The sequence below is a fragment of the Callithrix jacchus genome, chromosome 19 (assembly GCF_049354715.1).
Source record: "Callithrix jacchus isolate 240 chromosome 19, calJac240_pri, whole genome shotgun sequence".
NCBI lineage: Eukaryota > Metazoa > Chordata > Mammalia > Primates > Cebidae > Callithrix > Callithrix jacchus.
Window position 1 is genome coordinate 6,193,436 of NC_133520.1, and position 144,179 is coordinate 6,337,614.

At 42.4% G+C, this 144,179-nt stretch overlaps 1 long non-coding RNA gene across 2 annotated transcripts; it reads left to right on the forward strand.

Annotated features, from left to right (window-relative positions):
- Positions 1 to 390: 390 nt before the first annotated feature.
- Positions 391 to 88,760, forward strand: LOC118149563 (uncharacterized). 2 transcript variants are annotated; one of them, XR_013529676.1, is made up of 4 exons: positions 391 to 523; positions 1,561 to 1,717; positions 4,733 to 4,827; positions 88,649 to 88,760. It is a non-coding gene; the product is annotated as an uncharacterized LOC118149563 (long non-coding RNA). The 2 variants fall into 2 exon arrangements; XR_013529675.1 differs by lacking the exon at positions 88,649 to 88,760 and adding an exon at positions 5,878 to 5,998.
- The last annotated feature ends 55,419 nt before the right edge of the window (positions 88,761 to 144,179 follow it).

The window sequence follows — 144,179 nt, forward strand, 5'->3', positions numbered from 1 at the left end:
TGTCCCTTGTCATTCTATGTCACTTTCAGGCAGGGTGGCAGAAGGGAATTTGTTGAGGGCCCACCTTGCTTCAGGTACTTATTAGGTGCCTTATATTCATTATTAACACTCGAAACCACCCTGCCAGGTGGCTGCAGTTATGTCTGCCTTTGAGATGTCTTGTGGGGAGACCTCGTTTCTAATCATGCAACTTGCAAATATTGCACCTGGGATTAAAAGCTCGGATCTGAGCTCTTCCTAGGACATCTTACTCTTGGAATGTATGCCTTAACACCTGTATTTAATCATCTTTTCTGCAAAAAGAACTGTGCTAGACAACCTAGAGTGAGGCAAGAAAGTGTAGACCATGGTTCTCGCCCTTAGGGAGCTCCAGAATAATTGTGGGAGAGAGATTCACACAAATGGAAGTTAATAAATAACGTGAAGAAATGTCACCTGTGTCCAGTGAGAAGAGATGATGTATGCTACAGGACTTCAGCTGAGGAAGGGATGCCTGCGTGGTCAGAGGAGACTCCTGGAAAAGGTGGGAAATGAATTCCTTGTTGAAACATGAATAAGATTTGGGTGGGCTCAGAGATATTATCCTTGCAGCGAACCCACCTGGCGTGTTCTGAGGACAGAGAAGCTTCGTGATGGGAATAGGGGTGGACGAGCCATGCAGTTGTGGGAGCCTTAATGCGAGGTTCTGGAATCTGGACTTGGTTCTGAAGGCAGTGGGGGAAACACCAGCATTTTTTTGAATTGGGTGGGGAGTAGGTAATGGTTTGAGAAAAGCAGAACTTTAGGAAATACTAAGGAGGAAACAAAGGGTAGAAAGGATTGGCGAAAAGAGAGACTAGGGAGGAGGGAAGAAGAAAGAAGACTTAGGAAGCTGATCATTTGCGCATCCTGTAAGTCCCAAGTAATACGCCAAGAAACTTTGTGTCACCTGTCATCTCTTGTCCTCAGCCAGTCCCTGTGCAACGTCTATATTATCCCAGGTGAATAACATGTTCTTGTGTCATTACTATCCAACAAACGTGTTTACTCTTCTTCCTGGAACCCAGCTAGACCAAATATTCCAGGTTTTTAGGTGTGGCCATGGGTATCCCTTCCAGGCCTGGCTTACACAGTCTCGCTGGGCAATCTCTCCTCCTCTTCCCCTGTCTGCTGGATGTTGGTGAGCAAGGTGACTGTTGGGCCAGCTGCTGGGGACTTGTCTTTGCCCTGCTTCATTCTCTGGACTCCAATAGGGACCTCAGGCTCTTCCTTAGCAGAGAAGGGACGGGAGGCTGCAGAGACCAGCGTCGGGACATCAGTGATGGTAACTTCAAGGGGAGCATTGGAGTCTCTTAAGTGCACTCCATGCCACCGTATCTGTACTCAGGGTATTGGGAGAGGGGAATTATGGAGAGAGACTGGTCATCTTTATCCTCTGGGCAGATAGGGGCTCAGTGTGATTATGGTTTGAAAATTAAAGTAAACATGTTTTATCATTTTTTTTGAGACAAAGTCTTGCTCTGTTGCCCAGGCCAGTGTGCAGTGGGATGATCTCAGCTCACTGCAACCTCTGCCTCCCAGGTGTAAGTGGTTCTCCAAGATGTGATGATTTCATTAACAAGTGACAGCAGTGAGAATGAAAATCAAGAGCTAAAAGGTGATCAATACTATGGAGTGAATACATGACCACATTTGGTGATTGATTCAAGACTGAAGCTATCACGAGTACAGCTTAGAGGTAAGTGACTAGGGACCTAAGGGAGGAGTTCCAGAGAACTCTGTGCCTGTCCTAAGCCAAACTCCCGACGTGTGCTCTGGGTCCTAAACCCTCCCTCCAGTCAAGTGCTTTGCTTCTGCAGTTACTTCTTTTTCCCTGGTATCTTCACATTTTCCTTCTCCCCCGGCTTATACTCATCCACATATAAATATGCTGGAATCTCCTAACATAAAACACTTAATGTTTAGTTTTAACTCCTGCTCCATTTCTGCGCTCCTGTTTCTCTCAAAGCTCCTGGGCAGGGCTGTGTGCTCTTGCTGTCTCTGCTTCGTCCCTCACGTCTCATTCTTGCATGGGTTTACCCCCCACACCACTGAAGCTAGTGTTGTCTCCTCTCTTTGGAGCTCCAGGTTGCCAAAGCCTGTGTCTGATGCTCAGTCTTCACTCCACTGGGGCCCTGGGCTCAGCTGATTCTTCTTGGGATGTTTTTCTGCTTTGCTTCTGGGAAAGTGCACTCCTGATTTTCTTCTAACTTTCAGGCAGCAGCTCCTCTGTCTCCAGGCTGTCTTTTTGTTTTTTTGTTTTTATTTTTTTGGGGGACAGAGTCATGCTCTGTTGCCCACACTGGAGTGCTGTGGCACGATCTCGGTTCACGGCAACCTCTGCCTCCCGGGTTCAAGCGATTCTCCTACCTCAGCCTCCTAAGTAGCTGGGACTACAAGCATATACCACCACACCTGGCTACTTTTTGTGTTTTTAGTAGAGATGCGGTTTCACCATTTTGGCCAGGCCGGTATCGAACTCCTGGCCTCAAGTGATCCACCACCCACCTTGGCCTCCCAAAGTGCTAGGATTAGAGGCACGAGCCATTGCACCTGGCCCAGGCTGCCTTTTCATTCTCCTCCAAGTCGCCAGTCGGCAGGTCCTCTGCTGCTTTTTTTCCCCTGGGTTCCCTTCTTGAATGTGCTCATGGTGACTCAGAGCATTCAGCATCTGTGTGAAACACTGTAAACTCCTGCAACTGTAAGAAAAGAAGACAGCGGCGTCTGTGCTGTGACCTGAGCCTGTGCTGGTTTTGTTCTTAGTACTCTTCACCCCCGACTTGATATTGTATGTTTCTTTTTTGACTTATTATGTGAGTTCCCCCATCCATGAGGGCAGGGGCTCTGTCCTGCCCATCGCTGCAGCCCCCCCCCCCAACCTGGGCAATGCCTGCATAGGGTGGGCACTCAGTCTGTTCTTGTGGGACATGTGAAAGGACAGAGCAGGGCTCCTGATGAGGAATGTGAGTCAAGGGAGAAGCTGTTTTGGGAAACTGGGGACTGATCCCGTGTTGGGCCTGCTGAGCTGTAGGACACCCAGGTGGAGGTGTCCCAGATGCCACTGGACATTCCAGACTGCAGCCTGGCAGAGTCCTGAGTTGGAGATATGAGTCCTCGTCAAGGTGCTGCTGGGCCGGGCATGATGGCTCACACCTGTAATCCCAGCACTGTGGGAGGCTGAGGCAGGTGGATCACTTGAGGTTAGGAGTTGGAGACCAGCCTGGCCAACATGGTGAAACCCCATCTCTACTGAAAACACAAACATTAGCCAGGTGTGGTGGTGCATGCCTGTAATCCCAGCTACTCAGGAGGCTGAGGCAGGAGAATTGCTTGAACCTGGGAGGCAGAGGTTGCAGCGAGCTGAGATTATGCCAGTGCACTGTACCCTGCTTGACAGAGCAAGGCTTCACGTCAAAAAAAAAGAAAGAAAAGAAAAGACAAGAAAAGAAAAGTTGTGGCTGAAGCCAGAGGCGGGGTGAGCCTCTAGGACCCAGGAGATCAGCAGCTGGGGCGTGAAGTTGGGGAAATGTGGTGTGGGTTGGGGCTGAGGAGCAGCTGGGAGCACAGAGATGTTATCTTGTTTGGGAAAGAAGGCAAGAGCTTCAGAAAAGATGGGCTGGCTAGCAGTTTCAAGCCCTGTAGAAAAGTCAAATAAAATGCACTGAATTTGGTAATTAGGTCATTGGTGAATGCAGCTGAGTGGAGGCAGAACTGATGATATTTCAGGAGCTTCAATATTGGAGTATTGCGGGCTATTCCGACAGGGGTAGATAAGGGAAGGAAAGCAAGGTAGAGGACGGCAGTTTAGGGGGCAGTAGTGTGTGTGGCAGGAAAGGTGTTGTGTCCCTTAATGTTGGGGAGGCCTGGGTACAGGTGACACCCTGCTCCTCAGAGCTTCTGAAGACCTGGGATACACAGATGAGCAAAACCAACAAGTCCATATAGCAGATTATTTACACCAACAAATAATATTTATATTCTGCCTAAAGAAATCAACACATTTGCATGCCACAGAATGAAAACAAATGTTCTGCTGGGCGTGGTGGGTCATGCCTGTAATTCCAATCCTTTGGGAGGTGAAGAAGGAATATCACTTGAGCTCAGGAGTTTGAGACTATCCTGGACAATGTAGTGTGACCTCCATCTCTACAAAAACTTAAAAAAATTACCTGGGCATGGTGGCACACACCTGTGGTCCCAGCTATTCAGGAGGCTGAGGCAGGAGGATCTCTTGAGCCCAAGAAGGCTGCAGCGAACCGTGATCATGCCACTGCACTCCAGCCTGGGTGACAAAGCCGGATACTGTCTCAATAAGCCAAATCACCAACCAAAATCCGCACCCCCAAACAGTGTTCTGTAACTAACAAGTTAGCTCTGTGATTGATCATAATCTAAGTTCTCAACAAATTGATGACATTTTGAATCTTAGCCATACCCAACAGCTGAGTTTTCTCCCAGAGATGTTAGAAGCTCAGGGGTGAAACTGTTTCAGGTTACAACTTCCTTATCAACTTGACTCAGAAGACTGTTTTCTGACAGAATGGATATACCCAGCAGGAATTTTCTCACTTGATCAAGAGTAAGGCGTTAAGGCCAAACACTCTCACTTAGAGATAAGCTGATCAGTGAAATCGATGTGGGAGTTTTGATTCATTCATACTGGGGTTTTCTCATTAAGCCAATGTGTACCTCATCTATTGAATTCTTACTATAGGCCATATCCATTGCAAGACATTGTGGATGATCCCAAGAGGAAAACGAATGGTGATCTGTGTCCACAGGAAGACATGAAGATGCCGAACATTTTTCGTAAGCCCTTTGCTTTGCAAGTCCTTTCTCACATGTGATCTGAGAGTTGAGTTTTATCATTACCTTAGTTTTTGTGTGGGCACAGCAGCTCGTGCCTGTGATCCCATTGTTTTGGGAGGCCGAGGCGGGAGGATTGGTTGAACCCAGGAGTTCGAGGCTGCAGTGAGTCGTGACGGCACCACTGTACTCCAGCCTGTGCAGCAGAGCAAGGTCCTGCCTGTCTTTCCAGAAAATCAAGAAAAACCTAAAAAAAAAAAAATAGCTTCTATAGTTGAGGTTAAGTAAACTGCTCAAGTTTGTCCAGGAGTAGAGGTTGGATTAACAAGTTGAGGAAGGGAAAGCGTTGGAGGGAGGAAGCAAGACTGGGGAAGTCAGAACCAGGGATGGGTAACTTGAGCCCAGGAAAGGGGGCCTCTGGAAGGGAGAGTGGTTGGTCTTCTCAGATGTGGTAGAAGGGAAAGGAGGGGGGTAAAGTGGAGGAAATGGGGACAACATTCATTCTTGTGGCCTCAAATCATGGTGAAATATGAGGTGAGATGGTAGGCTTTATGAGAGTGTGAGAGTTTTAGGGAGGGCAAGGCAGGTTTGACCCTGGCACTGCGGGCAGTGGGAGGGCCTCAGCAGAGCCACAGGGAGAGTCTGGTGGCACTTGAGTGCTTGGATTCCCAGAATCTTGGTGACCCTGGAGGAGAGCTGGGGGAGCAGAGTTGGGAACTGCAAATGGGCATTGTGTTCTTCCCTTTTCCTTGATTATTAGATCTGATGGTGAAGACATTGGGTCTTTCTCATTTAAAAAAATTATGCCAAGTGTTTTGTGGAGTGGATTAATTAAGTACAAAATAATTTGTATAGGGAATTCAGTTTGTGGTCTCCTAGCTACCTTTTAAAAAACAGGCTCTGGTGATGAGAAGCCCAGAGAGCCACTTTTTCCTGCTTTTCATCCCAAGTTTTCCTTCATTCATTCCACACTATTTATTGACTTCACACTCAATGTCAGAGATGATGCCGTGGGAAGCATACAAATGAATCAGACATTGGTTCTGTCCTTAGGAAGCTTCAAGCTATGATTTGAACTCAAAAGTATTAAGCGCTAAAAGAGGAAAAATGAAGTGAGATGGAGGGGACAGCCACGTCCACTGAGTATAACTGGAAGAACTTCATGGAGAGGTGGGCCTTGAAAGCGTTTCGGTTTGGCCATGCAGAGGAAAGTGTGGTCTAGGTGCACTCAGTAGGTGTTTATTGAATGAATGAATAAAAACTAAATGTGATATCACCTAGTGAGGTGCTTGGAAAGGAGGAGCAAGTCCAGATAATGATAACAACAGACTTGTAACACATGTCATGCCCTAGGCCCTGTTCAAACGGACTTTTATATATCGTTAACCTGATCCCCATGACAGTTCTGACACAGGGGCCACGATTTCTAAGTTTATGGATCAGGGAACCAGCCCAGAGAGAATAAGAAACGTGTCCAAATGTTCACAGCTTGTGAGTGGTGAGCAGAGGTTCGACTCTAGGCCGTGTTGTTGGGAGACAGATGCCAAGGAGTAAGCATCCTTCTTAGACTTCTGCCTGCTGTCATCAGCCTGATCCACCAGCCTGAATGCACAAGCCTTCATCTCCATTTTGATCTCATTATCGCATGCATCCTCTCCCTCGTTCAAGCCTCCCATGCCTATGCTCACTCTCTGAGGCTGGCGATGGCATTGGGAGGCTGCAGGTGGCACCAGGGACCTCATGGGCAGAATCCCAGGGGAACACAGGCTGTTTCTGGGCAGCTCACTGCAGACTCAGGCAGTGAGTGGTAGTTTCAGATAACTGCAGCAACAGGTCTTAGTCTAACCCTGCCTGTTTCCAGAGTTCTGCGTTTTTGATTTTGTAGACTTTGCAGCATGATATTCATGCCAAAATAATTTGGATAAATATAAGCTCCGCAAACTCCTTGGCCTGTGGTCAAGTCTTTCCTTTTCCATGTCTGGTTTTTTATGTGCACTGATGAATAGGCCAATCTGTGTGCTGGTATCAGTAAGATTCACCACAACGATGAAAATGCTTCATCATGTTTCCGCAGGTCAGAACTTGGGAATGGGGTGCTGAAGCGGCAGGAACAACACTGATGTGTATCCAAGGACTTGTGTCTGGGAAAGGAAAGGGAACCTAGGAGGGTCCCATGTGTTTGGAATATAACATAACAGCCTATGCTGAACCTGTGTCAAGGCACAGGGACCTTCTGACATCTAAGATCTGGTAACATCGCTCCGTTTGGCTTCATGGTTGGGCCTTAACAGTGATCACCAACACAAGGACCCACCATATGCCGGGAATAGGGCAAAACATTGGAGCGCTATGAATGCCTGAGGCTCGGACCCTGCCTGGGGGAACCCAGCTTCGCAGAAAAGACAGATGCATAAATGTATGACTTATGCTGCCATGTGCAAGGACTGCCCCAGAGCTGGGTATAGGGTGCTGAGAAACACAGATGAGGGGGCACGAGGAGGGAGGGAAGGCTAAAATGGCTGCAGAGAGGAGCTTGCCATTGAAGGATCGTGATATGGTTTGAATATTTGTCCCCTCCGAACCTCATGTTGAAATGTGATCTCCAGTGTTGGAGGTGGGGCGTAGTGGGAGGTGTTGGGTCATGGAGGTGGCTTTCTCATGGATGGCTCAGTGCCATCCCCATGGTGATGAGTGAGGTTTTGCTCTATTAGTTCATGCAAGAGCTGGTTGTCTGGCACCTCCTCCTCTCTGTCTTATTCTCTCTCTTGCCTTGTGACACACCTGCTTTCCCTTCACCTTCTGCCATGATTGTAAGCATCCTGAGGCCCTCACCAGAAGCAGATGCTGGGCACTGGGCTTTTTGTACTGCCTGCAAAACCATGAGCCCAAATAAACCCTTTTTCTTTGTAAGTTGCTCAGCCTCAGTCATTCCTTTATAGCAATGCAAAATGGACGAACACAGATGGGTCAATGTGATTGTTGTGTTCTGTTAGTGGATTTACTATTTACTTTGAAGGGTCTGCTTGGGGTAGTATGATGTCCTACATGTGAAGTGATTGGGGGAAAGGCAGATACTCATACACAGATTTATCACAGTTTTTGTAGTCTGAATGCCACAGTTTCCTCATGAATCTTGCCACTTTCACCCACTCAACCTCCATGGGCCAACGGTCAGGTGATCCTACTGGTTTTATTCCTCGTCCTGTGGTGCAGAGGGCTGGACTCAGGCATGAGCGACCCAAGGAAGGTGGGGCCCTTGTCTCCAGAGTCTTGCTTAGAGCTTGGTTTCCACCTCCCTGGAATGGCTATGAGGAAGTTGGTGAGGGGGTCCCTTAGAGAGTCCCCAGCGACCCCCATCCTGGTCTCTCAACTCTAGTAGGACTGGCATTGCTCTAGACCCTGGGATATTACTAAGAGTCAAAGAAGGCAGCTGGAGAGAGCTGGGAGGGGAAACAAAGATATGCAGAGGGAGCTTTTGATGCCGAGCCTTGGTAACATTAACCCTTATTTTCAAAGCCCCTTTTCGCCCACTCATCCACCTCTCCAGGTCGACACACTTGTGCTGTGCATCTGACTCAGCACCAGGATTAAGTGTGCCCTGGATTTAGGGCATAGAGGTGAAGGTGAGCCATCTGACATTCTCATCTGCATGAAGGGATAAACTGTCCTTGAATCTGATCTGCAAATGAAAGTGTAAAGCTGTTGGGCGGGCCTCTAGACAGGACGTTATTGGACAAAAGTGTCTATAGAGCTCTTCATACCTGATAGATAGTTTTGGAAAGACTAAGTGTGCATATTAATTCCCTTCCCCTACAAAATAAAAGCCACTTGCCAGCAGTATTGGCTTGTTTCACAAAAGGCCAGGATCCATACGGATGAATAGAAGTGATGGTCATGGAATTCAATTTTGGGCTAAACCACAGGCTGGGGGAGGCTGTGCCCTCCTCTGATGGTAGTTTGCTCTCTGGCTTAACGGCTCTGGTCCTGTGTTCCTTTCTTTGCCAGTTGGCGATGGAAATCTTTAGTCTGCTTTTTTTTTGAACAAGGGCATGCAAAGTTAATAAGATGGCTGAAAATTTCTCTGCAGCTACAAATTGGCCCAGGAATCTCTATGCGGGACATAGAATCAGACAAAACCTAAAAAGCGCTTGGCCAGTTACCCCTCTACTTTTAGCTTTGGCCTCAGTGCCTTCCAGAGAAGCAAGTGCCGAGGAATATCAGCAGGGATATGCATGGCAAAGGCTCAGGCAGTGCCTAGTGTCGGGGGGTCCATGTCTAGGAAAATGTGAGGGTGGAGATAAGCAGTCCTTTTATGCAGTAGTCTTGGGGAAGAAAATTGATCTTGGATTTTCTTTTTTTGGTGATGGTTTTCCTAAAGGGAAATGATGGCTGAATTTACAGACTCCAGAGGAAGAGATTATTTGAGTAGCTGTGGCACCTAATTGATATATTCTCTTTATTTTAAAGCATCCTTTTTTCAATGGCAAATCACTCCTGAGTGATGTTCCATGATAAGGATTTTGTGGTCACGGTGGCCTGGGAAGCCTGAGAAGTGTAGTACCTTAGAGATTTACAGCTCATGTTAGCAGATTAAAGAGTCTGAGAAGTCCTGCAGAGAATGAATAGGTTGACGTTTGTTTAACCAAGTACTTCCCAAACTTATTTGACTATGAAACTCTTTTACTGCAGGTTACACCTACACTTTAGAACCTGGGTTAAAGTGAAGTGGGGGAGCATTTACTGAGCTTCTTCCATCTCAGGAACTCTGCCAGATGCTTTACAGACATTATCTTCTTTCGTTCTTATATTAGCTTTCTGAGCTATGTATTTTCATCCCATTTTAAAGATAACGAAACTGAGGTTTAGCAAGGTCAAGGAGCTTGTTCAAGGTTACCCAGCTAGCTAGTGGTGGAGCTGAGATTTGAACCTGGTAAAGGCGTGACTTCAAATCCCATTCCATTTTCACCATGTCGCCCTTCGTAATGCCTCTCCCATTTTTATCCAAGGAGGCAGGAAGAGGTGGATGGGAAACACTAAGACCCTTAATTTGAGGGCCAGGCAGGTGCAAATTTGATACATTTTTTTTTTCTTCCCTGTGGATGCAGTCAAGATCATCCAGCTTGTAGGAATCTCTCTCTGCCAAGAGAAATGCTTGAAAGGTAGCCAGGCCCCATAAATTTGAGAATGGCTGTGATGAAGAGCCAGCTGCCCTTGGGCCTGGAACACGGTGATGTTTAGATGGATTAACAGAGGCCCACGGCCTTTATGATGATCCTTCCACTTTGAGTAATTCTTTCATCAAGTTGTCCCCCTTCTCATCGGTTGCAGCGCTGGTGGGTTATGAAATGTATCCCACAGAAGACCCTGAACATTTAGAGCAACGCTGAGCAAAAGCAGCAGAGCTGGAGGCATCACACTGCCCATATGAAAGAAGAGTTTGCCACAGAAACCAGCAGGAGAAAAATGTCTGGTGAAGCATCTGATACCCTGTGGCTGCCCCTGCTTTGTGTTCACCCACCCTCAGGCACCCCACATGAGAGCTGCCTCTGCCTAAGGGCCTTCAGGGCTTGGAGGCTGGTCTAGGGCTCATGGAGCTGGCTACAGGGCTGGAGTCCTCAGGCTTGTGGCCTGTGAGATGAGGATACCACCACTCAAAAGAAGTCAGGATCAGAGGCCTGGCTATAGTGTAGGGAGCTCTCCATCCTTCTGACTCCCTCCCAGCCTGTCGTTGGCCTTCCTGGTGTTATGAAGGGCCTTTGCCACCAAACCTGGCTTCATCTCACAGTTTAAAATGCTTCCTTCATGTGGCCTGCTATAAAAGCCTATCTTAAATGAGAGGTTTCATAGAAAACAGAGGGTGAAAAGCATCCTTTGTAACTTCTCTCTGTGCTCTGAAAAGCAGGGCAGGACCACACACCTCTGGCTGAATGATCCTGGTCTCGGGAGAGATTTGAAGAATTGAGTAGAAAGACCACGGCCTTGATCAATGCGTGCAATTCATCTAAGATGCTTGTTGTGCTGGTTGGGACTCAGAGACCAATAAAATAAAGATGAACAAGATAAAATACTCCTGTTCTCAAGGACATTCGCCTTCTGGGAGAACACATGCGAGCGTGTGTAGCAAACGCTTTATGAGAGGGACTTTCAAATTGGGAAGGCAGAGGGTGGTCAGTGAGACCAGGGAGTGAGGGTCTGAGAAGGTGTCACAGCTGATGGAAGTGGGAACTTCTTGTTGGACAAAAGGGCAGGGAGGGAGAGAAGGGCATTCCAGGCAGAGGTAATGGTGCGTGCAAAAGCAATTATGAGATTTCCATGGCTAGTGAGAATTGGAGAGGAGCTTCCCCTACATGGAAAACATTAGCTACCGGATGCAGGCTGGCAGTGGGGACTGGAAAGGAGAAAGGAAGGCCACAGGCCATGAACTAAGGGGTAGGGGAGAGCATCTCAGCACATCCAAATACTTGTACTACCATAGATGTCACCTGGAGTCACCCTAGGAGAACCAGGTTATCTTTGGGAGAGTATCCTGGGCTACGTTTTGTGTATGGGGTAGGAGATTTAAAATTTCATACTCAATCTCTTTTCCTGGAATGACACTTGGGAAGGGTCGATGGGGTCTCTGCTCAGCCTTTCACAAAGCCAGGCACTGGCTCATGCAGCTGGACATTGACATGGCCACTCACCATCCCAACCAGGCAGCTTGGAGGGGGTGGCAGGATCCTTACTTCTTCCTGAACCTTTGGGGCAGACAAGTGAGCCCTTTTCTCAGCTGTGGTTGAGTGGTCTTCCTGCTGGGGTCTGAATACCAGCTCTGTCCAGCCTCAGGTTGCAGACTGTGCTGGAGAATGTCCCCATTGTGCAGGGGAAAGGCATTCTGTGGAACTGTCAGGGCCAGAATATATACAGCGACCCATGCTGTAATATGTCCAGAGCTGCTATCAAAAAGAAAACAAGGGAGATCTCCAGTTCTGCCAAGATGTCACACCTCACAGATTTAAAGTGACTTGCTGACCTCCATACTACTCACTGGGGGCACATTCGTCTTCCCCTTATATAATCCTCCAGTCTCTCACTGACATTCCAGCTGGGTGAAGCTCTGCTGATAAATACTGGGCCTAAGCCCGTGGGGCACATGAGAAGCTCTGCCTGCCATACAAGGCCTCTGCATCTTCAGAGCAGAGTGTATGAGGACTTGGTTTGCTTTTTTCTATTTGTCTTAATCACTCCCAGCGATTTTCATCCGGGTTTCTATGGAATAATAACAGTAGAAAAATGTTATATGAGAGAACCAGGGGATGGTGATGACAAATCTCAGCTCTGTGGCCTAATGGATTCCTCCATGTGTTTTGAGTAGAGGCTGTTTGTCAAATCCTCCTAGAAGGGAGGGACTTTTGAACTCGTTGGGGTGAGCAGGTGTTTCCGATGGGTGAAAGTGGGGGCTGAGATAGATTGAGAATGACTAGGTGAGTAGAGCTAATGAGCACGTGGGCCTGTGAGTAAAGGGTGGGAGAGAGGAAAGGTCTTGGGTACCATGTGACTCTGCAGAAAGGAGACTGGAAATATACATCACAGGTGAGGTCCAGGCTCTTCATGTTACCCAAGGGGCTTCGGGAGAGTAGGTGTAGGGAAGGAGGTAGTTCTTCCTTTAGAGCTCCTTTTCAAAGTCCCTAGAAGTCAGGATATAGTGTAGGAGGAGGGCCATGAACCTTTAGAAAGATCCACCTGGGAGCTTGACCCAAATCAGCAGTGCGCTATGAACCAAGCTTTTCTTTTTCTCCTTCTTCCCTCTCCCTCCTCTTCTGCTCTGACCCCACTCTTTCTGGCACTCCTGCATAACTCCAGGTTTGAGAGAAAAATCTGCAGTTTGTTTCCACTCCTAAACATGAGGTTTTGTTATTTTAATGCTGAGTTTCTATGTGAGCAACTTAAGGTTTCTGGTCATGGGCTAGTGAGTGCGCACTCCTCTACTCTGGCTAGGAGAGGATGGATTAGAGGCTCTCTTCTCTGTCCTTTCTCTTCCAAGCTGTCAGTCTCCAGTTATGAAGGGCTGGGGGAGTCCAGGAGCTGAGGAGCTGCCACAGCCATTGCTGGAAGTGGGTGGTGTGAATGTCACTGACTACTGGGAGAGAGGGCACGTGTGTCACATGCAACATTGAGTCAGGCTTTTGTCCCACTCCCTGTGAAGCGGGTGAGAAGCTGTGATGTGAAGTTGAACCCCGGGGGTGCACAGGGCTCTGGGTTGTCTGTGATCTGTTGTTGCTTGGATCACCTTGGTGATGGCCACCTGGCTGTCTGAAAGGCAGGCCCAGGTGCCTCGAGCAACTTGCTTCCCGTTAGGGTTTGACCAAGGAAAGCTGTTCTGCAGCCTCTGATTAGAATAATTCACTGCTCTGTCTGCATGATTAAATCAAGAGCCCAGGTTGTGTATCCAGTGGGGTGATTGATCACCCAAATTCTCCACTTGCTTTCATCTTCTGCTTTTTCTTTTGAATTATAATTTTTCTTTTAAAATATTTAATTGACAAATATTGGATATATTCAAGGTGTACAATGTGATGAGGCATATGCATATACTTTGTGATATGCACAGTCAAATTAACCCATCTATTATCACCTATGCCGTACATTAGATCCCCAGAACCTTCTCATCTTAAAGCTGAAAGTTTGTACCCTTTGACCGTCATCTCCCCACTTTCTCCACTCTGAGCTCCTAGCAACTACAATTCTACTTTCTGCTCCTGCGTTCAACTGTTCGAGATTCCACATACGAGTGAGATCATACAGTATTTGTCTTTCTGTGTCTGGCTTATTTCATTTAGCATAATATCCTTTGAGTTTTTCAATGTTGTCACAAATGACAAGATTTTTTTTAACTTTTTTGCATTTTAGGTTTTGGGGTACATGTGAAGAACATGCAAGATAGTTGCATAGGTACACAGGTGGCAGTGTGATTTACTGCCTTCCTCCCCTTCACCTATGTCTGGCATTTCTCCCCATGCTATCTCTCCCCACCTTCTGCTTTTTCAAACACACACTCAGATGGACAAACTTGGAAAACCAACAAAAGACAGAAAAGGAGACAGCCTCGGTGCAAATCATAAGCACTCAGAATAAAAGGGGTTTTCTTCTCTGTCTTGACTGCCAATGCCCCTCCTTCCCACCCTCTTTCCACATTAAAGGGACTATATTGAAAGCTGAATTTTCACTGTAGGAAGCTGGAGTCCCACTTTTGAGATGGTTTTGTGAGAAGGCTGGGAAAAGGCGATCTGGTCTAGGCTAGGGGAATACCAACTTGGTGGCAGCAGAGACAGAATTGGTTCCTTTGCTTCCCACTGGGAATGGGGGGATAAGGGAGGGGAGGAGAAGAAAGCTAATAACTAAGTATGTGGCTGGGGGAGGAGGGGCTCCAGTCCCCCAGCTTAAAATAAGGCCCTTGGACAAATGGGCCTCCCTGCCCTTGACCTTGGCCCTTCCCTTCCGTTCATTTCTACCATTCTGCCCTTTAAAAGTTCAGTTGATAATTGGGATGTTTTTAAATTTTTTTAGTGCTGGGCAAGTCCTGGTTGCCTTGTCCTTGGTACAGCTTTGGACACAGGAATACAGGATTTATGCAAGGGAGCTGTGTTATTTAACATAACAACTGGAAAATGTTCCAGAAACATTTTATATTAATAGCAAATCCCTTAAACATATCTTAACTCCCTGAACAGTCTTATGTTAGAGTCATAAAACCTCTCGGAATCACTTATCTCCATCCATCACTAAGCAGTCTGTTAAAACGGTTTTGATGCAAATCTGATCTCTCCCCTGTGACATGGTACCGTTGGGGCAGGAGAAACTGTTTATTTCTACCATGGCTGGGTGCTTCACGTCTTCATATTTCTTATCTTAGTTCCTCTGCCCAGTCTGTACCCTACCCCCATGCAGGTCAGTTTTTTCCATATGTTGCAGGTGTGGAAAAGGAGGCTCAGTATGTGGGCAACGTGTCCAGTTTAATCAGGGTTAAGGGACAGGAGTTAAAAAGGATCAGTGCTGGGATCTGAGCCCAGACCAGCCTTGCTTGGAAGGTTTTGTTCTTTTCACCACCCCATGCCATCTTCCTATGGCTTTGGTTCCTGTTTTAGGGGTCACAAACACAAAACATTCCATCTTTTCAGGTCAGGTGTGCCAATGTTCCAGGTTTGGCACTGGACTCTTGGCCTCTGCGGATGCCTTCAAGGTGAGGCTGTGATTTGGGTGAATGCCCCCCTGCTTCTCACAGCTGCGGGCTAAGTTGGGTTGAGAGGGCAGGTGGCACAGAAGGTGGATAATTGATTTTCTTTTTATGAATATTCATTTGAGGTTACTTCTCCATCTGCTCTCTTGCAATTTCAAAATGGCCACTGAGTGCTGAACAGGAGCAAGCTTGTCCCTCTCCTTCTAGGTCACCCCTTGGCCACTGGAGGATCAGGGCTGACCCTGAACAGAGAGGCCTGGGCCAATGTCTGGGCTTGGGGCTTTTCCAGATTGCATATTTTTAATTGTATTGAGTTCTTTGGAGCCATGTGATGAATTGATTCCTAGGTGGCCATCTGCACAGAAATGCAGGGCTGCTTGTAGAAGGAACTGGGAGGTGGTGATACTTGAGTTTTGAAGCTGAGCCATTGGGCAGCTCTCAGAAGGGAAGGGCTCATAGGGTCACTGATAATAGTCTATGACGGAGAGAAAGAACCATAAAGTGCAGAGGGCTCATTAGTTTTGATGGATCTGGCTCAAACAATATAGCATTTTAGTCCCTTGTGTAAAGTCCAGGCTAAGTACCAAATAGAAATGTCTTTTTGGACCCCTCTAGTTGTCTCTTGAGGGAGGGAAAATCTGGTGACCTTTTCACTATGGTTCAGGGGTTCAAGAGTGAATCAGTTTATGTAAAAGCCGCGTCCGTGCCATAGACAAGGCTGTGTATCTGTTACTCAATCCACAAGAATTGAAGATTGTGTGACTCTTTTCCATGTGTGTGAAATCTGACAGTTTAAACAAAATATATATTATATATATGTAGTAGAGATAGGCTCTTGCTGTGTTTTTCAGGCTGCTCCTGAACTCATAGGCTCAAGCAATCCTCCCATCCTGGCCTCCCAAAGTGCTGAGATTACAGCATGAGGCGCGGCACCCAGCAGAAATGTGATCATTGCTATTCCTATAATGACTCCTCAAGACAGAAATATCTTAAATGGGCCTCTGTATCACCACAGATGGACAAATTATGTTTATTAAAGTTTTAATGTAAAATGCTTTCCATATAGGGCCAAATCTTTGAAAATTGTTACTCTTTGTACTGTATATTTAGGAATACTCTAAATGTTGAGCTAATCAGTATAATTTTGGCCATGATGAATAATATGTAGCTTATTTTATGTTTTCATTTAACATTATTCATTTATTAATTGTAATTAACTCATTCTTTCTTTACACAGTGCCTGGCACATAGTACACAATCAATAACATCTAGATTTTATTATTATTGTTTTTTGTTTTGAGACAGAGTCTTACTCACTCTGTTGCCCAGGCTGGAATAGTGGCGGGATCTCAGCTCACTGCAACCTCTGCCTCTCAGGCTTAAGTGATTCTCCTGCCTCAGCCTCCCAAGTAGCTGGAATTACAGACATGTGCCATCATACCTGGCTGAATTTTTTTGTATTTTTAGTAGAGACAGGGTTTTACCATGTTGGCCATGCTGGTCTCAAACTCCTGACCACAAATTATCCACCTGCTTCAGCCTCCCAAAGTGCTGGGATTACAGGAATGAGCCACTGCTCCCAGCCTAGATTTTATTATTTTGACAAGAGCATGAATTGAGCAAGAGCCTGGGCACTATGATTAGGTGCAGGAGTGCTGAGTAGGCCTCAGTGCTTGGGTGGAACTTAGGTCTAGTGGGAGCGACAGGCAAGAAAACGATGCAGTGAATGCCTCAGTAGAGGCCACAGAAGAGGAGCACCTTTCCCAGGCCTGAGGGGCTCAGGGAATCTGAAGGCCAATAGGTGTCACCTAGGCAAATGGGAGCGGTGACTGAGGGAGTGTCATCTGCCTGAAGGTGACAGAGAGTATTATATTCCAAGAGTGGTGACTCCCCTGCAGAGAGACCACTGCCCTCTGTTTCTAAATGACCCTGTTGTAGCCCCATCCTTTCTTTCAGACGAACTGTGTCTACACCAGTAGTTTTCAACTGGGGAAATTCTGCTGCTTTCTCCCCCTTTCCACCCCTTCCCTCTGGGGAAATGGGGCAATACCTGGAGACATTTTTGGTTGCTGCTAGTGGAGGGGCTGTGGGGCTCTTGGGGTCTAGTGGTTATTGGTCAGGCTGCTGCTAAACCTAACAGGGCACAGGACAGCCCCCACCCCCAAATACAAAGGATTATTGGGTCCCGAATGTCAATAGTACTGCTGCTAAGAGACTGGTCTGCGCTCAATCTCTACACTAAATCTTTGGCCTGGACATCCTTCGATGAGCACTTTTGCAGGAAGTAAGAGGTGCACCCTCTGGGCTGGATGGTGGGTGGATCACGAGCCTTTTCTCAGGTGCATCTAATGGGCCTTGAAGAAGGGATTTTCTCCCTTCAGTTCATGTTCCTCTAATTTTCTCCCCTCGGTTCATGTTCCTCTAGCTACTAATGCAGAGCAGCTGGCTGATGACTAAAAAGGATTGAGACTGGGCAAGATGGCTCACACCTGAAATCCCAGCACTTTGGGAGGCCAAACAGGAGGATCACCTGAGGTCAGGAGTATGAAATCAGCCCGGACAACCTAGGGAGACCTTGCTTTTAATAAAATAAACAAACAACAGCAGCAACAAAAATTAGCCATGGCTGGTGGTGCACAGCTGTAGTCCCTGCTACTTGGGAGGCTGAGGTGGAAGGATCACTGGAGCCTGGGAGATTGAGGTGTCAGTGAGCCGTGATTGCACCACTGCACTCCGGCCTGGGCAACCAAGTGATACACTGGTTTCAATAAAAATAGAATAACACAAAATAAAATGGGTTGAGATGGAAGCTGCTGCCTTCCAATGGCATCTTGATCAATAATCAGCCTGAAGAGTTTGTGTATAATAGAGATCACATCATATAGGGTGATTGTACACAGTAAAGGACATAACATGTGAGGTGTTTGGAATGGGGCCTCCCTATTGTTCTTATTTACAGTGACGGTTTCTTTGTTGTTTCAATGGTGAGGCTACAGTTCTCAGTTATTCAACCAAACAGTAACCTGGGTCTTACTCTGAAGGTATTTTACAATGTAATTAGTGCTCCTAACCAGCCGATTTGAAGTAGGGAAGATCACCCAGCGTAACTTGGGCGGGCCTGACTGAGTTGCACGGAAGGTCTTGAAAACAGGGCTGAGTCTTTCATAGGTAAAAGAAGGCATTTCGCTTCTGATGACAGCTTTGGCGTGTGCCCCTGACGTTGGCCTGAGGTCTTCCTTTCTGACTACCTGCCCTAGGAATACCAGACTTGCTTAGCCAGCTTCCACAACAGTGTAAGTGATTTCTTGTAATAAACCTTCTAATATGCGTATCTCCTACTGCTTTTGCTTCTCTGGTTGAAATGAGACAGTTGGCATTTGTCGGATTTTTCGTTTTCCTGGTAGGAGGTATTTCAAGGTCCTTGAGACGTGTCTAAAAACAGTTTGTGCTCCAACCTTGGTTCCCTCCCACTTCTGAGGAAAGAGATGATTCTCACAGGAACCTCGGAAGAAAATGTAGTCCCTTTCAGTGAGTCTTTCAGGAGTTCAGGCCCGGGAGGTAGTCTGCATGTGGAATCGGTCTGGCTGGTTACGTGGACAGGACCCCTACCCACTGTAAGCTCCTGTCTAAAAATATGTTTCGGGGGCAACTTGTTTTGGATGGATGGTGCTGCTTTCTAATGAGGGTGCATCCCAAGTTGAAGCATTTACTGTATTTATAGGGCTGGGTGAGGAGGGGCCAAATGCAAGTTAGAGTGAATCTTTTCTATCTTTCATGTAGTGGTGAAGAGAAGCAGAGGAAGATCTGGGGAGAAGGAGCCCGTGCGGGCAAAGCGGGTGGCTGTGCAGGGAGAATTTCATGGGAAAGAACAGAAAGTGTGCACGGGATTCTAAAGAAAGTTTTGCTGTGGTATAAGAGTGTAAACCTTCTTTCTCATGTTTCTATGTGATCTTCACTGAATTATTAGTAAATTATGAAGTCTGATCAATTTCTGTGTGTATTAAAGTGTAGAGCCCTGCTGCAAGGTGGGTGTATGGTCTGATAGAGGCTTCCCACGGGACCCAGTCGCCTGTGGCCTAGGAAACCATTGAGGAGGCACATTTCATAGTTTTGGTTCATCAGTTAGTGCTTATTTAGGATAAAGTAGCTCATCATTTATGCACTGTCCTGGGCTCTGCGAGTTACCGGGTATGTGTCTGAAAACAAGACTGCCATGGGAATTACCGTCTGGTTTGGGAAACGGGATACAGATAAGTAACAGACAATTATAATGTGGTGTGATGAAAGGGCAGGTTAGACGGAGCTGTGGGGGCCATGAGAACATGTGACCTGGACCTGAGGGGTCATGGAGATTTCTGGATGAACTGACACCTTATTGTGAACCAGAGGATGAATAGGAGGTAAGAAGCTAATGAGCTAGAGACACGTGGCTAATGCCCTTAGTCTAGCATGCAATCTGCTGAATGGATGCTATGTTCCTGTGGGCTTGTTATCACTCTTTTATTTACTTATTTCTCTTGTTGGAAGTTTCACATGGACTTTGTACCTTGACATAAAGTTGGAACTTTATGTGAATCTGAGGGCTTTAAAATAATTTCCCCAGGTTTTCAACTGGGGAAATTTCTCCCCCTTTCCACGCCTTCCCTCTGGGGAAATGGGGCAGTATCTGGAGACATTTTTGTTTGCTGCTAGTGGAGGGGCTGTGGGGCTCTTGGAGTCTAGTGGTTATTGGTCAGGCTGCTGCTAAACCTAACAGGGCACAGGACAGCCCCCACCCCCAAATACAAAGGATTATTGGGTCCCGAATGTCAATAGTACTGCTGCTAAGAGACTGGTCTGCGCTCAATCTCTACTTTAAATCTTTGGCCTGGACATCCTTCGATGAGCACTTTTGCAGGAAGTAAGAGGTGCACCCTCTGGGCTGGATGGTGGGTGGATCACGAGCCTTTTCTCAGGTGCATCTAATGGGCCTTGAAGAAGGGATTTTCTCCCTTCAGTTCACGTTCCTCTAATTTTCTCCCCTCGGTTCATGTTCCTCTAGCTACTAATGCAGAGCAGCTGGCTGATGACTAAAAAGGATTGAGACTGGGCAAGATGGCTCACACCTGAAATCCCAGCACTTTGGGAGGCCAAGCAGGAGGATCACCTGAGGTCAGGAGTGTGAAATCAGCCTGGACAACAGAGGGAGACCTTGCTTTTAATAAAACAAACAAACAAACAAACAACAGCAGCAACAAAAATTAGCCATGGCTGGTGGTGCACAGCTGTAGTCCCTGCTACTTGGGAGGCTGAGGTGGAAGGATCACTGGAGCCTGGGAGATTGAGGTGTCAGTGAGTCGTGATTGCACCACTGCACTCTGGCCTGGGCAACCAAGTGATACACTGTTTAAAATCATTTCTAGTAGAAAAATCATTCACTGTGAAAACCTCTGCTATGCCCCACCCCACTCCAATTAATATGTTGATCCCTGACACCCAAGGTGATATATTAGAAATGATATTAGGAAGTGGGAACTTTGGGAGGTGATTATATCATGAGGACAAAGCCTCATGAATAGCATTAGTGCTCTAGTAAGAGTCCCAAGGGAGCTGGTTTGCCTCCACCATCTGAGGACACAGCAAGAACATGGGTATTTGAACCAGGAAGCAGGAGGCCCTCTGTAGACACTACATTTGCTAGCACCTTTATCTTGGACTTCCCAGCCCCTGAAACTGTGAGAAATGACGTTCTGTTCTTTATAAGCTACCTAATTTGTGCTATTTTTTCAATAGGCACCCACATGGACTAAGACAAAATCCCAAGTAGAAACAGTAAGAGAAATCTAGTTTTCTAGCCATTCTCCATACAGGTGGTGCCTTAGAAGTTACAAAAATTACGGAGGATGTACATGGCACCAGCATTGACCTAATGTCAAACCAAACAATAGCGGAATTTAGAGGCAATGCTTAAAGCCTGAGAGATGTTTTAAGAACAAATACAAGTAGTGTCTTCAGAGAGTTTATTTTTTGGTACTTTTATTCTCTAAAATGTATCATACACTGAAATTATAGAAAAGTTCAAGACCTTGGATAAACAAATGTCTGATGGATTCATAATAGGCTATTAAGGAAATCTAGGGCTATTTAGAATAAATCACATTATTATTAAGTTTGACATCACAGAAGGTTTAAAATGCCTCAGTGAACTATCAGAGGGAGACACTGGCAGAGATGGATTAGGAGACCCAAAATTACGATGCCCTTTCCCTTAGTGGGTATCCTAAATTACATGCATTTTTGTTTGTACAAACACTCTCTTGAACTCATTTTTTCCTTCCTGAAGAAAGCCACATAGCAGAGAGAGCAGTGACTAATGCACACAGCGAACAGCAGGTTAATCTCACTGCCCATTTCTCCTGCCGTATTTATCCATACATTCTTTTTTCTTTGCTTCTTTTTCTTAGACCTTGATTTCATACAACTACCTTAAAAACGTCATCAGCGCCTGCTGATTAATTCCTTTCCGAACTCTGAACTCGAATCTTGAGTTCATCATGGTGGGAGTTTCTTTCACATAGGTTAGTATGGAAGTCAGCCAGTGAAACAACAGCTCATCAATTGATATGGCTTTAGATGAATCTGTCTGTCCATGGAAGTCTTATATGTTGATTACATTAGGACATGAAATATAATTCTCCAGGAAAAGTCATGGAAAAGGGCTCCGGCTGAGTGAGGAAATGGCTGCTATGTCCTCTCGTTTTTGGGGAACTGGTTTCTAATCTACAGGGACTAGAGAAGCAGTTATTTAGCCAACTTGTCTTTTCAGTTAGTTTCCCTGAATCATCTAGGTGATCACTGGTGTGTTTTAAGGTATTTTGGTCAAAAGTTTCAAGACTGTTGACACTGTTTTGTATGTCCTTTTATCCTGTGCAAAGATTATGTCATAATTTGGTGAATTGCAGGAACAGGAAGTAGAATGGTCAGGGAGTGGTGGTGAAGGTGATCTTGAGAATCTCTCCAGAGACCTTCTTGAAAACTCTTTTCTCCCACCTGCTCCTGGCTGCCCTCTGCGGTAGATGGGTTTGGCCTAGCACCTTCATCTACCTTCAGAATAACTGCATCAAAACCCTACTGCCTATTACACATCCCTCAGAGCAGTTGGTAGCCTTGGTCTGCCTAGGACTCTGTCTTATTACTTCTGTCCTGTCATTAATTGACTCTTTAAGTTCTAATGTTTTAATTTAAAATGGAGAGAAGAACTTGAGTCAGGAAGGCATGCAGCTGAGACACGAGACAAGGTGAGGAAGGAGTCTTCGGCTGGGGCAGGGTAGGAGGTGACTTCTAATTCCTTAATATTTGAGTCTAAGATTCAAAAGACAACTTATTCTTCTATGCAATTTCTGAATTTGTTGTTGTTATGAGTGTTGAGTAAAAGATGAAATGTCTTTAATTTCTCTTCGTCTGGAAAGTTTGTGCTCTACCTGACTGTTAGAGCAACTGAATCTCTCTTAAATTTCATAAACTTCCGATAACTTATTCAGTAGGTTAAAGGAAAATTACAATGTTATTTTTTGAGACAGGATCTCACTCTTTCACCCAGGTTAGAGTGTGGTGATGAAATCATAGCTCACTGCAGCCTCGACCTCCTGGGCTCAGGCTGGCCTCTCACCTAAGTCTCCAGAGTAACTGACCCCACAGGCGATACCATCATGCCCTGCTAATTTTTAATAATTATTTGTAGATGTGGGGTCTCTCTGTGTTGCCCAGGCTGGTCTCAAACTCCTGGACTCAGGTGATCCTCTCATCTCAGCCTCCCAGAGTGCTGGCGTTACAGGCAAGAGCTACTGCACCCAGCTGAAAATTAAAAAACTACTGCTGTCCACTTTAATGTATGGAACGATACAAAGATACATATTTTTAAAAGCTAGTAATAGTCCATCTAGTACCCAGTGTTAAAGCCTGATGTGTATACACTTCACCATCCTTCTTCATGCTCATATAGGCCCACGCTAGCATACATGCCTAGGTTTCCCCATAAACATGAGCTGTTACTATATAACATCCTCCACCTTCCATTTTCGCCCTATAAATGTACCATGGCATCCCTGAATGAATAGATGTCTCTAAGTCTGTTATGTCCAATACACTAGCCACTAGTTGGATAAGGCTACTGAGCATTTGAAATGTAGCCAGTCCTGATTTTTAGGCTTAGTGTGAAAATAAATAATGTACAATAGCTTATTTATAGTTTTTATGTTGATTATTGGTTGAAAGAATATTTTCAATATATTGAGTTAAATGTAATATTGTGGTTAAACTAGATTTTACTTATTTTACTTTTAAAACGTGGCTACTAGAAGATTTAAAGTTCCTTGCATCACCATGTATGGTCCAACACTGCTGTAACCCACTCTTTATCATGGTGCCTTACACTCCTAATAACTTCTTGTAAATATTAGTAAGTCGGTGATCTATTTCTGTAGCAAAAATATTTTGTTTGAAACTCTTTCCATGGACAATTTTTTATCTGAGTTTCATGGCCTAGAAACGTGGGAATTTGTTTTTGAAAACCACACCAAAGCTGTCACAGCTAATGCAAAAAGCACATTCCTAATTGCATTTTTTTTCCTTTGTTTATTTGAGACAAAGTCTCTCTCTGTCGTCCAGGATGGAGTGCAGTGGTGATCTTGGCTCACTGTAACCGCTGTGATGATGTGGTTTGGCTCTGTGGTCCCACCCAAATTGCACCTCGAATGGCAATCCCCATAATCCCCGTGTGCCAAGGGTGGGACTAGGTGGTGGTAAATGAATCATGAGGGCAGTTTCCCTACACAGTGTTGGTGATAATGAGTGAGTCTCAGGAAATCTGATGGTTTTATGAGAGTCTGGCAGTTCCCCCGCTTGCACTCTGTCCTGCCACCCTGTGAAGACCGTGCCTCTTCTCCTTTGCCTTCTGCCATGACTGTAAGTTTCCTGAGGCCTTCCCAGTAATGTGGAACTGCTAGTCAATTACATCTCTTTCCTTTATAAGTTACCCAGTCTTGGATATGTCTTTATATGCAGGATGAGAGTGGACTAATACACTCTGCCTCCTTGGGTCAACAATTCTCATGCCTCAGCCTCCCAACTAGCTGGGATACAGGTGCATGCCACCATGCTCAGCTAATTTTTGTGTATTTTGTAGAGACAAAGTCTTGCCATGTTGCCCAGGCTGGTCTTGAGTTCAAGTGACCTGCCTAGGCCTCCCAAAGTACTAGGATTACAGGTGTGAGCCACTGTGCCAGGTCCCTGAATGCGTTTTGAGCGATGAGTAAAAACACTGAACTATATACCTATTGTACTAGCAATTCCCCGAGTCCTGTTGTTTTTGAATAGCTATCTATATGCAAATAATTTTGTAGAGTTACCTATATTCACTGCTGAGGCTGGAGATACTGGATGTGGCTAGAACAGGTAGAATATGGAAGTCTTCAGGGAGGTTTTAAAAAATATTGAAATATAATTATACATAATTATGGGGTACATATATTATTTTGATACATGCCTACATTGTGTAATGATCAAATCAGGGTATTTAGGGTATTTATCACCTAATTCTCATTATTTGTTTGTGTCAGGAACATTTCAGATCTGATCTAGCTATTTTGAAATATGCAACAAATTGTTAACTATAGTCATTCTACTATGCTATCAAACACCAGAATTTTTCCTTCTGTCTAATGGCAGGTTTGTATCCATTGACCAACTTTTCTTCACTCCCTCCCACCCTGCCTTTCCAGCCTTTGGTAACTAACATCCTACTCTCTACGTTTATGAAATCAACTTTTTTAGCTTCCACATATGAGTAAGAACATGCGGTATTTGTCTTTCTGTGCCTAGTTTGTTTCACTTAATGTAATGACCTGCAGTTCCTCCCATATTGCTGCAAATCACAGGGTTTTATTCGTTTTTTTGGATGAATAATATTTGATGCGTTTATATAGCACAGTCTCTTTATCCATTCACTCATTGATGGACACTTAGGGTGATTTCATGTCTTGGAAATTGTGAACAGTGCTGCAATAAACAAGGGGTACAGGTATCCCTTTGATACACTGATTTTTTTTCCCTTTAGGTAAATACCCAGTAGTGGGATTACTGGATCATATAATAGTTAAAATTTTCACTTTTTTGAGAAATCATGGACACTTAAATTTAATGTAGCATATGTGCAAAAAGAGGCAGGTGGTATAGTAATTTTGAAGAATATTCTTGGAGGGACAATTAACTGGTAGATCTCATGGATAAATTATGCAAAACCAGCAGTGTCCTCCATTTATGGTGAATAAATAATTAAGTACTGAAATTTATTACATATATATTTATTTCAATAGCTTTTGGGGCATAGTGATTTTTTGTTACATGGATGATACAGTGGTGAAGTCTGGGGTTTTATTGTATCTGACACCTGAGTAGTGTACCTTTTACCCAATATGTAATTTATTATCCCTCACCTCCCTCCTCCCTCCCCCATTCTGAGTCTCCAGTGTCTATTATAGCACTCTGTGTGCCCTTGTGTACCCATAACTTAGCTCCTACTTATAAGTAAGAAGATATGGTATTTGGTTTTTCATTCCTGTGTTACTTGACTTCGATGGAGCTGGAGACCGTTAATCTAAGTTGCTGCAAAAGACATGATTTTGTTCTAAGACTGAGTCATATTCCATGGTGTATATATGTCACATTTTCTTTATTCACTGAGTGTTGGTGGGCACTTAGGTTTGTTCCCTATGTTTGCAATTGTGTATTGTGCCATAATAAACATATGCTTGCAGGTGTCTTTTTGATACAATGACTTCCTTTTCTTTGTGTAGATACTCAGTAGTGTGATTGCTGGATCGGATGGTAGCTCCACTTTCAGTTCTTTAAGGAATCTACATACTGTTTTCCATAGAAGTTGTACTAATTCATGTTCTCAGCCACAGTGGATAAGTGTTCCCTTTTCACCATATCTATGCCAACATCTATTGTATTTTGACTTAAAAATGGCCATTCTGGCTGGGGTAAGGTAGTATCTCATTGTGATTTCAATCTGCATTTCCCTGATGAGATTAGTGATGTTGGCCATTTGTGTATCACCTTTTGTGAAATGTCTATTTGTGTCATTTGCCCATTTTTTTTAAATGGGATTATTTGTGTTTTCTTGCTGACTTGTTTGAGTTTTTGTAGATTATGGATATTAGTCCTTTATCAGATGCATAGCTTACAAATATTTTCTCCCATTCTGTGGGATGTCTGTTTACTCTGATTATTTATTTTGCCTCACAGGAGCCTTTTAGTTTAATTAGGTCTTATTTACTTATTTTGTTGCATTTGCTTTTGGGGTCTTAGTCATAAATTCTTTGCCTATAGCTATGTCCAGAAGAATTTTTCTTAGGTTTTCTTCTAGAAATGTTTACTGTTTCAGGTCTTAGATTTAAGTCTTTGATTCATCCTTAGGTGATTTTTTTTTTTTAAATACAGTGAGAGAGATCCAGTTTTATTCTTCTACATGTGGCTATCCAGTTTCCCTAGCACCATTAATTGAATAGAGTATCCTTTCTCCAATTGATGTTTTTGTATGATTTGTTGAATCTCAGTTGATTGTAAGTACTTGGCTTTATTTCTGCATTCTCTATTCTGTTCCATTGGTCTATGTATCTAATTTTCTACCAGTACCATGCTGTTTTGGTTACTCTAATCTTGTAGTATAATTTGAAGTCAGGTAATGTGATGCCTCCAGATTTGTTCTTTTTGCTTACTATTATTTTAGCTATTTTTTGGTTCCATATGGATTTTAGGATTGTTTTCTCTAATTCTGTGACAAATGACGTTGGTATTTTGATAGAAATTCCATTGAATCTGTACGTTGCTTTGGGCAGTATGGTCATTTTCACAATGCTGATTCTTTCAGTCCATGAGCATGGGATATATTTCCATTTGTTTGTGTCATCTATGATGTCTATAATTTGGTTGTGAATCTGTCTGGTCCTGGGTTTCTTTTGTTGTTGTTGTTGTTGGCAATTTTAAAAATTACTGATTCAATCTCACTACTTGCTATTGGTCTGTTCAGTATTTCTATTTCTTCATGATTCAAGCTAGGAGGGTTGTATCTTTTGGGAATTTATTAATTTCCTCTAGATTTTCTTTTCTTCCTTTCATTTTTATTTTTTATATATTTATTTTTTTTTAGACAGAGTCTTGCTCTGTCACCTAAGCTGGAGTGCAATGGCATGATCTTGGCTCACTGCAAACTTTACCTCCTTAGTTCCAGTGATTCTCATGTGTCAGCCTGCTGAGTGGCTAGGATTACAGGCACGTGCCACCATGCCCAGCTAATTTTTTTGTATTTTTAGTAGAGATGGGGTTTTGTTATGTTACCCAGGCTGGCTTTTAACTCCTGGTCTCACTGATATGCCTGTCCCAGTCTCCCAAAGTGCTGGGATTACAGATGTGAGCCACTGTGCCTGGCCTCCTCAAGTTTTTCTAGTTTGTGGGCATGGAGGTTCATAGTAGTCTTGAATAATCTTTTGTATTTCTGTGGTGTTGGTTTAATGCCTCTATTTTCATTTCTAATGGAACTTATTTGAATCTTGTCTCTTCTTGGTTCATTTAGCTAATGATCTATCAATTTTGTTTATCCTTTTGAAAAACCAACTTTTGGTTTCATTGATCTCTTGTTCTGTTTGTTTGAGAGGGAGTGTAGCTCTGTCGCCCAGGCTGGAGTGTGGTGGCATAATCTTGGCTCACTGCAATCTCCACCTTGGGGGGTCAAGTGATTCTCCTGCTTCAGCCTCCCAAGTAGCTGGGATTACAGGCATGTACCACTATGGCTGGCTAATTTTTGTCTTTTTAGTAAAGATGAGGTTTCACCGTGTTGGGCAGGCTGGTCTCCAACTCCTGACCCCAGGTGGTCCACCCACCTCGGCCTCCCAAAGTGCTGGGATTACAGGCATGAGCCACCGCACCCAGCCTGTTTTTGTTTGTTTGTTTTGTTTCAGTCTTACTTAGTTTGCTCTGACTCTTATTTCTTTTCTTCTGCTAGTTTTGGGTTTGGTTTGTTCTAGTTTCTCTAGTTCCTTTATGTGTGACCTCAGGTTTTCAATTTGTGATCGTTCAGAATTTTTGATGGAGGTGGTTAGTGCCATAAACTTTCTTCTTAGCGGGAGGAAGGTTTCTTTTTTTTTTTTTTTAATTTCTGAAACATGTTTATTTTCAATCTCTATATTGACAACCAGGTCCATAAAGTTCTCTTTAATAAATATAACAAATTAAAATACATTTTAACCAAAGGAGAAAAGAGGAGGAGCCAAGAAGGGTATGAAGAATGAGGAGGAAGCAATAGGAAAAGGGAGGGTAGAAAGAACAAAGAGGCAAGTGAGATTCTATATGTAAATCTTTTTTTAAAAAAAACGAAAATTCCAAAATGACTCTTAGAATTTACTTGCTCAAATAAATTTAGTCCTTAGTTATTCATAATAATGTCTATATATATTAACACATGTAACCCCAAAATATGTACGTATATTATGTATCAAATAAATAAATAAATGATGTCTAAGTACCTGGCTTTTCTTAAGCTCTCTCTTCAGCTGGAGAACTGTAACGTGCTGTGATCCTTCTTCCAGACTGGCAGTGCCTTGATTTTACTGTATCTGAGAGGTTTTGATAACTTGTGCCACTATTGTCATTCATTTCAAAAAATTTTATATTTCTGTCTGGATTTCATTGTTGACCCCAAAATCATTCAGGAGCAGATTGTTTAATTTCCATATATTTGTGTAGTTTTGAGGTTCCTTTTTATACTAGTTGCTAGTTTTTTTTTCCCCACTGATGTCTGAGAAGATACTACATATGAGTTCCATTTAAAAAAATTTATTGAGACTCTTTTTGTGGCCTATCATATGGTCTATTTTAGAGAATGTTCCATGAGCTGATGAGAAGAATGTATATTCTGCAGTTCCTGGGTAGAATGTTCTGGAAATATCTGTTAGGCTCACTCTTTCTAAGTGTAGTTTAAATCCAGTGTTTCTGTGTTGACTTTGTGCCCCAATGATTAATTTAGTCTTCTCATTGGATCACTAGACTCAGTGATCAGTCTAGTGTTGAAATCCCTCACTCTGACTGTGTTGCTTTCTCTTGAGTCTAGCAGTAATTGTTTTATGAATTTGGGAGCTTCAGAGTTAGTTGCATATGTATTTAGGATTGTAATATCTTGTTGAATTCATCCATTGATTCTCTTATCATTATATAATGACTTTGTCTTTTTTTTTAAACCATGGTTGCTTTAAAGTCTGTTTTATCTAACAATAGCTACTCCTGCTTGCTATTGGTTTCCGTTTGCATGGAATATCTTTTTCTACTCCTTTACCTTGAGTCTGTAAGAAGAATCTGGAAGCCATAATTATCAGCAAACTGACACAAGAACAGAAAACCAAACATGTTCTCACTCATAGGTGGGTGTTGAACAATTAGAACATGTGGTCACAGGGAGAGGAGCATCACACACTGCAGTCAGTTGCTGGAGGGCTAGGGGAGGGACAGCAGGGGGTGAGGAGGGTGGGGAGGGATAATGTGGGGAGAAATACCAGATATAGGTGATGGGAGATGAAGGCAGCAAACCACCTTGTCACATATGTACCTATGAAACAGTCCTGCATGATTTGCACATGTACCCCAGAACCTAAAGTACAATAAAAAAAAATTTTAAGAGTCCCACAAGATCAGAATAACTATGCTTAAAGATGCTGAAGGTTGAACCCATCCATGTCTTCTTGTTATGTAAAAATGGAAAATATTTGTAGATCAATTCAACTGTATATTTGACTTTTTTTAAGTTGAAAAAGAAATTGATACAAGATATATGTTTATTCACAAAAAAGAAAAAGGAATCCTCAGGTGAGTCTCGAAGACAGCAGATACTTGGTTTGTGACTTTTAGAACTATTCTGGCGATTTGTGTCCCTTAGATAGAGCATTTAGGCCATTTACATTCATTGTTAATATTGAGATGTAAGGTGCCGTCCCAGTTATCATGTTGCTGCCTAGTTACTTTTTTCTTTCATTGTGTTATTTCTTTATAGGCTCTGTGAGTTTTATACTTTCAGAAAGTTTTACTGTGGTGCATATCAAACTTTTGTTTCAAGATTTAGAACCCCTTTTATCACTTCTTGTAGGGCTGATGTGATAGTGACTTGTAAGTTTTATGCTGAGTAAATAATATTTTAGAATCGGAGGACCAAGGCTGAAGTTTGGCCTCAGCCTTTTAAAGGCTGAGAGATCTTGGGTAAGTAATTTAATCTTTCTGGGCCTTGAATTTCTCATTTAGTCAAAGAGATAAAATGACTCCCCATAAAACTCTTTTCTTCTATGCTATTAAGGCTCTAAAAGTTGATGGGAGAAACCGATGATTTGAAAGGAATCAACTAAGTCAATGAATTATTTTAGATTCTATTATTAAACATATAGTCCATCTTAATAAAAGATGCATGGTAATAACATCATAAATATATGCACCATTTTATTTCAACTGAACTGCATTGTGTTCCTAATTCCTCTATTTTGGAGTCATGGATGCAACTGACTCAGCCTTGCTCATTGTTGTCTAATTGGTAGTGGAGATAAGTCTAGGTTCTCAGTCTTGTCTTTCATTTTGTTCCCTATCTTTCCAATAAACCGTCACACTGTTTTCTAATAACTTCAAGCCTTCTTTATGCATTTTAGTGACTAAATCCTTCCAAGAAGAAACACTGTTTTAAAGTTGAAAATCTGGGGAAAATGTATCTTATACATAAAGTTTGGCTATAACATAGGGAAATATTTATGAGCAGGAAATTTACCCTAATGACTATTATAGAAGGCTTCACATTCATTGGTAGTGTTTGTCTTTGGGGATTCTGACTGCCCCTCTGCAGGGGTCTTGACTTTTAGTCTCCAATGTCTCTCTGTGATCCTGTAGGCTAGAAGAGAAGGAGGGTTGCTTCATAGCCAATAGAGAGCATCAGCTTAGTGACTTCTGAGTTGGGTTTGGCTGACTGTTCAGGGTTAATGACCTTGTTGCAAAGCCTCTGTCAGTCACTTGGACGGGATTGGATGACTTCCATCAGGCAGACCAGGCAAATTTGAAAGCTCCAGACTGTGCCTCTTAGGGAGAAAAAAAAAGGTAGAAGGAGGGATACCAGAGATTCTTTTTGGGCCAATAAATGTGTGTGTGTGTGTGTGTGTGTGTGTGTGTCCATGTCTCTCACTAGAAATGCTCAGGTTACCTTTGGCTACCAGGCAAAGGCCACACTACTCTAAAAGAGTATATGTCCCTGATGGTTATATCCCAGAGGCCTCCAAATCCTCCAAGAAGAAATTGAGCTATCAGAACACTGATAGTCCTGGGGCTGACTGCACTTTCCCAGAGTTTCACATTATTCATTTCCACAAAGTAATTTTAGTTGATTGCCTTGTGGTCTTTTTGAATAAGGCATTTTAAGAAATAGGAGAAAATTGAAAGGATTGGCTCACCATCAAAATATATCCCTTTGGAATGCTCCTAAGGGCAGTGCACCTGCCAATTTGGGATGGAAAATTGTTGCAGTTTCTCTCTGGAGGTTTTTAATGCAAGGCTAGACAACTGTCTTCTTGGTCCATTTAGTTGGATGCCTGCCTGGGGCAGGAGTGTCAGATGACCTTCCAGTGCTGACTTTTTGTTACTGGGTGGTAGATCCATTAGGCTATATTACGCTGAGGATTTTACCTATCCTGCCTGTCTGTTTTAATGTTTGACCCAATGTCTCTTAATTTTGTCTCTCTAAACAAATGTAAAATTGAGGTCTGGGATGCTGCCTTGTGTCTCTTTCATGTTCTCCATAGGGTAGACATAGTGTGGAGAAAACTTTTGGAGTAGGCTTCTGGAGGAGATGGTGTTCAGGGAGATGGGAGCAAGGTCCCAGGTGGACGGTTGACTATTACTGTGGAGAAGGAATACCAGATTTTCTGAGTTTGGAGAAAGGAATCAAAATGGCTGTGGCTGTATATTATGCACTGAATATATGTGTCCCTCACCATCCACCACATTCACGTCGAAGCCCTAACCCCTAGTGTGGTTTGTATTTGGAGTAAGGAAGTAATTAAAGCTAAATCAGGTCATAAAGGCGAGGCTCTTATCTCATAGGATTGATGTCCTTATAAGAAGTGACACCTAAAGCACTGCACTCTCTCTCTGTGTGCACAAGCACTGAGGAAGGGCCATGTGAGGGCATAGTGAGAAGGTGGTTACCTGAGAGCCTGAAAGCAAGCCCTCGCCAGGAGTTCAACCATGCCAGAACCTTGACCTTGAACTTTCCAACCTCCAGTACTATGAGAAAACAATTCTGTTGTTAATGCCACAGTCTGTGGTACTTGGTTATGATAACTTTGACCAATACTCTCTATACAAGTTAATAGACATGAAAAAAGGCGAGGGTGAGCACATTTTATAATTGAGTTTTGTTGATAAAGCATGAGGCAAGATCATCTATGGAAAGAGAGAAATCTAGGGGCTGAGTAGGAAATAGATGGTAAACATTTTGAATAATTTTTGTGGGGACTAGAAGAGGGTATTGACCAAGGATAAATCAAAGGCTTGTTGGTTAATTCCAGGGCCTCAGATGCACATGGAATCCATGAATATGCAGTGGAGCCAATCCTGTGAACTACTGGGTCTTAGCAGTGTATCTGGTAGATACAGGGATGGGAATTGGAGCATTGATTCAGGATTGGGATTTTTCTGAGGAATATGGTAGGAAAATAGGGATCCAAGATAATTAAAGTTAGAAGACAGAGGAGGGTTCAAATAATCCATCCAGGGATGTAGCATTGGCAGGAAAGAAAAAGTGCTGGTGGTTACAAAAAAAAAGAAAAAGAAATTGGAGGAGCCAAGAAGCTAGAATACCCTGTGAGTCCAGGAAGCAAGTGTGGTAGGAATAAGGAAATGAAAAAAACTCAGAAGACTGGAAAATATGGCCAAGAAGTAGAATATAAGGGTTCAGGATTGTTGGATCATGACAAAACCCAGCCAGAAAGTGGCCATGAGGAGGATGGTCCGAATGCAGTAGAGCAGCACCTCCAACCTTTTTGGCACCAGGAACTGGTTTCATGGAAGACAGTTTTTCCTTGAACTGGGGACAGTTTTCCTTGAACTGGTTTCAGGATGAGTCAAGCATGTTACATTTACTATGCATTTTATTTATATAATTATACTATAATGTATAATAATTATGCAACTCACCTTAATGTAGAATCAGTGGGAGCCCTGAGTTTGTTTTCCTGAAACTAGACAGTCCCATATGGGGGTGATGGAGACAGTGACAGATCACCAGGCATTAGATCCCCATAAGGAGTGTGAAACCTAGATCCCTCACATGCGCAGCTCACAACAGGGTTTGCATTCCTGTGAGAATCCAACGCTGCTGCTGATCTGACAGCAGCAGAGCTCAGGTGGTCATGCCAGCGATGGGGAGTGGCTGTAAACACAGATGAAGCTTTGCTTGCTTGCCTGCCGCCCACTTCCTGCTGTGTCGCCCAGTGCCTAACGGGCCACGGATGGATACTAGTCCATGGACTGGGGACTGGGGATCCCTGCAGTAGAGTAATTGTGAATAGTTCGGAAGACATGTGAATTTCAAGAACTCATTGTCTGAAGGGTCATCACATGAGTAATTTATCTTTAGGGACATGCTTGTCTCCTAGAGTCTGGTTAGGAGTATGAGTGAAAAGGACTGTGAGTGAGGTCTCAAGGAACTGTGACATGGGGAGCACACAGTGCCTTGAGGGTCCATAAGTGGACCTCCTAACCCAGGCTTGGGAGTTAAGTCAGACTTAGGGAAGAGATAGCTGAGTGAGGTTAACCAGGGGAGGGAGAGGCAGAGCGGGGAAGAGAGTGATGAGACAGGAGGATTATTCCACATAGAAGAAAGTAGAATGTTCAATAGATGAATATTTTATAAGGTGCCTAGTTCATAAAATGAAAGCTAATCTGGAGAGGTGGAGCCTATTATTAAATAAAATAGTCCATAGCTTAGTAATCCTCTTTACTTATAGTCCCTCCTATGATGTTATTTTTAATTTTTAAAACTTAAATGCAGGCTTTTGGGGGCTGTACTCCACATACTTCCATTCACAACCGATTATGAAGCCATTTGTTGTGTGGAAGGAGAGGAAATGGTCCCCAGGACCTGTCTTCCTCACACACTGCATGACTTAGCCCTTTCTCTCCAGATTCATTTTTCAATTATCAAACAAGTGCATTTTTATTCTACATGGCTGAATTGCAAAAGACAAGACATGGACTGGTAAAGCAGAGGAGAACAAATAGTGAAAGATGAATAGTATACCCAAGAGCATTTTGACTTGTGCCTTGCTGGGATGTAAATGGGGGAGCATTCTCCGTATTCATATTTGATATTTTGAAAGTATTCATATTTGCATGTGCAAATATTCACATGCTAAATGTGAATTAAGAAAACAGAGGAGCACTCACAGAAGAGAGCCAAAATGTCTGCAAAGGAAAATAAAGTCATAAAAGAAGCCAACTCTATTTCAACTCAGTATCCTGGGTCATAAATTATTTCTAAGGAGATTTCGCTAACTGACACATTGGACTTGGAACCTATGTGCCTTTTGCCACCTTGTTCTCACTGTGAAAAGGGGCTGGAGGTGGTGCAGTGTGAAGAGCTCAGGCTTTGAATCAAGATGGAATGAGCCCACATTCTGACTCTGGTGCTGCTGGGGAGCAGTGTGACCTTGAGTATGTGTTCAGACTTCTCTGAGCCTCCATTTCAGCATCAGTAGAACAAAAAGCAAAAACGCAAGTTAAAACGTGGATGTGAAGATTGGAAATTATGTATGTAAAGTACCAAGAACAATATCTGATACAGAGGAGGCATCCAGTAAGTGGCAGCAATTAGCTACTACAGCTACCGCTACTAGCACTCTATTCAATAAATGCATCTGCACAATAGAGGCAGTGCCTGCAGGGGATGTTTAATATGTGCATGCTACACTCTTAGTTATTGCCTTAAACATTCAAAATGCAAATGGTGTCTCTGCAGTGTTGTTCACAGGGCCAGACTTCCTCTAGGGTTATGTCTAAAGGACGTTTTTTGGCGAGCTTTTGTATGTGTGTGTGTGTTCATGTGGATGGGGTCTTGGGGAGACAGGAAGGTGATTGAGAGGCTGGGAGTGGCTTCTTTCCTCTAAGAACACACTTTAGAAGTGTAACATTGCAGGGGTTCTCTCAAACTGACTTAGAGAAATAATCCAACACTAGTAGCATTGCACAAATGCCACTGGGATCCACTTTTCAGAGGGAAGATAATGGCTCCCTTGGCAGTATCCCTAGCTCTTTCTTTGAAGAAGGGCTTGGAGAAGAAGGCATCAGAGTGGTTGGCAGAAGGTCTGTGACCTGCTGAGAGGGAGATTAAGTGCTAGGCCTTCTTATAAGAACTCCTGTGTTACAAGTTGTGAGGGGGCTTTACTGTTTGCTTTCCTGGTTCAAGCAATGGCACGTGTCCAGCTGTCCGCATACGACATGCCTTTCACTTCTAATAGTGCACCTGTCCTGAGTAGATGCAGAGGAGCTTCCATCTTCCTCTTGACAAATTAAGTGATGTTTAGATGTTAATGTTTGCATAGCCTCTAGTGAGTGCATTTTTAAGTGTATAATTCCTGTTCTGACGCCCCTGGAAATAAGAAAAGCAAATTTGCTGTGTTAGGAAAGCTTCATGGAATGGTATCACTAGAATAGTATAGCAGGGATCAAGGCACAATGGGAGAATAATGTGAATATTGGCTTGGTGACTTTGGAACTGGGAAGCACAATCTCTGGGAGGACAAGTTGTTTTCTTTTCCCCCCCTCTCTTCAGTAAACACAGCTCAATTTCTAGGAAAATCCTGGAGAAAGCTGTGAGCACATTTTCTTTGGATTTTTCTGAGGACAGACCTTCATCTGCTTGGAATGAATAAAGAAAGCCTATGTATGGGCAGGGAGACTGACTGCTAGTTTCACACTGTACCCAGCTGAGTCCATATTAAAGAGCAAAGCTGCACATTTTAAACAAAGTATTTAAAAATATTTAGATGAGCAGATTTCCGGGCCATGCAAATAGCAAACTGTTTATATTGTCCTAATCCACTTAGGTAAACCTGGCTCATATTGGCAAATGCATGCTAGTAATTGACCAGATGCTCCCACAGGTATAGACACTGGAAGATTTATTCTGGATAACAGGTTTTTGGCTTGAAACCTTTATTCCATTGCTGGCTGAAGCCTCAGGACTGACAGTCTGGTTTGACATCCATTTCTAGCTTGGTCCTGGCACCACCCTCCCTCCATACCCAAGGGCAAGAAATGTGAATCTCCTTGTTGGCCTCACCACTGTCACCATCTCCCATCCTCTATAGCCCCATCCTGGGCACCAAGGAACGAAATAATGGGTCAACCAGGCATCTTGTCCCATATAACTCTAGTCTGTCAGAGGAGACAGTTGCATTAACCTCTTGGAGCTAGTATCTCTGTTTAGGGAGGAATAATTAGAAAATTTATAGTGCCTATTACTGTTTTCTAAAACAAGGGTATTCATCTTTAGCGATTTCAGGAAATAAAATTATACTTCTAATTCTTCCAGTTACATTACAATTTGCAAGATATTGCATATCAATGCTGGGAGTTGAGTTCAGCAAGCCTACTTTCAAAGCTAACAGTCCTAATGATAAGTCCTTTTAGTTGAAAATTTAGCTGAACTTTACTAGTTGATCACAGACACAATCCTTTAGTAAACAGAATATTGCATTTAACTTCCTTTTGCCTCTTGACTAGGCCTTGAAGTGGGAGATTCTGGAATCCAGCCTTTTCCCACCGTGAGAGTTGACTGTGGGCACATACTGCAATCTGATTTACAGAAAAGAAATTCTGGCCAGGCGCGGTGGCTCATGCCTATAATCCCAGCACTTTGGGAGGCTGAGGCGAGTGGATCACGAGGTCAGAAGATCGAGATCATCCTGGTCAACATGGTGAAACCCCAACTCGGGGGAGGACTCAAGATGGCGCTGTGAGAACAACCCAGGATTGGAGTTCTCGTTGAATCCGCGGAGAGGTGAGTTGGAGCTGCATTTCCAGACTGATCTTTGTTGCCCACAGAACGGAGAATTTCCCAAGTATAAAGGAGACGCGGGACGCCAGGCAGTACCTCTGCCTGGCGAAGCTGGCAGCTGGGGTGGCGGCGGCCGGCCTTACCCAGCACTCCCCTCAGGGCACGCTTGTCCAGGTGCCGGGTTGAACCGGCAACCTGAGACTTGAGAGGGCTGGACTTGAGACTGAACGAGACTTGGACAGTGGGCTAGCCCAGGGGATTGCAGGGACAGAGCATTTGGGCTAGCCCAGTGGGACGAACAAAGCCGCGATTTCAAACGATCCCGAGCAGACGGTCCGAGACGCTCTGTGGGGGAGGGGCGTCCACCATTACCGAGGCAACCCGCCCCAACTGAGATACATGCCCACTGCTGACGCAGCCAGCCATTGCCGAGGCAACACATCCCTACTGAGATACACGCCCACTGCTGACACAGCCTGCCATTGCTGAGGCAACCCGCTACAACAGAGAGACTCCGCCGCAGGGTGTGGCGGAGACCACAGCAGAATGGCAGAGCCTGCAGCAATAGGGTGAACCTCACAACAGCAGGGCGGAGCCTCGGCAGGCAAACAGTGGCTAGTCTGCCTCCTAGCTGGGAAGGACACCTCAACGGACATCCAAATATAAAGCCCGAACACCCCAACACAGAGCATTTGAGAAAAAAAGGGTTTTTTTAATGAGCTCTGTTGCAGCAGAATCAAACATAGCAGCCTAACAGCCCTGAATGAACAACAGAGCTCACAGCTCAGCAATTGAGCTCCTATAAAGTACGGACTGTCTCCTCAAGCAGCTCCCTGACCCCTCTATATCCAAAAGACTGACATTTGGCAGGCATCATCCTGGGACAAAGATAGCAGAAAAATAAACTGGTAGCATCCCTCACTGTGCCACAGCTGCTAGAGGTGCATCCCAGACAAGCAGGGCCTGGAGTGGACCTCAGCAGTCATACAGTGAAGGAGCTAGACTGGTAGAAGGAAAACCAAGTAACAGAAATACTTCATCATCAACAATCTGGGTGTCCACTCAGAGACCCAATTGAAAAGTCAGAAACTATGCAGACGACAAGCGGAAAATCCACAAAGATGGGAAGAAACCAGCGAAAAAAGGAGGAAAACACCCGAAACCAGAACACCTCACCTCCTAGAAAGGACCAAAACTCCTCACCAGCAAGGGAACAAAGCTGGACGGAGAATGACTGTGACGAAATGACGGAATTAGACTTCAGAAGGTGGATAATGAGAAACTTTTGTGAGCAAAAAGAACATTTATTAAATCAATGCAAAGAAACTAAGGAACTTGAAAAAATATATGAGGAAATGATAACAAGAATGGATAACTTAGAGAGGAATATGAATGAATTAAAGGAGCTGAAAAACACAATACGAGAACGTCGCGAAGCATGCACAAGTTTCAATAGCCGAATTGACCAAGCAGAAGAAAGAATATCTGAAGTCGAAGACCAACTCAATAAAATAAAACGAGAAACCAAGATTAGAGAAAAAAGTGCAAAAAGGAATGAACAAAGTCTCCAAGAAATGTGGGACTATGTGAAAAGACCTAACCTACGTTTGATAGGTGTACCAGACGGGGACAAAGAGAATGAATCCAAGCTGGAAAATACTCTTCAGGACATCATCCAGGAAAATTTCCCCCACCTAGCAAGACAGGCCAACACTCAAATACAGGAAATACAGAGAACACCACAAAGATATTCCGCAAGAAGAGCAACCCCAAGGCACATAATCGTCAGATTCAACAAGGTTGAAATAAAGGAGAAAATACTAAGGGCAGCCAGAGAGAAAGGTCGGGTCATCCACAAAGGGAAGCCCATCAGACTCACAGCAGATCTCTCGGCAGAAACTCTACAAGCCAGAAGAGAGTGGGGGCCAATATTCAACATTCTTAAAGAAAAGAACTTTCAACCCAGAATTTCATATCCAGCCAAACTGAGCTTCAGAAGTGAAGGAAAAATAAAATCCTTTGCGAACAAGCAGGTACTCAGAGATTTTGTCACCACCAGGCCTGCTTTACAAGAGCTCCTAAAAGAGGCACTACACATAGAAAGGAACAACCAGTACCAGCCATTCCAAAATCACACTAAATGCTAAAGAACATCAACATAATGAAGAATCTACAACAAACAGGAAAAACAACCACTTAGCATCAAAATGGCAGTATCAAATTCACACATAACAATATTAACCCTAAATGTAAATGGACTAAATGCACCAATCAAAAGACACAGACTGGCAAATTGGATAAAAATCCAAAACCCTTCAGTGTGCTGTATCCAGGAAACCCATCTCACATGCAAGGATACACAAAGGCTCAAAATAAAGGGATGGAGGAAGATTTACCAAGCAAATGGAGAGCAAAAAAAAGCAGGAGTTGCAATTCTCATCTCTGATAAAATAGACTTTAAAGCAACAAAGATCAAAAGAGACAAAGAAGGCCATTACATAATGCTAAAAGGATCGATACAACAAGAAGAGCTAACGATTCTGAACATATATGAACCCAACACAGGAGCACCCAGATATATAAGGCAAGTTCTTAATGACTTACAAAGAGACTTAGACTCCCACACAATAATAGTGGGAGACTTTAACACTCCACTGTCAATATTAGACATATCAGCCAGACAGAAAATCAACAAGGATATCCAGGGCTTGAACTCAGACCTGGAGCAAGCAAACCTGATAGACATTTACAGAACTCTCTACCCCAAATCCACAGAATACACATTCTTCTCAGCACCACATCACACCTACTCTAAAATTGACCACATAATTGGAAGTAAAGCACTGCTCAGCAAATGCAACACAACTGAAATAATAACAAACAGCCTCTCAGACCATAGTGCAATCAAGTTAGAACTCAGAATACAGAAACCAACCCAGAACCGCACAGCTTCATAGAAACTGAACAACTGGCTCTTGAATGTTGACTGGGTAAACAATGAAATGAAGACAGAAATAAAGAAGTTCTTCGAAACCAATGAGAATGAAGACACAACATGCCAGAACCTCTGGGACACATTTGAAGCAGTCTCTAGAGGAAAGTATATAGCAATAAGTGCCCATATGAGGAGAATGGAGAGATCCAAAATTGACACCCTATCATCAAAATTGAAAGAGCTAGAGGAGCAAGATAAAAAAAAAAAACTCAAAACCCAGCAGAAGACAAGAAATAACTAAGATCAGAGCTGAACTGAAGGAGATTGAGACACGAAAAACCCTTCAAAAAATCAATAAATCCAAGAGCTGGTTTTTTGAAAAGATCAACAAAATAGACCGACCACTAGCCAGATTGACTAAAAAGAAAAGAGAAAACAACCAAATAGATGCAATAAAAAATGATAAAGGGGAAATCACCACAGATTCCACAGAAATTCAAACCATCATCAGAGAATATTACAAACAACTCTATGCGCATAAACTAGTAAACCTGGAAGATATGGATAAATTCCTGGACTTCTGTGTCCTCCCAAGCCTAAACCAGGAGGAAGCTGAAACTATGAATAGACCAATAACAAGGTCTGAAGTTGAGGCAGCAATTAAGAGCCTACCACACAAAAAAAGCCCAGGTCCAGACGGGTTCACAGCCGAATTCTACCAGACACACAAAGAGGAGCTGGTACCATTCCTTCTAAAACTATTTCAAACAATCCAAAAAGAGGGAATACTTCCCAAATCATTTTACGAGACCAACATCATTCTGATACCAAAACCCGGCAGAGACCCCACAAGAAAAGAAAACTTCAGGCCAATATCCATGATGAACATAGATGCAAAAATCTTCAATAAAATATTGGCAAGCCGATTGCAACAGCAAATCAAAAAACTTATTCATCATGATCAAGTAGGATTCATCCTGGGGATGCAAGGCTGGTTCAACATACGGAAGTCTATCAGCATAATTCACCACATAAACAGAACCAAAAACAAAAACCAAATGATTATCTCAATTGACGCAGAGAAGGCATTTGACAAAATTCAACAGCCCTTTATGCTAAAAACCCTCAATAAACTCGGTATCGATGGCACGTATCTCAAAGTAATAAAAGCTATTTATGACAAACCAACAGCCAATATCATACTGAATGGGCAAAAACTGGAAGCATTCCCTTTGAAATCTGGCACTAGACAAGGATGCCCTCTTTCACCACTTCTATTCAATATAGTACTGGAAGTCCTAGCCAGAGCAATCAGGCAAGAAAAAGAAATAAAGGGTATTCAAATTGGAAAGGTGGAAGCCAAACTGTCTCTATTTGCAGACGACATGATAGTATACCTAGAAGACCCCATTGCCTCAGCCCAAAAACTCCTGAAACTGATAAGCAACTTCAGCAAAGTCTCAGGATATAAAATCATTGGGCAAAAATCACAACATTTGTCTACACCAATAACAGACTTAAAGCCAAATCAAGAACGAACTGCCATTCACAATTGCTACAAAAAGAATAAAATACCTTGGAATACAACTCACAAGGAATGTAAGGGACCTCTTGAGGGAAAACTACAAACCACTGCTCAATGAAATCAGAGAGGACACAAACAGATGAAGAAACATTCCATGTTCACGGTTAGGAAGAATTAATATCGTGAAAATGGCTATACTGCCCAAAGTAATTTACAGAATCAACGCTATCCCCATCAAGCTACCATTGACTTACTTCACAGAACTGGAAAAAACCACCATGAACTTCATATGGAACCAAAAGAGAGCCCGCATAGCTGAGTCAATTCTAAGCAAAAAGAACACAGCGGGGGGCATCACACTACTGGATTTCAAACTATACTACAAGGCTACAGTAATCAAAACAGCATGGTACTGGTACCAAAACAGAGATATAGACCAATGGAACAAAACAGAGGCACCGGAGGCAACACAACATATCTACAACTATACAATCTTTGATATACCTGACAAAAACAAGCAATGGGGAAAGGATTCCCTGTTTAACAAATGATGTTGGGAAAACTGGCTAGCCATGTGCAGAAAGCAGAAACTGGACCCCTTCCTGACACCTTACACTAAAATTAACTCCAGATGGATTAAAGACTTAAACATAAGACCTGGCATGATAAAAACCCTAGAAGGAAATCTAGGCAAAACTATCCAGGACATAAGAGTAGGCAAGGACTTCATGAACAAAACACCAAAAGCATTGGCAACAAAAGCCAAAATAGACAAATGGGACCTAATGAAACTCCACAGCTTCTGCACGGCAAAAGAAACAGTCACTAGAGTGGATCGGCAACCAACAGAATGGCAAAAAATTTTTGCAGTTTACCCATCTGACAAAGGGCTGATATCCAGAATTTACAAAGAACTCAAACAGATTTACAGGAAAAAAACAAACAAGCCCATTCAAAAGTGGGCAAAGGACATGAACAGACACTTTACGAAAGAAGACATATATGAGGCCAACAATCATATGAAAAAATGCTCATCGTCACTGTTCATCAGAGAGATGCAAATCAAAACCACATTGAGATACCATCTCACACCAGTTAGAATGGCGATCATTAAAAAATCTGAAGACAACAGATGCTGGAGAGGATGTGGAGAAAAAGGAACACTTTTACACTGTTGGTGGGAGTGTAAATTAGTTCAACCATTGTGGAAGACAGTGTGGCGATTCCTCAAGGCCTTAGAAATAGAAATTCCATTTGACCCAGCAATCCCATTACTGGGTATATATCCAAAAGACTATAAATCGTTCTACTATAAGGACACATGTACACGAATGTTCATTGCAGCACTGTTTACAATAGCAAAGACCTGGAATCAACCCAAATGCCCACTGATAATAGACTGGATTGGAAAAATGTGGCACATATACACCATGGAATATTATGCAGCAATCAGAAATGATGAGTTTGTGTCATTTGTAGGGACATGGATGAATCTGGAGAACGTCATCCTCAGCAAACTGACACAAGAACAGAAATTGAAACACTGCATATTCTCACTCATAGGCGGGTGATGAAAAATGAGAACACATGGACACAGAAAGGGGAGTACTAAACACTGGGGTCTATTGGGGGGAAAAGGGGAGGGCCAGTGGGAGGGGGAGGTGGGGAGAGATAGCCTGGGGAGAAATGCCAAACGTGGGTGAAGGGGAAAAGGAAAGCAAAGCACACTGCCATGTGTGTACCTACGCAACTGTCTTGCATGCTCTGCTCATGTACCCCAAAACCTAAAATCCAATAAAAAATTAAAAAAAAAAAAAAAAAAGAACCCCAACTCTACTAAAAATACAAAAAATTAGCTGGGCATGGTGGTGCACACCTGTAGTCCCAGCTACTCGTGAGGCTTAGGCAGGAGAATTGCTTGAACCCAGAATGTGGAGGTTGTGGTGAGCCGAGATCGTGCCATTGCACTCTAGTCTGGGTAACAAAACTCCACTTCGGAAAAAAAAAAAGAAATTCCTGGGAGTGGTAAATTTGTTCCACAAAGTTCTAATCATAATTATTCTGCTCACTAAAAATAAATATGGTAATGAGACTGGTGCCAGGTCCGTGAAGGACATCATCCATCAGTCAATCCATCATTATCATCATCATGTAATTGAAACCACTTCATGTCTCATCTCAAAGTTCACAACACAATATTATGTGAGTGATCTTGTTTGATTCTTCTGATAATCTCAGAGGTAGACAGGTTAGGCATCATTTATCCTCATTTTGCAGATAAATAAACTGTGGCCCAAAGAGGGTGAGACTTGCTTGAGTTCTCACGGCTAGGAAGTGTCATGGCTTTCAAAGAAACCAACTCTTAGAAATCTGTCTATCCTTTCCCTGTGGCGCCATTCTGCGTCATCTGTCTATCCTTTCACTGTGGTGCCATTCTGCGTCATCTGTGTATCCTTTCACTGTGGCGCCATTCTGCGTCATCTGTCTATCCTTTACCTGTGGCGCCATTCTGCGTCATCTGTCTATCCTTTCATTGTGGTGCCATTCTGCATCGAAAGTATGTATTTTAACAATGCAGGGGTCCTGCCAGGTGCTTTGTAAGGCTGATAAATCATGCTGTGAAATGCTTTGGAACCTTCAACTTTATTTTTTCCCTTGCTGATCACAATCTTTGGATGGAGAATCCAGTTTATCAGCACTGAGCATCCCTCTGATGTGCCCCGCATTACAGTGAGAGGGGTTCATTGTTCTGATGTGAAGCCTGTTGCCTTGGGGTATGGTTTCTGGCAAGCCATGAGCTACCCTGGCCAGAATAGGCAAGAAAACAGGAGCATCATTTACTATGACTCTTTATTGTGGCTCAATACTCCATGGACTTTGTGTGTGCAGCTAATGGTTGTAGAACGAAAACAGTGCTTCAGGGAAATGAAGCCACTATGGGCAAAAGGGAAAATGGATTTACAGATAACAGGTACATGATAATAATGATAATGATACATACTGCTACATATTTTACTCCAGACCAAAAATGATAGAACATGGCATTATATTGCCTGATGATGCCCACACCACCTTAAAAACATTATGTAAATGACTGGAAAGAGCCTAGAGTTGGCAGTCAGCAGTGTTCTGGTTCTCCTTGCCAAGTGTCTTATATAATTACAAGCTATAACTATATTTATCTATCCTTTGCACATTTCTCTACTTCACCTTGCTTTCCCCACCTGTAAACTTAGGATAATTTGCCTAGACTTCATCCTCTGTAACAGAATGGATGAGCCGGATTGTAGATGTGAAGCACATGAAGGAACTGTTGGACAGACAAGATGATAACAAACATCTGCTTGGGCATGTAAGGGAATATTTGGGAGATATAATTAGTTGATATTTCATAGTGTTTGGTGAAATATTTTCAAATGGATTCTTCCTTTCTGTGTCCCAAACTATTATACGTGCCTGCCTGTTACATATCAGGAGTGAAGGCTCTTGCTCAGGTCATACCACTGGTAAAAGGCAGAGTTGCATATGGCTTCTGATACTGGAACGCTTATACTTATCCCTGCGCGATGCTCCTCCCCTTATGTAAGGCCCAGGCTAAGTCTTGGACTTTATCCCAGTGTAAGTATTCTGTGTTTTGGCCAACGGCTTTGTTGTTTCATTTCTGTGTTCTCTGTCTCATTACAGTATGGGAAGGTTTATCTTCCACTTTTTTTTTTTTTTTTTTTGGTGGGAAGAACAGCTTCCTGATTGGGGTCTGAGCCCCTGTACTGGGCAGAAACACAAGACCCAAGAAGCTTCTCACATAACATCATTAACAATGCCAGATTATAATCCTTAATGCCATCTCATGGCCAATATCATAAAGGTAACTGTGATTCTACCATGCCTTAGATGAGAGATGAGGAAACAGGGTGTTGGTTCATGGCACCCAAACCTTTGGGTTTACCCTTATCTTTCACTGTAATATTGTTTTATTAAGAATGAAATTGAAGACAATCTACATGTCCATCAAGAGGGATGGGTTAAAATCTCATAGGATTGTTGAGGGGCTTTAAGATTAAATACATATGAGGTCTTGGGATGAGGCCTAGCACATATTAAATGCTCAATAAATGTTATGTTTGAGTTATGAATGAAGAGGAATGACTATATTTGAGCTCTGTAAGAACTACATGTCTGTAGACAGAATAAACTCGGGGCTTTATTTCCAGGTCTGCCTTCATTTGAGCCTAAAGTGACAGGTGATGACAGGACTCAGGCTCAGTGATTCTGCCTCTTTCCCCTTCATGACTACAGATGGCAGCCACTTTGTCTTTTACTAAGGTAGAAAATGTGGAGGTAGGTGCATGGTATTTCCAAACTGTTTACATCAGACCGAGGAAAAACTAAGTATGACATAATAAAAAAATGTATCTGGCCTTGTCCCTTGTCCCCGGTTTTTGGCATAGACATTCAGAAACCTTCAGAGTTTCCTGAGTGATAGGCATATGTTTTCTGTGCTAGATAACTTCAAGGTGGAGACTAGTCAAAAAGACCTAGCATGTGTGTGGGGGTTGGAGCTTTGGGACAGCTTGATCATGGAGGAAGGGACAGGGCTGAATATTGAGTTCAGTCATGTGCAGTGATCTAGTCAATCATACCTTTGTAATCAAACCCCAGTGAAAACTATGGCCATTAATGCTCATGAAGCTTCCTGGCTGATGAATGCACTGATAGGCCGAGAGTGATGTCCCCAATTCCAGAGGAAGAGACCATGGAATTCCTGCACTCTTTCAAGACCTTACCCTATCCAAATCCTTTGTAACAAAACTGTAATGATAAGCATAGCCCTTTCTTGAGTTCTGTGAGTCATTCTAGCAAATTATCAAATGTGAAAAGATCATGGGAAGCTTGAATTTGTGGTCAGTTCATCAGAAGTATGGGTGGCCCAAGGATTCCCAGAATTTGTGGCTGCCATAGGAAGAAAGGGCAGTCTTGTGGAGGACTGGGGCTTTATACCTGTGGAGTCTCATGCCAATTCTGAGTGATTAGTCTCAGAATTGAATTATATTGGAGTATAATCAGTTAGAGTAAAAAGAGAGTACACAGTCACCTGGTTTAACTAATCATTAGCCAAATCTCCCATTCTCCCTTCTGTCACCTGGAGAACCTCATTTCACTACCATTGTTATCTGGGACAGAGTAACCCAAACCAGAGGCTGGAAGTAGCTGGCTGTTATCATGCACCCTATTGCCCTCACTTGTTCTCATCCTATGCCCTTTGATGCTTGTGGAAAGTTATGAGCAAAAATGATGGCTAACCATTTATTTAAATGCCGTTATTTTTTCATTTGTACTCGGGCGTTCTGCTCATGGAGCAAATGCAGTGCTTGGTGTACAAACTGCAGTAATTAATTGGTTTTCTATTTTCCCCACTGACTTTCCTCAACTAGGGACCACCAAGGATGCATCCTTTCTGAATAACAATTTCACTTCTAAGACCTCCCAATACATCAGACTTGGAGCTCATACACAAGTTTCTGCTCAGTGTTTAAATGCAATTCATTCATTTTAAGACGTGTTTCTCTTTCTCAGTGCTTAGATTTTTGAGGAATGCGAATTGCCTTTTATTTCAAAGCTGGAAAAAGCAACCAGAAAAGTGCCAAGAATGATCTTGACTGGTTTTAAGTAATTGTTAGAGGAAGATATACCAGCAATCTGACCACGGATTAAACAGCATCCTGTGGGGAATCAGCTCTTGCTCTCCTATGTCCTGATGCAGAGGTTTTCTTTTTTTTTCTTTTTTCTACTTGATTATATATCTGCAAACCAGATACCATTTTCCATTAACAGCAGCATATTTCAGCATTTCCTCCTGTAAAATCATGTTGTTGTGGACTTAGGAAATGCAGACCTATCCTACTACTAGCATAACAAGACAACATAAGAAATATAAATATGGGCTGGGCATGGTGGCTCCCGCCACCATGCTGTAATTCCAGCACTTTGGGAGGCTGAGGCAGGTGGATCACGGGGTCAGGAGATCTAGACCATCCTGGTCAACATGGTAAAACACTGTCTCTATTAAAAATGCAAAAAATTGGCTGGGCATGGTGATGCATGCCTGTAGTTCCAGCTACTTGGGAGGCTGAGGCAGGAGAATCGCTTGAACCCAGGAGGCGGATATTGTAGTGAGCTGAGATTGTGCCACTGCACTACAGCCTGGGCGACAGTGGGAGATTGTGTCTCAAAAACATTAACAACAACAAAGAAATACAAATATGTTAACAAATACCTTGAATGCACAAAAACATCAAGGCCAAATAGGTACAGGCTTTCAGAATATGCATGGATTCCAGTTATATTGGTAATTTGAACATCTTATAGGTGAAAAGATCTCCTTACCCATGGGTCCTGTTTATAACCCTACTACCTCCAATAAACAGTCACCCAGCTTCTGCTGGAATGGCCAAAATATAGCCAAGGGTATCATGGGCTTCTGGAGCGGGCCACTCTTAACTAGACAGATAGCTTTAATAGTTAATGGGCTGTTGTCCATTAGTTGTCTTATTGCTATTACTCTGTTCATGGTTCTTTCTGCAGAGGTACATGCAACACTTTGGAAGTCTTCCCGATTTTTGTCTTATTTGGGATCTTGACCTGGCCGTTACTCATTTTGTCATGGACTAAGCCTCTGGCTGTATCCTATGCTGAGGATGGGCCACAAGCAGAGATTTGGTGGTGAAGGGCTGGGAATGCGGTTACACAGGGTAAAAACATTCAGGGAATCACTGCTTACGCTAAGGCAATGCTGCTTAGCATGGGGAGAAATGCCAGATGTGGGTGAAGGGGAGGAAGGCAGCAAAACACACTGCCATGTGTGTACCTATGCAACTATCTTGCATGTTCTGCACATGTACCCCAAAACCTAAAATGCAATGAAAAAAAAATAATAATTTAAAAAATGGGCAAAAGAAAAAATGAAACCCTGGTGTTCAGGAATAAAAAAAAAAAAGAAAAGAATTCCCACTGTTATAGCCACAATGCATTCAAATCAGAAAATACTCAAATTAATTTCTATAGCATTTAGGAAACATTTTAATTCTTGCCACATACACATTCCTGCATTTTTAATAGGAGGGAGTGTAATTACTGAATGACCATTCATTACAGAGGACATCAATAATGCACTGGATTTTGCAATATTTTCCCTGGTGCTATCATTGTAGTGATAGATCGTAAGTCTAAGCAGATTCAGTAATGCTACTATGATTTATGAGAACATAATGTATTTAGAAGGGCCTGGAAGTAAACTCTTCACACAGGGGTGAGAGAAGGAGGTTGTCAGGATGGTGGCAAGGGGGTGGTAACTCTACTAAGACTTTAGAAATACAGACTGTGCCCCTGGATTCTTAATTAGCCATCTGCTTTCTCTGCCTTTCTGCCTCTCCAGAGAATTGTTGCAAGTATTTGTATTCCTATTTGTAGGGAGGTACAGTGGAACAAAATCCTGGTTTGTGTTGATGTTTGTGGGAAAAGTAGAAATGGACTAGAGTTTTGGTGGTAACATATTTCACGGGACCGATGGGCCAAATATATTTTGATCATTGGAATGACTGTTTTTACTTATTGAGTTAAATCTAATGAGACAGACTCAATTACATTTAATTAAAGGATTTGTGCATAAAGCACATGGGAGTTGGTGTGGGTGAGCTATTCTGATGGCAGAATAGCTTTAATACAGAGCAGCATAAATAAGTGTCATCCGTAAGAGGTGTTAAAAGAACCATTGGGGGTCAAAGGAAGAAGAGATCATATTTACCTGGTGTTTCAGCCACGTTATCATGAGAAAAGCCTGAGGCGGAATTGTGTATGCCAATAGTTTACTAGGAGTGCAACATCAAGGAAGCAACAGTGAGGCAAAAAAAAAAAAAAGGCAGGAAGGGAGAGAAAATGCAAGGCAGTGTGTCATCAAGCTGATTACAGCTTCCTATAAAACCAGGTGCTTTCTCAGTCACGTGGGCCCTCTCCAGAGAGACTGCATGGAATGGTTATCTGTGTCATAGACAAGGAAGGAGGAGCATTTTGTTTGCTGGCTCTTGCCTCTCTCCTGTCTCATTAATCTAAGTCTGCCTCACAGACACGGACTTCTCCAGTTTTGGGTTGTGTTACTCAGCCCTCTAGGAGGATCTGGGGAGGCCAGAGCCTCAGTGAGTCCAGTCAGTCCCATGCACGGGGATGGTCAGTTGGTGTCTGTGGGTGCTTTCTGGTTTGTGGTGGGAGCCATAGTGACTTGGGATTTATGATTATTAAAACAACATGAGCGGCCGGGCATGGTGGCTCAAGCCTGTAATCCCAGGACTTTGGGAGGCTGAGGTGGGTGGATCTCGAGGTTAAGAGATTGAGACCTTCCTGGTCAACATGGTGAAACCCCGTCTGTACTAAAAATACAAAAAAATTAGCTGGGCATGGTGGTGCGTGCCTGTAATCCCAGCTACTCAGGAGGCTGAGGCAGAATTGCCTGAACCCAGGCGGTGGAGGTTGCGGTGAGCCGAGATCGTGCCATTGCACTCCAGCCTGGGTAAGAAGAGCAAAACTCGGTCTCAAAAAAAAAAAAAAATCAACATGAGCTGCCACTAAGGTCATTCTGGCCTGGGAGTAAGGCAGGTGGGTAAGGCTGGGAGTGAGGAGGCAGGACTGTGTGAATCCAGGGAGTTCTGTATCTATACAGTTAGGATTAGGAAAAGCTTTAGAGAGAAGATTTATGAGATGCCACTTAAAATGACAGGCAAGATTTTGACAGGCAGAGATAGAGAGGATGTAGGTACTTATATTTGTATCAAGCAAAGGCGTGTTTTGGTTGAGGGCACATTGAGCAGTCAGTCCACTTCACTTTAACTCTAAGATATGTGTAGAGGAGAATGGGAGAGAATATTAGAAATGTAGACAGGTTTGAACAGGAAAGGCCTTGAGAGCCAGTATGTTAGTTACTGCTGCATAACAAACACAAAACCTTAACAGGCCCACATTTCTTCCATATCTGCTGCTCAGTTGAAGTGGTTCTTCTTCAGGCTGCAGGTTTGTGGCTTGGCTGGGCAGCTCTGCTCTATACAGGCTGGGGGCCAGGCCGAAGGGGCAGGAGCTCTCCAGGGGCAACTCTTCCCTTGGCAATGGCAGGAACCCAAGAGGGTTTGTCCAACTGCATAGGCACACTTCAAGCTGCTGCTTGTGTTGTGTTTACTAACGTACCATTGACCTGAGGAAGTCACATGGCGAAGGCCAAAGTTGGTGAAGTCATGAATACACCCTGTCCTATGAGATCGTAGCAAGGATTCTTAACTTTCCTCCAAGGAAGTAAAGACTTGTAACCAATCATTCGATTTAGTAGACCCAGGGTGAGGCACTTGTAGATTCAGCAACAAGAACAGTATTTCATTCATTATATTTGTTCTTCTGGTCCCAAGCACAGTGCCTAAAACACAGTAGGTGCTCAATGTTTGCTGAACACATGAGTGAATTAACACCAATCACCCTGCATTCAGCACTGAGGTAAGCTTTATCAATTGAATTCAGGGTGTACCTCTCTGAGAGTTTTCTCCAAATTAGGCTTTAAGATATATAAAACTCATATTCGACTAGATTAAAATGCTTATTTCAAGATATATTTTCTAGAACTTTGCTTTTCCATGTCTTTTTCTTACTCAAGAAACAATTTTATCTTTTTAGTGGCCTTGTCAAAGATTAGTTGACCATATAGGCTTGGGTTCATTCTGGGCTCTGCATTCTGTTCCATTGGTTAATGTGTCTGTTTTTATGCCCAGTACCATACTGTTTTTATTTCTATTGCTTTGTGATTAATTTGAAATCAGGTAGTGGGATGCCTCCAACTTTTTCTTTCCCAAGATTGTTTTGGCTACTCAGGGTCTTCTGTGGTTCCATACACATTTAAGAATTGTTTTTCCATATATATATATATATATATATGATGGAATATTATTCAGCCTTAAATAAGAATATGCTGCCATTTGTGATAACATATCCACAAGAGGACATTATGCTAAGTGAAATGAGCCAGACAGAGAAAGAAAAATACTACATGCTCTATTTATATGTGGAATCAAAAAAGAAAAAAGAAATCAACTGTACAGAAACAGAAGTAGAAAGGTGGTGACCAGGGGTGGGGGAAAGAGAAAATAGGGTGACATAGGTGGAAGGATACAAAGATGCAGTTGTATCAGAGGAGTAAGTCTAGAGATCAGATGTCCAGCATGAGAACTATAGTTAATGTATCATATACTGGAAATTTGGTAAGAGTATAGATTTTAGGTTTTCTTACATACACACACCCCTGAAAACTAGGTGAGATTATGGATATGCTAATTACTTGACTGTAGTAATCACTCCACTATGTATATGTATAGCAAAACATTATGTTGTAAACCTTAAACATACGTAATAAAAAACAAGGAACAATAAAAGCCCTTTTCAAAGGAAAACTCGAACCAGTTATAACCTCCTTTCCATTACCCTGTCAAGCTTCACGTTTCTCTGCCTGACTTTCCTTAATCTGGCTTTATTTTCTGATGCTCCTGACAGAGTGTTCTTGCCAGTCACACCCCGTCTTTGCTGTTCCGTTCCCTTCCTCTCCCTCCCTGCCCTTGATCCCTGTTAGGGTGTCTTTTTCCTCAGTGCCTCTGCCCAGAGGGCTGACTTTGTGAGGGATGCCTTATCTCTCAGGTCCATCCATATCCTGTTTACACGTCTGCCTTGGCTTAATATCTTTTTTTCCCCATAAAACCTTTTGCAACTGAAACATTTTAACTCTTTATTTCTCAGTAATTATCTCTTGTGGGTTAATCCCATTTGTCCAATCAGTTTATGAATGGTTTCAAGGCAGGGCCAAAATTTTTTGCTGCTTTGGATCTCTCTTACAGTGTCTAGCATGGTGATTGAGGCACAGTAGATAAATAGTAAGTACTGATGGACTGATCCTCTATGCGCCATGTCCATAGCTGATAAACTTGGCTGTTGGCCATTTTGTGTGCAGTAGAAATAGACCCTTGGCAGCAAGAGAGCCTTTTACCCATATGTGGCCTCAGGTCCACCCAGTTGACCTGAGATAGCCCCTGCATCAGTAATTGGCAACTTTTGATGGATGATCAATCCATCTCTTCATAGCTTATTATTTAGAAGCCCCATGATTTAGTAGCTTTAAGAAAAGAGACTGAAAAAAAGCACCCACTGCAAGTGATCCTGTGGAAGCATGCCTGCCCCTCTGCTGGGGCTAAAAGGATGGAGGAGATCATGTTGTCCAAGCCCCGAAGGGAATGCCCGTTCTCCGCCCATTCTCCACCCATTCTCCTCTGGGCTAGGTGTTACTGCCTGTTCATTATGCAAATGAAATATGAAAATAATAGATTGGTTTTTATTTCTCCCTCTGAAACCATGAAAACAGTGAACATATGGTTCCATCTCTGCCTGTGATAGAATAAAGGAGAGATTGACATTGTCCTTTTTTTTTTTTTCTTTTTTTTGCAGAGATGTGGTCTTCTATGTTGTCCAAGCTGGTCTTGAACTCCTGGTTTCAAGCGATCTCCTTGCATTGGCCTCCCAAAGTGTTGGGATTACAGGCATGAACAACCATGCCTGGCCCTGACATTGTCCTTTTTGGTGAGGAAGACTCAGTGTTTCTTTTACTACCTCCTAAGCCCTACTGACTCAGGGGCTGTCTGAGTGAAGCTATCGTTTCAAAGGAGCATTACGTTGCTTAGAAGTCTGAATAAAAGCATTGGCTCTGCCTCCTCTCTGTTTTATATTCCTATCTCCAACAACCAGGAGTTTTGCTGTTCTGGAGGATGGCTGTTCAGAATTGTGACTAATCTAACCGTATCCTTTGTATACCTCTCTCGTATTCTTTGCTTTTTTTATTCTCCATGGCTTTCTAGTGCCTTTTTTTTTCACAGCACCTGTTGCTACAGGATGTTTTCCCCAATATCTGTTCAGGACTGCACTACAATGTCTATTTGGAATGGGCAGGATTGTATGTTTCCAACTTTCCTATTTTTCTTCTTCCCAACTTCAAAACTTATCTAACTTGTGCTTTATTCTCTTGGGGCTGGCTCTCTGCTAAGGCTGATCCGGTGGGTGTCGGTCATTGTTTTAAATGTCTTCACAATACACTTCTTAAAGATCTTCCTGGTGGAATGCAAAGACATGCTCTAAGGCATCAGAAAATCCTGACATGTCTTTTTCCAGCATCAATTTTATTCAGTGGCAAGTAATTTAAAATATCCTGGAAAACTAAGATGAATGTTGGTAAATGATGAAATAAAATACAAAGTTCAAATGAAAAAGTATGTTAAAACATAAGATTTAATAAATTTGTGCTCTCCTGGGTTCATGCAATTCTCCTGCCACAGCCTCCTGAGTAGCTGGGATTACAGGCATGCGCCACCACGCCCAGCTAACTTTTTGTATTTTTAGTAGAGATGGGGTTTCACCATGTTGACCAGGATGGTCTCAATCTCTTGACCTCGTGATCCACCCGCCTCAGCCTCCCAAAGGGCTGGGGTTACAGGATCGTGCCATTGCACTCCAGCCTGGGTAACAAGAGTGAAACTCTGTCTCAAAAAAATAAAAAATAAAATAAAAAAATAAATTTGTGCTCTTTGTGGAGGTATTTTGGGCTGTGACCTCCACTTTCCCATGTTTTTATTTATAAAAGCTTTGGAGGGCAAAGCTTAAAAAGCGTTTTGTAAACACTCTCTGGCATAATGGGAGGTTGCACAGAAAGGCACACCAAAAGGGTCAGGGTAAGTTCAGTGAATCAAAAACCAAGTTACTCCTTATCCAAGAGGCAAAGCAGCTAAGGCTTGTACAGGCATTGCTGGAAGAAACCTAGAGTTCAGCAGAATGGATACTGGAAGAGTGTCAGAAAAGAGGCAAGGATTTGGAACTGGGAAGGATAGTCAAAGTTGTGAGAACTCTTCCACTGGTTCTGTTGAATTCAACTGCTTCTAAAGGGGGTGGCTTCTCTCCCTTATGACTTAAAGGATTGCTCTTCACACTGGACATACATATTCAAGACAGTTGACAAAGACTTTCCAGGGTACTTTTAAGGGAATCAGTATCCACATCCTCAACTCACAAATATTTTTCTCTCCTAAAATTTCTCCCTCTTAAAATAAGCCTGTGGTCTTCTCTCTACTTCCCTATTTATAATAAGCCTTCTCCCACTTGACAAAATAAATGAGTATTTGTCACCATTTTAGGTCTTACTACCGTACATTGTCTCACGATATCAACACCTCCAGTGTCCAAACAAGGTAAGATTTCAAAATAATGACTTTGAGAAAGCAAATGACTGACTATTGGCCAGTAGATGTGAGTCAGATGGCTTCCAGTTCTCTTTTTTCAACACACCTTTGTTGACTTGAAGGTTTCCAATTATTTGCTTTCAAAATTGAAGGAGAACTAAATTGAATTTTCAGATGTAAGATCATTACAAATTTTGACTGATTATTTAATATGAAATTTGACATATCATTTAGAAGTTAAAGAACTGTGTCATCACTGTAACCAAACTCCTTCCCATCACCACAGATGTTTTAACAAAGTTACTTAGTGCTTTTGTCTATAACAATAAAAGGTAGAAACATAATTTATTGTTAGAGGATGATGTTCATAAAGGAAAAAGATTACATGTATGTAGGCAATCATGAATGCTAAAACGAATCTGCTAAGACATGCAGAACTGGCTGTTATCTTAAAGGGAAAAGAAATCTGATGTTTAGAATTACATTTTCTGAAGAGCGGGAGTCAATTGTTTATCAGACAAAACTAGTTTATATTTTCGTGGACAAGCATCATTTTCTTTACTTTCAACTTGCTACAGTTTACAGAGGTATAAAATAAACTGTCAAAGACCATTGAAGGCATACACCCTTATAGAATCAGAACACCTGCTGGTGGGAGGAGAGTCCTGCTAGATGACTCCCAGCTTCTCATTCAAAGGAAACCAAAGAACCTCCTTACCCATGTCAAAGTCTTTTAAAATACTCTTTTTTTAAATTGCATTTTAGGTTTTGGGGTACATGTGCAGAACATGCAAGATAGCTGCATAGGTACACACGTGGCAGTGTGATTTGCTATCTTCCTCCCCTTCACCCACATCTGGCATTTCTCCCCATGCTATCCCTCCCCAGATCCCCCCACACTGTTCCTCCCCTATCCCCCCCAATAGACCCCAGTGTGTAGTGCTTCCCTCCCTGTGTCCATGTGTACTCATTGTTCATCACCCACTTATGAGTGAGAATATGTGGTATTTCATTTTCTGTTCTTGTGTCAGTTTGCTGAGAGTGATATTCTCCAGATTCATCCATGTCCCTACAAAGGACATGAACTCATCATTTTTGATAGCTGCGTAATATTCCATGGTGTATATGTGCCACATTTTCCCAGTCCAGTCTATCACTGATGGGCATTTGGGTTGGTTCCAGGTCTTTGCTATTGTAAACAGTGCTGCAATGAACATTCGTGTGCATGTGTCCTTATAGTAGAACGATTTATAGTCCTTTGGATATATACCCAGTAATGGGATTGCTGGGTCAAATGGAATTTCTATTTCTAAAGCCTTGAGGAATCACCACACTGTCTTCCACAATGGTTGAACTAGTTTACACTCCCACCAGCAGTGTAAAAGTGTTTCTATTTCTCCACATCCTCTCCAGCATCTGTTGTCTTCAGATTTTTTAATGATCTCCATTCTAACTGGTGTGAGATGGTATCTCAATGTAGTTTTGATTTGCATCTCTCTGATGACCAGTGACGATGAGCATTTTTTCATATGATTGTTGGCCTCATATATGTCTTCTTTTATAAAGTGTCTGTTCATATCCTTTGCCCATTTTTGAATGGGCTTGTTTGTTTTTTTTCTTGTAAATCTGTTTGAGTTCTTTGTAAATTCTGGATATCAGCCCTTTGTCAGATGGGTAAACTGCAAAAATTTTTTACCATTCTGTTGGTTGCCAATTCACTCTAGTGACCATTTCTTTTGCCATGCAGAAGCTGTGGAGTTTGATTAGGTCCCATTTGTCTATTTTGGCTTTTGCTGCCAATGCTTTTGGTGTTTTGGTCATGAAGTCCTTGCCTACTCCTATGTCCTGAATGGTTTTGCCTAGATTTTGTTTTAGGGTTTTTATGTTGCCAGGTCTTATGTTTAAGTCTTTAATCCATCTGGAGTTAATTTTAGTGTAAGGTGTCAAGAAGGGGTCCCATTTCTGCTTTCTGCACATGACTAGCCAGTTTTCCCAACACCATTTATTAAACAGGGAATCTTTTCCCCATGGGTTGTTTTTGTCAGGTTTATCAAAGATTGTATGGTTGTAGATATGCTGTGTTGCCTCTGATGCCTCTGTTCTGTTCCATTGGTCTATATCTCTGTTTTGGTACCAGTATCATGCTGTTTTGATTACTGTAGCCTTGTAGTATAGTTTGAAGTTCGGTAGTGCGATGCTCCTGCTGTGTTCTTTTTGCTTAGAATTGACTTGTCTATGCAGGCTCTCTTTTGGTTCCATATGAAGTTCAAGGTGGTTTTTTCCAGTTCTGTGAAGAAAGTCAACGGTAGCTTGATGGGGATAGCATGGAGTTTGTAAATTACTTTGGGCAGTATGGCCATTTTCATGATATTGAATCTTCCTAACCATGAACATGGAATGTTTCTCCATCTGTTTGTGTCCTCTCTTATTTCGTTGAGCAGTGGTTTGTAGTTTTCCTTGAAGAGGTCCCTTACGTTGCTTGTTAGTTGTATTCCAAGGTATTTTATTCTTTTTGTAGCAATTGTGAATGGCATTTCATTCTTGATTTGGCTTTCTTTAAGTCTGTTATTGGTGTAGACGAATGCTTGTGATTTTTGCACATTGATTTTGTATCTTGAGACTTTGCTGAAGTTGCCTATCAGTTTCAGGAGTTTTTGGGCTGAGACGACGGGGTCTTCTAGGTATACTATCATGTCGTCTGCAAATAGAGAAAATTTGGCTTCCTCCTTTGCTATTTGAATACCCTTTGTTTCTTTTTCTTGCCTGATTGCTCTGGCTAGAACTTCCAGTAGTATATTTAATAGGAGTGGTGAGAGAGAGCATCCCTCTCTAGTCCCGTATTTCAAAGGGAATGCTTCCAGTTTTTGCCCATTCAGTATGATATTGGCTGTTGGTTTGTCATAAGTAGCTTTTATTATTTTGAGATATGTTCCATCAATACCGAATTTATTGAGGGTTTTTAGCAAAAAGGCCTGTTGAATTTTGTCAAAAGCCTTCTCTGCATCAATTGAGATAATCATGTGGTTTTTGTTTTTGGTTCTGTTTATGTGGTGAATTACGTTTATAGACTTGTGTATGTTGAACCAGCCTTGCATCCCTGGGATGGATCCTACTTGATCATGGTGGATAAGCTTTTTGATGTGCTGTTGCAATTGGCTTGCCAGTATTTTATTGAAGATTTTTGCATCTATGTTCATCATGAATATTGGCCTGAAGTTTTCTTTTCTTGTTGGGTCTCTGCCAGGTTTTGGTATCAGGATGATGTTGGTCTCATGAAATGATTTGGGAAGGATTCCCTCTTTTTGGATTATTTGGAATAGTTTCAGAAGGAATGGTAACAGTTCCTCTTTGTGTGTCTGGTAGAATTTGGCTGTGAACCCATCTGGACCTGGGCTTTTTTTTGTGTGGTAGGCTCTTAATTGCTGCCTCAACTTCAGACCTTGTTATTGGTCTATTCATAGTTTTGGCTTCCTCCTGGTTTAGGCTTGGGAGGACACAAGTGTCCAGGAATTTATCCATTTCTTCCATGTTTACTAGTTTCTGTGCATAGAGTTGTTTGTAATATTCTCTGATGATGGTTTGAATTTCTGTGGAATCTGTGGTGATTTCCCCTTTATTGTTTTTTATTGCATCTATTTGGTTATTCTCTCTCTTCTTTTTTATTAATCTGGTTAGTGGTCTGTCTATTTTGTTGATCTTTTTAAAAAAACCAGCTCTTGGATTTATTGATTTTTTTTTTTGAAGGGTTTTTTGTGTCTCTATCTCCTTCAGTTGTGCTCTGATCTTAGTTTTTTCTTGTCTTCTTTTAGGTTTTGAGTGTTTTTGATCATGTTCCTCTAGCTCTTTCAATTTTGATGATAGGGTGTCAATTTTGGATCTCTCCACTCTTCTCATGTGGGCACTTACTGCTACGTATTTTCCTCTAGAGACTGCTTTAAATGTGTCCCAGAGATTCTGGTATGTTGTGTCTTCATTCTCATTGGTTTTGAACAACTTCTTTATTTCTGCCTTCATTTCATTGTTTATCCAGTCAACATTCAAGAGCCAGTTGTTCAGTTTCCATGAAGCTGTGCAGTTCTGAGTTAGTTTCTGGATTCTGAGTTCTAACTTGATTGTACTATGGTCTGAGAGACTGTTTGTTATGATTTCCATTCTTTTGCATTTGCTAAGGAGTGCTTTACTTCCAATTATGTGGCCAATTTTAGAGTAGGTGTGATGTGGTGCTGAGAAGAATGTATATTCTGTGGATTTGGGGTGGAGAGTTCTGTAAATGTCTGTCAGGTTTGCTTGTTTCAGGTCTGAGTTCAAGCCCTGGATATCCTTATTAATTTTCTCTTTGGTTGATCTGTCTAATATTGACAATGGAGTGTTAAAGTCTCCCACTGTTATTGTGTGGGAGTCTAAGTCTCTTTGTAAGTCATTAAGAACTTGCCTTATATATCTGGGTGCTCCTGTATTGGGTCCATATATATTTAGGATCATTAGCTCTTCTTGTTGTATCGATCCTTTTACCATTATGTAATGTCCTTCTTTGTCTCTTTTGATCTTTTTGCTTTAAAGTCTATTTTATCAGAGATGAGAATTGCAACTCCTGCTTTTTTTTTGCTCTCCATTTGCTTGGTAAATCTTCCTCCATCCCTTTATTTTGAGCCTTTGTGTATCCTTGCATGTGAGATGGATTTCCTGGATACAGCACACCGATGGGTTTTGGCTTTTTATTTAAGTTGCCAGTCTGTATCTTTTGATTGGTGCATTTAACCCATTTACATTTAGGGTTAATATTGTTATGTGTGAATTTGATACTGCTAATTTGATGCTAGCTGACTGTTTTGCCTGTTATTTGATGCATATTCTTCATTTTGTTCATGCTCTTTAGCATTTGTTATGTTTTTGGAATGGCTGGTACTGGTTGTTCCTTTCTATGTGTAGTGCCTCTTTCAGGAGCTCTTGTAAAGCAGGCCTAGTGGTGACAAAATCTCTGAGTACTTGCTTATTCGCAAAGGATTTTATTTTTCCTTCACTTCTGAAGCTCAGTTTGGCTGGATATGTAATTCTGGGTTGAAAGTTCTTTTCTTTAAGGATGTTGAATATTGGCCCCCACTCTCTTCTTGCTTGTAGAGTTTCTGCTGAGAGATCTGCTGTGAGTCTGATGGGCTTCCCTTTGTGGGTGACCCGACCTTTCTCTCTGGCTGCCCTTAGCATTTTCTCCTTCATTTCAACCCTGGTGAATCTGATGATTATGTGCCTTGGGGTTGCTCTTCTTGTGGAATATCTTTGTGGTGTTCTCTGTATTTCCTGGACTTGAATATTGGCCTGCCTTGCTAGGTTGGGGAAGTTTTCCTGGATAATATCCCGAAGAGTATTTTCCAGCTTGGATTCATTCTTTCTGTCACATTCAGGTACACCTATTAAACATAGATTAGGTCTCTTCACATAGTCCCACATTTCTTGGAGACTTTGTTCATTCCTTTTTGTGCTTTTTTCTCTAATCTTGGCTTCTCATTTTATTTCATTAAGTTGATCTTTGACTTCTGATATTCTTTCTTTTGCTTGGTGAATTTGGCTGTTGAAACTTGTGCATGCTTCACGAAGTTCTTGTGTTGTGTTTTTCAGCTCCTTCAATTCACTCATATTCCTAAGTTGTCCATTCTTGTTATCATTTCCTCAAATCTTTTTTCAAGGTTCTTAGTTTCTTTGCACTGAGTTAGAACGTGTTCTTTTAGCCCATGGAAATTTCTCATTACCCACCTTCTGAAGTATGATTCTGTCATTTCATTACACTCATTCTCCATCCAGCTTTGTTCCCTTGCTGGTGAGGAGTTGTGGTCCCTTGTAGGAGGCGAGGTGTTCTGGTTTCGGGTGTTTTCCTTCTTTTTGCACTGGTTTCTTCCCATCTTTGTGGATTTATCCACCTGTCATCTGAGTAGTTGCTGATTATTCAATTGGGTCTCTGAGTTGACATCCAGATTGTTGACAATTAAGTATTTCTGTTTCTTAGTTTTCCTTCTAACAGTCTGGCCCCTCTGCTGTAGGACTGCTGAGGTCCACTCCAGGCCCTGCTTAGCTGGGGTACACCTGTAGCAGCTGCAGAACTATGAGGGTTGCTACCAGATTCTTCTTCTGCTATCTTTGTTCCTGAATGATGCCCGCCAAATGTCAGTCTGATCAGTCCTTTGTGAGGTAACTCTTTGGATATACAGGGGTCAGGGAGCTGCTTGATGAGGCTGTCTGTACTTTATACTGGAGGAGACAGTCTGTACTTTATAGGAGCTCAAGTGCTGAGCTGTGAGCTCTGTTGTTCATTCAGGGCTGCTAGGCAGGTACGTTTAAGTCTGCTGCAGCAGAACTCATAAAGCTTCTTTTTTCCTCAGGTGCTCTGTCTCAGGGAGTTAGGGCTTTTTTTATGAGTATCTGTTGCACTGTCCTGCCCAGCAAGGAGGTAGTCTAATCACTGCCTGCCTGTAGTGGCTATGCTGAGCTGCTGTGGGCTCTGCCCTGCTGTCATGGGCTCTGCCATGCTGCCGTGTGTAATTCCCTGTAGTCCTGTTTATATGGGTGTGGTTAGAGCTGCTGTGGTGATGATGGCCTGCCTCTGTAGTGGCAGACTCTCTCTGTTATGGCAGGTTGCCTTGGCAATGGCAGCTGTGTCAGCAATGGCAGAGTACCTCCGTAGGGGTTGAGTGCCTCAGTAATGGTGGACGCCCCTTCCCCTCTAAGCTGCACCATCCTGGGTTCAGCTGTGCTTGCCATGAAACTCTCAACCCCGAGAATTTCCAATTGCTGTTTTGTTTGTTTTTGTGGGTGTGGGACCCGCCGAGCCTGATCACCTGGCTCCCTGCCTCAGAGCCCCCCTTTTTTTTTTTTTTAAGTTGGACAGTTGACTCTCTCCCAGGTGTTCCAGTCACCTGCTGAAAGGGCACTGGGATCTGTGTGATTTCCTGTGCAGCGACCCACTGCACCGGCCCACTGTACTGGCTGGAACCACGTTGCTGCCCGGGAATCTCCTGGCCTGGCTTTCTGTTTAAGTCCTGTTTAATCAGATGAATGTGCTAATCTGCCTTCTGAAATCTCCAATTGCCGGTTTAACAGGGCAACCAAATCGTGTATTTTATACGGAGTGCCGCTGTGCTGCGGCACCAGCCCAAACAGCTGCACTGGTGGCCCATGGGGCTTCTACACCTGGGAATCTCCTGGTCTGTGGGCAATAAAGATCAGTCTGGAAATACGGCATCCACTCACCATCTGCGGTTTCACTGGGAGCTGCAATCCTGAGTTGGTCCTACAGTGCCATCTTCTCCTCTCTCCTCTAAGATATTCTTAACAGCTCCTAAACTGTCTTAGTCTAGCATAAGTAATTTTTATCCAAAGATAGATGAACTAATTGAAATTAAAATCTCAGCAATTTAAAAGCTTCACTAATCTCATTAAGAGATGTAGTTTCTTTTTTAGGAATTGCATTTATGAGGTGGGTGCAATAGTCTCATCTACTTGGGAGGCTGCGGTTAGGAGGATGGTTTGAGCCAAAGAGTTGGAGGCTAGCCTGAGCAATGTAGCAAGATGCCATTTCTATTTTTAATAAGCTTTTGTTTAATAATAGGTAAAAACTTTAATATATTTGTTATTTTGACAAATTTTTTGTTAATAATTATAGGGATAACCCAACTCTGGAGAAAAATTTTAAACACTTAAAGTTACCAAATATATAAAAATTTAAATAATATACATATTTTATCACAGAGAGGGTGATCAATAGAAGACATTTAAGCAAATAAAATTACATTAGGAGAAAATCTTATGAACAAGTAGAAAGAAGCTAGTCAAGAAGAAAAAAAAGTGATGTAAGTTTTCTGTTATAAAATTATATCACTCGGGGCAAAAGAACTTGAAATCATAACCAATAGTCTCTCCGACCACAGTGCAATCAAATTAGAACTCAGGATTAAGAAACTCACTCAAAAACACACAATAATTTGGAAATTGTAACAGAGAAAGAAAGGGCTTTGAAATAGGAAGAGAGGAAGTCAAATTGCCTCTGTTTGCAGATGACACAATTGTATATTTAGAAAACTCCATCATTTCAGCCCCAAAACTCCTTAACATGATAAACAACTTCAGCAAAGTCTCAGGATACAGTGTGTGATGCTCCCCTCCCTGTGTCCATATGTTTTCATTCTTCAACACCTACCTATGAGTGAGAAAATGTGATGTTTGATTTTCTGTTCTTGTGTCAGTTTGCTGAGAATGATGATTTCCAGATTCATCTGTGTCCCTATAAGGACATGAACTCATCATTTCTTATGGCGACACAGTATTCCCATAGTATTCCATGGTGTATGTGTGCCACATTTTTTTGTCTAGTCTATCATCGATGGGCATTTTGGTTGGCTCCAGGTCTTTGCTATTGTAAACAGAGTCATAATGAACATATGTGTGCAGGTGTCTTTATAATAGAATGATTTATAATGTTTTGGGTATATACCCAGTAATGGGATTGCTGGGTCAAATGGAATTTCTATTTGTAGATCCTTGAGGAATTGCCACACTGTCTTCCACAATGGTTGAACTAATTTACACTCCCACCAGCAGTGTAAAGGTGTTCCTATTTCTCCACATCCTTTCCAGCATCTGTTGTCTCCAGATTTTTTAATGATTGCCATCTAACTGGAGTGAGATGGTATCTCAACGTGGTTTTGATTTGCATTTCTCTAATGACCAGTGGTGATGAGCATTTTTTCATGTTTGTTGGCCTTATACATCTTCTTTTGACAAGTATCTGTTCATACACTTTGCTCATTTTTGAATGGGTTTGTTTTTTTTCTTGTAAATCTTAGTTCTTTGTAGATTCTGGATATTAGCCCTTTGTCAGATGGGTAGATTGCAAAAACTTTTTCCAATTCTGTTGGTTGCCAATTCACTCTAATGGCTGTTTCTTTTGCTATGCAGAAGTTCTGGAGTTTAATTAGGTCCCATTTGTCTATTTTGGCTTTTGTTGCCAATGCTTTTGTTGTTTTAGTCATGAAGTCTTTGCCTATGCCTGTGTCCTGAATGGTTTTTGCCTAGGTTTTCTTCTAGAGTTTTTATGGCATTAGGTCTTATGTTTAAATCTTTAATCCATCTGGAGTTAACTTTAGTGTAGGGTGTCAGGAAGGGGTCCAGTTTCTGCTTTCTGCACATGACTAGCCAGTTTTCCCAACACCATTTATTAAACAGTGAATCCTTTCCCCATTGCTTGTTTTTATCAGATTTGTCAAAGATCAGATGGTTGTAGATGTGTGGCATTGCATTCGAGGTCTCTGTTCTGCTCCATTGGTCTATATCTCTGTTTTGGTACAAGTACCATGCTGTTTTTATTACTGTAGCCTTGTAGTATAGTTTGAAGTCAGGTAGTGTGATGCCTCCAGCTTTGTTCTTTTTCTTAGGATTGTGTTGGCTATGCAGGCTATTTTTTGGTTCCATATGAAGTTTAGGGGTTTTTTTTTTTCCAGTTCTGTGAAGAAGGTCATTGGTAGCTTGATGGGGATAGCATTGAATCTATAAATTACTTTGGGCAGTATGGCCATTTTCACGATATTGATTCTGCCTAACCATGAGCATGGAATGTTTTTCCATTTGTTTGTGTCCTCTCTTACTTCGTTGATCAGTGGTTTGTTGTTCTCCTTGAAGAGGTCCCTTAGGTTCCTTGTTAGTTGTATTCCTAGGTATTTTATTCTCTTTGTAGCAATTGTGAATGGGAGTTCGCTCTTGATTTGGCTGTTAGTCTGTTATTGGTGTATAGTAATGCTTGTGATTTCTGCATATTTATTGATTTTGTATTTTGGGACTTTGCTGAAGTTGCTTATCAGTTTAAGGAGATTTTGGGCTGAGACGATGGGGTTTTCTAAATATACAATCATGTCATCTGCAAACAGAGGCAATTTGACTTCCTCCTTTCTTAATTGAATACCCTTTATTTCTTTTTCTTGCCTGATTGCACTGGCTTGTTAATTTTCTGTCTCATTGATCTAATATAGAGAGTGGAGTGTTAAAGTTTCCCACTATTACTGTGTAGGAGTCTAAGAGCCTTTGTAGGTCATTAAGAACGTGTTTTATGCATCTGTGTGCTCCTGTATTGTGGGCACATATACATTTATAACCCTTAGCTCTTCTTGTTGCCATGATCCTTTTACCATTATGTAATGCCCTTCTTTGTCTCTTTTCATCTTTGTTGGATAAAGTCCTTTTTATCAGAGACTAGGATTGCAACTCCTATTTCCCTCTCCATTTGCTTAGTAAGTCTTCCTCCATCCCTTTATTTTGAGCCTACCTGTGTCCTTAGACATGAGAAGGGTTTCCTGAATATAGCACATCGATGGGTCTTGGCTCTATTCAATTTGCCAGTTTGTGTCTTTTGATAGGGGCATTTATCCCATTTACATTTAAGGTTAATATTGTTATGTGTGAGTTTGATCCTGCCATTTTGATGCTAGCTGGTTGTTTTGCCTGTTAATTGATGCAGTTTCTTCATTGTGTTGATGGTCTTTACCATCTGGTACATTTTTGGAGTGGCTGGTACTGGTTGTTCCTTTCCATGTTTAGTGCTTCTTTCACAAGCTCTTATAAGGCAGATCTGGTGGTGAGGAAATCTCTCAGCAATTTCTTGTCTGTAAAGAATTTTATTTCTCCTTTGCTTATGAAGCTTAGTTTGGCTGGATATGAAATTCTAGGTTGAAAGTTCTTTTTTTTTGAGACAGAGTTTCACTCTTCTTACCCAGGTTGGAGTGCAATGGCATGATCTCGGCTCACTGCAACCTCCACCTCCTGAGTTCAGGCAATTCTCCTGTCTCAGCCTCCAGAGTAGCTGGGATTACAAGCACACGCCACCATGCCTAGCTAATTTTTTTGCATTTTTAGTAGAGACGGGGTTTCATCATGTTGACCAGGATGGTCTCAATCTCTTGACCTCGTGATCCACCCACCTCAGCCTCTCAAAGTGCTGGGATTACAGGCCTGAGCCACTGCACCTGGCTGAAAGTTCTTTTCTTTAAGGATGTTGAATATTGACCCCCACTCTTTTCTGGCTTGTAGGGTTTCTGCCAAGAGATCTGCTGTTTGATAGGCTTCCATTTGTGGAAAACTCGACCTATCTCTTTGGCTGCCCTTAGCATTTTTTCCTTCATTTCAACCCTGGTGAATCTGATGGATTATGTGCCTTGGGGTTGCTCTTCTTGAGGAATATTTTTATGGTGTTCTGTGTATTTCCTGGATTTGAATATTGGCTTGCTAAAGTCTCTGACATGTCCTAGAGGTATTTTCACCATTGTCTTGGGGATTTACAACTGCTTCTTTGTTTCTTATGAAATATCTGCAGCTGGCTTGAATTTCTCCTCAGAAAATGGGATTTTCTTTTCTATCAATTGTCAGGTTGCAAATTTTTCAAACTTTTATGTTCTGTTTTCCTTTAAAAACTGAATGCTTTTAACAGGATCCAAATCAACTCTTGAATGCTTTGCTGTTTAGAAATTTCTTCTGCCAGATACCCTAAACCATCTCTCTCAGGTTCAAAGTTCCACAAATCTGTAGAGCAGGGGCAAAATGCCACCAGTCTCTTTGCTAAAACATAACAAGAGTCATTTTTGCTTCGGCTCCTAAGTTCCTCATCTTCATCTGAGACCACCTCAGCCTGGATTTCATTATCCATATCATTATAAGTATTCTGGTCAAAGCCATTCAAGAAGTCTCTAGGAAGTTCAAAGCTTTCCCATATTTTTCTGTCTTTTTTTGAGCCCTCCCAGCTGTCTGGTACTGACCTCACATGACTTTAAAGTCAAGTACCCCATTTCTGGAATTTTATTTCCCACTCCCCTCCACAGTGTTAGGCACATTCTTGGTCTTGTGTAGCCCCCCAACTAAAAACCCGAAGTGAAAGCAGTTCTCAGAAAGCTGGAAGTAGTTCTCAGAGACTCGGAAGTAGTTCTCAGAGACTCGGAAGTAGTTCATGCAGAGTCTTCTGGGGACTGTGTTTTACCTGTTTGTGTGATTGTTTGCTTTTGAAAGGAGGCCATCTGGTGACTAAAGCCAAGAACAGACTGTATTTTTATTTTTTAACATTTTGAACCTGGTGCCTCTCAACCCTTATCTACTCATAACAGTAATGACATTAAACTTCCACTGTCTCAGTGGCCCTATCTTTATAATGGGACTACTTCCTCTATCTTAAGGAAACATTGAAAGGCTGGCGAGAGTGTATACATTTAATATTCAATTAAAACCAGATACAAACCCTACATAATAATATAAACTTTTTCTGCTGGACAAGCCATGAATATAAGTAGGCACTGTGGAGTCTTGCCTATTTGGACTGGAGTAGCAGACACAGAGATCCCAAGAGGTGCTAAAAGGAGTAGTGCAGGAACAAGTTTCCATGGTACCTAGGCATTCGTGAGTGGGCCTCTGATTGCAAATACCTTATTAATAGAACAAGTAGGCATATCAGATAAGTGCAGATATATAAGACATATATTCAAATATATTTGTATAATGGAAACTACCATACTTGGAATAAGCAAAAGGCAATCTAAGTACAAAAATCCTCACGAGACATCACAAATCATTAAGAATTAAGAGATTGTGATTAGTTATTACATATTATCCTTGCATTTCAAACTCCCCTAAATAGACTTGATCTAGACATGTAAGCGTGTAGAAAACCTGAGTCATGAAATGAATGAAAGATTAAACCCTAAATTCATGAGAATGATCTTGTGACTCAGGCTGCCTGTGTGTGCATGTACGCTTGGATGTATGTGCAGGAATACATGGGTGTGTCGAGGGAACGAGGTAGGCAGGAGATTGCCCATAGAGGCACTTCATCTTTTATTCTGTTTTGTTTCTTTTTCCTGTTTAGACTCACTTATAACAAAATGACTTATATAGTTAAAGAATTGTAAAAATGTTTGTACTTTTATTTCCTCAAAAATTAGGAAACCTCGATTGTGACATAATTGTGTCCCTAAATATTCACTGTGCTTTGTTCAGCTTGCTACTTGCTGTAGTCATCTTCTTAGGGCTTCCTGTTTCTATGTGACTCCATACCTTGCCTTCCTGTGCTTGTTTTTGATGACCTCTTGGGACATTCTTTCTCTTTTAGAGGAATTTCAATCATTGGGAAGGCTTGGCCCTGTAAGACTGAGTTGCTGGGGATGCCTTGCACTCAACTTCCTTTCTGGAAGATGGAGAGTCTCCGAAGCAGGTGGCTGCCTCAGGTTAGAACAGCATAGAGTCCCCAGTTGCCCCTGCTTTCTTTTTGTATCTTGACCAAAAATCATGGAATGTCTTGACTGCTCTGTGACCCAGCCAGCTGCAGTATTTTCCCAGCAGGCTTGAACCCAAATCAAGGCTTTGAATATTCCCAGGAACTGATAAAGGTATCTAGGTTTACTAGGAAAAAACCTGACTCTGACCCTGAACCTGAGCCAAATTCCTTAAACACTCATGTAAACTCCATACCCTGCCCCTCTCCTGCAGACATGTCTAAATAGAACACCACTTTCTCTTAGCGTTCATTGCCAGGATTGCTGTAGCCCTCTGTAAGTTCCCCTAATAAATACTTTGGATTGATCACCTTATTGTTCACTGCTTCTTTCTCTGAAATCCAAACAAATTCCATCTCAGAACAGTTTGGGGCATTCTTTTGTGAGGATTCCACTGCTTTTGGGGCAACTCTAGCCATGGGTTCAGTGGGACAAAATAAGTAGCAAATATTAGGTGTCTAAGGAAGACCATTCTGCTCAGTGAGTGTAGAGATGTGAGTGTAGACATCACTCCTCGCTCAAAGCTTCTGGGGTATTTCAGGGCTGGGTCTGGAGAATGGGAAACTCATCTTTTTCATGTCTGAAGGGTTTGTCTGTCTGGAGCTAACTTGGCTTGAGCTTTAATCAGAATTTAAATAAATGCCTTCACCAAAGACATCTGAGTATGATGGACACGCAGGATGATTTGGGACTAAGACTGGTTTTAGCAAATAATAGTTTAGAGCGATGCTATCTCTAAGCAGCAAGGTGGTGGCTGGAGTAGGTGGCCTTGCGAAGTACTTTCACAGATAAGAGTTTTGGAGTTGGAAGCGGCCTTAATGGAAGATAAATGCTCTAATCCAATCTTCTCATTATACAAATGAGAGAACTTCAGCCCAGAAAGGTTGAAGTGACTTTCTTTAGGTCACACTGCTGGTTTGTGGCCAGCTGGGGTACTGGACATAAATATGATACTGAAGAGACAGGATTTGTGAGGCCGTCTGTTACCACTTCACCGTTTTTATTTAGCAGAATCCAGTGTGCCCACATTAGCAATGAATATGAATATGGACTGTTAAGTGGGATGTGGACATACTTCATTAGGGAGACGTGGACAGTATAATGGTATCTATTCAAATGAGTCTTCTCATCTGTAAAGTGAGAGTTTTGCAGTAGACGAACTTTAAATTCCTTCCTCTTTGAAAGTCTCTGAGTTGATGGGATCCTGCTTGTGTGATTAAAGATACTCGTGCTAAATTTAGATGCTTCTTAGACCCACCTCTTGGTGAGAAGGGAGTACTTGAGTTGGAGTCTGAACACTGAGTGCTACCTGTGCCACTTACTTGTCTTGTCACTATGGAAGAGTCACCTTTCTTAACTCAGTTTTCTCCTCTGTAAATGGAGAGTTAATGATGTCTTGCCTTCTACCTCCCGAGTCCCTCATCTGAATCATGAAGCATAGAAAATGATATAAATGATTATTTCCTCAATTCTCCTGAGGGTGGTGCATAGAGAGTACCATGCACAGAAGAGACTTAATTTGTTATGTATATGCATGAACATATGTATGAAGGTGTTTGCCTGAGGGCATTAGGGATAACTTTCTCCTGGGAATCCCAGTTGAGCAAGGCCACTGTGTAATCAATTGTGTAGCACACTCGACAACATGTACAATGATAAAAATGTAAGGGATTATTTTCCTTTGTATTCAACTGTTAATCACTGTTAATTATATCTACAAATCCCCTGCCTGGAGAGCATGTGTGAAGGTCTGATGGTTCCTTAGTGTAAGAATGAGGTGGTATAACACTATGTCCATCAGTACAGGTTATGGGTGGTACAGTGTGAGGAACTCTTTGCTCCTTATCATTCTATTAGAAACTTTTCATAGTGTCTCATAGTGGCTTCATTCTCCCCAGATTCACTCCTTTCCATGTGCACTTGTAAAGTAAGAGGCTACCTGGAATTGAGGTTGGCTGGGAAATAAAGTAAGGCTCATAGGTAAGGTTGAGAGAATCTGAGTCATTGACATCCATGAAGCTCTTAGAGTGAGTGCCTTGATGGTTCTTGTGTGGGCATGATTATAGATTTGGTGACTTGCAAACTAATCACTGTTACTAGTTATTGATGCTTTCAATGTGTCAGCTCTGTGCTGAGCACTTTTCATATATTATCTAATTTGAATCTTAGAATAAGTTGCAGATGTAGACATTAAAATGGTCACTTTACAAATAGAACTGAGGACTAGGATGGACAAGCATTTTCTCAAGTAATACTATTAATTCATTGCTAATAGCTAGTGGATAGGGCCATATCATGTCACAACTCCATTGGGGGAGGGGGTAATCATTCATATTGTATTTTTTGAATTTTTTTTTTTAAATTTCTAGATGGAGTTTTGCTCTTGTTACCCAGGCTGGGGTGCAATGGCACAATCTCGGCTCACCGCAACCTCCGCCTCCTGGGTTCAAGCAATTCTCCTGCCTCAGCCTCCTGAGTAGCTGGGACTATAGGCATGCGCCACCATGCCCAGCTAATTTTTGTATTTTTAGTAGAGATGGGGTTTCACCTTGTTGACCAGGATGGTCTCGATCTCTTGACCTCGTGATCTACCCGCCTCAGCCTCCCAAAGTGCTGGGATTATAGGCATGAGCCACCATGCTCGGTCCTTGTATTCTCTGAATCTTATGCCTGGAGGTAAAAGTGTGAATAGTGCTTGCTGGAAAGTGTGAATTGTACTCACTGGAGCTGTGCGGTAGCCTGAAGAATGACAGAACCGAGGTATGAATTCACTTCCATCTGACCCTAAGTTCTGTTCTGAGCCTCTACAGCCCATGCTGTCCCTTCACCACGAAAGGTTGTTCTAAGTGTTGATGGGTGGGAGTGGGCAGCACCTACTTTCTGCATCTCAGTCCATCTGTGATCTAGGTGTCGAGCCTAGTCAAGCTGAACCATTGAGAGAGCCACTTCTGACGTCCAGCAGGGCACTTTGCTAGACAGACTGATGAGTAAGAGGATGGGGAGGGAGTGTGTGTTGGTATGTGTGTAATTGTGGTCCCATCTGCCGGGGTGGTGATTTTTTTTTTTTACTTTAAATACTTACAGTTTTATTGTCAATTATACTTAAAGTGGGAGAAATATTGTTATGAATTGGAATACTTAATGAAAACTAGACATGAAACATGGTTTCATAATTACATATGTTAAAATGCACCTTTACAAAATCTAAGAGTATTCTTAAATGTTCTGGAACTGCTTCTCTGTCTCTGGATGGAGTCTGAAGAGAATAAAGGATAGAGTGTAGAGGTGGGGAAAATAAGCACTGAGGTGGCTTTCTATCCATGTCTATCTAAAATAATACTTCTGCTATGTACATTGCTAAAACACCCACTATCCCTACAGTTTTTAAGGTGAAAGATTAGAAAACCTTAGGACCACGACTGGGAGACCTGTTAGTGAACTATCTCCTTATCTTCATGTCTGTGTGTGTGTGTGCACGCGTGTGCATGTGCACGCATGTGTGTATTGTGTGAGTAGTACAGGGGGATGTGCAAGGAGTGTCTCTCCATGGCTGCCTCTCTTTGCCTGGCCAAGTGGGTATATTCTCTGCAGGGTGGGGAAAGACTCATAAAGTCTGCACTCCACTTTTTTGAGTGACCACGTGGAGCTGAGAATGGAGAACACGATTGGGAGTCAGAAGACTTGGGTGTTGGCAAATGTTGAACCTGTATGAATTCTAGGCCCCTCAGAAAACAAAAAGGTAAGAAAGATGTTACTCATTTCTTTGGACAAATGTGAAGCCCTGGCTTTCACACAGTCTAGGACAAAGCCATCTGTAAGCCATGCCTTGGAAGGGAAAGAGGCTTTAGTGCTTTTTACCATTGTGGTTATTTGAAAGGATTTTTCTGGCCAGAAGTCCCCTTCTTATTGAATCTTGTCACGTAGACTCTCAAACTTACACACCTTACTGAAGGCGCCTCCCCTCCCCAAAATTAACTTTCAGTTATACCTTATTCTAATTATGCACTTCAATGCAGTTAAAAAAGAGACTGAATTTTTCTATTTGTTCTCCATGTTCATTAACGATCTCTTTCAACACATCACATTTGGATTTAATTTGATTTTGGAGATTATAGAAGAAAAGAAGCTGTGAAAAGCAGGTTGTTATCTTATATACTGAGTGAATCACCAATGCAGTGATATCATATGCTGGCCACATTGCCTCTGTGCTCTGTATGCAGGGATGGCTCCTTGCCGGCTCTTTGGAGGTGTTAGTTTTAATCCACATTCTCCTGGTCAGAATTCAAGTTGTTTCACAGGGCGATGCGGAGAATCTACATTTCACCAAGTACTGCTAGATAATTCTCATTTCCACCTGGAAAATGACAAAAGGTCCTTGTAGTCTACTCTTCTGTCAGTTCATGGTCAAATGTCTGTCCTCTGGGTGGCACCTCAGGTAGGTCATGGGTGGATGTGCTACTTTTCTGGATGGATGTGGCTGCTAGTTGTTGGGTAGAATTGTGCGACCCAAATCCAGTGGTGTGTTCTTCCCTCTCATTTTCTAGAAGCTTTTACAAACAGCAGCAGTTCTGTGTTCCGATGGAGCTATGTAGGAGCCATAGCACTGGAAGGCCAGGAGCACAGGATAGACAGCTTCTCAAAGCTCGTTTCTTTCAACAGCTCCCTCCATACCTAAACCTTGGAGATGTTCAAAGCAGTTCATGACCATATTTTGACTTCTGTAGAAAACCAGCTTAAGAGTTCTCTCTCCAGCCTTTTAAGAATGAGTTTCAACAGTTTGAAACCAAATCTCTATGCTTGAAAACTGAGTATATGTCCATGTAAGGAACTCCAGGCAGGTGCTGCTGGAGGAAGGGGAGTCTCCAGAAACTTTCTGCCCTGAGTGGTTACCTCTGCTGCTTGGGGTTAAGACAGCCCCTGCCTGGTACCATCAGAACGCCAGTACTTCCTAGTCTTCGTAAGAACAGTGGCTCTGGAAAGACATGGCCTGTTTGTAAAGCTGTGGGTGGGATCAAGGAGTTATGTGGTCCAGTTGCCAGACCCTTGGGTGGGAAGATCTCAGAGGAAGGGCAGTGGGCAGATGGATCAGAGCGGTACAGAGAAATGACCTTGGCTCCTGATTCATGGTTGTGCCTGGACCGACAAGGGTTTGTGGAAACTTTCACTGGGGATACGCGAAGCCTGGAGTTAGGGTGCCTGTGGTGGTGCTACATTTCAAACAGGGTCATTCAAGTCCTTTCCTGGTTTGTGCTGTCAAATGACATTAGGGATTTTCAGCATTCAGGTACTCATGTTTACTGTTACATGATCACATAGAGCAACACAGTGAACACTCACTGGAACACAGGCCCTGAACTGCTTGGGTTCTACCACTCACTAGCTTTGTGACCTTGGGCAAGTTAGGCTTTCTGGGCCTCTGCGTATTCATTTTTCAAATAAGGATAATAGTAGTACCTACTTCAATGGGTTGCTGGGAGTGTTAAATAATTTAATCCATGAAAAATGCTTAGAAGACACTTTATATGTAGCAAGCGCTCAATAAAATTTTCTTATAATCGTGATCATCCTTTCTGGTATGTTCCATGTGGCTTTGGTCCCACCATACTCTAAACACTGTGGACAGGGATTATGGCTGTTGTACGTAGTCTGAGCACCTAGCACAGCTGTTGTTTTTATTCAGCAAATATTTATGGAACACTGACTTTATGCCAGGCATGGCTCCAGGTGTGGGGATGAACAGTGAGTGAAGGCAGACTTGGTCCCTGCTCTTCAAGAGGCTGATGCACCCTTGCTGCTCAGTGAACATTGGTTGAAACAAATAGATTATACTACCGGTAAGTCTCTGTAATGCAATATCTGTAGAGAAAGTGAAAAGAGATGACACTTTGGTGTCGGAGAGGTCTGAGTTCAAATCCTACTCAGCAACTTTCTGGCTGTGTGACTTTAGGGAAGCTTCTTGACTTCTCTGTTCATCAGTTTTCTCATCTGCAAAATGGACACCATAATAGTACTTCCTCATATGTTTGTTTTTAGTAATAAATGAAAACACTGCTGAGTATTAAAACATCCCCTGCCCTCTTTTGCACTGAACACCTGTTACTTGGGGCACCCTTCTCCCTGCTCCTCCAAAGCTTCTCACTAGTAAAGTGTAGCAGAATCTGTGGATCTGAAGACTGACACGGAATAAATTCACTCATTCATTCACTAATTCTTTCATTCAGCCAATACTCAGTGAACTCCTACTAGGTAGGATTGTTCCAGGCACTGGATATGTTGCAGTGGACAAACAAAATCCTTGCCCTCAAGAAACTTATGTTCTAAGGGGATACATCTAATGGACAAAAAATGGATACTATCATTCATGTAATGTTAAGTACAATGAAGAAAATAGTGAATAAAATAGTTCCTCAAATGGTAATAACTTTTATTTGGCTCATGGTAAGGGATTATGTCCTGGTATTTTGGTTGGGACATTTTTCATCATGCTTCTCTTTTTTTGTGTCGCTTCTGGGGATGGCCATGCTCAACTTTGCCCTGACACCAGGGTCCTGTATTTCCATGTGGGTGCTTGTTGACTGACCGATTCTTTATCCCTAGGGTGTTACCTTATTTTCTGGAGCGTTTCCACAAATTGACTGCAAACCAAGAGTTTGACTGGTATACTCCAAGCCAAGGGTAGAAGTTCCAGCCTCACTCTGGGAGGGTGTCCCTAGGAGAATGTAGGCTTCCCAGGTCTGCACCATGGTAGAAAGAGCATCTGAGACAAAAGAGAAAGATGGTTGCCTTTTCCGAGTCCTGTGCTGTACGAGGGGAAAGGTAAGGGGAATGGAAAAAGGACATGCTTACTCTTGGTCGTCTTCCCTCATGAAGCTGTAGACTTGTGCTCATATCTTATTATGTGTTTAACGATAGTCTTCCCACAACATCTGTCTGCTTGTTCACTGCCGTCCTTGATAAATTGCTGTACTTGTTGAATTGAATTGAGTTTCGTTCTTTTAGGGATTGTTATTAAATGGAAATTGTGTTTGGAGGCTGCAGTTATTTCAGGAGATGTTTATTGGATGAACCCTGTCACAGGTTAGGGTCTCCAGGAAACAGACAGAGATGGAGTTTGGCTTTCAGGATGTTTGTTACAGAATGCTCTTGGCACCAACACCCATGCAAAGGAGGGGAGATGGAGCATATTTGGTTAGAAGATGTCAGAAGATGTCATACTCCCATATAGGTCCAACAGCAGCCACAGCTGACCCTTTGGGGACCTCTGGAGCTAAAATGGCTCTTCATGGTTGTATCACTTCTCTATTACTGAATAACATTTACCATAAAACTTATTTCGCTACTTCTTTGGGTCAGGAATCTGAGCATAGCCTAGCTGGGCCTTCTGTCTCAGGGACGTAACTGCACAAGGCCGCTGATTGCAGGTGTCAGCTGTGGGCTAAGGTCTCACATAGAGTGGGGAGGATCTGTTCCAAGCTCACCCGTGTGGTCCTCCGCAGGTTTCATTTCCTCATAGGTTATTGGCTGGAAGACTTAGTTCCTTACAAGCTGTTGGCTGGAGATTCCCCTCTGTTCCTTGCCATCTGGGCCTCACCATTGAGCATCACACAACACAGTGAACTGTTGGAAGGGCAAGTGAGTGTGTCAGTCAGAGAGAAGGTGAGAGGAGGCAAGATGGCAGTCACCTTTTTTGTAAGTTAGTCATGGGAATGACCTTCTATCATGTTTGCAACATTCTTTATTAGGAACAAGTTACCAGTTCTAGCCCACAGGGGATTCCAAACAGGCCCGAATCCCAAGTTGGGCTGAGATAGCCCTTATATCCCTGTGTGGATCAGTCACTGGATGTGGGCCACGTAGACAGATACTTGGCCGTGGGTGAAGCAGCTGTCTGCAGCCGAGGCAGTCCCTGAAGACTGAAGGTGGAAGGCTTTCTGCTAATAGCACTTCCAGCAGCTGGGGCAGTACGTTCTTCACTGAAGGAGGATTGGAGATGCGTATCTTCATGTGCGCCCCAAGTCCCATTCCATATTCAGACTGCATACCACCATATACATCAAGCTTGGCTTAATAGCAAATTCTGTTGCTCCATGAGTGACAGGAAGAAAGGGAACTGGAGACAATTTCTATTTGGTATTTATATTCGCAAGGAATGGTTGTACTTGACTGTATTCCGTTTTTTAAAATTTTCTTCTTTTTTGACCCCAGGTTGAAACTTTTTCTGAAATTTAAGTAGAAACTTTATCTGAAAATAAAGTTGTGCTGTAACTATAAATCGTCTCAGGCCATGGGTGTGAGGCCTAGGTGGGGGTTCATTTGGTCACACTTCTCTTAGGAGTCTTGAGGATTGCATCTTTGTAGGGCAAGGACCGTGCAGGAGCCTGAGTGCACCCTTTCTCATCCTGCTTTATCATTCATCTCTAATGTGGTTTGGATATTTGTACCCTCCAAATCTCATATTGAAATGTAATCCCCAGTGTTTTGGGTTCATAAGGATAGATCCTTCATGAATGGCTTGGTGAACTATAGTGAGTTACCAAGAGATGTGGTTGTTTACAAGAGTATGGCACCTCCTCCTGCCTTGTTCCCTCTCTGGCTGCTCCCCCTTCGTCTTCTGCCATGACTGTAAGTTTCCTGAGGTGCTCACCAGAAACAGATGCCAGCACCGTGCTTCCTGTATACCCTGCAGCACTGTGTGCCATTCAACCTCTTTTCTTTAATAAGTTACTCAGCCTCTGGTATTTCTTCATAGTGACACAAGAATGGACTAATCCAATCTCCCATTCCTTCTTCATTGTAAACTTACACCCTTCAGACACCTTGAATGTAAAATCAAAAGAGGCTATGAAACCTCTAGGTGACTTATCCTCTTTGAATTGTAAAATCAAAGCGGGTAAAGCACCTCAGAGTTTCCATAGAAGCAGAGCCCAAGATGGGGATTCTTCTGTAAGTAGGAGAGTGCATTCGGGAGAATGAATAGGGCAAGGAAATTAGTATGTAATGAGATTGCCCCTGGGCACTAGCTGCAGTCTGATCTCACAGGGAAATCTGGAGCACAAAGTGCACCACAGAGTTGATTCGTCTGCAAGGCAGGGGGTCCAGCCTTTTGTACCTCTGTGATAGTCATTGGCTATGGTTGCAGTGTGGGGGTGTTTGGAGTGAGCAGGGAGCTAGTCTTTTGATGAGGATTCTCCCAGGAATGGGGCTGAGAGGGTTTATCAGCCAACACTCTTCACTCAGTTGCTGGGGAGATGGATGCAGTACCAGAGAAAACCTAGGCAAAGGGGCTAGAGTGAGGCACCAAAATGCATCTACTACAGTTCTTTCCTATGCAGAGTCACCATCTTTTCTCTAAATTTTATTCCCAAGGCTGTTTTTTTAAAATGGAGTAATGGGGAGAATAGGCCTGGGAGTCACCTAGATACAGACTGGAATCAAATTGTTATTCTTTGAAAACTGGCTGCCTTGGATAAATTCTTTAACTTAAAAATTTTAAAAATTATTATTGTGATTCTTTTAGATATGGGGTCTCACTATGTTGCCCAGCCTAAACTTGAACTCCTGGGCTCAAGTAATCTTCCCACCTTAGCCTCTGGAGTAGCTGGGACTACAGGTGTGCCCTACCATGTCTGGTTTAACTTTTTAAGTGTCAGTTTTCCTGTCTGAGAAATGGGTATGGTAGCATTTACCTCATAGGGTTGTGGTGAGAACTGACAGGTGACATTTGTTACATGCTTATCATAGTGCTTTTCCTTTCTTTCCCCTTTTTTCCTTTTTGTAGCTAAACAGAATAACCTCCAATTTTCCTGCACAGCCCTTCAGAGTGTTTTTTTTTTGGACAAAGATTTACTCTGTTGCCCAGGCTGGAGTGCAGTAGCAGGATCTCAGCTTACTGCAAACTTTGCCTCCCAGGTTCAAGCAATTTTTGTGTCTCAGCCTCTCCAGTAGCTGGGACTACAGGTGTACACCACCATGCCTGGCTAATTTTTGTATTTTTAGTAGAGACAGGGTTTTGCCATGCTGGCCAGGCTGGTCTCGAACTCCTGACCTCAAGTAATCTCATCTTGGCCTCCCAAAGTGCTAGGATTGTAGGTGTGAGCCTGGCCCCTTTAGTGCTTGGAAGGCTGTTGTGCTGCTCCTCTCGACCTTCTACATTCCTTGTTGATCATCCCTTTCCTTTTGCTCATGTCACAGCCCTCCAGTCCCTGCAGTGTGCTAGTGTTCTCTGGGTGAGTTCCAGTTCATCACCATCCCTCTTACGAAGATGCACTCAGAACTCAACAGGCTCTCCTCTCTGGGTGGTCTGATGGGGCCTGGGCAGCAGAACTGCACTGCCCTCTGGGTCATACACCAAACTCTTCAGCGATGCTATCCCAGATTGCATTTGCTTTTTGACAACTTTAGAGACTGCAGTTGCAAGTAGCAAGAAGATTGAGAGCTCTTCAGGGTGTGCTGAAACATTGCCCTGACTCCTTCCCAGACGTCTGTGGAGATTTTTGGGCTCGCTTTCCTCAAGGTTTTCTCACTCAGGCAGCTGGAGCTGCATATCAACCAAATATTGCATGTGTCAGAGCCAGCTCTCTTCCTTCATGGACCTGTGTGTGTCAGCCTGTGCCGAAGAATTAAAATATATACGAGGAACAGTCTATAGTAATGGTAATGAAAACACTGGGAGCTTTGGAAGCCATGCGAGCTGACCTGGCTGATTCTGACAGGCCTCTTAGAATCTGGGCATGCATAGTTTGTACAGCTCCCCAGGTAACTTACTAAGCTATCGTCCCCACCTTGAGATTCACTGCTCTGCAGCTTCTGTTTCTTGAAATAGGAGCTTTTCTACCTAGGTACTAAAAGTCCACCTGCAGATGGACCAGATGTTGTTATAAATTCCTTGAAGCATCTGAATCTTCACAATGGCTCTAAACCCTTGGCTCTCTACAAGGGCAAGCGGCATTTCCAGTTCTCCAATCTCTGCAATTTATATTTGCTTCTTCCCCTTTTATTAGCCCCCTTCCTAACCTTCCCTGCCACCTTTTGCCAGATGCCTGGAGCCTGGGTGGGCTTCCTGGCAATGTAGGCCTTTCTCTCTACCCCATCAACCCCGTTCAGGTCCATCCCAGGAGGGGAATCTCTCATTTTTCAAAGAATAAATCTGTGAAAGAGGCAACATTTCCAGAGCAGTAAATCTTGACTTTGTGTGGCAGCGTGGCTGTGTGCACACGGCAGACATCTGTGGCCTGTGTGTCTCAGAGAGGTCAGCAGGGCTGACAGCCCTACAGAAAAGGGCCTTTTACTTTCAAGAAAGTCAACATCACAAGAGGGAAACACATCTCAGGGAAGCAAGTGGAGTATCAAACTCCTGAGAGAAATGGGCTAGAGCTGAAGGAAGAGGCGTGCTGGGCAGAAAGCGTTCCCACAGTTGTTTGCTGCCCAGGACTGGCAGAGAGGAGGAGACGATGCGTAGGAGTGCAATTCCACAGTAGCCATGGACCATCAGAAAAAGACTCCCCTCCCCTTCCTTGGTAAAGTCTGTTTAATGCTGTTTGGGGTGGTGGAAGAGCCTCCTGGCCTCCTCTCACTATTCAGCAACTGGGTTTTGCTTTCTTAAACACAACACTGTATTTCCTCTATCCTGTCCAAAAGAAATGGTCAGAAGAGAGCCTGGAGAAGAATCTCCATTGAGTTTAACTCTCTGAAGAGTTTCCTGAAAAGTTCTGAATGAAAAGAAAACTTTTTCAACCAACAGTGAATTCCCTAACCAACCCCAAACAAACCAGATGCATGGAGAGGTAAACTCTCTGGGCTGAAATCGAGCTTATTAGCTCTAGTTCTGAGAGGTGTGAATGGGATTGGGAGATGGGGAGTGGCAGAGGTCAGCTGGAGGATGAAGCTAATTATGACAGAGGGTCTGTCTCAGGACCACAGCATTGCTAATATGTGGAGACCACCCTTGATCTTTCATGATTGGGGATAGAGGAACAAAGTGTATAACTAAAATCCACAAAGTCCTTCATCTTTATTTTAGCCATTTTCCCTCCAAATTACTTAAGGAAAAACAAAAAATACATATGATTAAAGAATCTCCATAGAAATCATGGGTCTGGTTGTTTAGTCAGGTCTGGGGAGATACCAAGGCCCTGTTAATGTGCATAGTCTGAGAAAGAGTCTGTCTCCTTTTAACGATGCGTGGAATATTGCTGCTAGATGGAGGGTTAGGGGAGGCAGGTGGAGAGAGGGACGGAGGGCTCACAGGAGGGAAGAACAAGGATTCATTGTGACGTTTATTACGTGGAGAAAATGTGGTTCAGAGACAGAATGAAAGCATAAAAGGGAACCAGAGCATGCTGCTGGAGCTGGGAAGAGGCAGACAGGCCCTAACTGGGGGTGCCCAGTGACAGAGAACCCCATCTAGGTGAGCCAGGTGGGCCACCACCTGTGCCAAGGATTTTAACTTGGAGGAAAAGGTGAGTAGAATTCAGGGTCAGAAGCAAAAGTTCTCACTTCTCCAGATACAGAAGTGGGCACAGGGAGAAGGGGTGAATGAGATGGACTGTGATTCCCCCAGACTACAGTCTGGAGGAGAACTCGTGGGCTGGAAGAGAAGTGACACAGGAAACGCCAGAGTTTAATGCTTTAAACCTGTACCATGTTGGTTACATCACATGATGTCATAGGTACTATGACTTTGTCTCACTTGAACAGAATTTTCACCCTAGATTCTGAGCATGTCATGCTGAGAATACACATGGGGAAAGCTACGAGAGATCTCACTTCAAGCACATTATCTGTGAAGGCGCATGAACACGCAAACTTCCTCAGCACCTCTATCCCCTTTTTTGATCTTTGGGTGATGGTAAAATGGTGTCCAGGGTGAGGCTCACCTTTTAATTCAACTCCAGCATTTTTCAGAGCTGGCATGACATTGCTAGATTTGTTGGTCGGAGCCTCATCTCTCATTACTTCTCTTGTTTTCCCATAGGAAAAGTGCTAGTGAACAGAAACACAGTCAACACCCAGTGTGCTCGCTATTGAAACGCCGTGTAATTGGCAGGCACTGCGCTAGGGCCGTGTGGACAGGGTAGAGATGCATGAGACAAACACATAAAGACAGCCAACAGTGCGAGGCCGGCCCCAGAATGACTGAAGTTGGCTGGGTTGATCCTAAATTACACGAAACAAGACCTTATTACTGACATCATAAACAGGAAAGTTACTACTTAGCTCTGTGCAATTAGGGCCCTATGAGAAGGCAGGCCCAATTATTCAAGAGAAACTGGAATAGTGTCCAGTTGAAAATCGCCTCAGGGTTCATTCACTCATTTAGCAAATAGTTACCAAATGCTTACCATACGCCAGTCCTTGGGGTACAGTGGTCAACAAGACACATTAGGTCCCTGCCTTTCTGGGACTCAGTATTTCCAGATGGGGAAAGTGCTATGGAGGAAATGAAACAGGGTGAGGTACGCCGGCGTGTGTAAGGGTGGCCTCTCTGGAGGGGTGTGTGACTTGCCTGATGAGAAGAAGCCTGTTGTGTGCAGATCTGGAGGAAACAACATTTCAGGCAGGGGGAAAAGAAACATTGGTAGAGTGGGTGGTGGACTAGAAAGCAGGGTGGGAAATTAAAGGGGGTGCTGGAGTTCGAAAAGACATCTGTCATCTGCGACAACACGGACGAAACTGGAGGACACTATGCTAAGTGAAATAAGCTGGGCACAGGAAGACAAATAGCACCTGATCTCACTTCTATGTGGAATCTAAAGAAGTTGAACTCATAGAAGTAGAGAATAAAAAAGTGGTTACTAGAGGCTGGGGGGATGCGGGAAATGGGAGGCTTGGTCAAAGGATACACATTTTCAGTTAGGGGGACTAAGCTTTGGTGATTCATTACACAGGTGGTGACTATCACAAATAATAATGCATTCTATATTTCAAAATTTAAAGGTCTCACCACAAAAAAACTGTATGCGAGGAGGTAGATTTGTTAATTAGCCTGCTTTACTCATTCCACATTACAATCATATATCAAAACATCATTCCCCTAATTATTAGTGGTGAATTAAAAGTTAACATTTGGAACAAAAGTCACCTTCTGTCAGCATTCCTATTATGATTTTGGTGTGTTTCTGGTTTTCTTCAAAGGTCTTGTCGGCATTTTCCCATTGCAATGCAGCAGCAGAGCAGAAGGGGAGATGGCACAGGCCTTCCCAAGTTTGACCCAACTTGTCACAAGTGTGTGGATCCTTTCTTTCCATAGCCTGTCTCCACCCAGGGATCAGTAGGCTGAGGGGGATGAGAAGCGGAGGGGCACTCCATAGTGTACTCAACCCTTCTGAACTGGATTCTGTGAGATGTGTATGTCGGGTTCCAATGTGCGGCCTGACCCTGTGGAGGCTCCAGTGGCCACCATGTTATCTCACAGGGCCACACCTCAGGCTTCTGGGACTCTGGCTCCATTTTTTGAGTGCAAGTTTCTGGCTTCCATTTTAAAGAGGCAATTTTTCCTCGGATGCACATTTTTTATACGGATTCCAGATCACCACCCAGTTTGAAAGCATATGCTGTCAGTCAGCACAGCGGAGGAGTGTACAAAAATCTCCTCATGAAGCACAGGCCCCTTTCCAGGGCCACAAATCAAGCCCAGGCTCTCCCCTGCCTGGGGACAGAGGTGGGTTCTGCACGCCTGCCATCCTCTATCGGAGAGCTAGGTCAAACTCAGTTTTTTTTTAAAAAAAAAGATTATAGAAATTATATGTGTATGCAAAAACATATTGATTTTCCCCACCCCATGGCTGGTAAAATGTGTTGCCCCCTCACCCCCATTTTTTTTGGAACCTTTCTGAATTAGAAACAACATGATGCTCAGTGCAGGGAAAAGATTACTTTTCAGGCAGTATAAATCCAGCAAAAAGCGAGATTCATTGCATGAATGAATCATGAATTTTTCCAACAGTCTCTTTTAAACTGATGGTATTTAGAGACCTATTGGTCACTGTAATGAGCCAGGCAGTTTCAGAATACAAAACGGCCCTAGAGGTTTCCTGACCCAAAGCAAGAGGAATGTCTTATCTATTTACCAAGTCGATTTTCCTTCCCATTGGTAACATTGTAAACTGAGCTCTCAAGGCCTCAGGTTCAAAACCAGTCTTTATAACTTTTGTTGATTGAAACCTAAACAGCAGAGAGATGCCTTTTCCCCTAACTTTTCTGGGCCTTTGGGAGGCAATATCTCTGTCCATACTCTTAATCTTGCTGATATGATCCTTAAAAGCATTGTGAAAGATGGTACCTAATTTAGCATCTAGGACTGAGGGGAAGTGTAGACTTCCCGCTTCTCACTGGTTGTCTCAAAAATAATATGGTGAGGCGTGGTGGCTCCCAGAACTTTGGGAGACCAAGGAGGGTGGCTTATGAGATCAGGAGTTCGAGACCAGCCTGGCCAACATAGTGAAACCCTTTCTCTACTAAAAATACAAAAAATTAGCCAGGAGTGGTGGCAGATGCCTGTAATCCCAGCTACCCAGGAGGGTGAGGCAGGAGAATGGCTTGAAGCTGGGAGGTGGAGTCTGCAGTGAACTGAGATCGTTCCATTGCACTCCAGCCCAGGCAACAGTGGGAGGCTCTGTCTCAAAAACAAAACAAAACAACCCCCCCACCCCTCAAACAAACAACATGAGCTTCACTTTATATTAAAGCTTTTTCTTAACAGTCCAAAAGGTCGGACTTAGAATTCTGTGAGCTAGATTGGCATTTTAGAACTTTGTTTTTAACAGAGGTCAGCCACTACTAAAATGAAACTCATACCTTACACCAGTGGTTCTCAATGTGTGGTCCCCGAGCACCAGCATCACAGGCATCTGAGAACTTGTTAATAGCGCAAATTCTCAGGCCCCACCTTAAAACCTACTGAATCAGTAACTCTGGGGGTTGCACTTGGCAATCTGGTTTCAACAAGTTCTCTGGGTGATTCTAATGCATGCAAAAGCTTGAGAACCACTGCTATAAACCAGTAACATTCAATGTTAAATAATGTGTTAAACTTAATTTTTAAATATTAATTGAATAACTCTATATAGAAAATAAGTCACATCTCCGCCTCATATGTTAGTGTCCTACTCACTCCAATCCCTAGCTTCGATGGTAGGCCAGACTTCTTCCTTGACATGGCAACAACGACAACAACAGGACCTGGACAGAGGAGACGGAGGGAGCACTATATTCCTCAGTTAAATATATCTCTACAGACGTGTTCCCTACCCTTTCTCCTGGCTTTGAGGTAGAGAATCTCTTCTGGCTGAGGGTGCTGGGGTGAGAGATGTGTCTAACTTTCTCTTCATTTTCTCTCCACGCATACCTCAACTCTACCTTAAAAATACAGCAAGAAAACCAATCGGTGTTGTCAGTTCTAAGAAACTGAGTGCCAAGAGCAGGTAGATACGTTTAAGGCACAAAGTTTCTTACTGGTAATTCTATTCTTTTTAAATTTAAAATACAAAATAGATTTGTGTCAAGAAATAGTGTAATTCCAATCTTCACTAATAGGATATATTATTTTTGAAATGCAGAAAATTTATTGGTGAAATTAAACAGCCTCTAACAATTGAACAGTTAATGACTGCATCACATTAATTGTGAGGGGTGAGGATAGAATTATCAGGATTCTGCCAGGGGCACTGGATTCTGAATCTTTTTAAATTAAAAAAACAAAGTACTTGTAATCCCAGCACTTTGGGAGGCCGAGGCGGGTGGATCACGAGGTCAACAGATCGAGACCATCTTGGTCAGCATGGTGAAACCCCGTCTCTACTAAAAATACAAAAAATTAGCTGGGCACGGTGGTGCGTGCCTGTAATCCCAGCTGCTCGGGAGGCTGAGGCAGGAGAATTGCCTGAACCCAGGAGGCGGAGGTTGCAGTGAGCCGAGATCGCGCCATTGCACTCCAGCCTGGGAATAAGAGCGAAACTCCGTCTCAAAAAAAAACAAAAAAAAGTACTACACATGTATGTAATTAATATCGACAAATCTGTAATACAAAGCTGCATATATTTAGTAGAAATCATATGTCTGAAATCCATCATGACTTTCTTTTCCTGCTGGTAGCAGTTTTCCACACTTCCCATAGGAAAGCACCCCTCATCCATTTCAAACTTGGCAGTTTCATTTGGGTGGCTCCAACCTTGGTTCCAGGGCTGGACCTAATTGGCTTAAGTAAACAGGGAGCTTGCCATCTCCCAGCCATAATGATTGGTTCAGGGATGGTGATGTAGTCCATTCGGAGCCAATGGGAATCAGGATGACATTTGCTGGAAATTCTGGGGAAATGACCTTGTCTTTCTTGCTCTGAATTCAGTGGTAGATGTAAGCTTGGTGCCCCTGCATTCCTGCCATAGTGAAGCAGGCCCAGTGAGGAAGGGTCTGGAGAAAAAGAGCCAGAAATGTAGAAGAACTGGGCCAACAACACCTGGATCAAACATGGCAGAAACCAGCCATATTCCTAGATTTTGAGATCTGTGAGCCAACATCCCCTTTTCCTGTTTTAGGCAGTTTTTTTGTGTTAGTTTGTTTTGTTTTTGGTCATTGGCAACTCAAGGAATCCTCAGAGTCATGGTCTTACTGCCAAAATCATGATGAATAAGATTTAGCCTATCCTTGGATGTTTCAGAAGGCTCTTTGGGAATTTCCAAGTGTCATTGCTTGTATTAATATTTTCTTATTTTCTGTACTCTTGATGCTTTGGCATCTGGGGCTTCATTGCCTGGGAAGTGACTGCCCTTTCTAGGACTAGTTAATTATAGAGATAGCAAAGGACTCGTCCAGAAGTGTGCCTTATATATGCAAACTAACTAACCAATCTGGAGCTCATACTTTGAACCACCTTCTCTATATGGCTCCTACACTTGAAGAGGCAAAATTCCTCTGCTCTAATCATCCTAGGGCCAGGTACCAGACAACTAGAGACAGTTCTCATATTCCAGAGCCCACTGAAATTATTCAAAGTTAATTATAAACTACTTACCCTGCCTTGCCTTCCCTGTGCAAACTACAATAAAAGCTCCTGCCCACATCTTCCCCTTGTTCCTTTTGCCTCCTGACCCACCTGGTATTTCCCACATGGCCCTTTGTAGGATGCCTCCTTCTCAGGCATTACGGGTGATAAATAATCTTTTCAATGGCAGTTGTCCCATAACCTGCTGGCTAAATAATAAGAAAACCTACATTTTAAAGCACTGCCATGAAATGAGCATATCAAAAGAAGCAGAGTGTTGTAGGTGTCAGAGGGCTGTTCTCATGAATATTCCTGTAGGGGGTGGGGGGACAGAGAATGTCTTTTTCTAAATTGCCTTTTGCTTTTGTTCTAAGTGTGTTAATGAGCACCAAAGCCATTTATCCTGCACACCAAAAGGTAATGGTGATTGGGATCCTGTGTTCTTTCATAGATTTATTGTATTTTATTTTTAGTGCTTTGATGGTAGTGGTAGGGAGATGAAAAAAGGTCAAAATATGTGCAAATTGTGATGCACAAGTTTTATATGGTTCCACTTTTTCATCCTAGTGGGCCTCTGAGGGTAAAAGCATGATAGAGAGATATTACATCAATTTGTCTCATAATTTTAAAGATACTGATTTTAATCTAAGAATTTCTTGTAATCAGTAAATGGTTTAGGAATCAGAAAGGTGTCATCTTTCACCTATTCCTCACTTCCAAAGGAAAAAATCCAGTAAATCCAAATTTCCTACTTTGTTCTGCTGCTGATTGGTGCCAGGAATCATTTTTTATGGCTGGCAAAACTAACAGATCAAGCAGTATAAGGAAGTAAGCAGCTCAGGTTCACTGTTTGGGGTTCTTAACGTGTAGTTACCTACTCTGGAGAGCCGAAGGCTGGAGTTCATTTATTCTCACATTCATACATTTGTAATGGGATGCTTAGCAAAGACTGAATGTTACATTTTTGAAAGCTGAAAAATGGTTTTGGGGATTGCAAGTAGTTTCTGAATTATCTTTGTGTAGAGCCTTCTATGGCAGTCTGGGTGCTTGGTTTCAAGCAATAGAAACCAAGGCTGAATACCTTAGGCTGAAAAGTGAATTTTTGGAAGAATAATGGAAGCACATTATCTTACAAAGCTATAGGGAAGGCTCAAGAATTCCACTTGGAAAATGGGCAGAAGCCGAAGTTGGCTTCAGTAGAGAAAAGTGGTTCGGGATATGGGCCTCATTGCTACGGTGTATTGCTGTCATTGCTAGACTCAGCTACTATTTGACACAGCCACATCTGGGACATAAGCTACTCTTTTACCCCTGGGTTCATTGTCTTGTGTGTGTGACTGTGTAGATACAGTATCACGTATTAACTGCCAACTCAGAGCCTATGCAGCATCCTATAGGACTGCGTTCCCATATCAGTCATCCTGAGCGTTCAGTGCATCATTGTACCATTCCATTAGCTGACTTTGAGCAATAGGGTTCATTGTAGTACAATTAAGTTCCATGGGCATCTGTCAAATTGCCTTATTTTTTTTCTATGAAGTGGACCCCTTGGTCAGAAACAGTGTTCTATGTGATGTAATTGTATAAGGTATGTACAAAGCATATAGAAAGTCCAATAGTGGATATATTGTCAGAACCATGATGGATAGATTGTCAGAATCATGATGGTTAAGGCAGATAAAGAAAATTCACATTGAAAAATGTGTCTATTCTGGTGAGAACAAATTGATGCCCCTCCATGATGGTGACGGCAGTGCTCCAATATAAGCAACATCAGCTGGTGGCTGGTTGCTCTCCTGTGGTACAGGGTCATATCAGGGATTCTGAGGAGAGTGCTACTTGTGAATTGAAGGAGGTTCTCTTTTTGTTTTTTCATCTAATGGGAGCATTAGTAACCAATAGCAGGCTATAAAGATGCTAATTGAAACAGGAATACTCCACAGAAAGGGAAAAGTGGTGATGTGGGGGAGAGAGATACCTGCTGTAGTCCTCTGAGTAGGCGAATAGGGATTGATACAGTTTAACGGTGTCTCCACCCAAATATCATCTTGATTTTCATGTGTTGTGGTAAGGACCCGGGGGATGTAATTAAATCATGGGGGCAGGTCTTTCCCATGCTGTTCCTGTGATAGTCTCACTAGATATGATGGTTTTATAAGGGGAGTTTCCCTGCACAAACTCTCTTTGTCTGCTGCCATCCATGTAAGAGGTGACTTGCTCCTCCTTGCCTTCCACCATGATTGTGAGGGTTCCCCAGCCATGTGGAACTGTAAGTCCATTAAACCTCTTTCTTTTGTGAATTGCCCAATCTTGGGTATGTCTCTATAAGCAGCATGAAAATGGACTCATACAGGGATGAACTCCATTGTACCAGTGAAGGGTTAGCAGGAGCAGGGATGGTCCATTTATTTCAGTGGGTGGGAAAGGAGAGCAAGCAGGTACAGACATTCCTCATTTGTTCTTATTTTTTCAGTGAAATGAAGCATGGAACTATCAGCTAAAGATGGGGTTGGAGAAAGGAGATATTGGAGGAGATTACAGCTATCAAGGAGAGCTGAAAAGATGTAAAGTGGTATGAAAAGTGGGGAAGCAAATTTACTGTGGGAACATTGTGTGATTGCTGGACAGTTTCTCATGGTCCTGAGTCTTTCTCCCACTGTATCTAGCTGCTCAGTGCAGGCATGGAATCGGAAGGATAATGAGTAACCCACAGAATCAGTGGGGAGGCTCAAAAACCGGGTCTGGAAAATAGGCATCCAGCAATGCAGGCTTAGCTCAATGAACATGTGGGCCAGGGTATGGCTGTAGCCACTGATGTGCCATGCTGCCTCCACTCAAAACTGTCACCATCAGATACTACAACCATTACACACAGGTTCTGGGGCTATACCAGTATCATAGCCGCTGCAGAGCTGATATCCCTGACCTGTGGTCTTTGTATCACTATCATAGCTCATGATATAAAGGATTGCGGGGAGGTGGGGGGAGCCTGGACCATGACCACCGCTAGCCCAGACAGAGCCTTTATAGTATAAATTAGACAAAGACATCCCTCCCTCCAGACACTTTATTCTCATCTGCCAGAATATGATTATAATAAATATACAAATCAAGGATGCCTGTGGTGTTCATAGCACACTTTGGAGTTGAGCAGTGTGAAAACAAACAAAGCAGGAGCCCTGGTCTTCTGTGCACTTTTATTGAGTTGTGACAGGTATGGCCATAATGAGAATCACCCAGGCTTAGCTTCTGTGGATCGGTACAAAGGGAGTTCCCCAAATTTGGGAACTTTTTGATTCTGGTCAAATCAAACAAAAATGCCCAATACACTTCCATAGTTTAAAGGTCCTCTCTTAGATAAATCTCTTTTACCAGCTAAACCTAAGGCACAAATTGAATCAACGTATGGAAGGAGGCTTGAAGTAGTCAACTCATTAAAATAGAAATGCCTTTAACGGAGGTGTTAAATCTTCTGTTTAGTAATGCGAGTTGACCATTCTTATGTTGGAAAGCTTTTCTTTCTTCTTGGGAAATGGGGGTGTTTTTGTGACCCACATTTGTTCAGATAGGACTGGACCGTATCAGGAGGGATGAATGAACTTCATCTTCCCTTTATCTTACTCTAGGGGAAAAACTATGCAGAGTCTCAGGACTGGGCTGAGTATAGTGTTACCTGGGCTGCAGTAGTGATGGTTCTCATTATTCTTAAGACAGAATAGACCCACATTTGAGAAATTATTGATGAATATAGTGATTGTTTTGGGGAGTGGAAATAGGTGCCAATCTTTTTTCTTTGCAAAGGAGGCAAATTTCTATGGTCAGTCATCCTGGGATAGAAAATGAGATGGGGTGGGGAAGACTTCCTGTTTTTCCCTGTCCTGAAACTGGGATGGGGGTAGGTCCTTGGACAGAGGAAGGCCTGGAAATTCCTGTGAGGAGGTGGAGTGCTCTCCCATTCCAACCCACCTGATGAAAGGGGAAATGGGCAGAGACATGAAGTCATATATTGATCAGGGGACTTTGAGAGTAGCTGTGAGAGTAGCAGTTGAAAGTGACTTGTGTTGCCACATGGCTGTCAGTCTTTGGTAAGGGATCTGTTAAATGCTATAAGCCTTTTCTTAAAGGTGCATTGGGAAATTGGGGTGGCGTCCACACTTGAGTGGAAATTATATGGAGTAAGCAGCAAAAGCCAATTAAAAGAAACAGGAAACAGGCAGGAGGCTGACTGATGAAAGGGTTACATGTCAACCAGAACAGATTTGTGAAACATGGTAGCCTTCCTTGGGAAAACCCAGAAATTACTTGACAAGAGATGTGAAAAATACGGGATTTCCCAAGATCCATGACATGTAGGCTTAGATTGTATTAGGGCCTTAAAAAATGCCATTTTGTAGGCTAGAGACTGTGGAGATGAAACGTGGCCCATTGATTAAACATGTACACTTTTACTGAGTTTCTACTATGGGATAGGCACCCATTTTGAGCACATGGTGGGGGAATACTCATGAATAAGATGCTGTTGCTATTCTTCCCCGACTCTGGTGAGTGCGCTAGACCAGTGACTCACCAATCACAGTTCAGTGTGGTGTGTTCTATAATTAACACCTAGTATGGGATCTCAGATGGTCTTGTCATGGCAAGAGAGGTAAGGTCTCTGTATGTATGCCATAGCCAATACTAAGAAGCATCTCTCTTCTTCATCCACATCCCCGTCTCCTCCAGTGAATTTTCTAGTGGTCACTTGGGCTGATACTGTCCATGGTGCCATGCAGCCACATTAACATTCTGGTCATACTCAGAGCTTTCCTTTTTTTTGGCTGTGATATATGGCTAATTGCAGCTTTGGTGTCACAGTCACAGACACTGGGAGGGCTTCGGCTGGACTCTAAGGGGACTTTCTGCCCTGAGCAGTGGACATAAGCACACCTGGAGCACTCCTTTGCCTTCTGGAGCTCTTGGGGACAAGGACTAGAGTTCCATACCAGAGAAGTAAATACTGAGATCCACAGAGAGTCCTGCAAAAGGACCTTCCCTAGTTTACAAAAGATAATAGTTGTCATTCATTGCATCTCATTATGCAGCAAACTCTTTTCATATACTATCTCAGTCAGGCCTGAGCAACACTGCAACTCTTAGGAGATGGGTGAGAAAAAGCGAAGGACCAGAGAGTTTGACTAAATTAAAACAGAATTAGCATTAAGCTTTATCTTTCTGATCCAAAGACAGTGGTTCTCTACCAGTGGCCATTTTGGCTGCAGGGAACCTTTGACAATGTCTACAGGTGTTTTTTATGGTCATGACAGGCAGAGTGCTGAGACGTAGTGAGCACAACTGGGGTGCTGCTAAACATTCTATATTGTCCAGGAGACCGCTCTGTTGAATTGTGTGCCCCCCAAAAGATACATTGAAGTTCTAACCCTCAGTACCTTAGAATGTGACCTTATTTGAAAGTGGGGTGGATTAAGATGTAGTTATTAGTTAAGACAGTGTCATACTGGAGTTAGTGGGTCCCTAATTCAATATACCTGGTGTCCTTATTAGAAGACTGCAATGCGAAGACCCAGAGATACAGGGAGCTATGAGAAGATGGAAGCTGAGGCTGGAATGGTGCGTCAGCGAGCAAAGGAACACCGGGGATCGCTGGCTGTCACCAGAAGCTAGGAGAGGGGCCTGGAACAGATTCTCCCTCAGAAGGAGCAAACCTTGCTGATGCCCAGATTTCAAAATTCTAGCCTGCAGAACTATGACAGAATAAGCCCCGGTTCTTTTAAGACCCCCAGTTTGTGGTACATAGTGATGGCACCTTGCTAACCAACACACCCCCACAGCAAGAAATTATCTGGTCCCAAATGTCAATGGTGCCACTGTTGAAAAACCCAGCATTAAGAGAACATGATACTCTCTTATTCTTAACGAGCATTCTTCCTCTTTCCAGGGGCTGCCAAGCATTCTGGGGAAGGTTGGAAGCAGTTATGCCTATATCCAGAATGGTGGGGAGAGCAGGCTCTTTCAGAGTGAGAATGTGCCTTTTAAAATGCTTACCGTGGTTAGTGCATCTGGCAACTTAATTAGCCTTGGTCCACCTCGGGAGTGAGAGCTACCTGCTGGAGTTATGCTGATGAATTGCGATATTGTTTTCATAGCGCAAGATCCTGGATCTGTTCCCAGCCTGGGCTGAGTCTCTGGCTTTCAGTAGTTGGCTGGGTGGTCTGAAGTTTCCTCTACAGTGTCACATTCTATTTTGTTAGTCTCCGTTTCCCTCACAAGGCTTGGGGCTTTGTTTCACCCCCACCAAAAAGTAGTAGTTCTTGAGAAGTGGAAAAGAAAACATTCCACTAAGTTTTAACGAGAAGAATGATGTGGTGGCAAGACCAATCCTATCCAAAGCAAATGAAACAAGCCACCAGTGCAATCTGCTGATTCATTATCTGGTAAAGTGTGATTGCCACGAAATGCACTGTCTCAGGGCCGAGGTAGCCCATTCAGCTCCTGGGCGTAAAACCCATTTCATTAATGAGCCTGGCAGCAGAGCGTGTGCCTTGGTTTTCTGCTATGCTGGAATAAGAAGTTGAATAACCAGTTGTAAAAGCCATGTTTCTCACTTGGGTTTTAGGGAGTCCGCCTCTTTCGATGAGGGTGAATGTTTTAGTGGTACTCTACATCCAGGCACAGAGACGAAACAATGCACACAGACTGCCCAAAATGGTAGGTAGCTTGCACAGACTCGGAAGCTCGCAACTCTTAACATTGCTGCAGAGACTTTTAAAATGAATTCCTTTCATCCATTGAAGAAACTGCAAAGTGAATTAAATAAAATCAGGCTAAAACGACTGATGACTCATAAGAAATGGAGCAACAGCCAATGACAGGTACACCTTCCAGGAATAGAGCTCCCAGAGAAGTTCCCATTTTCCTTAGAGGAACGTGACGATGACCTTGGCTCTGAACGCATCTTGTTTGCTTTGGGGGAGCTGTTCAGCGGGCTTGCCCAGGACGGGAGGGCATTTTCTGTTTCATTTCTGTACCATCCCCCTTACTCCCTCGGGCCCAGAATCTCGTGGCTACTCAGTGATGCTGCTAATTGGCATCAAAACTGGCAGTGGCAAGACCTTGAAATGTTCTTATCTCAGGCCTTGTGAATGATATTAAGCCCATCCTTTAGCAGTGTGTTTGCTGGAAAAACAGGTGAGTGAGAGTGGGAATCTGCAGACTTGCAGCATAGAGCTGTTAAAAGAGTGCCTTCTATCATATGACTCTGTACTTCTTGACCTTCAACTTGGTCCAGTTTGTTTTGGATATGTAATTTTGAGAAGTCTGACACTCTAATCACTGCTCTAAGACATTTATTTAGTTTTATTTAGCTCTCTTAGCAGCAGACGTTATGTAACAATATCACCGAGATTGAAGCCTGGAGAACTAGGTTTAAGGCCCAGCCCTGTCACTTACCAGCTGTGTGACTCCAAGCAAGTTACATAACTTCTTCGGACTTTAGTTTGCCCATCTGTCAAATGGGAACCATGTCGGTGTTGCCTGTTCCCAGGGGCTTTGTGAGCAGCAAATTTGATGATGCATGTAAAAAAGCTTGAAAATGACAAGGCAATATTTAAAGGTCAAGTGTAATTGTGAATACATGCTGATTCCTTTGAAAGTTTTCACGGTTTCATGTAGTCATTTCTCTGACATTTCATGACTCTGCTTTTTGTGTCAGGGACAACAGAGCCCTCTCCTGAGCAGCCCGATTTTTTTTTGACTTTACTGTTACCCGCTTGCTGTTCAGTGGTCTGGTTCCAATGTTACAGTCTACAGACTGGTTCCTTCTGTGAACATGTTTCCTCCTCATTGTTGTTAATTGAGATGAGGACAGTGATTTATAAGATACACAGTTGCTCGAGGCATAGCATTTAAAAGTGCCGCATGCACTTCTGCCTTTGGGGTAACACCTTGTGTTTGTGCCTGTGTTTGATTTACAGTTAAAAACACACTGTTTATTTGTTTGCAGCGCTTGGAGGCACTTTCAGGTTAAATCTGTAGCTGCTACAGAGCAGTCAAGAGTGCTCGTGAATGAGGAGGTTTGATAACCTTGTGCTGGGGTTTCTGGTGCTTGAGGAATTGCTGAGGGGCTGGAGTGGGGCAGTGCTGCAGTCTGCGAATTCAGAAGCTCGTTTACCGTCTTGGTGTTTGCATATATGAGAACTATGAATGGGCTTCTTCTGGGAAAAACAGAAGCAACGCAGAGGGTTTTTTTTTCTCCTTTTGAATCCTAGCTGAAATCATTACTCTGTTTTCCTTCTTGGGCCTTCTGGTCACCGGGCTGGCCTGCCTTCCATCCACGTTGCCTTGTCTGTCAAGGCATGGGAGAGTGAGCCTGAATGGATGATGCAGAAACTGTCTGTGGCCCTACCGTGGCTCACCTGGAGCAGAGTGTCAGGAGGAGACAATGTAGCAGTGTGGCTGCTGCTCCTGGAATTCAGGGAAGAGTGTGTCCCCTGGCCAGATCCCCCTCAGAGGGCTGCTGTGGGGGCTGCCTTTCTAATTCTGACCGATGTAGTCTTTGGACCACCCACAGGGCCAGTGGAAGGCATTGAGTTGACAGCCGCCATTATATCCTCACTGGAATTCCCGTATTCTCTATCCTCTGACTTTCCTGATACTTACTGCCCAAACTTAGAGGTGTAGATCATTGCCTCGCTCATGCCTATCTTCAGGTGGCAGAAGTTTCAGTCAATTTGAATAAGTGTGTCATTGATTGATAGATCAGTCTAGACTAGAATCTGTTGCCAAGTGGAAATGCATAGGTATTACAAGATATTCAAAAGTTGCAAACAGATTTGCATAATGTTCTTTCAGAGGAAAGTTCTTTTACTGCAATCCTGTGAGGTAAGAAGGATGTCTTTTTACAGTCAAGAAAATGCAGTTTCTGGGAGGTTGAGTGATTAGCACAGGTTACATCACTAGTAAACAAAAGCGACCTCCACATCGCATCTCACGTCTGAGGCCAGGGCTCTTTCCCTTTTACCACAGGATCCTGGGGTCGTTGAACCATGGGAAGGAAAGGAGAGGGCAAATTAGACAGAGCAGCAGTTCTAATTCCAGTTATGCTTGAGTCAGTTCATATAATTGGGTACATTGGAGGCCAAGAGTTTTGTTTCATGTTATATTAAGAATTTCTCTGTATTTTTTTAGAACAGTGGTATTCAAAAGACTTCTTCCTTTTGCCAAATTAAATGTGACATAAATCCCCATATATAAAATATAAATTGAATGGCTGTGATTGAAGCAGGGTGTGAGATCTTGTCTGTTCCACCTCCTCTTCCCCCTAGCTGCCTCTTGCCCCTCAAAATGGCCTTGAGATGCTTTGAAAGCTTGCAGAAGTGAGGAAGGAGACTTCAGGTCAAAGGGGTTTCATTCTCTCTCTGTCTCCTTTCCTCTTCCCCATAGATAGAGTTTTGCCAATGCTCTATCATTTAGTTGTCCTCCTCCTCCTCCTCCTCAAAAAAAAAAAAAAATTCCCAAGATGTAGCATTCTTCCATGTTGCCATCCAGCACATGAGAGGAGTCTGCTTTATACATTCCAAGGCTTTTCTGTGTTCACAATGAACAAGAAGAAAGGTGGTAGACATAGGCCTTTGTGTCATTCAACTGTTCTTTATTTCTGTTATGGCCGGAACACAGAGGGCAGAGCACACAGTCTAAGGACGTCCGCTTCTCAGGCAGCCGGTCAATGAGCCAAGCCGTTGAGTCTTTTCTGGGCAGTCAGCATCTTTTCTCGGCATCAAATTCTCCTGAGTCAGTGTCATGAAGCACCGAACCATGGCTGAAGGTTCTCCTCCAACTGCATATGGGCCACGGGTGCGTTAAACATCTGCTTAGGACAATCTAAGCTGAGACGATGTATTTAAGCCCTGTGATTAGTGTCCAACTGCTAAATGATCTAGACACAGCCTTTTCCTGAACATTACATTACAGCATTTCCTGAAGGTCCTCTTAGAGCCTGAGATGGCAGGAGATCCCAGCTAGCTGAGCTTTGTTCCCTGTACTTGTAGATTGTTGCCCTATCTTGAGCCTAAGTGGTTTTCTGTCGAACTGGGAAGGAATCTCATTCTTTATTGCCCTCTTAGCTAGGGAGCCCATTTGCCTAGCTCTTTCCAGAAAGGAACTTCTCACTAAAGCAATCATTGGCTGTACAGGTTTTTTTTTTAAAGTTTCTTATTTATATGACTTTTGTGATTTCTCCTCATGTTTCAACATCTCTTAACAGAGAGCACCACACCCCACCATCTCCTTACTCGGGGGAAGTTCTGACAAGTTCTTGAATACTCTGTCCAACCCTCTCTTAGCTCTGCACCCACCCCACCCCAACCGGCCAAGGAAGGCTTAATGTGCAGGGTATCGACTGGGTCTCTTGAGACATGCTGGCCTTTTGAATAGACCCCAGTCTTCTATGAGATCTTGCCACATTTCTGGCTCCTCTAGTACATGCTGAAACACATGGAGTCAAGATCTACGTTGGGAAGAGACGGGTGGCCCCACTTAGGTCTCCTGAGCCCTGTGCTCCAGTTTGTTTTTGCCCAAGAAGTCCTGCCTCGTGGGGGCTGCCGGGCTCTTTCACAGTCCTGACTAAAACTTGGTTCTGCTTCCCACTGAGCTGTTGCTCCTTGTGAGTACTCTCCCGCTGAGAACTTCAGGCACTGATTCAGGCACTGAAAATCCACCTCAAACCCTGACATTGCAAAGAACCGAAGCAACTGCCCAAACGCCACAACTTTTGGGAAGCATTCTTTTTTCCTTATTAGATTTTAGAGCTCAGATCACTTTCAATTGCTTCTTAAATTGGAAGGATTGATCATCGCCTGGGTGATGGGTTTTGAATCATCTTAGTATCCCCAAACTATTTATCTAATTCTTGATAACTGAATTTTCCCTACCCAAGTTTCTCACCACTGTGCGTTGACCTCTGAGTCATCGTGCCTACCTTCCCCTGTTGTTTGTCTCACTAGGCTTAGAGGCCCCGGGTGTTTATTGAATGGCGACATTGCCCAAGTTGATGAAGAAAAGAGAAAGTGGACGCAAGAAATGATCTGGTGCCCTATCCAGTTTAGGCAGCCAGTCAGCATCGTCTGGAACAAGCATGCAATATGCCTTTCCTCACGGTTGCTTTCTCTTTGATGGATCTAAGCTGTTCCTCTTTAACAAATCTCATTACTATTCTTCACTCCGGCAGTATAATACAATGGGGGACACTGGCATCTCCTGGAGTGTGCTAAGAGCATCAGACATGGCTGTGGCTGGGTTAAAATTATTTTGTCAAAATGAGTTCACAGAGTAAAATGATGGGATGGGGAAGGGAAGGTGCTTTGAACTCCCATCTCAATCTTTAATTTCTGAACTCCCTCGGCCCCCGAAAGGAATCCTCTGAGGCACCCCCTAATCCCTACCATAGGAGTGGCTTTCCCTTGTTGTGAAGTAGTTGAAGTGTGTGTGGCTTCTTCTCCTGCAGTCGCTTCTCTGTGTTGTCACTCACTCACTCTCTCATCAGCTTCCCAGGGATACCTCCTCCTCTCCTTTTCCATGGAGCGAGGGGGAAAATACAAGGCAATGTTTCTCTCTCATACTACCTCAGAGGAAGCTATGTCAGCAGAATGAATCCACACCTGCCTTCCCCTGCTTCCGGGTCTTGTGGCCATAATGGTGCCCTGTGGGACCGTGCCAGCTGCTTCTGCCTGTGGGGAACAGCTGTCAGATCCTGCACCAAATAGAATTCCTGGGAGACCAGGCAAGAGGAAGGTGAGTCAGAGCTGATCAGCTCCATGGGAGCTGTCCTCAGGCCACATTTCTTTGGTTTTAAGTGGAGGCCTGAGTATGCTGGCTGGGTTAGCTTAATGGGTCCTCTACTTTAGTTGAAGGATGAGCCATGCTTAGGTAGTTAGTGACGCATTTAACAATTCATCCAGATGAGGCAGCCCCAGATAAATGGAAGGATTGTTCATTCTGTGATTCTAACAGTGATAGCATCACTGACGTTTCAGTTCTATCAGCCCTGTAAGCTGCTGACTGCTGCTGGGCTAGGGCGCTGCCTCCGAGGAGCATCTACCCATGTGCTGCAGAGGAATTAACTTTGACGTAATGGAATTTTGTTTCACCACTGCTCATAAAAACAACCGCCTCGAGCAAATGAAAATGTGTGCAGCAATTTGTGCGCTTCTAGTAATGAACATGGTCCAGAGGGTTTTTATACAGATGGCAGTGACGTTCCTACAGACCAGCACTGGCTGATGAATGATTAACTAAAAGGAGTATTTCTAAGATGCTGGCTCTAGAGAGACAATGGGGAGTGATGGTGCAGGCTGGAGGGAAGGAAAGGTGCGTGAAAAGGTATGCCCCACTTACAGATAGGCTGACTCAGAATCTTCCTTTGCCTGCCTTGTCCTGGAGACCCTGACCTCCTTCTGGGATGGGGCATGACATTCCCGTAACACCCTTACTTACTCTTTTGCCCTGTGCATTCCCTACTCCCCGCCTTTCTTTCAGAGGTAACCTCTCTCTCTCTGTTTCCTTGCAACCTCACTCTTTATTTCCTCAATTCTCTACTAACCAAATCTTTATGACTGTGGCCGATTTCACCATCACTACTTACCAGTCTCTGCCTGATGTTCCTTGGAGAGCCCCTTGAGGGACCCCCAGATTCCAACTGTGCTCACTCCTATGTTCAATGTTATTCAGGTAAGGCCTTCAGGTGATTTCTGTGCTTGGCCTGACCTGTAACCAGGCACCATAAAAAACTGCCATGGTTGCCCTTTGAGTTTCTTCATGTATTAACCCTGTCATAGTTAAGAGTTCAGACAAGAAATCCAGTTACTTGTGAATATACCTTATAAAGCCAGGACTCTCATGTCAGGGTTAGAGAAACTGAGTCCCAAGGCATAGGCCTTAGGTTCTTGAACCCACAGACAAGGACCAGCAGCTGCACTGGGATTCAGTGAAGGGCCAAGGTCCTAAGGGAGCCTGTGTCCTCAGTTATGCTCGCCCTTTTGCAGGGAGAAGCCTTGAGTAGGCTTACTTCTGTTTCCACACTGGCAGCGTAATGGAAGTGCCTTCACTGGGAAGAGAATACAGAGGTTGGTTAATGGGCTTTGGAGTCACACTGAAGTGGATCGAGTCCCAGGTCAGGCACTGATTTGTTATATGACCTTGGGTAAAGTTGCCAGTTTTCCCTGTGGTAGATTAAAGATGGCCACATGTTCTTTTACATTCTTCTATGAAGGGCTGGGAACTACTCCCCCTCCTTTTGAATCTGGGCTGGCCTGAGACTATGTTGACCAATATAGTACATTTGAGGTGACGCTAAGCCAGTCCTAGGTCTAGGTTTCAAGAGGATCAGCAGCTTCTTCCTTGGTCTTTTGTGGCCCTGTGTTGCCACAGAGGAAGTCCAAGTCTTCTGCCAGAGACGGAGGCCATGTGAAGGTACCCTGGACCTCTGGACATGGGAGTGAAGGAGCAGTTTTGGATGTCTGGCCCAGTTGAGCCATCACATGAATGGTAGCCCCAGCTGACATCTGACTGAAACTGTGTGAGAGACCTTGGGCGAGAACTGCCCCGCTGAGCCCCAGTCAACTTGATCCTGAGAAACAATCATAAATGGTTACTTTAAGCCGTTATGTTGGTTACTTTAAGCCGTTATGTTCTAGGGGTGGTTTGTGATGAAACAATGGATAACTCTAAGTTTCTATTTCCTTATCAGTGAAATTGAGATAATGGTGGACCTGCCTGCTAAGTGGCTATAAGGATTAAATAGGAAGCTGTGATGTAAGTGCCCGGCGATGCTTGAGATACAGTTACATTTTTATTAGGCTGTATATGATAGATGTTCACAATACTGATTTCAAGTGCAGTTAGTATGAACTGCAATACGCTGGATTCTGGGAAGGGCGCTGGTGTTCTGGGTCAGGCATGCTGACTGGCATTGCTTTGTGCTCCTTGGAAAAGCACTTTATTTCAGTGCCTCTATTTTCCCATCTTCCCCAGAAAGGAAACAAAAGGGAGATGAATCATCTCATTATTCGGTTTTAAAGATATTCTTGAGATTTCTAGGAGTCTTGTTAACTTTGAATTTTTGTTAGGGCTCTTTCAAAGCTTTCTTAGCTACGTATTACGGAACTATTCCCTCTTTCCTGTCTCTCATCATACTGATCGAAGCGTTTCTCTTATGCCTACCTCTGTCTTTTCCACTGGATCGCATCATCAGTGAGGCTCAAGACATCCATTCTAAGTCTTCAGATTCTATTAGAGAACCTGGTACAAAGCGAATGCTCAGAAATTGCAAATGAATGATAGTCACCCCCATGATTTTGGGGTCCAAGCCTCAGCGATCATGCCCAGGGAAACCCAGGACCACTGGGAAATGAATTCACACAATTAATTTTGTTGGCTTTTTGCACCGCTGTGTGTTCTAGTAAGTGACAATTTAAGCAGGGTGGTTTAATGACTTTGGTGACTGAATGAGTCTGAGAATATACAAGGCAAGAGACTAGTTCCATTTTATTGGTGCTTCCTGAATAGTACGTTAAGGGGAAAAAACAACTCAGAGCACTGATATTCAATAAATTACTTGTAAATAATGTTGTCCAATACTGCTAGTGTATGCTCTCCATTAAGGAGAAGGACATTTTATTGGCTGCTTTACGTTTTAGTCTCTGGGGCTGTTCACATTTACATGGGAGCTGTCAATGCTTTTTAGACATCTGAGTTTCTCTAGTATGAACCACCACACTTGAAACTGAGTTAAGAGGCCACTGGGCAGGCTGGGACAGTAGATTTGACTTCAGTCCATTTGTTCGATAATTCAGAGTATCCTGGTTCTTTCTTCCATGTAAATACCTTTTCTTTATGTAATGATAGTGGTTGAGAACAAAGATAGGATTATCACAGAGTAAAAGAAGTAACGTAAAATATCACCAAGATGTATTGTTTTTTCTTGCTGTCTGAAGTTTTATTTGAAAGAAACATGAACCGGTAATTTTCTCATCCTCATTGCAGCACTGTCACAAACTCCAGCGCATATGCCTGCCTTAATGAGAAGATTAAAGACCTGTTAATGTCATTTGTGTAGCTTCTAAGCAGTAGGTAACAGAAGAGCTAAATATTCTCACTGAGTTGATGTGGTGATTCTAAAGGGACAGGAACCAAATGGCTATAGTGACCTTGCTTTTCATGTTAAACTAAATGGACCAAAGAGAAGATGTATATTGTTTCTGAAGATGAGACATTTCTTTGCAGGTGCCAATGGGAAGAACAAATGAAGCATCAAGAATGCAAATGTCTTCACAAGTCTAATTTTTTACTCCATTAATGAGATACTCTCACTTAATAGTAAGGCTTGGTTTGGGGTGCTGGTGGCACAAGGGCAAGGCTGGTGATTGATGAGATTATATCTACTCGTGGATATTATTGTTAACTATAGAACATCAGTTAGCCAGATGACATTGTGGGGGGTGCTAGAGGGATGATAAAGAGGTGTAAGATGTTTCTGCCTTCAAAGATTGTAAAATCTTGTTTGCAAGAAAAGCATCTGCACATTGAAAGAGATTAGTACATAGAACAAATGCTAAGTGTGAGGAGAGAATTGATTTGCCATTCACCTCACCTTTACCAGAATTCTGGGGACCAGAGAAATCATTAAACCAACACGAAATGGGAAAAGATCTGATTTATTACTCTGAGTCAGCAGCCTATAACCTCAACAAATTTTGATTTGGGTAAGTTGTATCGGAAAGTATGAATTAGGACCGTGGTCCTAGAATCATACAGAAAAAGTCTGTTTTGATACTACAGCTCAGCTCTTCAAATACTTTGAGATGCCTTGCCTTAATCACCGGATGACTATGCTCCACAGCCTCAGTTTTACATATCTCATTAGCTGTTAACCCCATCTTATCTTTTCACCTTTTCTCTCTTAAATTCCTGACCTCCAGCAATTCTTCAATCCCATAAGGACCTCCAATAAATTACTCCTACTTCCTTTTCTTTTCTTTTCTTTTTTTTTTGAGATGGAGTTTCGCTCTTGTTACCCAGGCTGGAGTGCAATGGCACAATCTCGGCTCACGGCAACCTCCGCCTCCTGGGTTCAAGCAATTCTCCTGCCTCAGCCTCCTGAGTAGCTGGGATTACAGGTGCGCACCACCATGCCCAGCTAATTTTTTGTATTTTTAGTAGAGACAGGGTTTCACCTTGTTGACCAGGATGGTCTCGATCTCTTGACCTCGTGATCCACCCGCCTTGGCCTCCCAAAGTGCTGGGATTATAGGCGTGAGCCGCCGTGCCTGGCCTCCTACTTCCTTTTCATTGCTCTTCATCCTTTCGATACCCTCTCTCCACTCCTTACTGAGTCGAATTCTTTCATCATTCCCTGTAATCACTCCTTTACTGGTACCTTTGTTCCCTTGCCTAATCCCTCTTTACGGTTTTAGTAAAAGCACAACCTGGTTAAATCTCTCTCTATCTACTCAGTGTCTCTGCCTATACAGTTGACTGTGGCTGAAGAGAATTACATTCTTGATGCCTGATTTGGCTTTAGATTTGTGTTGATGAACTTCAAATGAGACCTTAATGCTGCCCAGGGTCATTATCACAGTATATTTCCCTGGTCCATTTACTCTCTTTCCTAGATGACCATTTCACCATTCAAACCTCTTATAACTTCTCCCCCATTTTTACTCTTACCTGCTGACCTTGATTTCTGCTTCACTAATAAATTGAAGCAGTTAGAAGAGAATGTTGGCAGATGGTTTTATCTCCGCATTCTACCCACCTTCCAGCATCTGCTCCCATGTCTCCGTCTTCTCACCCACCTGGTTGCTTTGGGTAACCCTATCTGAAGTTCACTAAATCCTATCCCCGTCACTACCCAAGAATGTTGCTTCAACAATTCTCCTCTTCCTTTTCAGCATCATCAACTATTTCTCCCCTGCTGGACATAAACATGCTGTCATTTCTTCCATTTAGAAAAAAAATACCCTCTTGCTCCCACTTTTCCTACCAACTATATCTCTAATTATGGCTCCTCTCTGCAACAAACTTCTTTAAAGTATTCAAATTCAAATTGGGAGAGTCTAAATTTGTCATCTTCAATTCCTCTTCTCATGTTTTCTTAAACCCACCCCAACCAGGCTTTTGCCAATATCCCTCCACTCCATGTTGTTAATTCCAATGGGCAATTCTCAGTCTTCCTATAACTTGACAGGCAGCAACATTGGATAAGCATCAGTTACTTCCCCTTCGATACAGTTCTTCACCTGACTTCTGTGATTTCCAGCCTCACTGGTTACCTCTTCTCTTGCTGTTTTGCTGGATCCTCTTCCTGATGTCTTAATGGTGGAGTCCAAGTGCTTCAGGGAATACTCCTCAATCCTTTTCTCTCTCTACATTCACTCCCATGTGATCTCACCCAGTCTCATGGCTTTGAATATTATCCGTCTCCCACATTTATGTCTCTGGCCCAAGCTGCTCTTCACAAGTCCAGACTTGGATGTGCAACTGCTCCTTGACATCTTTACCTGGAAATCTGTATTACCCTAAAACGTAGTGGCTTGAAACACATTAATAATCTCAGCATTACTATGGATTAGGCATCTGTGCATGGCTCATAAGGGTCCACTGCTTTGTGGTCTCACAGGAATGCAGTCGAGGTGTCGTCAGTCCAGCGTCTGCAGCCTTATCTCAAGGCTCAGCTGAGGAAGGACCCGTTTTTAAACTCACTCATCTGGCTGTTGACAAGATTCAGTTCGTCAAAGGTATTGGACTGAGGGCCCCAGCTTCTCTCAGGCTCTGGGACAGGGGCTACCTTCATTTTCTTTCCAGAAGGCTCTCTGCAACAGGTGGGCATGTAAGACGAACCAGAGAGAAATCATGCCGGAAAATGGAAGTCATAGTCTTACAACCCAGTGTTGGGAGTGACATCCCATTGTGTTTTCTGTGTTCTGTTGGCTAGATTCAATCCAAGCTCAAGGGGAGGGTGAGCTGTTTTAGGCAAGCTTCCAAACTGGCTCCCAGTAGTCTCTACCTTCTGGTATTCATATCCGTATATGATGTATTCCAATACTTCCAACCTGTCAGGAAATCTTGCTATCTCTATGCTGTGGACTGAATTGTGTCCTTTTGTCCCAAATTTAGATATGTTGAAGCCCTAACTCCCAAGCAATGGTATTTGGAGATGAGGCCTTTGGGAGGTAATGTTTATATGACGTTATGAGGGTAGGGCCCTCTCATGGCATTAGTGCTCTTAGAACAGATACCAGAGAGCTACTTTCATGCTTTCTCAACCATATGAAAATAAGAGAGTTGCGGCAAGCCAGGAAGAGAGTCCTCACCAGAACCTGATCATGCTTGCACCCTGATCTCAAACTTCCAGCCTTCAGAACTGTAAGAACATAGATTTTTTATTGTTTAAGCCACCAAGTCTATGGTATTTGGTTATGGCAACGGAAGCTGGCTAAGGCACTCCACCCACAAAATATTTCCAGAATTTGATGATTTTTTTATATCCTCCACTGCTGCCGTGTCCCGGTCCAAGCCACCATCATCTCTTGCTTGGATTACTGCAAGAGCCTCCTACCTGGCCTCTCCACTTGTACCCTAGCCCTTCTACAGTTCTTTCTCAACTTGGCGGTCAAAATGATCCTTCAACATGTATTAATTAATCGGATGATGTCTCTCCTTTGCTCAAAACTCTGCCGTGGCTCCCCATTTCTCTCAGAGTTAATGGACTACATGGCCCTATACAGGCTAGCTCCTATCCTTTCCTGATCCCCCTTTGACTTCATATCCTACTTCTCCTTTGCTTACTCTGCTCCTTTCTCACTTACCTCTTTGCTGTTCCTCAAATATGCCAAATCTGCTCCCAACTTAGGGCGTTTGTCCTAGTTCTTCCCTCTGCCTGGAGCTCTCTTCCTCCAGAGAACCTCATGGCTCATTCCTTTGTCTTCTTCAAGCCTTTGTGCAAATGCCACCTCCTCAGTGAGGCCCACCTTCACCATGCTATTCAAGATTTCCATCTGCTGCCCTTTCCTGACACTTCTATTCCTCCTCTTCCTGCTTGATTATTCTCTTAGCCATTATGGTTTTCAAACACACTGTTTATTCTGTTAATGACTGGTCTCCCCCTTTTGACAATTAGTTCACTGAAGGCCAGTTTGTTGTTTGTTTTACTGATACCCCTCAAGCACCTGCCTAACAGCACCTGGTCCATATGCACATAGAATACACAATTGCTGGAAGAATAGTATATACATTAGTGTTTTTATTTCTCTCAACAATTTCTCATGTAATATGAGAAATTACTTGGGACTTTCATGATTCTGGCAAGTCTTATAATCTCATTTTTCATCTGACTTACAGTGTTTATTATCCAGAATGGGGTACAATATTTAAATAATATTCCAGATATTCATTGACTCGTGCTGAATAGTACATAATTATTACCTTCCATAATCAGGACACTGAGCTTCCATTAATACATCCAAAGAGTAAATAAGCTATTTTAAGAGTAAAATAAAATAGTTGGTTCATTTTGAGCTCACAGCACACCTTCAGAATTTGATATTTATGTAAGCTGCTGTTAGATTTCTCCTCTCTTGATTGCATGCATAAGATTTGAAACAAAACTTACTACTGTTCAGTGTTATCAAGCTTATAAGGTTTACATGGCAGAGAGAAATTTTTTCTGTTCATCTCTAATTCCAATATTTAGTATAATGCCAGGCAATATACTTAAAATTTTTTTTTCTTGTCAGCTTTTAAAATCTTTCTCTCTCCTTTTCCTACCCTAATATTTTCAGCTTAACTATAATATTTCTAGGTGTGGATTTAAAGAAAATTATCCTACTTGGGATTCTCTGATATGTGAATCGGAGGATTATTATCTAAAATCAGTTCTAAATTTTCTTAGACATTAACTCTTCTCTTTCTCTGTGTGTGTATGTATGTGTGTGTGCGCGCCTGCGCGCGCACGCGCGCGCGTGTGTGTGTGTGTGTGTTTTCTCTCTTTCTGGAATTCTATTTGATAGATATTAGACTTTTAAATTCTAACCTCTTTGTTTCTTGATATTACTTTCATGTTTTCTTTTTCTCTATGTTTCTACCCTACATGCTGGATAACTTCTTTACATTTATCTTCTAGTTTGCTGATTCTTTTTTTAGCTATATCTAACCAGCTGTTAAGTCAATGGCTGTTTTTAATTTGAATAATTATATTTTTAATTTCTAATATTTTTACTTATTTTGCAAATTTGCCTATTCTTTTCTCATTTTTGTGTCTACATATTCACACTTTTATATATTCTTTTTAATGATTAATAGTTTTCATAAAAATCTTGATGCATTTTCTTCCATTGAAGTCAGGAAAGTAAAATTATAATAAATTATTTTTTGGCATAAATAAAAAATTTGAACTTAAAACAATGTGAGTTTTAATATACTTACTTTCTAATACTTTTCAACCACTTTATTATTCTTGAAAAAATATTCATGTACATAGGTGCACATATTTTTTCTTTTGGTCTAGGCTACAATATGGTTTGACAGGAAATCATAAGACTCTTTATTTAAATTTTTGATATTTATCATTTTTGGCATCAATTTTGATTTAAAAATAGTTTATTAAAATATTATTTATCTTGATTGCTGAGCTTTTTGACACCTTATTTTTTTTTACCTGAGGAAAATGTCTCATTTGCCTCACTCTAGCCCCGTTTTGATCGTATTGTATATTTGATAATTTCAATGGCCCAAAGTCCTTGAAGATCTAATTTTGCTACTTCTCATTTACAATGGTATGTGTACCCAAGAGATTTTTAGTTTTAGATTACTAGTTCATTTTGGTGTGTGTCTGTCAGGTCTTTGTGGTGCCTGTATGAAGGGTATATCCTTTGTAATGCTTTATATAAAGGTTATATCCTTGATAATTTACATTTACTTTTCCTGAGTGTCCTAAGACAGCACCTACTTTGAATTATTTTGAGTTAAATTTTCTCCTTGGGGTTTCCTGGATTACATAGTAACATAAATATGACACTCAGATCTATGGGAGGTTAGACCTGTGGTTGTGAATTCTTAGGAAAAAGTCTCTTTTTTCCCCACCTGATTTCAGATTGAGACTGAGGAGTTCTCTGTCTTCCTTTGTTGGTGAGGGAATTTTTCTGTTTCCCCTGTCAATGAGATATAGCTCTTATAGGGTATTGGTTTTATTGGGGAAAAGTGTTTATGTCCTAACTCATCACCTGCAGATAGTCTAAGGTAATATGTCCTGACTTTGGGAGGGTCTCAGTATCTAAGCTTATTTGATCCTGAAACTGCAGATGTTTCTTAGGCAGCCAGAGCTTCAACTTCATATTACCATTCTGCTTTCTATCTCCTTTTCTTAAACCAACCAACCAACCAACCCCTGGAGTGTTTTCTTAATTTATTTCAAGTGTAGCTACATATTTAAAGACATTTTTAGTCTTTATTATTAAAAAATCTACATCAAGAGGTTTTTAATAGTATTTATATGCTTACGTTGTCAAAAACAAAAGTTTTCTTTAGTTTTGAGTTGATTTTTCTATCCTTAAATCTCAGATTTAAGTAGATAGAATAAAAGCAAAATAGGTGCTTCTGTATTGGGTGTGTATATATTTAGGATCATTAGCTCTTCTTGTTGCATCAATCATTTTATCATTATGTAATGCTCATCTTTGTCTCTTTTGATCTTTGTTGGTTTAAAGTCCATTTTATCAGAGACTAGATTGCAACTCCTGCTTTTGTTTTTGCTCTCCATTTGCTTGGAAAATCTTCCTCCATCCCTTTATTTTGAGCCTATGTGTGCCCTTGTGCATGAGATGGTTTCCTGAATATAGCACACCAATGGGTCTTGACTTTTTATCCAATTTGCCAGTCTCTGTCTTTTGATTGGGGCATTTAACCCATTTACGTTTAAGGTTAATATTGTTGTGTATGAATTTGATCCTGCCATTGTGATACTAGCTGGTTGTTTTGCCCATTAGTTGATGTAGTTTCTTCATTGTGTTGATGGTCTTTACCATCTGGTATGTTTTTGCAGTGACTGGTACTGCTTAGTCCTTTCCATGTTTAGTGCTTCCTTCAGGAGCTCTTGTAAGGCAGACCTGGTGGTGATGAAATCTCTCAGCAATTGCTTGTCCATAAAAGATTTTATTTCTCCTTCACTTAGGAAACTTAGTTTGGCTTTTTTCAAGATTCTTAGTTTCTTTGCTTTGGGTTAGAACATGTTCCTTTAGCTCAGAGAAGTTTGTTATTACCCACTTTCTGAAGCCTGCTTCTGTCAATTTGTCAAACTCATTCTCCATCCAGTTTTGTTCCCTTGCCGGTGAGGAGTTGTGATCCCTTAGAGGAGGAAAGGTGTTTTGGTTTTTGGTGTTTCATCCTTTTTGTACTGGTTTCTTCCCATCTTCATGGATTTATCTACCTTAGCTTAGTTTGGCTGGATAGGAAATTCTAGGTTGAAAGTTCTTTTCTTCAAGGATGTTGAATATTGGCTCCCACCCTCTTTTGGCTTGTAGGATTTCTGCTGAGAGATCTGCTGTGAGTCTGATGGGCTTCCCTTTGTGGGTAACCTGACCCGTCTTTCTGGCTGCTCTTCTTTCATTTCAACCCTGGTGAAGCTGATGATTATGTGCCTTGGAGTTGCTCTTCTTGAGGAATATGTTTGTGGTGTTCTCTATATTTCCTGGATTTGAATATTGGCCTGCCTTGCTAGGTTGGGGAAGTTCTCTTGGATAATATTCTGAAGAGTGTTTTCCAGCTTGGATTCATTCTCCCTGTCACATTCAGGTACACCGATCAAACATAGTTTAGGTCTTTTCACATAATCCCATATTTCTTGGAGGCTTTGTTCTTTAACTTTTTTCCCTATAATCTTGCCTTCTCATTTTATTTCATTGAGTTGATCTTCAATCTCTGATATCCTTTCTTCTGCTTGATCGATTCAGCTACTGAAACTTGTGTATGCTTTGTGAAGTTCTTGTGTTGTGTTTTTCAGCTTCATCAAGTCATTTATGTTCTTCTCAAAGCTGGTTATTCTGATTAGCATTTCATCTAACCTTTTTTCAGTGTTCTTAGTTTCTTTGCATTGGGTTAGAACATGTTCCTTTAGCTTAGAGAAATTTGTTATTACATATGTTCTGAAGCCTGCTTCTGTCAATTCGTCAAACTCCTTCTCCATCCATTTTTGTTCCCTTGCTGGTGAGGAGTTGTAATCCTTTGGAGGAGAAGATGCATTCTGGTTTTGGGTGGTTCATCCTTTTTGTGCTGGTTTCTTCCCATCTTCATGGATTTATCTACCTTTGGGCTTTGAAGTTGGTGAGTTTCGGATGGGGTCTCTGAGTGAACGTCCTTTTTGTTGATGTTGAGGCTATTTCTTTCTGTTTTTTAGTTTTCCTTCTATCTGTCAGGCCCCTCTGCTGCAGAGCTGCTAGAGGTCCACTCCAGACCCTGTTGCCTGGGAATCACCTGCAAGGACTGCAGAGCAACAAGGATTGCTGCCTGTTTCTTCCTCTGGTAGCTTCATCCCAGAAGGGTACCTGCCAGATGTCAGCCAGAGCTCTCCTGTGTGTGGTGACTCTTTGGATATACAGGAGTAAGGGGGCTGCTTGAGGAGGCAGTCTGTCCCTTGTCAGAGCTCAAGTGCTATGTTGGGAACTCTGTTGCTCCCTTCTGAGCTGCTGGACAGGGACGTTGAAGTCTGCTGCCGTGGAACTCACAACTGCTCCATTTCTCAGGTGTTCTGTCCTGGGAAGGTGTGGCTTTATTTATAAGTTCATAATGGGCTGCTGCCTTTTTTCAGAGATTCCCTGCCCAGCAAGGAGGGAGTCTAGTCACAGTCTGCCTGCAGAGGCCTTGTTGAGCTGCCACAGGCTCCCCTCAGCTGCTGTGTAAACTTCTTTGTGCTTTTGTTTACACAAGTAAGGTTAGAGCTGCCTTGGTAATGGCGGATGCCCCTCCCCTCACCGAGCTTGACTGTCCAGGGTCCAACTCAAACTGCTGTGCTGCTTGTGAAAATCCTAGGCCAATGAGATTCAGTTTGCTTATCTCTGTGGGGGTGGGACCCATGAAGCCAGATCACCTGGCTCCCTGCCTTCAGCCCCCTTTCTCTCAGGGCATCGGCAACTCTGTCTCACAGGCATTCCAAGCACCAGTCAAAATGGCTTTTCAGATTTGTGCTGGGCATTCACAGCACTTGTTGAACTGGCTGCCCAGATTTACCCTGGAAACCCCCGGTGCCTATCAGCAGGCAGAGTCTCCTGGTTCGTGGGCTGCAAAGACTGTGGGAGAAGTGGAGCCTCTGAACCAGAGCTCAGGAGTGGCCTCTGTTGGGTAGGAGAGAGGGCCCTCTGGCCCATTGCACTTCCCAGGTGAGGCAGCACCCTACCCTGCCTTGGTTTGCACTCCTTGGGATACACCCAATGTCCAACCAGTCCCACTGAAATGAGCCTGGTACCTCGGTTGGAAATGTGGAGATCACTCGCTTTCTGCGTTGCTCTCCTTGGGAACTACACTCTGGAACATTTTCTATTTGGCCATCTTGACGGAACTCCTGTATTGTCTTTTTCTTGGTTTTAATTTCATTTACTTTGCTCAGATCTTTGTTATTTCTGTCTTCTGCTGATTGTGGGTTTGGTTAATTCTTGCTTTTCTAGTTCTTTCAGATGCATCATTAGGTTTTTTATTTGAAGTTTTTCTACTTTTTTGATGGAGGTGCTTATTGCTATAATCTTTCCTCTCAGAATTGCCTTTGCTGGATCCCATGGGCTTTTTTTGGTTGTTGTCGTTGTGTTTTCATTTTAGTTTGTTTCAAGAACTTTTTGAATTTTCTTCTTAATTTCTTTATTGACTCACTGGTCATTAAGGAGCATATTGTTGAATTTCTGTGTGTTTGTATCATTTCTGAAATTCCTCTTGTTACTGATATCTAGTTTTATTCTGCTGTCACAGGAGAAGATATTTGATATGATGTCAATGTTTTTGAAATTTTTAAGACTTGTTTTGTGGCCTAATATATGGTCTGTCCTTGAGAATGATCCATGTGCTGAGGAGAAGAAGATATATTCTGCAGGTACTGGATGAAATGTTTTGTAAAAATGTGTTAGGTTCATTTGGTCTGCAATGCAGATTATGTGTCATGCTTCTTTGATGATTTTCAGTCTGGATCATCTTTCCCATGCTGAAAGTAGAGGGTGGAGGTCCCCAGCTTCCCCAGCCATTATTGTATTAGCTCTCTCTTTGCCTTATTTAGGATTTATCTCTTTAGGGTTTATCTCTCTCTTTAGCTCTAATAATAGTTGCTTTATATATCTGGGTGCTCCAGGATTGAGTGTATATATATTAATAAATGTTAACTTTATCCTCTTGATGAATTGACCCCTTTGTCATTATATAATGACCTTCTTTGTCTCTTTATATAGTTTTTGTCTTAAAATCTATTTTATCTGATGTAAATATTGCTACTGCTGCTCTTTTTTGATTTCCATTTACTTGGAATGTCTTCTTCCATTCTTTTATTTTCCATCTGTGTATGTCTTTATAAGTGAAATGTCTTCTTGTAGGCAGCATGAGACTGGCTCTTGTTATTTTAAAATCCATTCAGCCACTCTAGGTCTTTTTATTGGAGAGTCTAGTTTATTTTCATTCAGTTTTGTAATTGATAAATAAGGACTTTCTACTGCCATTTTGTTACTTGTTTTCTTATTGTTTTGTGGTCTTCTCTTCCTTCCTTTCTATCTTCCTTTGAGTAAAGATGATTTTGTCTGGTGGCATGTTTTAATTTCTTTCTTTTTAATTTTTGTATATGTGTTTTGGTTTTTGGATTTGAAGTTATGGAACTTGCAAGTAACATCTTGCAATTTTTATTTTAAACTGATAACTTAGTTTTGATTGTAAACAACAACAGGCAAACAAATAGGCTAGGAGAAAACTAATAAAAACCGTATACTTTGACTCCACCCCCCACTTTAATATTTTTTGTTGGTTCTGTTCATATTTTTTATACTTTTTAACTTTTAAAAAGTTGTTATAGCTATTATTTTTGATAGGTTTGTGTTTTAGTCTTCCTCCTCGAGATATGAGTGGTTTACATACCACAATTACAGTGTGAAGAGTATTCTTATTTGTCTGTGAACTTACTATAACCAGTGAGTTTTCTACCTTCCGTGATTTCTTATTGCTTGTTATTTGTCCTGACTAAGAGCAACAGAGGCCATCTCTGATCCCTTCAGATTGCGGCCTGCCTGTCCCTCAGGACCAACCGACCCATGTTCAACTGCTACTCCTATAGAACTCGTCTCCACTTCTCATAGTGGTGTTCTGTGTCAGTTTGTGAGTATGTGAGGCAGGAGTACTGGTTAGTTATCCACGCTTTACTGTCAACCTCCATCAGTCTTGTTTGCTTTCACTATAAAGGCAGGAAAATTCAGCCTGTCTTGAAGCTAGGGATAGCTATGTGACCTTTATCTAGTCAACAAGACTTACGGGGACTTCTGCTGGTTCTGGGAAAGATACGTTATCTTCAACACAGGGAAGGAAGATCACAGGAGGTTTCTCCCTTGTGCTGATCTGGCCAGTTCCCTGCTTCCTGCTTTTGGTTGTGTGAGGATGTGTTATTTGGAGCTATGACAACCATCTTATGGAATTAAGTGAAGCTCAAAAGAATCACACATACACAACCCAGTGTCCTTGTGTGGAGCTTGTGAGCCAGCTGGGCCGTCAGTCACCTGCAGACTTCTTATGCAAATTATAAATCTCCCTTGGTTTGTGTCATTGTTAGCTAGTCTTTATGTGATTTACAGCCAAATACATCTAAATTGATATGTTTCCCTTTTCCTCCTTTCTTTTTTTTAATTATACATTATGTAATCAGAATTTATATTTCCTATTTTTGAAAACTAACATTAAAAATATATATTTCAGTTATAAAACCTTTTTATTTTTCTTAATATTTTTTTCTCGAGCCTAGGAAACTTGTAGGCCCATCTGTAAATAAAGTGAGTGCTTTTTCTATATCAGGTATTGTGTGAGGAATTGGAGAAAAAGCAATGAACAAAATCAACTGTTTGCTGTTTTGTACTCTAATGGAGAAAATATTTGCCTGCTTTTATTTTCTTTTGCTATTATAAACTCTCGACGTGGTAATTTGCTTGCCACTTCTTCATTCTTTACCTGTTTTTTCTTTTGATCAAAATGAAACCAAAATCATAGCCCCCATCATTGCCGATTCTGCCTTTGGAGAGATGATAAGTAAGACAAATGTGGAACCGCTCACTCCGTCTCCACTGCTCAGTGGGGCAGATGGTGTCATGTGGCTCAGGTGCTATCCCGGAATGACAGTGCCAGCACTCTCTCACCAGCTTCCTTCATGTTCTTCATGGCAGAAGTTCAGATATTAGAGAAGCCGTGCCACCATGCTTGGCCCGTTACCTTTCATCGCTTGGATTGCTGTCTCCAAGAGAAAACAGATATTCTTGCTTTTTTTTCTCTCCACACCACACACACACAACCCGCCTCCCCAAAGACCTAAAAGATATTTAACTGGCACATTAAAATGCTTCCGTAGTTATTTGTATGGCAACCACGCTTCCCTAAGCAGTGCTATGGCTGTAGAGTCAACAAGGCAGAAACAGATGACCTGGGTTTCCCTTGAAATGTCCTGACGAGGAGAAAGAAGGGACAGTGGCTCTTTATCATTTAGATTATTCACACCAGCAAGGGACCCTGAGCTCCACGATGTGCAAAACAGGTCCATCCTGGGCTATGATTTCTGGTACTTGTGCAGTGTTTGATGGAACAACAACCTGTGCTTGTCCAGAACACTCTGGCAGATGGCCCATCTGTTTATCCACCTGCCAGCATCCCATGTGCTCTCATTTACTCATCTCACTTCTTCTGGCTCCTTCCAAATGGGCTATGCCAGAGGGTTTGTGATAGTTCTACTTTCTCTCTCTCACTTCTAATTTCCTATCCTACCTAGCTCCGTTCCTTTCTTACTCCAGGAAAGGAGTTTGTTTCGACATGGCAGTTCAGGGAGAAGTCGGAGTCCCAGACCAAATTTATTCTCAAATTCAAATTTGTGCCTTTCTTGCAAGCAAAGCCAAAGAGGTGGTTAGAGGAAAGCAAAGGAGCAATTCTGTAGAACTACACGGGCAGCCACGAGGGAAGCAATGCTGCATATTCAACCTAGATTTGTAAAGCACTCTACAGTTTATGCAGCCGTGTTATACACAAAATCATGTGATTTTCATGACAATCCTGAGAGGCATGTTTGATCATTCCAGGAGGAAACTCAGCCTTTGAACCTGGAGGTAGACAGTTGGGTGCAAACCTGGTGTTTGGGTCCCAGGCCCAGGGCACTTTGTAGCACCCCCACTCCATCTCTTGCGCTGGTGCTGGCTCCTGCTTTCCAACTCTCTGTGGCTGAGTCTGAGCCAGCCTAGCAGAGATGTCCCCAGCCTGGTGGTCCCATTGCCCCCTCTCACTTAGCAATACCTCAGAGCTGGATGGGGCAACCGTCAGCCTCCAAGGAAGCTTCCCTGGCAAAATCTCAATGCCTGGGGAGTCTATCTTCATTTTCATTTTTATTAAAATCCTCACTTATCTGTATGTTATTTTTCGAGACATACTTTTCTCTGTTTCAAGCAAGAAAACAGCTTCAGCTCCAATTAATTCAGTCTCCTTTTCTTGTATTTCCACATTCACTCTCCACTGACTTGAGCTCTTATTCACTGTCTTCTGCATACAACGTGCCTTCTGTGATGTAAATACATTGCTCATGTCATCCTCCAGTGCTCCTTCCGACCTCTAGTTAAACTATCTCCCTTCTCACTTTCATTGCCCTTATTTGATTGAAAATTTCCTGAAGCCTGGAACTCAACCTTAGTAATTAATGTATTCATTCATTAAACATATAGTTGAGGTTTCTGAGAGCCAATGAATCACATCTGTCTTCCTCTTATGTCTTTAAAGCCCATTGAAAGGTAGAATTGGGAGTCAGAGAGATGGAGATAAAAGTATCCCTCTTATTATTGAAAAACCTGATGGGAAAACGTAACTTTGGATCTATGGCAAAGTGTCTTTACTCTGATATTAAATGAAATAAGCTGTTCACACAAAGACAAATCTGCATATTACTTATACGAGGGATCTAGAATAAACTAACTCATAGAAGCAGGGAGTAGAATGGTGGTTACTAGGGGCTGGGGGAGAGGGAATAAAGAGCTAATGTTCAAGTGGTATAAAGTGTCAGTTACACAAGGTGAGTAAGTTCTGGAGATCTGCTGTGCAATATAGTGCCTAGAGTTAACAGTACTCTACTTTGCACTTAAAAGTCTGTTAAGAGGGTAGATTTCCGGTTAGTGCCTTTAATACAAAATATCAAGGAAACTTGGAGGTGATGGACCTGTTTATTACCTTGATGGTGATCATGGTTTCATGGGTGTATAGATACATCCAAACTCATTAAACTGTATACATTAAACATGTACGGTTTTTTATATATCAATTATACCCCAATAAAGCTATTTAAAGAAAAAGAAGAAAGATACCTACCCAATTGTGGACACAGCATGACCTTCATAAGCCTCCCCAGTAGGTCAGGTTCCTTCCTACAGGGCAGAATGGGCTGTAAGGCAAGCTTGCTGAAGGCAGCCTTGCTCAGAGAACAAAGCCCAGGGCGTGCTCAGTTTATTCTTCAGTGGCACTCACTCTGTGTGGAAACTTGAGGTCAGAGAAACCGAGGTTCTCCCAAACAACTTATTATATCTGTACAGATATTTACTGGGCTAGGATGTGGTTACCGAGGCTGGAAAGACAACATTGAGTAAGACATTGTCGCGCCCTCTTTAATATCTGAGCCTACTGGGGGAGACAGACAGTAGATCTCCCCCAGTGGATTATGTGGATTATGGTGGATTATGTGATGGGTGCTATGAAACATGAAGCAAGAGAAGGGTCTTTCACATCTAATCTTAAAGGAGATGCTGCTTGAGCTGAAATTGAAAAGTATAGTAGGATTTGATCAGATGAAGGAGTGGGAAAAGAACATTCTGGGCATAGGAGAAGCAGATGCAAAGCCATGAGGTGGGGGCCACAAATGGTCACCTGGGGAACTGTTAATAGTTCAGGATAGCCACAGAGGGGCAGGAGTGTGGGTATGTGTATGTGTGTGACTGTATGTGTACACGTGTGTGTGATGGGGAGGTGGAGTAAGTGAGAGTGGTAGGAGGTGGGTTGAACCATAAGGCAGGAACTAGACCAGGAAGGGCCTTGTCTGCTTAAAAAATCTGACCGGGGTGAGTGGCTGAGAGGTTTTAAGGAGAGAAAGGATAGGATCAAGTCTGCATTTTAGAAAGATACCCACAGTGCAATATACAGAGCCAGCTGAGAGACTTGAACCCAGGTTTGAAGACTTCTGTAATAATCCATTTGAGATATGGTCAGAACTGGCTCTCATGAGACTATGGGGACTAAGACTGGGATGGTAAGGATGGAGAGGAGGGATGAAATGGAGAAATAGTAAGGACAGGGAAGAACCACCACACTTGCATACCATAAATACTCAGTAAATGCAATTAGGGAAATGGAATGAAACCTCCCAAACCCTATTCTACATGATGGTTCCCATACACTGAGTCCTCATGCTGGTGCTGCTAAGCTCCATGTACTGGTGAGAGCTCCCTGTGGGCTTGGAGAGTCTGCACCCTTAACTAACCTCCCTTTGCTGTTAGATTGCAGCATAGGATAGTAGTGAAGATCCTTGGATCCAGTTCCATCTCTTCCGCTTACAACCTCTGGGATCTTCAGCAAGTTACTTAACCTCATAGTGCAGTCATCCTATCTACAAAAGAGAAAGAATAATGTTAAGAATAGCTACTTCATAGGATTTTTTGTGAGGATAAATTAAAACCAAGCACAGTGCCTGACACTTGGTAAGTGCTTGGTCAATGTCCACTGTAATTACTCCCAGTTTAATTCAGGCACTGCGACTCCTCCTCCAGTTGGCTCTTCAGAAGCCTTGCTCCATCTGAGGTCCTTGTCCCTGTTGGGCTTGCATTCTTTCTGGCAGAATCTGGAAAGAACACAGAGCTCGTCATCCACTGATGCCATTTCTTTGCGCATGTGAGAGGCTGAACATCTCGTGGCATCTTTTATAAATGCAAACCCATCCTGATGGCAGACACAAATAATGAAATAATAAAACAAAACAGACTTGAGAAATTCAGGTGGTTTGAGTGCCACGTTGGTATTTTTAAACATTGCCAAGCTAAATAAAATAAATTGAGAAGTGCTGTCTAGGCACAGTGCCAAGTGTTACAGTGAAGAGGGAGCAACTTGGAAAGACAATAGAATAGATAAGCTGAGACATGTTACCTCAGAGGTGCCCCCACCAGACCCTTTGCTCAGAGTTAGGCCCCCCATGATGAGGGGAGGGTTAAGACAGGAAGGATAAATTAATTTCAGATTCATCATGCTTTTGCCTTTTCTGTTGATCAAAGCAATATATGGTCATTTTAGAAAAATTGGAAAATGCAGAAACATAAAAATAAAATATAACTTGCCTCCATGCAGAGAAAAGTACAGGTAATATGAGCAGTTTTGGTGATTTTCTTGAGATAAATTCTTTATTCCTCTACCTCCTTCCAAGCTCCAGTAACACAGGCAGGGCTGTCTCTCTTGGGGACAGCAACACAAGGATCCTTCTCCCAGGACACCTTCTCCCTCCTGATTTCCTTTCCCCAGCTCCATCCCTCCTGCCCACTGCAGTTCTAACATCGCCTACTGCAGCAAGTCTTCCTCAGACTCCAGCCTTAAAAGGGATTCATGTGCTTCACAGGGCTCCTATGATCCCTTGTGTCTATCTCTAGCATTGCACTGATTGTATTGTTTTATCTGTTTAGGTATCTGTGGACTCCATTGGACTGGGTATTTTTGTGTATTACTCATTTTTTGTCTTCTTGACACCTGGAATATTGCCTACTGCCTGGTAGGTGCTCAGTATCAGTGGATATTTGTTGAGTGTATGAGCCAATAAACTTAGGAGAGCTATCAGACTTGTTTTATAAGGCTTCAAGGATTAAAACTAGGACTAGTGGTTAGAGGTTATGGTGTGACAAATTTTCTTTCAACGGAAAACAAAATTTGAGTGAATGAAAAGAGAATGGGCTACTGCAGGAGCGAACAAGTTCCTGGTTGCTGAAAGCATTTAAATATAGGCTGGGCAATCACTAATTCTGTAGACTACTGTCAATCTCCAGATCCATTAGTGCTGATCTAGAAGACTCTCCACATTCATTCAGTGTTTAGATCCCATAGTCCTATATTGCAGAAGTCATGAAATGATACAATTTGTGATTAGAAATTCCAAGTCTTGGTAGTCTTGACTGAGGTCTGGCCTTTCGTTGCTCATACATAAAATGAGAGTTTTCACTTCTATTTTTATGTGGCTTTGAGTAATTGTCCAAATATACTCTTAAACTATTTTTCTCAATTCTCAAGTCACACACTTCTTATCCAAACAAGTCACAGCTGTCGTAGAACCACAGACTTAAACCATCAAAAATGGGCTCTGCGACCAAGTGCCAGCAGACACATAGTGGTGACCTTCTCCCGAGCTCTGTATTCTTTTAGCTTCTGGTCTGCTTTGCTTCCTTCAAATATCTAGCCTCCCTAGAGTTTGCAAGATACTTTATCTGTCATGAATGCTGTTTCCTGGCTCTCAAAGGGGGCCGGATTGATCGCTTTACAGGTAGAACTTGTTCCCTCTGTCCTTCTAAGTCTGACATAGGTGAGAAAATGCAGGAAAGCATCTAACTATAGCAGCACCCAGTACTTGGTAGGTGCTATATTTGAGCAAAGTCCCTCTCCTCTTAGGTTCCCTCTTACTGCCCCTTCTCCTGATGTGGCTCCTCTCTAGCCCCATAGGCATTACAGTGGAGCCTGACCCACATGGGCCTATCACTGCTGAAAAGCCCACTTTCTCATCCCCCCTCATTCCTCCTTCACCCCTTCTCCTCTGGGTGAAGGCCCTACTCTCTTCTCTTCGTGTAGCTGCCACCATATACTGACTAGATATGGCTCATGGAATTCATTTTCTAGGTAATAACATAGGATCTGTGTCCCACCATTCTTTGGCGTCTCTGAGCACAGCCCATGGGCCACTTTGTGTTTTTTGCAGGTCCCACTGCTAGTCACCACAGCAAAGTGGCCAAGAACTAAGGGAAATTTGGAGAAGTTACTTCTATCTAACAAGGTTAAGCAGGACCCATAGCACTTTCCCCTAGATCATTATGGGATATAAAACACAGCTACTGCTCTCTGTTTCAGAGATTCCTTTTAAGTCCTATGTCATAAGACCTGAAGGAAATCTCTGTCCCCCCATTGATCTGTCTTTTGATTTTTGGCAATAGGCCTCTTTGAGCCTGTATTATAAGACATGATTGTCAATTTGGATAATTAGCCTTTTCAACCCCAACTGGGCTATAAACTGCTTACAAGAGCACCTGTCACACGGGACGTGCTAAAGAAATTGGTCTTTTTGTGTCTTACTCATGTCTATTTTCCTGATGCTAAGAGTAATGCCTAGCACCTAGTAGGTGCTCACAAGAAATTTGTTAAATAAATAACTTACTGTTTGGAAGAAGGATCAGGGTTTCCAGGCTTTAGACTTATACTTTAGCATGGAGAATTGTCGAAAAGTATAAAATTTGTCAATATGGGTAAATTTTTGTGGCAAGAGAGGAGAGGAGTAACAAAGGAAAGAGAATTTTGAAGTGTCAGGAAGGGGTGGGGATGGGGAGGGGCAGGAGAATGGAAGTGGAAGGCCCAGGCCTTTGGATCTTCCTACCCTCCAAGGATCTGAAATCTGAGAAAGCAAAATGTAGCCTAGCAGGGCTTCTGCCACTTCTCTTAGCCCTCCATCCTTGGGGCCAGATCTCAGGACCTTCATCCTGTACCCCTTCATCCAGGACCCATGCAGGTACTCACTTTTGGACTTCAGGAATTTCCTAGGTCATCATCTTTGCAACTGTATTCTAAAAGTATTCAGGTTCTCACCTTTACAATATGGCTTAAAGCTTGCTGTGTAAAGTATTGTTTTAATTTTAAAATTTTGCTTAACATTCCATCATTTCTAGCATATGTTTCGAATAGGTAATATATACAATGGCATGCGGTGGTAATAAAAAATAAATCTCTTTTGTCTCGCTTTTTTTCCAGTGTGAGTCCTCCTTTCTGGAGGCAGTTACCATTATCAGATATTTATGTGTCCTTTCAGAGATTTTGGTATGTAAGCATAGTCTTTTTCATGTAGAAGTAGTAGCATATGATATTCCTTATTTTTACATCTTGCCTAAAAATAGTTACAAATATACATCTGAAAGTTCTATGTTGGTTTGTAGAGTGCAGTCATATCCTTTTTAGCAACTCTATGACATTCGTAGCATGGAAGCTCTTGAATTCATTTAATGAGCCTTTTATTGAATCCTTGGAGTTTAGTTTTTGTCTGATCTTTTTCTGTTAGATGATGCAGTAGTTTACATCTGTGTGCATATGTGTCGCACACATGTGAGTATACTTGGAGGTAGAATAAATTCCTGTGAATGGAACTGACCTATGAAAGGGTGGATCCAGCTCATATCTGACTAACAGTACTAGTCAGTCATTAGTCTTAGGAATGACGGCAATGATTCACTCGGTGGCTTACTATTTTGATCCCTTTAGGCGTTTTGCATGTTCTCTATCTCATTTCTTCCTTACTACATCGAGGCAGGTATTGTTACTATCTCTGTCTTACACAGGAGCTAACAGGCTAGAAAGGTCAAGCACGACAGTAAGTGGCAGATCTTAGGTTCATTTGTCCCATGTGGTCGGGCTCTGGATGGCTTATGACTCTAAACTGCATTCTTGCTCCTCAAACTGGCTGGACCATCAGTGAATGAGAAGAACACACACTTCATATAGAAACAGAAGCATGTGCTCACACCCATATTCTTGGCTTCAGTTTAGAACTAGCTAATAGACCCTTTTGAAGACCTCTGCAAAAAAGAGTAACTTTTCATGAGTTCTTTTTCTAGAGAACACCAGAAATACCAAGGAGACAGTTTTTAGCATGAGAAAGCCTTCTTTTGGTTAGTCAAAACACGATGACTGGTACAGCCTACTTGAAAAATGAGAATTGGTCCTCAGAACGAATAATCCAGCGATGTTTCTCCTTCATTTGTGGCCACTGAAAGCTACTGTCTCCTAAAAGATAAATAATGCTTTTAACCCTTTACTAGCAGGCAGGTTGCTCTAATCCCACCACACCAAAGCTATTTGGAATTCACAAATGAATCATATGATCAGATCAGTCCTTTTCCTCTGCCACTCATGATGCAGGCTTCTCCCCCCCCCCCACTTTATGCTGAGAAAGGACAAAACCATGACATTTTCAGAGTTCTTAGTCACTTGAGTCTTGAGCTGACCCAACAGAGTGAATAAAGCTGGTTCTGGACACAAGTGAACCCCAGGGCTTTCACATATGTTACCTGCTTCTATGGCTATTTAAAGTTAGGACTGGGAAAAGAGATGTAAAGTGTACCATCTTAACCATTTTGAAGTGTGTACTTCAGTGACATGAGAGAAATTCACATTGTGAATTTGTTTATTTATACCTCCATCATCTGTTCTCTTTTTCAGTGGCAGACCCAGCAGAGTTGTTGATAGGTGCCCTCTCTACTTTCTTGCACCTATTTTTTCCTCTCCCTTCTGGTCAGTGTTTTGTCTTCACCATTTCTTTACAGGGTCACCAGCATGCCACCACTCAGTCACACAACCTTCTTTAGTTACTTATAGGCACAGTTCACAATCTGCAATTAACATACGTTTATTTGTTTTCTTTTTTATTACTTGTCCTCCCCATCAAATATCATCTCATGAGGCCAGGCCCCCTTGTCTGTTTTGTTCATCTTGAGGCCTGGTGCACATCGTGGCCTTCATTTCTTTCTTTCTTTTTTTTTTTTGAGATGGAGTTTCCCTCTTGTTACCCAGGCTGGAGTGCAATGGTGCGATCTCGGCTCACTGCAACCTCTGCCTCCTGGGTTTAGGCAATTCTCCTGCCTCAGCCTCCCGAGTAGCTGGGACTACAGGCACGCGCCACCATGCCCAGCTAATTTTTGTATTTTCAGTAGAGATGGTGTTTCACCATGTTGACCAGGATGATCTCAATCTCTTGACCTCGTGATCCACCCGCCTCAGCCTCCCAAAGTACTGGGATTACAGGCTTGAGCCACCGTGCCTGGCCGACCAGTCAACTTTTATAAAGAGTCCTGCAATATAGATTCTTAAAGAGGCTATGTTTTATTGAATGCAATTTGAACCAGGCCTTCCAACAATTCCCACGTCTAGCACTTTTCCATGATCCAGACTGGTTATGTGGCTTTCAGACTCAGGACATTCTTCTTTATATGCTAGTGTAACCTGGCTGTTTTTCTTGATGTCAACTGCAGACAGTATGGGGTCCTCTAGAGCAGGGGTTCCCAATCCCTGGGCTGTGCATTGGTACCAGTCCGTGGCCTGTTAGGAACCAGACTGCACAGCAGGAGGTGAGCAGTGGGCAGGTGAGTGAGCACCACCGCCTGATCTCCATCAGATTGGCATTAGCTTCTCATAGGACTGCAAGTCCTGTTGTGAACTGTGCATGTGAGGGATCCAGGTTGCGCACTCCTTATGAGACTCTGATGCCTGATGATTTGAGGTGGAACTGTTTGATCCTGAAGCCATTCCCCCACCCCTGCCATGTCCTGGCTGTGGAAAAACTGTCTTCCATGAAACTGGTCCCTGGCGCCAAAAAGGCGTGGTTTTAGAGCCTTTGGCTGGGAGGTTTGGTTTTCTGACAAACCCATGAGAAAGAAGCTCCTGCTAGCTGGACTGGATGGAAGTACCATGGCTGTGTGGCCTTGTCATGCATGGCAGGTCTGCAGATTCTCAAGGGAAGCATTGAAATGGCAAGCCCTGTATAACAGCAGAACCAGGTAAAGAATGTCAAGCCAAAAAGACAAGATGGGAAACAATTCTTCTATATATTCTCACAGGCCTCTTTTAAATTGGGATTTTTAAGTGCTGACTCTTAGAAAAATGTATTAGAACAATCACAGAGATGAGATTATCTTAATTGCCATTTCTAAATTGCTTCAGCTTTCATGCAAACTCTTAATGTACTTTCTCAAATATAGGCTATGGCAGCTGAAAAACTTGTAAATTCTTTTATTGGCATTTATAGTCTTTTTTGATATTAAAAAAAGACATTTAAAACCAAAAGTATAAGTTCCCAAGATTAGTGAGAGAAAGACATGGCAAAGAGAATCGCCACGGACAGGTTACGTGTTTCAGTGTAGCTGTAATTCTCTTGATTTCAGATCAACCTTTAAGTTCCATAATGTCAAGTTGTTTTTCATCTGTTGGTGATTCTGCCAGAATCTCTGATGAACGGATCTGTGAGGTCTCTTTAGTTTCAGACAGGCTCAGGGAACCTCTGACCTGCTATCAGCATCCAAAAACTAATGGTGCAGTCCAGTGCTTGGGGAGCTAAAAGAACACTCTGCTTTTGACCTGAGCAGGGTTTGCTCCATGATGAACAAGGCACTTAATAAGCAGAGAGATGGCAGGTCATGTCACAGGTGCATGAAGGTCCAGAACGTGACAGTGAAGAGATCCATTTTGCTTATGACTTCTTTGCAGGTAGGTCGAATATCTCCTATTTTTGGAAATGCCTTTTCCTCCTGCATTTTTTGTAAAAGGGAGCATGATTTTGTACATTTGTGTCCTGGAAATGCAGCATAGGCAATAATGGCTCTGTTCAAGCCTATGAAGTTTCCTCTTGGGATTTCTAAGCAGGTAGTACTTGCTGCTCCTTTTCTGATTTTGGTGGAAATGTGTTAGAGTTTTTTTTTTTTTTTAACACCAATGGTAAAACTCCATAGATAGATAGTTCCCAAGTTTTTTGTAGTTAAGATCAGTAGCTCAACTTTTTGCTGATGACTCTAATTCCCTGGCTGTGTCTTCCACTGATAACACTTCAAGCAGCTTTCTCCTCCTTTTCTCAGCCCATAGAGTCAGAAGAGGCAATGTGTCCTTGATCTTTGTGCCTGAGTGCCATGCTGATTTTTATGCAAAGCTGGTGGATGAGAAATGCCTCATTTAGCTGCCAAATTGCCTTGTGGTTGTGATCACTTCAGTCTTGGAAAATGTGCATTGTTATTCTGCTGTAATCCAGACAGCACTGAGGTGAAGGGGTGTTTTTCCCTGTGTTCTGCTGGCTATAATCAGTCCTAGAACAGAATGTATCTACTGCAGGCACTTCTTCCTACTAGTTGCTGTGGAAGCAGATGAAAGAGGCTACCTACATTTTCTATCAATAAGGGGCTTCCAGTGCAGGAGATTACAAAGACCTATTTCTTCTTTGTAAGAATAAGGATTAGGAAGACAGAGTAAATATAGATTATATGAAGCCACAGGAAAAACATATAGCAAATTCAAGAGTTTGGGTATTATGTCTTTAACTTCTTTTTGTCCTGAAGAATTATTCTGTTATAATTATTATATATTTTTTTTGTAGAGATGGGGTCTCACTGTGTTGCTCAGGCTGGTCTTGAACTTTTGGGTTCAAGCGATCTTCCCACCTTGACCTCAGAAGTGCTGGGGTTACAGGTGTGAATCATTGTGTCTGGCCTTTTTGTTATTTTAATAAAGGTTTTATCCCTTCACTTCATTTTGGGAGGCAGCATAGGAAAGTAATAAATTGAAAGACTTTAAATGTAATCCAAACATTTATGGTGGTTCAGGGCTATAGATATTAATGTTGTCATTTACAACAAAAGAACTAACTTGAAAATGATATGTAAGTGAAAGCATTCCAATTTTGTTAGTTGATCTTCTGAGCTAGAGAGCAAGTTGCATTTGATAGTTGAGGGTGACACATGTTTATCTATTCATGGTCTTAAAAATGAGGAGAAAAGCAGGTGGCTAAGCTTCTCCTGTAGTTCAGGGAGTCCATCTCTTAGAACTGCTACATGTCTTCCTCTCCCTCCCAGGGCTAGCTCCCGACCATGCCTACCATCGTTTTGGCCCTTTTACCGTTCTTATTCTCACCATACTTACTCTCAAACCTCATAGGGATCTCCATTCCATACCTTTTCCTTTCTTCCTCCATGTTATCAAGCAGTGAAAGTCTCATGGCTCGTCATATAAACCATGGTTGGCAAACGTTTTGGAAAAGGAAAATAAACCTTGGGACCCTAAAATCACTAAGCAAAGGGAAGAATCAAGCTGACAACTATGTCAGGCAAATCTGCCTTCTATTTTATTTCTAAATAAGATAGCAACGAACATAAGAAGCTATATACCTCCCTAACAATTTGCCCCCAAGGAAATTCCCTGTGGGCAAAGGATAGACTTGCTTCCTCTGCCCTGTTGTTTTGGTAAAAATGCAGACTCACTGAGCCAGACTAAATTGTGTATTCTGTGGAGGCTGATGAAGAAATCAGAAGAATGCAACCTTTTGTCTCTCTGTCTACTTATTACCTGGAAGGCCCCGCCTCAAGTTGTCCCAACTTACTGGACCGAACCAGTGTACATCTTTCACATATCGATTGATACCTCATGTCTCCCTACAGTGTGTAAAAGCAAGCTGTACCCTGAGCACCGTGGGCGCACATCGTCAGGATTTCCGAAGGCTGTGTTGTAGGTGCATCCTCAACTTTGGCAAAACTAACTTTCCAAATTGAGACCTGTATCAGCTACCTTTTGGTTTCCATTTTCTGAAAAGGACTAAACAGTAAATATTTTAAGCTTAGCAGGCCATACAATCTCTATCACAGCTAAGCTTACCACTGTAGTGTAAAAACAACCATAGAGAGTATGTAAACAAGGGGGTTCACATGTAAACCAATAAAACTTTATTGATGGACACTGACATTTGATTTTCATATAACTTGTGTATCATGAAATCTTCATTTGAATTTTTGCCACATTCTAAAAATGCAAAAGCCATTTCCCATTTTTTTGTCTATAAAAACAGGGGTGGTGGGCCTGACTCAGCCTGGAAGCTGGTTTACCGACACATTCTCTTTTCAATGTCCTTCACTTCTTTACCTCATGTTGTTTTGTAAGTGACCCAACAAAACCTCAGCGTGAAATTGGCACAAATTGCATGCTTGCTCTTCTCGTCTCCCTTGTATCTTCACTCTGTTTCTCAAGCCTGTCAGCGAATGGGCTCCATGATTTCAGTCTTGCCTCCTAACCGATCTCATTTCTGACTAAACGATCTTTCTAATCTGCCAGTTTGATGTTGTCGTATATCCTGCTGTAGGGCCTTCAGTTTATCCTGTTGCTTTGTGATCTGGATGTTGTACACCCACCCTGGTGCACCAGGTCTCTCTTGCTATCCTGCCACCATTGTGAGTCTTTGTCCAGACAAACTGAAACCGTCAGAAATTCATGGTACACAGATACACCATTTTCTCTAAGCCTTTGATTCTACTACATGACCTTTCCTTACTGCTACTCTCCTCTTTGTCATTTGGCTAATTCCTATCTGTTCTTAAAAATTTAGCTCACATGTCACTATGTCCCTCTTGCAAGGGGCTTCTTCAACCTTCCCTCACCATTATAGTCTGCTTTAAGTGTCTTTTTAAAGGATCACACATGCAGACAGAACCTCTCTTTATGGCTAAGCTCAGAGACCTTGGCACAGCCCCACGTGTATACACACTCACATATGTCAAAGCTATTGAATGAAGTTAGGGCTGTTCTAGAGTAGGAAGGGATGAGGGACATACACTGTAGGTGAAAGACACATGAAACTATTGCTGTGGGTAAAGAGAGAGATGGTGTTGGTCAGAGCTAAGACCCAGAGCAAAACTGATGGAAAGGAAGTAGTTTCTACCTGGAATTGCTGGAAACTTTCTCAGCAGAGGAAGTAAAGGAGGAGAACTCAAACATTCAAACTTTCTAAGTCCTCACATTTTTTAACCTGAAAAATGAACAGCTTGGGTTTGTTCAAATCTGATTCTTTAACTCCAAGTTTCTAAATTTGGGTAACTGAGAAAGTTTAGGTGGCTGTCATAAATTTGACTTTGGAGTTAAAGAGTTTGGTGTGCTGATGAAGTCACGTGAGAAGTACTAGTGGTGGAGGGATTTAGGAACAGCTCTTGGAAGAACAGTCTGGGCAAGACCCATGGGCTGGGCAGTTACCTGCACAGAGGAAAGTTGGAGTTCTATGAGTCGATGCATTCAACAGGGTGCACATTGTGGAGGGAGGAGCATAGAACCTTGGGGCATGCTTAAATGGGTTGACAAAACCAGGTTCTCGCCTGGGCGAGATGGCTCACATCTGTAATCCCACAACTTTGTGCGGCCAAGGGGGTGGATCACCCGAGGTCAGGAATTCGAGGCCAGACACAGTGGAACCTCATCTCTACTTAAAATACAAAATTATCTGGGCATGGTGGTGCATGCCTGTAATCCCAGCTATTTGGGAGGCTGACACAGTAGAATTGCTTGAATCCAGGAGGCGGAGGTTGCAGTGAGCTGAGATTGCATCACTGCGCTCTAACCTGGGTGGCAAGGGCAAAACTCCATCTCAAAAAGAAAAAGAAAAAGAAAAAAAACACAGGTTCTGAAGGTGACTGGAGGAAGTGGGACTAAAGATATAAATAAGTGGTTGAATTAGGATGGAGAAAGGCACTTCTTCCTCTGTAGAGGGAAGGAAGGGAAGTGAATATTTATTTTAATGTAGAGAGAGTAAGAAGCTGAGACAGCATACTCCTTTTCCAGAGAGTGAGGGAGGCAAGGGGTATTTGGAAGCCTAAGGCTACAAAAGATGCTTGGGAGTAGTTCATGTGGGGAATGGGATAGAGCTTAACTAAAGTTGAAATGATTGGTTGTTAAACATGATTATAGGAGTAGGGCCAGGGAGCTGGGGGGTCATTCCCCCTGTGCAAAGAAACTTTAAGAGCAAGTGGATGATTGTGGAGTAGTTGTTTCTAAGTGCTTGAGGTCTGTGAAGACGATGAAGGTGTAAATAAAAGACATGGCTCCACCCATGGTGGTTTGGAGTAGGAATGACATCATTGGAACAGAAGTTCATGAAGGGAGAGCTTGCTCTGGGGTTTCGCCAGTTCAGTTCTGGTCTGCAGACTTCAGATCAAGGGGAGAGATTATAAAGGGACAGCCAGTGCTGTCTAACAGTAGATAGACACCGTTCATGTTCTTGTTCAGCAGCTAGAACAAATGTTCATAGAGATGCAGGGTGCTCTCAACCACTGATTATAATTTAAACAAAAACTGAATAATCATCTTTAAGGGTATACATGTGTTACTCATGTATTTGCTACTTTTCAGGCTGAAGCTGCATATTGTCATTACATTTCCTTTTGGCCTCCGGGTTTCATAGTTTGCTTATCCAATAACCATACAATCTAAAGTACAGCACAGCTTTATTCCATCACATTCAACATCACGTGGATTCAGATACTTCACAGGCTGAATCATACCTCTCAGACGTAACTACAAACTCCAAAATCTTTGCATAGGCCAGGTGTGGTGGCTCACACCTGTAATCCCAGTACTTTGGGAGGTCCAGGTGGGTGAATCACCTGAGGTCAGGAGTTTGAGACCAGTCTGGCCAACATGATGAAACCCCATCTGTATTAAAAATACAAAAATTAACCAGTGGTGGTGGTGGGCACCTGTAATGCCAGCTACTTGGGAGGGTGAGGCAGGAGAATTGCTTGAATTCAGGAGGCAAAAGTATCAGTGAGCAGAGATAGTGCCATTGCACTCCAGCCTGAGTGACAGAATGAGACTGAGACTTTTTTCAAAAAAAAAAAAAAAAAAAAAAACAACAAAAAAACCCCCTTTGCATAGACTGCTTATTTATATTGTGGATGATAAGCTGAGCCCCAGAATCAGCACTGTAGGAATCAGTATTCAGACAGCATGCCATCATAGGCAACATACTGAGTAGAGTCATATGCCCCTAATTGTAAATCCTAGTTCCACCTTTTTTATTTTTATTTTTAAAAAGCGCAACCTTGTGATCTTGGACAAGTTACCCTTTAAACTTCAGTTTTTTTTCATCTGTAGAGGAGGAACAAAAATAGCATCTATTTGATAGGGTTGTTGTGGGGATTAAATGGGGTAGATTCACAATAAGGCACTTACAGCTCAGGGCAAGTGCTCGGTGAATTTGAGCTATTGAGTGCACTAAGAAGAGCGGGGTCAAGTGCATCACAGCCATCAAGCCAATGCCATGGGGACAAGGAGTTTATAAAGGAGATCTGGTTAAGTGAATCCAGAGCAAGGGGATATGGCTGAACAACCAAGTACGAGATGGGATTTTCCTACTAGGAAAATGGCATCTCAGGTTTTTCCAGTAACTATGACTAGACTTTTTAAGTGGATAATTCATTTAAATTTATCCAATTACTAAAACAGCAAAGCTCTGTATAAACTCATAAAGGCATCTCAAGGTTTTAATAAATATACTTTCTTAATGCAATAGAAGAAAAACCCTTGCAGATGGTCAAAACATGTAGCACTTTGAATAGGAAATCCCCCAGGTGGCAGTAATCGGTGGTTTTAGGTGTAGTGTTAAACTGTTTTCCTTTGTCAAGGTTCAGCCTCTGGATGGATAGGGAGTAACAGAGATTTTTAGTCCCTCGATGATGAAAAAATCGTAATATGCAAACTTTTTACCCTCTCCTTGGTATTTCCATTTAAAAAATGTGGTGAGAGTTCATACTTTTGGAGTTGTTGAGCAGTGACCTGGAGGACCCAATGTTGGTAGTAGAGCAGATACTGCTGTGTGCCTACCCCAGTGTGACCTTCTTTCCTCCATAGTAGAACCTCAGTTGTGTTCAGGGATGTGTGGTGTTTTCTGACCCCAACTAATTCTCCAGACACAAACCGTGTCTAACAATTCAATTCAGTTCTGACACTAACTACCCAGAGTTAGTGCAGATCCCATGGGTTAAGGATCCAGTCCTGTAAGACTGTCATTGCCTGAGATACCAGTCGTAAATGGAGTACCGAGGCCTCCCACCCTTCTCATCTGACTACAACTTTGGGAGTTCCTTCAATCTCCTTGGGTTTGATAATACACTAGAATGACTCACAGAACACAGGATTTACTTATGATTATTGGTTTATTATGGTGCTACTCTGCTACAGCCAAATGGAAGAGATACATCGGGCAAGGTATGTAGGGAGGGACACAGAGCTTCCATGCTCTTTCCAGGTGCACCATCCTCCCAGCACCTTGATGTGTTCACTGACCCAAAAGTTCCCTTAGCCTCATTATTCCAGATATTTTATGGAAGCTTTATTACATCATGATTAATTACGTCATTGGTCATTGGTGACAACTCAATCTCTAGCCTCTTTTCTTTCCCAAAGGTTGGTAGGTAGGGCTGATAGTTCTAATCCTGTAGTCACATGGTTGGTTTTTGGGTGACCATCTCCCAGACTGCCATTATCTAGGAGACCCCACCAAGAGTCACCTCATTAGCATGAATTCACACGTGGCCAAAAGGGGCTCATTGTAAGTAACAAGACACTTATCACTCAGGAAATTTCAAGGGTTTTAGGAGTTCTGTGCCAGGAAGTGAGGACAGACCGAATACATATATGTTATTAAAGCACAAGGGGTTGCTGAAGAAGAAGTCCCAAACCCCTCCCAAGGGCGGCTCCTGATTGATTTCAGCCCATCTAAATGGTGGTCTTTATTAGAGCTTATCTTATTCATAGGCATGGCCGATGAGACATGCAACAAGGTTGACTTCTGGGAGTTTCTTCAATTTAAAAAGTTTGTCTAAAACTAGTCCCTCTTGACCTACTAGATGTTGTTATTTTGGATAGCTAGATGTACAGGTGCCACATTGCAAGAACGAGAGAAATTAAACGATGGGAGGATACACGAAGAATAGTAAAGTGGAAATCTGAAAGAACCTGGGCTCTTGATTATATCATGGGGTCATCATTGTTAGTCATCTGAATTCCACGCTAAGATATTTCCTGTTATGCTGTAAATAACTGCCTTTATGCTGTAAATAATCTGAAGCAGATTAATATATCATCTCACATAGTTACTATTTTGTGACAAGAACACCTAAAATCTACTTAGTTAAAAAAATTCCCTAATGCAGTAGAGTTTAAGTCTAGTGTTCATGGTGTACATTAGGTCTTGACTTGTTTATCCTATGTATCTGCTACTTCGTATCCTTTGACCTACAGCTCCCCATTGCTTGCATGCCCCACCTTAGATTGTGAAAAAATATTTATAAACCGCATATTTGATAAAGGGTTAATATTCAAAATTTATAAAGGATCTTAAAAACTCAGTAGCAGAAAAACAATTTCTCCAAATCATAAAAATGGCCAACATATATGAAAAGGCCTGACAGGTAATTTAGAGTCAACAAATATTTATAACCCGGGAATGGTCCAATAAGCTTTTTTTTTCGGGGCGGGGGTTGATAACTCCACCTGCCTCATGGAGAATAATTTGCACTTGGGGACATATGAGGCAGGAAGGTCATTGTAATTGTTTAGGTTTCAGATGATGATGGCTGCACTAAGGAAGTGGATGTGGAATTGCAGAGGACATGCTGAATTAGAGGCACCACTGGAGTGTGGGATTGACCAATGAAGTGGAGGTGGTTGAGGAAACAGTAGCTGTCAAACATATTCCTAGGTTTCTAGCTTGGCAGCCTAGATTGACAAAAACGTGTTTACTAGAAAGAGGGAATACAAGAGGCAGTACAGGATTTTTTTCTCTTTCTAGTAGGAGGATGATGAGTTCGGTTTTAAAATGTTGAGTTGCAGGACCTGAAGCACTTCTAGGTGGAGGCTTCTAGCTGGTATCTAGACATGTAATACTGGAGCTGGAGAGAGGTTGCGGGATTTTCCTTCAAGCGGAATTGACAGATCTCGCTTATCTGGCAGTAAGGTATGCTTTAGCCACTCCTGCCTTATAGATACAGAAAGCAAAGGAGGAGGGAGCTCATGTTCACAGCTTCATTAGGCAGATACAGAACTACATTTGTAGAGGTTAAATGATCTGCCAACGTCACCAAGCTGCTGACTGGTGTGAGAGGGGACAAAACAGAAACCGAATTTCCCACCTCTTTGACCAACACTTCTGCCAAAAGTCTCAGTTACATTTTCTTAGTCACAGATAGTTTAATCCATGAAGTCAAGAAGTTTGACTTGCACGTCTATTTCAAAGACAAAGATTTGTGTCCAGAGAGTTTTCTGCTGTTTGCCACAAGTTTGCTTAGAAAAGATGAGGAACCAGGAGAATAAATGTAGTTGCCCTTTTGGAAAGAGAAGGAAGTATGTAACAGGTAAGAGTCAGAATTATTAATCTAGAGAAGCCAAATCTTCTACTTATATTCCCTTGTTACTACCAAGAGTACTACTAACAATCTGTTTATCATATATATGTATGTATATGTATATTTGTTCATATATAAAAATGTATTTATAAAATATTCTTGACCATGGGCCTATACTACTAAAATGGGTTAACACTAAACTCATTTAGATTCTGTGATTTGCTCAGTGGCAGCTTTTTGTTTTCATACTTTTATCTCCTAGCAGCTACTAGTGTCTTGAAAGGGTTCATCAGTTTCCCTGAACCCTGAATGCATTTTCCCAATGGAAGTGTGTGTTTGGGTTGAATTATGGAGTTGTTGACAATTTTGGGAAGAGTGTAGTTGGTGAAGTGGTGGAGTGTAGGGTCATGGGTTCTGGGCTCTGACTCAGTTTATGATACTATGCACATGATTTGTGCATTTTATGTACATTACTTTAAACAAAAATAAGTGAAAACAAAATTTTGTAAACATATTTACCGAGATCTTTGAAAACATTCATTTCCCTTAACCAGTAATTTCACTTTTAGTAATTTATCCTAAGGAAATAATTTTAATGAAATATATTCCATGCTATGAATTTCCTGTCTTTTACATAGCTCTTCCTCTGTTTTTGTACACTAATTTTGTTTCCAGTGATGTTTCTATTATAATGCTGTGGTAAAGATCTTACATTCACTAGTAATTTTTTTCTTTACTTTGTTTCATGAAACAAACTACCACTAAAATGTTCATAAAGAGTTTATAACAACAGTTATTACATAAAATAGATAAAAGTAGAGAATGAAAATAGAGTGAATATGATCACAACTGTGTATTTTTTGAAAGATTAATTATGTTCATTTATTGAGAGCAGAGTGGGAAAACATTTTTTTTAATTGCATTTTAGGTTATGGGGTACATGTGAAGAACATGCAAGACTGTTGCATAGGTACACACATGGCAGTGTGATTTGCTGCCTTCCTCCCCATCACCTATATCTGGCATTTCTCCCCATGCTGTCTCTCCCCAACTCCCCACCCCCGGCTGTCTCTCCACTATTTCCCCCCAACAGACCCCAGTGTGTGATGCTCCCCTCCCTGTGTCCATGTGTTCTCATTGTTCAACACCTGCCTATGAGTGAGAACATGCGGTGTTTGATTTTCTGCTCTTGTGTCACACAATTGTGTATTTTTAAAGAGTTAAAGGAGAAATGATTGCAAGGAGATAAAGTGCCATCAGTGCTTATAATTGTCTTTGTACAGTGAAATTATAGGTATATTTTTCCTCCATTTTTTGTTTTTTAATACTCTATAGTAAATACATATATTTTATAATTGTAAAAAATGTAAAATCCTATATTATTAAAATGTAAAACTGTTATTTGTAAAGGAACCCATTAAATTCTTACCCAGGCAATGCCCCTCGTTCTTCCCCAGGGGCACTGACTTTTAGCTAGACTTACAGCACTCACTACTGTGCCTCACATATCAAAACACACACGTTGCTCTAATTTTCATGTTTTAGAACACTCAGCCAAAATACAGTGGCAGGGTCCATTGTAACCTTCTTCCATTCTCTCTCCAATTCTCCCCACTAGGGAAATCTATCCAAGCCAATTTTAGGGCCTACGTTTCAAGGCAAATGATTTTAAAGCAGGGCAGTGTTCAAACATTTACACATAAACAACTCATTAGCTGGTAGAATTTGCTGGAAAGAAAACAGCATGTCATCTGAAGCCTAAAATGATTACTGAGCCCAGTTCTCTCCAATGCCTCCATTAGTTCCTGGCATAAGGCAAGATGCTTCAGACACAAGTTCATTTTCCTCACCCTCTAAGTACTGGCTAGCACACTACTATGGCAGAACCTAGCTTTGTGGGGGGCACTTTTAAACTTTAATGCATTTGAAAACTTTTATCTTAATTAAAGCTTGGAGATTGAGAGCACAATGCACATAACCGCGGGGGCGGGGAATATTTCTTATTGGCAGGAAACCTGAGAAACTCCATTTCATAACCTTTTTTTTTTCCAAAGAATTTCCATGGAAAGGCAGAATTATCTCTCCCAACCATACATATGTTTGTTTCCTCATGAGTCCTTTCATTCATTTCACAAACAATTTTTCTGTACCAGTGTTGCATAAAACAGTCAGGTACTGGATATAAAAAAAGTAATTCTTATATTTTTAAGGTCTGTTTTACTTTTTATGTGAGTGATGGACATTGTGTTGAAAAATTATGGAAATATTCTAAGGTCATGGATGATATTTTCCTCCAGAAGAGATTCACCTTTGCTTTTGGCAGGATGCTGGGTGTGGGAGTGTCACCTGAATCCAACCAGGAAATCAGCTGTTTTGAACCTGTGAAGTCTTTCTGAAATAGACTCTTGGTGCATTTATTTCTACTTCACCCTCTCTGCTGTGTCATGACAAAAAGCCTGGAATATTTGCTTTTGGGATCCTCCTCCTTTGAGGCCCTAAACTTCTATTTTCATCTCCCTGTCTTTCTCTGTGAGACTGACAAAAACCTTGCTCCGATTCTCAAACTCTCAGCTTTTGCTTTTGAATTGACAAATGCCTTGGGAAGGAATAAAACACCAAATATTAGATTCGTTTCTCTGAGGTTCTCCCCACTCGAAGATATTAACTCACAAGTCCTCATTGCCTTTGTAACTATAAGGCACCTTTGAATTTGTCCCTGTCTCCTGGTTGTAAATGAGAGAGTTGGCCTAAACAAGTTAAAATTCCTTGCCAGAAGCAGAACTCTTATTCTATTTTAGTTTAAGCACAAAGGATCAAATGCAGAAAAACAGTGAGCTTATTTGTGGGCCTGTATGGAATTGGAAGCATTCCTTGACGGGAATGCATCTCATATGGCCAATTCTTATTGGCCATATGTAATGTTCTTAACACTTGAACCTCAGTTTCCCTATCTTAAAATTTAAAAGTTATTTACCTACTCTACTTTCTGCTGGGTTTTTGAAAGGATCAAATGAGATAACATCTGTGAAAGCACTGTAAATTTCAGAGTGACACTCAAATGTAGAAATTCACTATTGATCTGTGTCTCCCAAAAGTGCCAGGTTTCCTCCCCCCTCTATGAGAAATGGCAGCCAAAATGACAATAATGCTGACACAAAGGGACTGGCTTTGACAGGCAAAGCTTGCTTGATCACATAACTGTCATGAGTTTTGACAAAAGCCTGGCCTTTTATTTTCTTACCTGTAAAGCATATCTTGTTATTGCTTGCATTTTATTCTCCAAAAGTAAATTTTAATCCTGCTATTGTTGTTATACAGTTTGCTGCGTTATACCTGCTTAGTGATTCCTTACTCAATTCAGTTTAAATGGAATGAAAGCCAAAATATTTTCCTTTTTTATTCATAGAATGTTCACCTTAAAATTAAACTGAAGCAAGCATCAGTGAGCAATATACTCTGAGTGCTGAAAAGAAGACAGCAGATTCAAAACTGTAACTCAGGATAGGCACTTAAACTGCACTTAGCATACTTAGGACCAAATTAAGAAAACTGGCTGCTGGTAGTTACCAGTGAGGTGGCTTCATTTTTTTTTTTTTTTTTTGAGACGGAGTTTCGCTCTTGTTACCCAGGCTGGAGTGCAATGGCGTGATCTCGGCTCACTGCAACCTCCGCCTCCTGAGTTCAGGCAATTCTCCTGCCTCAGCCTCCCGAGTAGCTGGAATTACAGGCATGTGCCACCGTGGAGATGGCTTCTTTTATAAAACTCTCAGCAATGAAAATGCTTTTTTTTTGATATACTTGATTTATTTGCTCACACTTTGTTCCAGATTAAAGGAAAAATTCAGTTCACTCTCATTGTCATTAGCTACCACCATTTATGATGTACTCTTTTGGTGCTGGGGCTTAAAAAATAACAAAAGATTCATTCTCTATCCTCAAAGGGCTTCAATATAGTTGGAGAGATAGGACATGTGCATACATAAATATATATGATAAATAAAGCATTAAGGACTAAATATGTGGGTACAAGAGTGTGTTTGGTTGGAGGTTAGAGAAATCGTAAACCAGGGAGATCTGGGAAAGAGTCACAGAGGAGGTATGGTCTGAGCTGGTTTTGAAGATGTTATAAATTAGTTAAGTGGAAATGATGGAGGGGGTTCCAGGCAGCTGGAACAGCATGAGGAGAGGTCTAGCGATGCAAATCCACAGGGTGCAGTGTAAGTTCCACAAAACAAAAGCACTACAAGATAATCTCCAAGTGAGGAAGGCCTTGGTTTGGTTCACTGCCTTCGCCCCAGCATCCAGGGCAGATCCTGGCACACAGGTATGCTCAGTAAATATTGGCTGATTGCATGAGAGATCAGAGACCAGAGCGTTCCCCCACAGGTGTGGTATGAAATTCTTTGCAGGAAGACATTCTCAAGGACAGAACAGGAAGCTGAAGTCTCTGGGGAATTGGATTTCTGTCTGAGAGCTGCAGACAGGTTACCTGAAGGATCTTTTCTGTTGTCCTTCATGGCACATCGCTAGGTTAGAGTCATTTGCATTGTGCATGGGGGGAAGGGAGGGGGATTGATCAATGAGCAAAACTTCCTACTGCATTGGAAGCTTTCTGAAGGGAAGTTCTCCCAACCCCATTCTTGCTGAGTTTTTTCTGGCTATCATTTTGTATTGGGAATAAAGACTTTGTATATGAGCTTTAGTGGGAACTAAAGTTTATAAATGAAATTCAGCTCAGTTAAGGAAAGACCTTTCTTGGGAGTTTGACAAGTTGGGATTTAGAGAGAGCAGCGGCTAAGTCTGAAGCCCTCAAACTGATGGTTTCAATCTTTCAGAGAACCAGTAGTGACTGAAACAGCTGACCCAAATTCATTGAGAACATGTCACACTAACGTCACATCCTTTTGGATGGGGTTACCAGACTGATACAGGCAATGCTCATCAGTGCTTGCTTTAATTTCATTATCTGCTGAACAGCTTGTGAATATAAAAGGAAAAAGTATCTTGGGCATTGGTTTTACTCTAAACTGAAGCTGGCACAGAGCCGCTCAGTGGGAGGAATGTAACAAATTGGGTAATATCAGTAATGTTATTAAAGCTCACTTCTGGAGCCTGGTGTCAAGGCAATAATGACAAGCTTAAGGGAGAGCAAAAAAAATCCAGAAAAGCCAAACTTTCCAAACCCATAAGATAGCTTAATGTTAGTTAGGCTTTTGACAAAGTTCTTTTCATTTCTAAGTTACAGAGAGAAGATAATAAAGCTGAATGAAGTCATAAGCAGTTGAAACACTGCTACACAGCAAGAATGTTGATTGGTGACCAGGCTAGTCTATAACATGCCTTGGGATTCTATCTTTGTGCTCTGTTCTGCTCTCCCTGATATTATTTCAGTGACTTCAGTAAAGAAGCTAGCATGTTGCATTTTTCATAAATCTGCAGCAAAAGGTTACATGTGGGAAGAGGCTTATAATTTAATATGTGATTCCTCTTTAGATTTAATTTTGTTGCTATAAAAATAAGTTGAAACCATATATCTATAAAACCCAAATGTGCTGGCTCAGATGTTCTGGGTAGTTGCCGTATTTCCTAGCCTTCTCAGAGAAATGCCATTGCAAACAATTTGTGCTCTGCGTCCCTGCTACCTGGATTCCATGGATTGGTGCCTTACTCAAGGGGCAACTGGGTGACTCTTGGGAGAATTCTGCCCAGTGAGGGTGCCACTAGTAGACAATGATTAGGAAACTAAAAATGAGTCTTATTCATAGAATACTCACCTTATAATTGAACAAGCAAGCATCAATGAGCAGCGTACTCTGAGTGCTGAAAAGAAGACATTTTAAAGACAGCAGATTCAAAACATAACTCAACGATAGGCACTGAAACTGTACTTAGCACAAAATTAAGAAAACTAGCTCTTGGTAGTTATCAGTGAGATGGCTTATTTTATAAAATTGTGGATAATGAAAATGCCACTTCCTATAGTAGTAGTAGAAGTATACTACTGCTATTCCTGCTAGTATCTGACTCTCTTATAGGAAATTTTTATTGCACTTATTAATTTTTTTGAAGACAAGTGTCTCGCTATGTTGCCTAGGTGGGACTTGAACTCTTGGCTTCAAGTGATCCTCCCTCCTCAGTTTCCTGAGTAGCCAGGACTATAGGTGTATATCCCCATGCCCGGCTTGTTATGGGGAATGTTAATATGAAAAACCAGATGACCCACAGGAAGTGGCAGCACATGTGAAGAGAGCATAGACAGAAGGTGGTGAACATGTCTCGAAGAAGGAGCGATGAGTCAGCACAATGAAAGCTCTAGAGGGGTGTCAAGAGAAGCACAGAGAAAGGGAGCCCAGAGTTGCTGCTGGGACACAAAAATTGCCCTTGTGTCCTGAACAACATTGCAGCTTCCTGATGTCTGTATTTTTTTTTCCTTTTTGAGACAGGGTCTTGCTCTTGTTGCCCACTCTGGAGGACAGTGCACAGTTTGCTGCAGCCTTGACCTCCTGAGCTCAGGTGATCCTCCTTGCCTCAGCCTCCTGAGTAGCTAGGATTCTGGGTGTACACCACCACACCTGGCTAATTTTTGTATTTTTTACAGAGACAGGTCTCACTATGTTGCTCAGGCTGATTTTGAACTCCTAGGCTCAAGTGATCTGTCCACCTCAGCCTCACAAAGTGATGGGATTACAGGCATGAGCCACTATGCCCAGCCACCTGCATCTTTTATGTGTAATTTATTCTTTGTGTCTTGAGAAAGACATGTTGCTTGAGATGACCCTAACATTTGTTGAAAATCTGAAAAAGTCCAACTAAGACTTCAAATAAAAAGGATGAGGTAGGGTTGTCAAGTGACTTTTCTGGATTTTAAAGACAGTTTATATTAGGGTTTATATCAAAGCCCCAAGCAAAGAGTCCTTAAGGAAACTGGTCCTTTTGGTGACAAAAGACATCAAACAAAGTTGGTGCCTTATCAGGGAAGCTGTCCATCTGTTTCAATGCCTATAAAACATTTATATTTCTCTATATACTTTGCAAAAGTTTTCCATTTATTTTGACTGATTTGATAATCACTTTAAACATATGTAAGTTTGACTTTGAATTCAGATTACTATTTAAAAACCATGGTGAAGAAAGTCAATGGTAGCTTGATGGGGATAGCGTTGATTCTGTAAATTACTTTGGGCAATATGGCCATTTTCACGATATTGATTCTTTCTAACCATGAACATGGAATGTTCCTCCATCTGTTTGTGTCCTCTCTTATTTCGTTGAGCAGTGATTTGTAGTTTTCCTTGAAGAGGTCCCTTATGTTTCCTGTAAGTTGTATTCCTAGGTATTTTATTCTTTTTGTAGCAATTGTGAATGGCAGTTCGTTTTTGATTTGGCTCTCTTTAAGTCTGTTATTGGTGTATAGGAATGCTTGGAAAAAACCATCATGAACTTTATATGGAACCAAAAGAGAGCCTGCATAGCCAAGTCAATTCTAAGCAAAAAGAACACAGTGGGAGGCATCATACTACCAGACTTCAAACTATACTACAAAGCTACAGTAACCAAAACAGCATGATACTGGTACCAAAACAGAGATATAGACCAATGGACAGAACAGAGGCATCGGAGGCAACACAACATATCTACAACCATACAATCTTTGATAAACCTGACAAAAACAAGCAATGGGGAAAGGATTCCCTGTTTAATAAATGGTGTTGGGAAAACTGGCTAGCCAGGTGCAGAAAGCAGAAACTAGACCCCTTCCTGACACCTTACACTAAAATTAACTCCAGATGGATTAAAGACTTAAACATAAGACTTGGCACCATAAAAACCCTAAAAGAAAATCTAGGCAAAACCATCCAGGACATAGGAGTAGGCAAGGACTTCATGACCAAAACATTAAAAGCATTGGCAACAAAAGCCAAAATAGACAAATGGGACCTAATCAAACTCCACAGCTTCTGCACGGCAAAAGAAACAGTCACTAGAGTGAATCGGCAACCAACAGAATGGTAAAAAATTTTTGCAGTTTCCCCATCTGACAAAGGGCTGATATTCAGAATTTACAAAGAACTCAAACAGATCTACAGGAAAAAAACAAACAAGCCCATTCAAAAATGGGCAAAGGATATGAACAGACACTTTACAAAAGAAGACATACATGAGGCCAACAAACATGAAAAAATGCTCATCATTACTGGTCATTAGAGAGATGCAAATCAAAACCACATTGAGATACCATCTCACGCTAGTTAGAATGGCGATCATTAAAAAATCTGGAGACAACAGATGCTGGAGAGGATGTGGAGAAATAGGAACACTTTTACACTGTTGGTGGGAGTGTAAATTAGTTCAACCATTGTGGAAGACAGTGTGGTGATTCCTCAAGGGCCTAGAAATAGAAATTCCATTTGACCCAGCAATCCCATTACTGGGTATACATCCAAAGGACCATAAATCGTTCTACTATAAGGACACATGCACACGAATGTTCATTCCAGCCCTGTTTACAATAGCAAAGACCTGGAACCAACCCAAATGCCCATTGATGATAGACTGGACTGGGAAAATGTGGCACATATACACCATGGAATATTATGCAGCAATCAAAAATGATGAGTTCGTGTCTTTTGTAGGGACATGGATGAATCTGGAGAACATCATTCTCAGCAAACTGACACAAGAACAGAAAATGAAATACCGCATATTCTCACTCATAGGTGGGTGATGAAAAATGAGAACACATGGACACAGGGAGGGGAGTACTAAACACTGGGATCTATTGAGGGGAATAGGGGAGGGACAGTGGGGGGGGATCTGGGGAGGGATAGCATGGGGAGAAATGCCAAATGTGGGTGAAGGGGAGGAAGGCAGCAAAACACACTGCCACGTGTGTACCTATGCCACTATCTTGCATGTTCTGCACACGTACCCCAAAACCTAAAATGCAATAAAAATATAAAAATAAGAATGAAAAAAAACCATGGTAACCAAAAAAGTTTTCAAATGAGTAAATTGTAATAGATTTCAGGTAAAACTTCAGAGTTAGAGTTGTATGTTCCTTTGAGTGAGGCTGACATTCGGCAGCACCACTAGATATGAGAAATCTTTTTAGGATAATCATGGCTTTTGCATCTATTTTCTTAACTTTAACAAAAGAAAATGGCATCATGGGATTTAAGGGTTTAAAGAAAGAGTTTTTTTTTTTTTTTTTCTTTTGGCATTTTTTTCTTTAAGGCTGAAGAATATCTATAACTTTTTTCTCCTGGCTACATGAAAAGAGAAGAATGAGATTCAGTCCTCTTCATCTTATTCTCTCCTTCTGATACTCTTCTTCCTTCATTCATGGGCCTAAAATGTTGAGCAATGGAAGAGAAAAAAGAAATAGAAAGCAAAAGAAAATATGCTGGATTAGAAATGTCAGCTTCTTTAGTAATGAGATGAGATGAGATGAGATGAGATGAGATGAGGGCCTGAAACCACAGGTGGAGAGCTGGTCATGGAAATGGCCCTAACAGTAGGAGAAGCTCAATGTTATCACTCAGGGAGGGACAGAGGTAAAACTGGAGCTGAGATGAACAGTGTCATAGGTCAAAACCACTCATGAAGTTCAGGTCAGAGAGCATATCCAAGGCAGAGTTTGAGCCATCACTATGGAGACAGGTAAGAAGTTCACCTGCTTTAAGAAAGAAATCGAGCTTGTTAAACTGACACAAGAACAGAAAACCAAATACCACATATTCTCACTCATAAGTGGGGGGCTGAACAATGGAAACACATGGACAAAGGGAGGGAACATCACATACCAGGGCCCGTTGGGGGATGCGGGGCCACGGGAGGGATAGCAGGGGGTGGGTGGATTAGGGAGGAATAACAGGAGAAATACCTAATGTAGATGACGAGGGGAATGGATGCTGCAAACCACCATGGCACGTGGATATCTATGTAACAAACCTGCATGATCTGCACATGTACCCCAGAATTTAAAGTGTAATAAAATTTTTTAGAAAAGAAATTGTAAGACCGGTTGCCTTGCCAGGAGTCAAATGGACACATTCATCACTCTCCACGCCTGATAACTGCATCATCATCCGAGCTCATTATCTGGCTTCCCCACAAAGCTTCCCCATACCCGCCTCTGCATACCATGCCCAAGCCCACACTCAGCACTAAATTATGCATCCAACCTCCAGCCCGCTGTTAAAAAATACCGCAGAGAAATTTTTTTAAAGCCCCACAGTTCCCTACCCAGCAACAGCCTGCCCCATATACCCCTGGCAGGCCCTGTACTTAAGGTCCTGCCCACCTACCAGTGGCAGCTAGTTTCATGTACTTCCTAATTTAACTCCATGTACTTCCTGCTCCTCAACAGCCAATAGAAATGCCTTCTCTTTGTTTCCCCAGTAGTCAATCAAGGCCCACTTACCCAAGGTCCCGCCCACCTACCAATGGCAGCTAATTTCATGTACTTCCTACTTTAACTCCATGTACTTTCTGCTCCTCAACAGCCAATAGAAATGCCTTCTCTTTGTTTCCCCAGTAGTCAATCAAGGCCCACTTACCCAAGGTCCCGCCCACCTACCAATGGCAGCTAATTTCATGTACTTCCTACTTTAACTCCATGTACTTTCTGCTCCTCAGCAGCCAACAGAAATGCCTTCTGTTTGTTTCCCCAGTAACCAATCAATTGCCTGCACTCCCCATAAAACCCCATGCCCTGAACAGGTGGGTGCGACTTCTCTGGCCCCCTCTTGGACCACTGAAGGTTGCCTGGGAGCTGAATAAATTGGCTTCTCACTTTTTTATACCTTCCTCAGTTTCCTCATTTTACCTCGGCAATAAATCTTACAGAAATCAAGCCTGTTTTAGGCATGCCTTAAAAGATCCTCAGGCATTAGAAGGCTGGTACAAAAAGGTGCATTGAAGACACACTGAGGTTAGGATGAGATTTTTCCATCACTGATGGTCAAACATGATTATTGGTTCACTAATATACCAATAAGGGAAAAGAGCTTAAAAAACTAAGCTTCTGTTGTCAAGTACATTTCATCATCAATGATTCTTCCTTAATGATTTCATGATGCTATGAGGAGTATCTCTTTGCTGGCATTTCTTCATATGAATGTTCAGTAAGGCCTTTTAGGTTTCCTATGAAGGCTTAAAACCTAAAAGGACTTAATGAGCATTCATATGAAGAAATGCCAGCAAAGTCTGCTGCTGCAGGATGTACTGGTTTCTGCTGAGGAGTTGGTGTTCAAAGTCCTCCAGCTGGATAATAAAGTCTTATAAAGGGTGGTGTCTTATCAGCAAATTGTCCATCTACCTCAGAGTCTCTCTGGAAAACTGTCTCAAGTGTATGAGTCAATTACTGGATTCTGATTTGGATAATAGCCAAAGAATCTTGCAATGAGGATCCAAAAGACACACTGGGGTTGGGGATTGAAGAATGTATTAAGTAGGTGCGTTGCATTAGATAAGTAGTCTAAAGTCACAGGAGTTGGGAGTTTAGAGAGTGAGGCAGCAGGGCAGGTCAAATAATGGACAAATAGGAACAAGGAGCTCAAAAGCATCAAAGAACAGGCAAGG